Here is a 139,523-nt window from a genome sequence, read left to right on the forward strand (position 1 = left end):
AGTGAGGCGTGTGAAAACTAGTGAGGCGTGTGAAAACTAGTGAGGTGAGGCGTGTGAAAACTAGTGAGGCGTGTAAATACTAGTGAGGCGTGTGAAAACTAGTGAGGCGTGTGAAAACTAGTGAGGCGTGTAAATACTAGTGAGGCGTGTGAAAACTAGTGAGGCGTGTGAAAATTAGTGAGGCGTGTGAAAACTAGTGAGGCGTGTGAAAACTAGTGAGGCGTGTAAATACTAGTGAGGCGTGTGAAAACTAGTGAGGCGTGTGAAAACTAGTGAGGCGTGTGAAAACTAGTGAGGCGTGTAAATACTAGTGAGCCGTGTGAAAACTAGTGAGGCGTGTGAAAACTAGTGAGGCGTGTGAAAATTAGTGAGGCGTGTGAAAACTAGTGAGGCGTGTGAAAACTAGAGAGGAGTGTAAATACTAGTGAGGCGTGTGAAAACTAGTGAGGTGTGTGAAAACTAGTGAGGCGTGTAAATACTAGTGAGGCGTGTGAAAACTAGTGAGGCGTGTGAAAACTAGTGAGGCGTGTAAATACTAGTGAAGCGTGTGAAAACTAGTGAGGCGTGTAAATACTAGTGAGGCGTGTAAATAATAGTGAGGCGTGTGAAAACTAGTAAGGCGTGTGAAAACTAGTGAGGCGTGTGAAAACTAGTGAGGCGTGTAAATACTAGTGAGGCGTATAAATACTAGTGAGGCGTGTGAAAACTAGTGAGGCGTGTGAAAACTAGTGAGGCATGTGTAAACTAGAGAGGCGTGTAAATACTAGTGAGGCGTGTGAAAACTAGTGAGGCGTGTGAAAACTAGTGAGGCGTGTGAAAACTAGTGAGGCGTTGTGATAACTAGTGAGGCGTATAAATACTAGTGAGGCGTGTGAAAACTAGTGAGGCGTGTGAAAACTAGTGAGGCATGTGTAAACTAGAGAGGCGTGTAAATACTAGTGAGGCGTGTGAAAACTAGTGAGGTGTGTGAAAACTAGTGAGGCGTGTGAAAACTAGTGAGGCGTGTGAAAACTAGTGAGGCGTGTAAATACTAGTGAAGCGTGTGAAAACTAGTGAGGCGTGTAAATACTAGTGAGGCTTGTAAATACTAGTGAGGCGTGTGAAAACTAGTAAGGCGTGTGAAAACTAGTGAGGCGTGTGAAAACTAGTGAGGCGTTGTGATAACTAGTGAGGCGTGTAAATACTAGTGAGGCGTGTGAAAACTAGTGAGGCGGGTGAAAACTAGTGAGGCATGTGAAAACTAGAGAGGCGTGTAAATACTAGTGAGGCGTGTGAAAACTAGTGAGGTGTGTGAAAACTAGTGAGGCGTGTGAAAACTAGTGAGGCGTGTGAAAACTAGTGAGGCGTTGTGATAACTAGTGAGGCGTGTAAATACTAGTGAGGCGTGTGAAAACTAGTGAGGCGTGTGAAAACTAGTGAGGCATGTGAAAACTAGAGAGGCGTGTAAATACTAGTGAGGCGTGTGAAAACTAGTGAGGTGTGTGAAAACTAGTGAGGCGTGTGAAAACTAGTGAGGCGTGTAAATACTAGTGAGGCGTGTGAAAACTAGTGAGGCGTGTAAATACTAGTGAGGCGTGTGAAAACTAGAGAGGCGTGTAAATACTAGTGAGGCGTGTGAAAACCTGTGAGGTGTGTGAAAACTAGTGAGGCGTGTGAAAACTAGTGAGGCGTGTAAATACTAGTGAGGCGTGTGAAAACTAGTGAGGCGTGTAAAAACTAGTGAGGCGTGTAAATACTAGTGAGGCGTGTGAAAACTAGTGAGGCGTGTGAATACTAGTGAGCCGTGTGAAAACTAGTGAAGCGTGTGAAAACTAGTGAGGCGTGTGAAAACTAGTGAGGCGTGTAAATACTAGTGAGGCGTGTGAAAACTTGTGAGGTGTGTGAAAACTAGTGAGGCGTGTGAAAACTAGTGAGGCGTGTAAATACTAGTGAGGCGTGTGAAAACTAGTGAGGCGTGTAAAAACTAGTGAGGCGTGTAAATACTAGTGAGGCGTGTGAAAACTAGTGAGGCGTGTGAATACTAGTGAGCCGTGTGAAAACTAGTGAAGCGTGTGAAAACTAGTGAGGCGTGTGAAAACTAGTGAGGCGTGTAAATACTAGTGAGGCGTGTGAAAACTAGTGAGGCGTGTGAAAACTAGTGAGGCGTGTGAAAACTAGTGAGGCCTGTGAAAACTAGTGAGGCGTGTGAGAACTAGTGAGGCGTGTGAAAACTAGTGAGGCGTGTAAATACTAGTGAGGCGTGTAAATACTAGTGAGGCGTGTGAAAACTAGTGAGGCGTGTGAAAACTAGTGAGGCGTGATACCTAGTGAGGCGTGTAAAAACTAGTGAGGCGTGTGAAAACTAGTGAGGCGTGTGAAAACTAGAGAGGCGTGTAAATACTAGTGAGGCGTATAAATACTAGTGAGGCGTGTGAAAACTAGTGAGGCGTGTGAAAACTAGTGAGGCATGTGTAAACTAGAGAGGCGTGTAAATACTAGTGAGGCGTGTGAAAACTAGTGAGGTGTTTGAAAACTAGTGAGGCGTATGAAAACTAGTGAGGCGTGTGAAAACTAGTGAGGCGTGTAAATACTAGTGAAGCGTGTGAAAACTAGTGAGGCGTGTAAATACTAGTGAGGCGTGTAAATACTAGTGAGGCGTGTAAATACTAGTGAGGCGTGTGAAAACTAGTGAGGCGTGTGAAAACTAGTGAGGCGTGTAAATACTAGTGAGGCGTGTGAAAACGAGTGAGGCGTGTGAAAACTAGTGAGGCGTGTGAAAACTAGTGAGGCGTGTAAATACTAGTGAGGCGTGTGAAAACTAGTGAGGCGTGTGAAAATTAGTGAGGCGTGTGAAAACTAGTGAGGCGTGTGAAAACTAGTGAGGCGCGTAAATACTAGTGTGGCGTGTGAAAACTAGTGAGGCGTGTGAAAACTAGTGAGGCGTGTAAATACTAGTGAGCCGTGTGAAAACTAGTGAGGCGTGTGAAAACTAGTGAGGCGTGTGAAAACTAGTGAGGCGTGTAAATACTAGTGAGCCGTGTGAAAACTAGTGAGGCGTGTGAAAACTAGTGAGGCGTGTAAATACTAGTGAAGCGTGTGAAAACTAGTGAGGCGTGTAAATACTAGTGAGGCGTGTAAATACTAGTGAGGCGTGTGAAAACTAGTGAGGCGTGTGAAAACTAGTGAGGCGTGTGAAAACTAGTGAGGCGTTGTGATAACTAGTGAGGCGTGTAAATACTAGTGAGGCGTGTGAAAACTAGTGAGGCGTGTGAAAACTAGTGAGGCATGTGAAAACTAGAGAGGCGTGTAAATACTAGTGAGGCGTGTGAAAACTAGTGAGGTGTGTGAAAACTAGTGAGGCGTGTGAAAACTAGTGAGGCGTGTAAATACTAGTGAGGCGTGTGAATACTAGTGAGCCGTGTGAAAACTAGTGAGGCGTGTAAATACTAGTGAGGCGTGTAAATACTAGTGAGGCGTGTGAAAACTAGTGAGGCGTGTGAAAACTAGTGAGGCGTGTGAAAACTAGTGAGGCATTGTTATAACTAGTGAGGCGTATAAATACTAGTGAGGCGTGTGAAAACTAGTGAGCCGTGTGAAAACTAGTGAGGCGTGTGAAAACTAGTGAGGCGTGTGAAAACTAGTGAGGCGTGTAAATACTAGTGAGGCGTGTAAATACTAGTGAGGCGTGTGAAAACTAGTGAGGCGTGTGAAAACTAGTGAGGCGTGTGAAAACTAGTGAGGCGTGTAAATACTAGTGAGGCGTGTGAAAACTAGTGAGGCGTGTGAAAACTAGTGAGGCGTGTGAAAACTAGTGAGGCGTTGTGATAACTAGTGAGGCGTATAAATACTAGTGAGGCGTGTGAAAACTAGTGAGGCGTGTGAAAACTAGTGAGCCATGTGTAAACTAGAGAGGCGTGTAAATACTAGTGAGGCGTGTGAAAACTAGTGAGGTGTGTGAAAACTAGTGAGGCGTGTGAAAACTAGTGAGGCGTGTGAAAACTAGTGAGGCGTGTAAATACTAGTGAGGCGTGTAAATACTAGTGAGGCGTGTGAAAACTAGTGAGGCGTGTGAAAACTAGTGAGGCGTGTGAAAACTAGTGAGGCGTTGTGATAACTAGTGAGGCGTATAAATACTAGTGAGGCGTGTGAAAACTAGTGAGGCGTGTGAAAACTAGTGAGGCATGTGTAAACTAGAGAGGCATGTAAATACTAGTGAGGCGTGTGAAAACTTGTGAGGTGTGTGAAAACTAGTGAGGCGTGTGAAAACTAGTGAGGCGTGTGAAAACTAGTGAGGCGTGTAAATACTAGTGAAGCGTGTGAAAACTAGTGAGGCGTGTAAATACTAGTGAGGCGTGTAAATACTAGTGAGGCGTGTGAAAACTAGTAAGGCGTGTGAAAACTAGTGAGGCGTGTGAAAACTAGTGAGGCGTTGTGATAACTAGTGAGGCGTGTAAATACTAGTGAGGCGTGTGAAAACTAGTGAGGCGGGTGAAAACTAGTGAGGCATGTGAAAACTAGAGAGGAGTGTAAATACTAGTGAGGCGTGTGAAAACTAGTGAGGTGTGTGAAAACTAGTGAGGCGTGTGAAAACTAGTGAGGCGTGTAAATACTAGTGAGGCGTGTGAAAACTAGTGAAGCGTGTAAAAACTAGTGAGGCGTGTGAAAACTAGTGAGGCGTGTGCAAACTAGTGAGGCGTGTAAATACTAGTGAGGCTTGTAAATACTAGTGAGGCGTGTGAAAACTAGTAAGGCGTGTGAAAACTAGTGAGGCGTGTGAAAACTAGTGAGGCGTTGTGATAACTAGTGAGGCGTGTAAATACTAGTGAGGCGTGTGAAAACTAGTGAGGCGGGTGAAAACTAGTGAGGCATGTGAAAACTAGAGAGGCGTGTAAATACTAGTGAGGCGTGTGAAAACTAGTGAGGTGTGTGAAAACTAGTGAGGCGTGTGAAAACTAGTGAGGCGTGTGAAAACTAGTGAGGCGTTGTGATAACTAGTGAGGCGTGTAAATACTAGTGAGGCGTGTGAAAACTAGTGAGGCGTGTGAAAACTAGTGAGGCATGTGAAAACTAGAGAGGCGTGTAAATACTAGTGAGGCGTGTGAAAACTAGTGAGGTGTGTGAAAACTAGTGAGGCGTGTGAAAACTAGTGAGGCGTGTAAATACTAGTGAGGCGTGTGAAAACTAGTGAGGCGTGTAAATACTAGTGAGGCGTGTGAAAACTAGAGAGGCGTGTAAATACTAGTGAGGCGTGTGAAAACCTGTGAGGTGTGTGAAAACTAGTGAGGCGTGTGAAAACTAGTGAGGCGTGTAAATACTAGTGAGGCGTGTGAAAACTAGTGAGGCGTGTAAAAACTAGTGAGGCGTGTAAATACTAGTGAGGCGTGTGAAAACTAGTGAGGCGTGTGAATACTAGTGAGCCGTGTGAAAACTAGTGAAGCGTGTGAAAACTAGTGAGGCGTGTGAAAACTAGTGAGGCGTGTAAATACTAGTGAGGCGTGTGAAAACTTGTGAGGTGTGTGAAAACTAGTGAGGCGTGTGAAAACTAGTGAGGCGTGTAAATACTAGTGAGGCGTGTGAAAACTAGTGAGGCGTGTAAAAACTAGTGAGGCGTGTAAATACTAGTGAGGCGTGTGAAAACTAGTGAGGCGTGTGAATACTAGTGAGCCGTGTGAAAACTAGTGAAGCGTGTGAAAACTAGTGAGGCGTGTGAAAACTAGTGAGGCGTGTAAATACTAGTGAGGCGTGTGAAAACTAGTGAGGCGTGTGAAAACTAGTGAGGCGTGTGAAAACTAGTGAGGCCTGTGAAAACTAGTGAGGCGTGTGAGAACTAGTGAGGCGTGTGAAAACTAGTGAGGCGTGTAAATACTAGTGAGGCGTGTAAATACTAGTGAGGCGTGTGAAAACTAGTGAGGCGTGTGAAAACTAGTGAGGCGTTGTGATACCTAGTGAGGCGTGTAAAAACTAGTGAGGCGTGTGAAAACTAGTGAGGCGTGTGAAAACTAGAGAGGCGTGTAAATACTAGTGAGGCGTATAAATACTAGTGAGGCGTGTGAAAACTAGTGAGGCGTGTGAAAACTAGTGAGGCATGTGTAAACTAGAGAGGCGTGTAAATACTAGTGAGGCGTGTGAAAACTAGTGAGGTGTTTGAAAACTAGTGAGGCGTATGAAAACTAGTGAGGCGTGTGAAAACTAGTGAGGCGTGTAAATACTAGTGAAGCGTGTGAAAACTAGTGAGGCGTGTAAATACTAGTGAGGCGTGTAAATACTAGTGAGGCGTGTAAATACTAGTGAGGCGTGTGAAAACTAGTGAGGCGTGTAAATACTAGTGAGGCGTGTGAAAACGAGTGAGGCGTGTGAAAACTAGTGAGGCGTGTGAAAACTAGTGAGGCGTGTAAATACTAGTGAGGCGTGTGAAAACTAGTGAGGCGTGTGAAAATTAGTGAGGCGTGTGAAAACTAGTGAGGCGTGTGAAAACTAGTGAGGCGCGTAAATACTAGTGTGGCGTGTGAAAACTAGTGAGGCGTGTGAAAACTAGTGAGGCGTGTAAATACTAGTGAGCCGTGTGAAAACTAGTGAGGCGTGTGAAAACTAGTGAGGCGTGTGAAAACTAGTGAGGCGTGTAAATACTAGTGAGCCGTGTGAAAACTAGTGAGGCGTGTGAAAACTAGTGAGGCGTGTAAATACTAGTGAAGCGTGTGAAAACTAGTGAGGCGTGTAAATACTAGTGAGGCGTGTAAATACTAGTGAGGCGTGTGAAAACTAGTGAGGCGTGTGAAAACTAGTGAGGCGTGTGAAAACTAGTGAGGCGTTGTGATAACTAGTGAGGCGTGTAAATACTAGTGAGGCGTGTGAAAACTAGTGAGGCGTGTGAAAACTAGTGAGGCATGTGAAAACTAGAGAGGCGTGTAAATACTAGTGAGGCGTGTGAAAACTAGTGAGGTGTGTGAAAACTAGTGAGGCGTGTGAAAACTAGTGAGGCGTGTAAATACTAGTGAGGCGTGTGAATACTAGTGAGCCGTGTGAAAACTAGTGAGGCGTGTAAATACTAGTGAGGCGTGTAAATACTAGTGAGGCGTGTGAAAACTAGTGAGGCGTGTGAAAACTAGTGAGGCGTGTGAAAACTAGTGAGGCATTGTTATAACTAGTGAGGCGTATAAATACTAGTGAGGCGTGTGAAAACTAGTGAGCCGTGTGAAAACTAGTGAGGCGTGTGAAAACTAGTGAGGCGTGTGAAAACTAGTGAGGCGTGTAAATACTAGTGAGGCGTGTAAATACTAGTGAGGCGTGTGAAAACTAGTGAGGCGTGTGAAAACTAGTGAGGCGTGTGAAAACTAGTGAGGCGTGTAAATACTAGTGAGGCGTGTGAAAACTAGTGAGGCGTGTGAAAACTAGTGAGGCGTGTGAAAACTAGTGAGGCGTTGTGATAACTAGTGAGGCGTATAAATACTAGTGAGGCGTGTGAAAACTAGTGAGGCGTGTGAAAACTAGTGAGCCATGTGTAAACTAGAGAGGCGTGTAAATACTAGTGAGGCGTGTGAAAACTAGTGAGGTGTGTGAAAACTAGTGAGGCGTGTGAAAACTAGTGAGGCGTGTGAAAACTAGTGAGGCGTGTAAATACTAGTGAGGCGTGTAAATACTAGTGAGGCGTGTGAAAACTAGTGAGGCGTGTGAAAACTAGTGAGGCGTGTGAAAACTAGTGAGGCGTTGTGATAACTAGTGAGGCGTATAAATACTAGTGAGGCGTGTGAAAACTAGTGAGGCGTGTGAAAACTAGTGAGGCATGTGTAAACTAGAGAGGCATGTAAATACTAGTGAGGCGTGTGAAAACTTGTGAGGTGTGTGAAAACTAGTGAGGCGTGTGAAAACTAGTGAGGCGTGTGAAAACTAGTGAGGCGTGTAAATACTAGTGAAGCGTGTGAAAACTAGTGAGGCGTGTAAATACTAGTGAGGCGTGTAAATACTAGTGAGGCGTGTGAAAACTAGTAAGGCGTGTGAAAACTAGTGAGGCGTGTGAAAACTAGTGAGGCGTTGTGATAACTAGTGAGGCGTGTAAATACTAGTGAGGCGTGTGAAAACTAGTGAGGCGGGTGAAAACTAGTGAGGCATGTGAAAACTAGAGAGGAGTGTAAATACTAGTGAGGCGTGTGAAAACTAGTGAGGTGTGTGAAAACTAGTGAGGCGTGTGAAAACTAGTGAGGCGTGTAAATACTAGTGAGGCGTGTGAAAACTAGTGAAGCGTGTAAAAACTAGTGAGGCGTGTGAAAACTAGTGAGGCGTGTGCAAACTAGTGAGGCGTGTAAATACTAGTGAGGCGTGTGAAAACTAGTGAGGCGTGTGAAAACTAGTGAGGCGTGTGAAAACTAGTGAGGCGTGTGAAAACTAGTGAGGCGTGTGAAAACTAGTGAGGCGTGTAAATACTAGTGAAGCGTGTGAAAACTAGTGAGGCGTGTAAATACTAGTGAGGCGTGTAAATACTAGTGAGGCGTGTGAAAACTAGTAAGGCGTGTGAAAACTAGTGAGGCGTGTGAAAACTAGTGAGGCGTTGTGATAACTAGTGAGGCGTGTAAATACTAGTGAGGCGTGTGAAAACTAGTGAGGCGGGTGAAAACTAGTGAGGCATGTGAAAACTAGTGAGGCGTGTAAATACTAGTGAGGCGTGTGAAAACTAGTGAGGCGTGTGAAAACTAGTGAGGCGTGTGAAAACTAGTGAGGCATGTAAATACTAGTGAGGCGTATAAATACTAGTGAGGCGTGTGAAAACTAGTGAGGTGAGGCGTGTGAAAACTAGTGAGGCGTGTAAATACTAGTGAGGCGTGTGAAAACTAGTGAGGACTGTGAAAACTAGTGAGGCGTGTAAATACTAGTGAGGCGTGTGAAAACTAGTGAGGCGTGTGAAAATTAGTGAGGCGTGTGAAAACTAGTGAGGCGTGTGAAAACTAGTGAGGCGTGTGAAAACTAGTGAGGCGTGTAAATACTAGTGAGCCGTGTGAAAACTAGTGAGGCGTGTGAAAACTAGTGAGGCGTGTGAAAATTAGTGAGGCGTGTGAAAACTAGTGAGGCGTGTGAAAACTAGAGAGGAGTGTAAATACTAGTGAGGCGTGTGAAAACTAGTGAGGTGTGTGAAAACTAGTGAGGCGTGTAAATACTAGTGAGGCGTGTGAAAACTAGTGAGGCGTGTGAAAACTAGTGAGGCGTGTAAATACTAGTGAAGCGTGTGAAAACTAGTGAGGCGTGTAAATACTAGTGAGGCGTGTAAATACTAGTGAGGCGTGTGAAAACTAGTGAGGCGTGTGAAAACTAGTGAGGCGTGTGAAAACTAGTGAGGCGTTGTGATAACTAGTGAGGCGTGTAAATACTAGTGAGGCGTGTGAAAACTAGTGAGGCGTGTGAAAACTAGTGAGGCATTGTTATAACTAGTGAGGCGTATAAATACTAGTGAGGCGTGTGAAAACTAGTGAGCCGTGTGAAAACTAGTGAGGCGTGTGAAAACTAGTGAGGCGTGTGAAAACTAGTGAGGCGTGTAAATACTAGTGAAGCGTGTGAAAACTAGTGAGGCGTGTAAATACTAGTGAGGCGTGTAAATACTAGTGAGGCGTGTGAAAACTAGTGAGGCGTGTGAAAACTAGTGAGGCGTGTGAAAACTAGTGAGGCGTTGTGATAACTAGTGAGGCGTATAAATACTAGTGAGGCGTGTGAAAACTAGTGAGGCGTGTGAAAACTAGTGAGCCATGTGTAAACTAGAGAGGCGTGTAAATACTAGTGAGGCGTGTGAAAACTAGTGAGGTGTGTGAAAACTAGTGAGGCGTGTGAAAACTAGTGAGGCGTGTGAAAACTAGTGAGGCGTGTAAATACTAGTGAGGCGTGTAAATACTAGTGAGGCGTGTGAAAACTAGTGAGGCGTGTGAAAACTAGTGAGGCGTGTGAAAACTAGTGAGGCGTTGTGATAACTAGTGAGGCGTATAAATACTAGTGAGGCGTGTGAAAACTAGTGAGGCGTGTGAAAACTAGTGAGGCATGTGTAAACTAGAGAGGCATGTAAATACTAGTGAGGCGTGTGAAAACTTGTGAGGTGTGTGAAAACTAGTGAGGCGTGTGAAAACTAGTGAGGCGTGTGAAAACTAGTGAGGCGTGTAAATACTAGTGAAGCGTGTGAAAACTAGTGAGGCGTGTAAATACTAGTGAGGCGTGTAAATACTAGTGAGGCGTGTGAAAACTAGTAAGGCGTGTGAAAACTAGTGAGGCGTGTGAAAACTAGTGAGGCGTTGTGATAACTAGTGAGGCGTGTAAATACTAGTGAGGCGTGTGAAAACTAGTGAGGCGGGTGAAAACTAGTGAGGCATGTGAAAACTAGAGAGGAGTGTAAATACTAGTGAGGCGTGTGAAAACTAGTGAGGTGTGTGAAAACTAGTGAGGCGTGTGAAAACTAGTGAGGCGTGTAAATACTAGTGAGGCGTGTGAAAACTAGTGAAGCGTGTAAAAACTAGTGAGGCGTGTGAAAACTAGTGAGGCGTGTGCAAACTAGTGAGGCGTGTAAATACTAGTGAGGCGTGTGAAAACTAGTGAGGCGTGTGAAAACTAGTGAGGCGTGTGAAAACTAGTGAGGCGTGTGAAAACTAGTGAGGCGTGTGAAAACTAGTGAGGCGTGTAAATACTAGTGAAGCGTGTGAAAACTAGTGAGGCGTGTAAATACTAGTGAGGCGTGTAAATACTAGTGAGGCGTGTGAAAACTAGTAAGGCGTGTGAAAACTAGTGAGGCGTGTGAAAACTAGTGAGGCGTGTGAAAACTAGTGAGGCGGGTGAAAACTAGTGAGGCATGTGAAAACTAGTGAGGCGTGTAAATACTAGTGAGGCGTGTGAAAACTAGTGAGGCGTGTGAAAACTAGTGAGGCGTGTGAAAACTAGTGAGGCATGTAAATACTAGTGAGGCGTATAAATACTAGTGAGGCGTGTGAAAACTAGTGAGGTGAGGCGTGTGAAAACTAGTGAGGCGTGTAAATACTAGTGAGGCGTGTGAAAACTAGTGAGGACTGTGAAAACTAGTGAGGCGTGTAAATACTAGTGAGGCGTGTGAAAACTAGTGAGGCGTGTGAAATTTAGTGAGGCGTGTGAAAACTAGTGAGGCGTGTGAAAACTAGTGAGGCGTGTGAAAACTAGTGAGGTGAGGCGTGTGAAAACTAGTGAGGCGTGTAAATACTAGTGAGGCGTGTGAAAACTAGTGAGGCGTGTGAAAACTAGTGAGGCGTGTAAATACTAGTGAGGCGTGTGAAAACTAGTGAGGCGTGTGAAAATTAGTGAGGCGTGTGAAAACTAGTGAGGCGTGTGAAAACTAGTGAGGCGTGTAAATACTAGTGAGGCGTGTGAAAACTAGTGAGGCGTGTGAAAACTAGTGAGGCGTGTGAAAACTAGTGAGGCGTGTAAATACTAGTGAGCCGTGTGAAAACTAGTGAGGCGTGTGAAAACTAGTGAGGCGTGTGAAAATTAGTGAGGCGTGTGAAAACTAGTGAGGCGTGTGAAAACTAGAGAGGAGTGTAAATACTAGTGAGGCGTGTGAAAACTAGTGAGGTGTGTGAAAACTAGTGAGGCGTGTAAATACTAGTGAGGCGTGTGAAAACTAGTGAGGCGTGTGAAAACTAGTGAGGCGTGTAAATACTAGTGAAGCGTGTGAAAACTAGTGAGGCGTGTAAATACTAGTGAGGCGTGTAAATAATAGTGAGGCGTGTGAAAACTAGTAAGGCGTGTGAAAACTAGTGAGGCGTGTGAAAACTAGTGAGGCGTTGTGATAACTAGTGAGGCGTGTAAATACTAGTGAGGCGTGTGAAAACTAGTGAGGCGGGTGAAAACTAGTGAGGCATGTGAAAACTAGAGAGGAGTGTAAATACTAGTGAGGCGTGTGAAAACTAGTGAGGTGTGTGAAAACTAGTGAGGCGTGTGAAAACTAGTGAGGCGTGTAAATACTAGTGAGGCGTGTGAAAACTAGTGAGGCGTGTAAAAACTAGTGAGGCGTGTGAAAACTAGTGAGGCGTGTGAAAACTAGTGAGGCGTGTAAATACTAGTGAGGTGTGTGAAAACTAGTGAGGCGTGTGAAAACTAGTGAGGCGTGTAAATACTAGTGAGGCGTGTGAAAACTAGTGAGGCGTGTGAAAACTAGTGAGGCGTGTAAATACTAGTGAGGCGTGTGAAAACTAGTGAGGCGTGTGAAAACTATTGAGGCGTGTAAATACTAGTGAGGCGTGTGAAAACTAGTGAGGCGTGTGAAAATTAGTGAGGCGTGTGAAAACTAGTGAGGCGTGTGAAAACTAGTGAGGCGCGTAAATACTAGTGAGGCGTGTGAAAACTAGTGAGGCGTGTGAAAACTAGTGAGGCGTGTAAATACTAGTGAGCCGTGTGAAAACTAGTGAGGCGTGTGAAAACTAGTGAGGCGTGTGAAAACTAGTGAGGCGTGTAAATACTAGTGAGCCGTGTGAAAACTAGTGAGGCGTGTGAAAACTAGTGAGGCGTGTAAATACTAGTGAAGCGTGTGAAAACTAGTGAGGCGTGTAAATACTAGTGAGGCGTGTAAATACTAGTGAGGCGTGTGAAAACTAGTGAGGCGTGTGAAAACTAGTGAGGCGTGTGAAAACTAGTGAGGCGTTGTGATAACTAGTGAGGCGTGTAAATACTAGTGAGGCGTGTGAAAACTAGTGAGGCGTGTGAAAACTAGTGAGGCGTGTGAAAACTAGTGAGGCTTGTAAATACTAGTGAGGCGTGTGAATACTAGTGAGCCGTGTGAAAACTAGTGAGGCGTGTAAATACTAGTGAGCCGTGTGAAAACTAGTGAGGCATGTGAAAACTAGAGAGGCGTGTAAATACTAGTGAGGCGTGTGAAAACTAGTGAGGCGTGTGAAAACTAGTGAGGCGTGTAAATACTAGTGAGGCGTGTGAATACTAGTGAGCCGTGTGAAAACTAGTGAGGCGTGTGAAAACTAGTGAGGCGTGTGAAAACTAGTGACGCGTGTAAATACTAGTGAAGCCTGTGAAAACTAGTGAGGCGTGTAAATACTATTGAGGCGTGTAAATACTAGTGAGGCGTGTGAAAACTAGTGAGGCGTGTGAAAACTAGTGAGGCGTGTGAAAACTAGTGAGGCGTTGTGATAACTAATGAGGCGTATAAATACTAGTGAGGCGTGTGAAAACTAGTGAGGCGTGTGAAAACTAGTGAGGCGTTTGAAAACTAGTGAGGCGTGTAAATACTAGTGAAGCGTGTGAAAACTAGTGAGGCGTGTAAATACTAGTGAGGCGTGTAAATACTAGTGAGTTGTGTGAAAACTAGTGAGGCGTGTGAAAACTAGTGAGGCGTGTAAATACTAGTGAGGCGTGTGAAAACTAGTGAGGCGTGTAAAAACTAGTGAGGCGTGTGAAAACTAGTGAGGCGTGTGAAAACTAGTGAGGCATGTGTAAACTAGAGAGGCGTGTAAATACTAGTGAGGTGTGTGAAAACTAGTGAGGTGTGTGAAAACTAGTGAGGCGTGTGAAAACTAGTGAGGCGTGTGAAAACTAGTGAGGCGTGTAAATACTAGTGAGGCGTGTAAATACTAGTGAGGCGTGTGAAAACTAGTGAGGCGTGTGAAAACTAGTGAGGCGTGTGAAAACTAGTGAGGCGTTGTGATAACTAGTGAGGCGTATAAATACTAGTGAGGCGTGTGAAAACTAGTGAGGCGTGTGAAAACTAGTGAGGCATGTGTAAACTAGAGAGGCATGTAAATACTAGTGAGGCGTGTGAAAACTTGTGAGGTGTGTGAAAACTAGTGAGGCGTGTGAAAACTAGTGAGGCGTGTGAAAACTAGTGAGGCGTGTAAATACTAGTGAAGCGTGTGAAAACTAGTGAGGCGTGTAAATACTAGTGAGGCGTGTAAATACTAGTGAGGCGTGTGAAAACTAGTAAGGCGTGTGAAAACTAGTGAGGCGTGTGAAAACTAGTGAGGCGTTGTGATAACTAGTGAGGCGTGTAAATACTAGTGAGGCGTGTGAAAACTAGTGAGGCGGGTGAAAACTAGTGAGGCATGTGAAAACTAGAGAGGAGTGTAAATACTAGTGAGGCGTGTGAAAACTAGTGAGGTGTGTGAAAACTAGTGAGGCGTGTGAAAACTAGTGAGGCGTGTAAATACTAGTGAGGCGTGTGAAAACTAGTGAAGCGTGTAAAAACTAGTGAGGCGTGTGAAAACTAGTGAGGCGTGTGCAAACTAGTGAGGCGTGTAAATACTAGTGAGGCGTGTGAAAACTAGTGAGGCGTGTGAAAACTAGTGAGGCGTGTGAAAACTAGTGAGGCGTGTGAAAACTAGTGAGGCGTGTGAAAACTAGTGAGGCGTGTAAATACTAGTGAAGCGTGTGAAAACTAGTGAGGCGTGTAAATACTAGTGAGGCGTGTAAATACTAGTGAGGCGTGTGAAAACTAGTAAGGCGTGTGAAAACTAGTGAGGCGTGTGAAAACTAGTGAGGCGTTGTGATAACTAGTGAGGCGTGTAAATACTAGTGAGGCGTGTGAAAACTAGTGAGGCGGGTGAAAACTAGTGAGGCATGTGAAAACTAGTGAGGCGTGTAAATACTAGTGAGGCGTGTGAAAACTAGTGAGGCGTGTGAAAACTAGTGAGGCGTGTGAAAACTAGTGAGGCATGTAAATACTAGTGAGGCGTATAAATACTAGTGAGGCGTGTGAAAACTAGTGAGGTGAGGCGTGTGAAAACTAGTGAGGCGTGTAAATACTAGTGAGGCGTGTGAAAACTAGTGAGGACTGTGAAAACTAGTGAGGCGTGTAAATACTAGTGAGGCGTGTAAATACTAGTGAGGCGTGTGAAAACTAGTGAGGCGTGTGAAAACTAGTGAGGCGTGTGAAAACTAGTGAGGCGTTGTGATAACTAGTGAGGCGTGTAAATACTAGTGAGGCGTGTGAAAACTAGTGAGGCGTGTGAAAACTAGTGAGGCATGTGAAAACTAGAGAGGCGTGTAAATACTAGTGAGGCGTGTGAAAACTAGTGAGGTGTGTGAAAACTAGTGAGGCGTGTGAAAACTAGTGAGGCGTGTAAATACTAGTGAGGCGTGTGAATACTAGTGAGCCGTGTGAAAACTAGTGAGGCGTGTAAATACTAGTGAGGCGTGTAAATACTAGTGAGGCGTGTGAAAACTAGTGAGGCGTGTGAAAACTAGTGAGGCGTGTGAAAACTAGTGAGGCATTGTTATAACTAGTGAGGCGTATAAATACTAGTGAGGCGTGTGAAAACTAGTGAGCCGTGTGAAAACTAGTGAGGCGTGTGAAAACTAGTGAGGCGTGTGAAAACTAGTGGGGCGTGTAAATACTAGTGAAGCGTGTGAAAACTAGTGAGGCGTGTAAATACTAGTGAGGCGTGTAAATACTAGTGAGGCGTGTGAAAACTAGTGAGGCGTGTGAAAACTAGTGAGGCGTGTGAAAACTAGTGAGGCGTTGTGATAACTAGTGAGGCGTATAAATACTAGTGAGGCGTGTGAAAACTAGTGAGGCGTGTGAAAACTAGTGAGCCATGTGTAAACTAGAGAGGCGTGTAAATACTAGTGAGGCGTGTGAAAACTAGTGAGGTGTGTGAAAACTAGTGAGGCGTGTGAAAACTAGTGAGGCGTGTGAAAACTAGTGAGGCGTGTAAATACTAGTGAGGCGTGTAAATACTAGTGAGGCGTGTGAAAACTAGTGAGGCGTGTGAAAACTAGTGAGGCGTGTGAAAACTAGTGAGGCGTTGTGATAACTAGTGAGGCGTATAAATACTAGTGAGGCGTGTGAAAACTAGTGAGGCGTGTGAAAACTAGTGAGGCATGTGTAAACTAGAGAGGCATGTAAATACTAGTGAGGCGTGTGAAAACTTGTGAGGTGTGTGAAAACTAGTGAGGCGTGTGAAAACTAGTGAGGCGTGTGAAAACTAGTGAGGCGTGTAAATACTAGTGAAGCGTGTGAAAACTAGTGAGGCGTGTAAATACTAGTGAGGCGTGTAAATACTAGTGAGGCGTGTGAAAACTAGTAAGGCGTGTGAAAACTAGTGAGGCGTGTGAAAACTAGTGAGGCGTTGTGATAACTAGTGAGGCGTGTAAATACTAGTGAGGCGTGTGAAAACTAGTGAGGCGTGTAAATACTAGTGAGGCGTGTGAAAACTAGTGAGGCGGGTGAAAACTAGTGAGGCATGTGAAAACTAGAGAGGAGTGTAAATACTAGTGAGGCGTGTGAAAACTAGTGAGGTGTGTGAAAACTAGTGAGGCGTGTGAAAACTAGTGAGGCGTGTAAATACTAGTGAGGCGTGTGAAAACTAGTGAAGCGTGTAAAAACTAGTGAGGCGTGTGAAAACTAGTGAGGCGTGTGCAAACTAGTGAGGCGTGTAAATACTAGTGAGGCGTGTGAAAACTAGTGAGGCGTGTGAAAACTAGTGAGGCGTGTGAAAACTAGTGAGGCGTGTGAAAACTAGTGAGGCGTGTGAAAACTAGTGAGGCGTGTAAATACTAGTGAAGCGTGTGAAAACTAGTGAGGCGTGTAAATACTAGTGAGGCGTGTAAATACTAGTGAGGCGTGTGAAAACTAGTAAGGCGTGTGAAAACTAGTGAGGCGTGTGAAAACTAGTGAGGCGTTGTGATAACTAGTGAGGCGTGTAAATACTAGTGAGGCGTGTGAAAACTAGTGAGGCGGGTGAAAACTAGTGAGGCATGTGAAAACTAGTGAGGCGTGTAAATACTAGTGAGGCGTGTGAAAACTAGTGAGGCGTGTGAAAACTAGTGAGGCGTGTGAAAACTAGTGAGGCATGTAAATACTAGTGAGGCGTATAAATACTAGTGAGGCGTGTGAAAACTAGTGAGGTGAGGCGTGTGAAAACTAGTGAGGCGTGTAAATACTAGTGAGGCGTGTGAAAACTAGTGAGGACTGTGAAAACTAGTGAGGCGTGTAAATACTAGTGAGGCGTGTAAATACTAGTGAGGCGTGTGAAAACTAGTGAGGCGTGTGAAAACTAGTGAGGCGTGTGAAAACTAGTGAGGCGTTGTGATAACTAGTGAGGCGTGTAAATACTAGTGAGGCGTGTGAAAACTAGTGAGGCGTGTGAAAACTAGTGAGGCATGTGAAAACTAGAGAGGCGTGTAAATACTAGTGAGGCGTGTGAAAACTAGTGAGGTGTGTGAAAACTAGTGAGGCGTGTGAAAACTAGTGAGGCGTGTAAATACTAGTGAGGCGTGTGAATACTAGTGAGCCGTGTGAAAACTAGTGAGGCGTGTAAATACTAGTGAGGCGTGTAAATACTAGTGAGGCGTGTGAAAACTAGTGAGGCGTGTGAAAACTAGTGAGGCGTGTGAAAACTAGTGAGGCATTGTTATAACTAGTGAGGCGTATAAATACTAGTGAGGCGTGTGAAAACTAGTGAGCCGTGTGAAAACTAGTGAGGCGTGTGAAAACTAGTGAGGCGTGTGAAAACTAGTGGGGCGTGTAAATACTAGTGAAGCGTGTGAAAACTAGTGAGGCGTGTAAATACTAGTGAGGCGTGTAAATACTAGTGAGGCGTGTGAAAACTAGTGAGGCGTGTGAAAACTAGTGAGGCGTGTGAAAACTAGTGAGGCGTTGTGATAACTAGTGAGGCGTATAAATACTAGTGAGGCGTGTGAAAACTAGTGAGGCGTGTGAAAACTAGTGAGCCATGTGTAAACTAGAGAGGCGTGTAAATACTAGTGAGGCGTGTGAAAACTAGTGAGGTGTGTGAAAACTAGTGAGGCGTGTGAAAACTAGTGAGGCGTGTGAAAACTAGTGAGGCGTGTAAATACTAGTGAGGCGTGTAAATACTAGTGAGGCGTGTGAAAACTAGTGAGGCGTGTGAAAACTAGTGAGGCGTGTGAAAACTAGTGAGGCGTTGTGATAACTAGTGAGGCGTATAAATACTAGTGAGGCGTGTGAAAACTAGTGAGGCGTGTGAAAACTAGTGAGGCATGTGTAAACTAGAGAGGCATGTAAATACTAGTGAGGCGTGTGAAAACTTGTGAGGTGTGTGAAAACTAGTGAGGCGTGTGAAAACTAGTGAGGCGTGTGAAAACTAGTGAGGCGTGTAAATACTAGTGAAGCGTGTGAAAACTAGTGAGGCGTGTAAATACTAGTGAGGCGTGTAAATACTAGTGAGGCGTGTGAAAACTAGTAAGGCGTGTGAAAACTAGTGAGGCGTGTGAAAACTAGTGAGGCGTTGTGATAACTAGTGAGGCGTGTAAATACTAGTGAGGCGTGTGAAAACTAGTGAGGCGGGTGAAAACTAGTGAGGCATGTGAAAACTAGAGAGGAGTGTAAATACTAGTGAGGCGTGTGAAAACTAGTGAGGTGTGTGAAAACTAGTGAGGCGTGTGAAAACTAGTGAGGCGTGTAAATACTAGTGAGGCGTGTGAAAACTAGTGAAGCGTGTAAAAACTAGTGAGGCGTGTGAAAACTAGTGAGGCGTGTGCAAACTAGTGAGGCGTGTAAATACTAGTGAGGCGTGTGAAAACTAGTGAGGCGTGTGAAAACTAGTGAGGCGTGTGAAAACTAGTGAGGCGTGTGAAAACTAGTGAGGCGTGTGAAAACTAGTGAGGCGTGTAAATACTAGTGAAGCGTGTGAAAACTAGTGAGGCGTGTAAATACTAGTGAGGCGTGTAAATACTAGTGAGGCGTGTGAAAACTAGTAAGGCGTGTGAAAACTAGTGAGGCGTGTGAAAACTAGTGAGGCGTGTGAAAACTAGTGAGGCGGGTGAAAACTAGTGAGGCATGTGAAAACTAGTGAGGCGTGTAAATACTAGTGAGGCGTGTGAAAACTAGTGAGGCGTGTGAAAACTAGTGAGGCGTGTGAAAACTAGTGAGGCATGTAAATACTAGTGAGGCGTATAAATACTAGTGAGGCGTGTGAAAACTAGTGAGGTGAGGCGTGTGAAAACTAGTGAGGCGTGTAAATACTAGTGAGGCGTGTGAAAACTAGTGAGGACTGTGAAAACTAGTGAGGCGTGTAAATACTAGTGAGGCGTGTGAAAACTAGTGAGGCGTGTGAAAATTAGTGAGGCGTGTGAAAACTAGTGAGGCGTGTGAAAACTAGTGAGGCGTGTGAAAACTAGTGAGGTGAGGCGTGTGAAAACTAGTGAGGCGTGTAAATACTAGTGAGGCGTGTGAAAACTAGTGAGGCGTGTGAAAACTAGTGAGGCGTGTAAATACTAGTGAGGCGTGTGAAAACTAGTGAGGCGTGTGAAAATTAGTGAGGCGTGTGAAAACTAGTGAGGCGTGTGAAAACTAGTGAGGCGTGTAAATACTAGTGAGGCGTGTGAAAACTAGTGAGGCGTGTGAAAACTAGTGAGGCGTGTGAAAACTAGTGAGGCGTGTAAATACTAGTGAGCCGTGTGAAAACTAGTGAGGCGTGTGAAAACTAGTGAGGCGTGTGAAAATTAGTGAGGCGTGTGAAAACTAGTGAGGCGTGTGAAAACTAGAGAGGAGTGTAAATACTAGTGAGGCGTGTGAAAACTAGTGAGGTGTGTGAAAACTAGTGAGGCGTGTAAATACTAGTGAGGCGTGTGAAAACTAGTGAGGCGTGTGAAAACTAGTGAGGCGTGTAAATACTAGTGAAGCGTGTGAAAACTAGTGAGGCGTGTAAATACTAGTGAGGCGTGTAAATAATAGTGAGGCGTGTGAAAACTAGTAAGGCGTGTGAAAACTAGTGAGGCGTGTGAAAACTAGTGAGGCGTTGTGATAACTAGTGAGGCGTGTAAATACTAGTGAGGCGTGTGAAAACTAGTGAGGCGGGTGAAAACTAGTGAGGCATGTGAAAACTAGAGAGGAGTGTAAATACTAGTGAGGCGTGTGAAAACTAGTGAGGTGTGTGAAAACTAGTGAGGCGTGTGAAAACTAGTGAGGCGTGTAAATACTAGTGAGGCGTGTGAAAACTAGTGAGGCGTGTAAAAACTAGTGAGGCGTGTGAAAACTAGTGAGGCGTGTGAAAACTAGTGAGGCGTGTAAATACTAGTGAGGTGTGTGAAAACTAGTGAGGCGTGTGAAAACTAGTGAGGCGTGTAAATACTAGTGAGGCGTGTGAAAACTAGTGAGGCGTGTGAAAACTAGTGAGGCGTGTAAATACTAGTGAGGCGTGTGAAAACTAGTGAGGCGTGTGAAAACTATTGAGGCGTGTAAATACTAGTGAGGCGTGTGAAAACTAGTGAGGCGTGTGAAAATTAGTGAGGCGTGTGAAAACTAGTGAGGCGTGTGAAAACTAGTGAGGCGCGTAAATACTAGTGAGGCGTGTGAAAACTAGTGAGGCGTGTGAAAACTAGTGAGGCGTGTAAATACTAGTGAGCCGTGTGAAAACTAGTGAGGCGTGTGAAAACTAGTGAGGCGTGTGAAAACTAGTGAGGCGTGTAAATACTAGTGAGCCGTGTGAAAACTAGTGAGGCGTGTGAAAACTAGTGAGGCGTGTAAATACTAGTGAAGCGTGTGAAAACTAGTGAGGCGTGTAAATACTAGTGAGGCGTGTAAATACTAGTGAGGCGTGTGAAAACTAGTGAGGCGTGTGAAAACTAGTGAGGCGTGTGAAAACTAGTGAGGCGTTGTGATAACTAGTGAGGCGTGTAAATACTAGTGAGGCGTGTGAAAACTAGTGAGGCGTGTGAAAACTAGTGAGGCGTGTGAAAACTAGTGAGGCTTGTAAATACTAGTGAGGCGTGTGAATACTAGTGAGCCGTGTGAAAACTAGTGAGGCGTGTAAATACTAGTGAGCCGTGTGAAAACTAGTGAGGCATGTGAAAACTAGAGAGGCGTGTAAATACTAGTGAGGCGTGTGAAAACTAGTGAGGCGTGTGAAAACTAGTGAGGCGTGTAAATACTAGTGAGGCGTGTGAATACTAGTGAGCCGTGTGAAAACTAGTGAGGCGTGTGAAAACTAGTGAGGCGTGTGAAAACTAGTGACGCGTGTAAATACTAGTGAAGCCTGTGAAAACTAGTGAGGCGTGTAAATACTATTGAGGCGTGTAAATACTAGTGAGGCGTGTGAAAACTAGTGAGGCGTGTGAAAACTAGTGAGGCGTGTGAAAACTAGTGAGGCGTTGTGATAACTAATGAGGCGTATAAATACTAGTGAGGCGTGTGAAAACTAGTGAGGCGTGTGAAAACTAGTGAGGCGTTTGAAAACTAGTGAGGCGTGTAAATACTAGTGAAGCGTGTGAAAACTAGTGAGGCGTGTAAATACTAGTGAGGCGTGTAAATACTAGTGAGTTGTGTGAAAACTAGTGAGGCGTGTGAAAACTAGTGAGGCGTGTAAATACTAGTGAGGCGTGTGAAAACTAGTGAGGCGTGTAAAAACTAGTGAGGCGTGTGAAAACTAGTGAGGCGTGTGAAAACTAGTGAGGCATGTGTAAACTAGAGAGGCGTGTAAATACTAGTGAGGTGTGTGAAAACTAGTGAGGTGTGTGAAAACTAGTGAGGCGTGTGAAAACTAGTGAGGCGTGTGAAAACTAGTGAGGCGTGTAAATACTAGTGAGGCGTGTAAATACTAGTGAGGCGTGTGAAAACTAGTGAGGCGTGTGAAAACTAGTGAGGCATGTGAAAACTAGTGAGGCATGTGTAAACTAGAGAGGCGTGTAAATACTAGTGAGGCGTGTGAAAACTAGTGAGGCGTGTGAAAACTAGTGAGGTGAGGCGTGTGAAAACTAGTGAGGCGTGTAAATACTAGTGAGGCGTGTGAAAACTAGTGAGGCGTGTGAAAACTAGTGAGGCGTGTAAATACTAGTGAGGCGTGTGAAAACTAGTGAGGCGTGTGAAAATTAGTGAGGCGTGTGAAAACTAGTGAGGCGTGTGAAAACTAGTGAGGCGTGTAAATACTAGTGAGGCGTGTGAAAACTAGTGAGGTGTGTGAAAACTAGTGAGGCGTGTGAAAACTAGTGAGGCGTGTAAATACTAGTGAGGCGTGTGAAAACTAGTGAGGCATGTAAATACTAGTGAGCCGTGTGAAAACTAGTGAGGCGTGTGAAAACTAGTGAGGCGTGTGAAAATTAGTGAGGCGTGTAAATACTAGTGAGGCGTGTGAAAACTAGTGAGGCGTGTGAAAACTAGTGAGGCGTGTGAAAACTAGTGAGGCGTGTGAAAACTAGTGAGGCGTGTAAATACTAGTGAGCCGTGTGAAAACTAGTGAGGCGTGTGAAAACTAGTGAGGCGTGTGAAAATTAGTGAGGCGTGTGAAAACTAGTGAGGCGTGTGAAAACTAGAGAGGAGTGTAAATACTAGTGAGGCGTGTGAAAACTAGTGAGGTGTGTGAAAACTAGTGAGGCGTGTGAAAACTAGTGAGGCGTGTGAAAACTAGAGAGGAGTGTAAATACTAGTGAGGCGTGTGAAAACTAGTGAGGTGTGTGAAAACTAGTGAGGCGTGTGAAAACTAGTGAGGCGTGTAAATACTAGTGAGGCGTGTGAAAACTAGTGAGGCGTGTAAAAACTAGTGAGGCGTGTGAAAACTAGTGAGGCGTGTAAAAACTAGTGAGGCGTGTGAAAACTAGAGAGGCGTGTAAATACTAGTGAGGCGTGTGAAAACTAGTGAGGTGTGTGAAAACTAGTGAGGCGTGTGAAAACTAGTGAGGCGTGTAAATACTAGTGAGGCATGTGAAAACTAGTGAGGCGTGTAAAAACTAGTGAGGCGTGTAAATACTAGTGAGGCGTGTGAAAACTAGTGAGGCGTTGTGATAACTAGTGAGGCGTATAAATACTAGTGAGGCGTGTGAAAACTAGTGAGGCGTGTGAAAACTAGTGAGGCATGTGTAAACTAGAGAGGCGTGTAAATACTAGTGAGGTGTGTGAAAACTAGTGAGGTGTGTGAAAACTAGTGAGGCGTGTGAAAACTAGTGAGGCGTGTGAAAACTAGTGAGGCGTGTAAATACTAGTGAGGCGTGTAAATACTAGTGAGGCGTGTGAAAACTAGTGAGGCGTGTGAAAACTAGTGAGGCGTGTGAAAACTAGTGAGGCATGTGTAAACTAGAGAGGCGTGTAAATACTAGTGAGGCGTGTGAAAACTAGTGAGGTGTGTGAAAACTAGTGAGGCGTGTGAAAACTAGTGAGGCGTGTGAAAACTAGTGAGGCGTGTAAATACTAGTGAGGTGTGTGAAAACTAGTGAGGTGTGTGAAAACTAGTGAGGCATGTGAAAACTAGAGAGGCGTGTAAATACTAGTGAGGCGTGTGAAAACTAGTGAGTTGTGTGAAAACTAGTGAGGCGTGTGAAAACTAGTGAGGCGTGTAAATACTAGTGAGGCGTGTGAAAACTAGTGAGGCGTGTAAAAACTAGTGAGGCGTGTGAAAACTAGTGAGGCGTGTAAAAACTAGTGAGGCGTGTGAAAACTAGAGAGGCGTGTAAATACTAGTGAGGCGTGTGAAAACTAGTGAGGTGTGTGAAAACTAGTGAGGCGTGTGAAAACTAGTGAGGCGTGTAAATACTAGTGAGGCGTATAAATACTAGTGAGGCGTGTGAAAACTAGTGAGGCGTGTGAAAACTAGTGAGGCATGTGTAAACTAGAGAGGCGTGTAAATACTAGTGAGGTGTGTGAAAACTAGTGAGGTGTGTGAAAACTAGTGAGGCGTGTGAAAACTAGTGAGGCGTGTGAAAACTAGTGAGGCGTGTAAATACTAGTGAGGCGTGTAAATACTAGTGAGGCGTGTGAAAACTAGTGAGGCGTGTGAAAACTAGTGAGGCGTGTGAAAACTAGTGAGGCATGTGTAAACTAGAGAGGCGTGTAAATACTAGTGAGGCGTGTAAATACTAGTGAGGCGTGTGAAAACTAGTAAGGCGTGTGAAAACTAGTGAGGCGTGTGAAAACTAGTGAGGCGTTGTGATAACTAGTGAGGCGTGTAAATACTAGTGAGGCGTGTGAAAACTAGTGAGGCATGTGAAAACTAGAGAGGCGTGTAAATACTAGTGAGGCGTGTGAAAACTAGTAAGGTTTGTGAAAACTAGTGAGGCGTGTGAAAACTAGTGAGGCGTGTAAATACTAGTGAGGCGTGTGAAAACTAGTGAGGCGTGTGAAAACTAGTGCGGCGTGTAAATGCTAGTGAGGCGTGTAAATACTAGTGAGGCGTTGTGATACCTAGTGAGGCGTGTAAATACTAGTGAGGCGTGTGAAAACTAGTGAGGCGTGTGAAAACTAGTGAGGCGTGTAAATACTAGTGAGGCGTGTGAAAACTAGTGAGGCGTGTAAATACTAGTGAGGCGTGTGAAAACTAGTGAGGCGTGTGAAAACTAGTGAGGTGAGGCGTGTGAAAACTAGTGAGGCGTGTAAATACTAGTGAGGCGTGTGAAAACTAGTGAGGCGTGTGAAAACTAGTGAGGCGTGTAAATACTAGTGAGGCGTGTGAAAACTAGTGAGGCGTGTGAAAATTAGTGAGGCGTGTGAAAACTAGTGAGGCGTGTGAAAACTAGTGAGGCGTGTAAATACTAGTGAGGCGTGTGTAAACTAGTGAGGCGTGTGAAAACTAGTGAGGCGTGTGAAAACTAGTGAGGCGTGTAAATACTAGTGAGCCGTGTGAAAACTAGTGAGGCGTGTGAAAACTAGTGAGGCGTGTAAATACTAGTGAAGCGTGTGAAAACTAGTGAGGCTTGTAAATACTAGTGAGGCGTGTGTAAATACTAGTGAGGCGTGTAAATACTAGTGAGGCGTGTGAATACTAGTGAGGCGTGTGAAAACTAGTGAGGCGTGTAAATACTAGTGAGCCGTGTGAAAACTAGTGAGGCGTGTGAAAACTAGTGAGGCGTGTAAATACTAGTGAAGCGTGTGAAAACTAGTGAGGCATGTGTAAATACTAGTGAGGCGTGTAAATACTAGTGAGGCGTGTGAAAACTAGTAAGGCGTGTGAAAACTAGTGAGGCGTGTGAAAACTAGTGAGGCGTTGTGATAACTAGTGAGGCGTGTAAATACTAGTGAGGCGTGTCAAAACTAGTGAGGCGGGTGAAAACTAGTGAGGCATGTGAAAACTAGAGAGGCGTGTAAATACTAGTGAGGCGTGTGAAAACTAGTGAGTTGTGTGAAAACTAGTGAGGCGTGTGAAAACTAGTGAGGCGTGTAAATACTAGTGAGGCGTGTGAAAACTAGTGAGGTGTGTGAAAACTAGAGAGGCGTGTAAATACTAGTGAGGCATGTGAAAACTAGTGAGGTGTTTGAAAACTAGTGAGGCGTGTGAAAACTAGTGAGGCGTGTAAATACTAGTGAGGCATGTGAAAACTAGTGAGGCGTGTAAAAACTAGTGAGGCGTGTAAATACTAGTGAGGCGTGTGAAAACTAGTGAGGCGTGTGAAAACTAGTGAGGCGTGTGAAAACTAGTGAGGCGTGTAAATACTAGTGAGGCGTGTGAAAACTAGTGAGGCGTGTGAAAACTAGTGAGGCGTGTGAAAACTAGTGAGGCGTGTAAATACTAGTGAGGCGTGTGAATACTAGTGAGCCGTGTGAAAACTAGTGAAGCGTGTGAAAACTAGTGAGGCGTGTGAAAACTAGTGAGGCGTGTAAATACTAGTGAGGCGTGTGAAAACTAGTGAGGCGAATACTAGTGAGGCGTGTAAATACTAGTGAGGCGTGTGAAAACTAGTGAGGCGTGTGAAAACTAGTGAGGCGTTGTGATACCTAGTGAGGCGTGTAAATACTAGTGAGGTGTGTGAAAACTAGTGAGGCGTGTGAAAACTAGTGAGGCGTGTGAAAACTAGTGAGGCATGTAAATACTAGTGAGGCGTATAAATACTAGTGAGGTGTGTGAAAACTAGTGAGGCGTGTGAAAACTAGTGAGGCATGTGTAAACTAGAGAGGCGTGTAAATACTAGTGAGGCGTGTGAAAACTAGTGAGGTGTGTGAAAACTAGAGAGGCGTGTAAATACTAGTGAGGCGTGTGAAAACTAGTGAGGTGTTTGAAAACTAGTGAGGCGTGTGAAAACTAGTGAGGCGTGTAAATACTAGTGAGGCATGTGAAAACTAGTGAGGCGTGTAAAAACTAGTGAGGCGTGTAAATACTAGTGAGGCGTGTGAAAACTAGTGAGGCGAATACTAGTGAGGCGTGTAAATACTAGTGAGGTGTTTGAAAACTAGTGAGGCGTGTGAAAACTAGTGAGGCGTGTGAAAACTAGTGAGGCGTTGTGATAACTAGTGAGGCGTGTAAATACTAGTGAGGCGTGTCAAAACTAGTGAGGCGGGTGAAAACTAGTGAGGCATGTGAAAACTAGAGAGGCGTGTAAATACTAGTGAGGCGTGTGAAAACTAGTGAGTTGTGTGAAAACTAGTGAGGCGTGTGAAAACTAGTGAGGCGTGTAAATACTAGTGAGGCGTGTGAAAACTAGTGAGGCGAATACTAGTGAGGCGTGTAAATACTAGTGAGGCGTGTGAAAACTAGTGAGGCGTGTGAAAACTAGTGAGGCGTTGTGATACCTAGTGAGGCGTGTAAATACTAGTGAGGCGTGTGAAAACTAGTGAGGCGTGTGAAAACTAGTGAGGCATGTGTAAACTAGAGAGGCGTGTAAATACTAGTGAGGCGTGTGAAAACTAGTGAGGCGTGTGAAAACTAGTGAGGCATGTGTAAACTAGAGAGGCGTGTAAATACTAGTGAGGCGTGTGAAAACTAGTGAGGCGTGTGAAAACTAGTGAGGCGTGTGAAAACTAGTGAGGCGTTGTGATAACTAGTGAGGCGTATAAATACTAGTGAGGCGTGTGAAAACTAGTGAGGCGTGTGAAAACTAGTGAGGCATGTGTAAACTAGAGAGGCGTGTAAATACTAGTGAGGCGTGTGAAAACTAGTGAGGTGTGTGAAAACTAGTGAGGCGTGTGAAAACTAGTGAGGCGTGTGAAAACTAGTGAGGCGTGTAAACACTAGTGAAGCGTGTGAAAACTAGTGAGGCGTGTAAATACTAGTGAGGCTTGTAAATACTAGTGAGGCGTGTGAAAACTAGTAAGGCGTGTGAAAACTAGTGAGGCGTGTGAAAACTAGTGAGGCGTTGTGATAACTAGTGAGGCGTGTAAATACTAGTGAGGCGTGTGAAAACTAGTGAGGCGGGTGAAAACTAGTGAGGCATGTGAAAACTAGAGAGGCGTGTAAATACTAGTGAGGCGTGTGAAAACTAGTGAGGTGTGTGAAAACTAGTGAGGCGTGTGAAAACTAGTGAGGCGTGTGAAAACTAGTGAGGCGTTGTGATAACTAGTGAGGCGTGTAAATACTAGTGAGGCGTGTGAAAACTAGTGAGGCGTGTGAAAACTAGTGAGGCATGTGAAAACTAGAGAGGCGTGTAAATACTAGTGAGGCGTGTGAAAACTAGTGAGGTGTGTGAAAACTAGTGAGGCGTGTGAAAACTAGTGAGGCGTGTAAATACTAGTGAGGCGTGTGAAAACTAGTGAGGCGTGTAAATACTAGTGAGGCGTGTGAAAACTAGAGAGGCGTGTAAATACTAGTGAGGCGTGTGAAAACTTGTGAGGTGTGTGAAAACTAGTGAGGCGTGTGAAAACTAGTGAGGCGTGTAAATACTAGTGAGGCGTGTGAAAACTAGTGAGGCGTGTAAAAACTAGTGAGGCGTGTAAATACTAGTGAGGCGTGTGAAAACTAGTGAGGCGTGTGAATACTAATGAGCCGTGTGAAAACTAGTGAAGCGTGTGAAAACTAGTGAGGCGTGTGAAAATTAGTGAGGCGTGTGAAAACTAGTGAGGCGTGTGAAAACTAGTGAGGCGTGTAAATACTAGTGAGGCGTGTGAAAACTAGTGAGGCGTGTAAATACTAGTGAGGCGTGTGAAAACTAGTGAGGCGTGTGAAAACTAGTGAGGTGAGGCGTGTGAAAACTAGTGAGGCGTGTAAATACTAGTGAGGCGTGTGAAAACTAGTGAGGCGTGTGAAAACTAGTGAGGCGTGTAAATACTAGTGAGGCGTGTGAAAACTAGTGAGGCGTGTGAAAATTAGTGAGGCGTGTGAAAACTAGTGAGGCGTGTGAAAACTAGTGAGGCGTGTAAATACTAGTGAGGCGTGTAAATACTAGTGAGGCGTGTGAATACTAGTGAGGCGTGTGAAAACTAGTGAGGCGTGTAAATACTAGTGAGCCGTGTGAAAACTAGTGAGGCGTGTGAAAACTAGTGAGGCGTGTAAATACTAGTGAAGCGTGTGAAAACTAGTGAGGCATGTGTAAATACTAGTGAGGCGTGTAAATACTAGTGAGGCGTGTGAAAACTAGTAAGGCGTGTGAAAACTAGTGAGGCGTGTGAAAACTAGTGAGGCGTTGTGATAACTAGTGAGGCGTGTAAATACTAGTGAGGCGTGTCAAAACTAGTGAGGCGGGTGAAAACTAGTGAGGCATGTGAAAACTAGAGAGGCGTGTAAATACTAGTGAGGCGTGTGAAAACTAGTGAGTTGTGTGAAAACTAGTGAGGCGTGTGAAAACTAGTGAGGCGTGTAAATACTAGTGAGGCGTGTGAAAACTAGTGAGGTGTGTGAAAACTAGAGAGGCGTGTAAATACTAGTGAGGCATGTGAAAACTAGTGAGGTGTTTGAAAACTAGTGAGGCGTGTGAAAACTAGTGAGGCGTTGTGATACCTAGTGAGGCGTGTAAATACTAGTGAGGTGTGTGAAAACTAGTGAGGCGTGTGAAAACTAGTGAGGCGTGTGAAAACTAGTGAGGCATGTAAATACTAGTGAGGCGTATAAATACTAGTGAGGTGTGTGAAAACTAGTGAGGCGTGTGAAAACTAGTGAGGCATGTGTAAACTAGAGAGACGTGTAAATACTAGTGAGGCGTGTGAAAACTAGTGAGGTGTGTGAAAACTAGAGAGGCGTGTAAATACTAGTGAGGCGTGTGAAAACTAGTGAGGTGTTTGAAAACTAGTGAGGCGTGTGAAAACTAGTGAGGCGTGTAAATACTAGTGAGGCATGTGAAAACTAGTGAGGCGTGTAAAAACTAGTGAGGCGTGTAAATACTAGTGAGGCGTGTGAAAACTAGTGAGGCGTGTAAATACTAGTGAGGCGTGTGAAAACTAGTGAGGCGTTGTGATAACTAGTGAGGCGTGTAAATACTAGTGAGGCGTGTCAAAACTAGTGAGGCGGGTGAAAACTAGTGAGGCATGTGAAAACTAGAGAGGCGTGTAAATACTAGTGAGGCGTGTGAAAACTAGTGAGTTGTGTGAAAACTAGTGAGGCGTGTGAAAACTAGTGAGGCGTGTAAATACTAGTGAGGCGTGTGAAAACTAGTGAGGCGAATACTAGTGAGGCGTGTAAATACTAGTGAGGCGTGTGAAAACTAGTGAGGCGTGTGAAAACTAGTGAGGCGTTGTGATACCTAGTGAGGCGTGTAAATACTAGTGAGGCGTGTGAAAACTAGTTAGGCGTGTGAAAACTAGTGAGGCATGTGTAAACTAGAGAGGCGTGTAAATACTAGTGAGGCGTGTGAAAACTAGTGAGGCGTGTGAAAACTAGTGAGGCATGTGTAAACTAGAGAGGCGTGTAAATACTAGTGAGACGTGTGAAAACTAGTGAGGCGTGTGAAAACTAGTGAGGCGTGTGAAAACTAGTGAGGCGTTGTGATAACTAGTGAGGCGTATAAATACTAGTGAGGCGTGTGAAAACTAGTGAGGCGTGTGAAAACTAGTGAGGCATGTGTAAACTAGAGAGGCGTGTAAATACTAGTGAGGCGTGTGAAAACTAGTGAGGTGTGTGAAAACTAGTGAGGCGTGTGAAAACTAGTGAGGCGTGTGAAAACTAGTGAGGCGTGTAAATACTAGTGAAGCGTGTGAAAACTAGTGAGGCGTGTAAATACTAGTGAGGCTTGTAAATACTAGTGAGGCGTGTGAAAACTAGTAAGGCGTGTGAAAACTAGTGAGGCGTGTGAAAACTAGTGAGGCGTTGTGATAACTAGTGAGGCGTGTAAATACTAGTGAGGCGTGTGAAAACTAGTGAGGCGGGTGAAAACTAGTGAGGCATGTGAAAACTAGAGAGGCGTGTAAATACTAGTGAGGCGTGTGAAAACTAGTGAGGTGTGTGAAAACTAGTGAGGCATGTGAAAACTAGAGAGGCGTGTAAATACTAGTGAGGCGTGTGAAAACTAGTGAGGTGTGTGAAAACTAGTGAGGCGTGTGAAAACTAGTGAGGCGTGTAAATACTAGTGAGGCGTGTGAAAACTAGTGAGGCGTGTAAATACTAGTGAGGCGTGCGAAAACTAGAGAGGCGTGTAAATACTAGTGAGGCGTGTGAAAACTTGTGAGGTGTGTGAAAACTAGTGAGGCGTGTGAAAACTAGTGAGGCGTGTAAATACTAGTGAGGCGTGTGAAAACTAGTGAGGCGTGTAAAAACTAGTGAGGCGTGTAAATACTAGTGAGGCGTGTGAAAACTAGTGAGGCGTGTGAATACTAGTGAGCCGTGTGAAAACTAGTGAAGCGTGTGAAAACTAGTGAGGCGTGTGAAAATTAGTGAGGCGTGTGAAAACTAGTGAGGCGTGTGAAAACTAGTGAGGCGTGTAAATACTAGTGAGGCGTGTGAAAACTAGTGAGGCGTGTAAATACTAGTGAGGCGTGTGAAAACTAGTGAGGCGTGTGAAAACTAGTGAGGCGTGTAAATACTAGTGAGGCGTGTAAATACTAGTGAGGCGTGTGAAAACTAGTGAGGCGTGTGAAAATTAGTGAGGCGTGTGAAAACTAGTGAGGCGTGTGAAAACTAGTGAGGCGTGTAAATACTAGTGAGGCGTGTGTAAACTAGTGAGGCGTGTGAAAACTAGTGAGGCGTGTGAAAACTAGTGAGGCGTGTAAATACTAGTGAGCCGTGTGAAAACTAGTGAGGCGTGTGAAAACTAGTGAGGCGTGTAAATACTAGTGAAGCGTGTGAAAACTAGTGAGGCTTGTAAATACTAGTGAGGCGTGTGTAAATACTAGTGAGGCGTGTAAATACTAGTGAGGCGTGTGAATACTAGTGAGGCGTGTGAAAACTAGTGAGGCGTGTAAATACTAGTGAGCCGTGTGAAAACTAGTGAGGCGTGTGAAAACTAGTGAGGCGTGTAAATACTAGTGAAGCGTGTGAAAACTAGTGAGGCATGTGTAAATACTAGTGAGGCGTGTAAATACTAGTGAGGCGTGTGAAAACTAGTAAGGCGTGTGAAAACTAGTGAGGCGTGTGAAAACTAGTGAGGCGTTGTGATAACTAGTGAGGCGTGTAAATACTAGTGAGGCGTGTCAAAACTAGTGAGGCGGGTGAAAACTAGTGAGGCATGTGAAAACTAGAGAGGCGTGTAAATACTAGTGAGGCGTGTGAAAACTAGTGAGTTGTGTGAAAACTAGTGAGGCGTGTGAAAACTAGTGAGGCGTGTAAATACTAGTGAGGCGTGTGAAAACTAGTGAGGTGTGTGAAAACTAGAGAGGCGTGTAAATACTAGTGAGGCATGTGAAAACTAGTGAGGTGTTTGAAAACTAGTGAGGCGTGTGAAAACTAGTGAGGCGTTGTGATACCTAGTGAGGCGTGTAAATACTAGTGAGGTGTGTGAAAACTAGTGAGGCGTGTGAAAACTAGTGAGGCGTGTGAAAACTAGTGAGGCATGTAAATACTAGTGAGGCGTATAAATACTAGTGAGGTGTGTGAAAACTAGTGAGGCGTGTGAAAACTAGTGAGGCATGTGTAAACTAGAGAGGCGTGTAAATACTAGTGAGGCGTGTGAAAACTAGTGAGGTGTGTGAAAACTAGAGAGGCGTGTAAATACTAGTGAGGCGTGTGAAAACTAGTGAGGTGTTTGAAAACTAGTGAGGCGTGTGAAAACTAGTGAGGCGTGTAAATACTAGTGAGGCATGTGAAAACTAGTGAGGCGTGTAAAAACTAGTGAGGCGTGTAAATACTAGTGAGGCGTGTGAAAACTAGTGAGGCGTGTAAATACTAGTGAGGCGTGTGAAAACTAGTGAGGCGTTGTGATAACTAGTGAGGCGTGTAAATACTAGTGAGGCGTGTCAAAACTAGTGAGGCGGGTGAAAACTAGTGAGGCATGTGAAAACTAGAGAGGCGTGTAAATACTAGTGAGGCGTGTGAAAACTAGTGAGTTGTGTGAAAACTAGTGAGGCGTGTGAAAACTAGTGAGGCGTGTAAATACTAGTGAGGCGTGTGAAAACTAGTGAGGCGAATACTAGTGAGGCGTGTAAATACTAGTGAGGCGTGTGAAAACTAGTGAGGCGTGTGAAAACTAGTGAGGCGTTGTGATACCTAGTGAGGCGTGTAAATACTAGTGAGGCGTGTGAAAACTAGTGAGGCGTGTGAAAACTAGTGAGGCATGTGTAAACTAGAGAGGCGTGTAAATACTAGTGAGGCGTGTGAAAACTAGTGAGGCGTGTGAAAACTAGTGAGGCATGTGTAAACTAGAGAGGCGTGTAAATACTAGTGAGGCGTGTGAAAACTAGTGAGGCGTGTGAAAACTAGTGAGGCGTGTGAAAACTAGTGAGGCGTTGTGATAACTAGTGAGGCGTATAAATACTAGTGAGGCGTGTGAAAACTAGTGAGGCGTGTGAAAACTAGTGAGGCATGTGTAAACTAGAGAGGCGTGTAAATACTAGTGAGGCGTGTGAAAACTAGTGAGGTGTGTGAAAACTAGTGAGGCGTGTGAAAACTAGTGAGGCGTGTGAAAACTAGTGAGGCGTGTAAATACTAGTGAAGCGTGTAAAAACTAGTGAGGCGTGTAAATACTAGTGAGGCTTGTAAATACTAGTGAGGCGTGTGAAAACTAGTAAGGCGTGTGAAAACTAGTGAGGCGTGTGAAAACTAGTGAGGCGTTGTGATAACTAGTGAGGCGTGTAAATACTAGTGAGGCGTGTGAAAACTAGTGAGGCGGGTGAAAACTAGTGAGGCATGTGAAAACTAGAGAGGCGTGTAAATACTAGTGAGGCGTGTGAAAACTAGTGAGGTGTGTGAAAACTAGTGAGGCGTGTGAAAACTAGTGAGGCGTGTGAAAACTAGTGAGGCGTTGTGATAACTAGTGAGGCGTGTAAATACTAGTGAGGCGTGTGAAAACTAGTGAGGCGTGTGAAAACTAGTGAGGCATGTGAAAACTAGAGAGGCGTGTAAATACTAGTGAGGCGTGTGAAAACTAGTGAGGTGTGTGAAAACTAGTGAGGCGTGTGAAAACTAGTGAGGCGTGTAAATACTAGTGAGGCGTGTGAAAACTAGTGAGGCGTGTAAATACTAGTGAGGCGTGTGAAAACTAGAGAGGCGTGTAAATACTAGTGAGGCGTGTGAAAACTTGTGAGGTGTGTGAAAACTAGTGAGGCGTGTGAAAACTAGTGAGGCGTGTAAATACTAGTGAGGCGTGTGAAAACTAGTGAGGCGTGTAAAAACTAGTGAGGCGTGTAAATACTAGTGAGGCGTGTGAAAACTAGTGAGGCGTGTGAATACTAGTGAGCCGTGTGAAAACTAGTGAAGCGTGTGAAAACTAGTGAGGCGTGTGAAAATTAGTGAGGCGTGTGAAAACTAGTGAGGCGTGTGAAAACTAGTGAGGCGTGTAAATACTAGTGAGGCGTGTGAAAACTAGTGAGGCGTGTAAATACTAGTGAGGCGTGTGAAAACTAGTGAGGCGTGTGAAAACTAGTGAGGTGAGGCGTGTGAAAACTAGTGAGGCGTGTAAATACTAGTGAGGCGTGTGAAAACTAGTGAGGCGTGTGAAAACTAGTGAGGCGTGTAAATACTAGTGAGGCGTGTGAAAACTAGTGAGGCGTGTGAAAATTAGTGAGGCGTGTGAAAACTAGTGAGGCGTGTGAAAACTAGTGAGGCGTGTAAATACTAGTGAGGCGTGTGTAAACTAGTGAGGCGTGTGAAAACTAGTGAGGCGTGTGAAAACTAGTGAGGCGTGTAAATACTAGTGAGCCGTGTGAAAACTAGTGAGGTGTGTGAAAACTAGTGAGGCGTGTAAAAACTAGTGAGGCGTGTGAAAACTAGTGAGGCGTGTGAAAACTAGTGAGGCGTGTAAATACTAGTGAGGCGTGTGAAAACTAGTGAGGCGTGTAAAAACTAGTGAGGCGTGTAAATACTAGTGAGGCGTGTAAATACTAGTGAGGCGTGTGAAAACTAGTGAGGCGTGTGAATACTAGTGAGCCGTGTGAAAACTAGTGAAGCGTGTGAAAACTAGTGAGGCGTGTGAAAACTAGTGAGGCGTGTAAATACTAGTGAGGCGTGTGAAAACTTGTGAGGTGTGTGAAAACTAGTGAGGCGTGTAAAAACTAGTGAGGCGTGTAAATACTAGTGAGGCGTGTGAAAACTAGTGAGGCGTGTGAATACTAGTGAGCCGTGTGAAAACTAGTGAAGCGTGTGAAAACTAGTGAGGCGTGTGAAAACTAGTGAGGCGTGTAAATACTAGTGAGGCGTGTGAAAACTTGTGAGGTGTGTGAAAACTAGTGAGGCGTGTGAAAACTAGTGAGGCGTGTAAATACTAGTGAGGCGTGTGAAAACTAGTGAGGCGTGTAAAAACTAGTGAGGCGTGTAAATACTAGTGAGGCGTGTAAATACTAGTGAGGCGTGTGAAAACTAGTGAGGCGTGTGAATACTAGTGAGCCGTGTGAAAACTAGTGAAGCGTGTGAAAACTAGTGAGGCGTGTGAAAACTAGTGAGGCGTGTAAATACTAGTGAGGCGTGTGAAAACTTGTGAGGTGTGTGAAAACTAGTGAGGCGTGTGAAAACTAGTGAGGCGTGTAAATACTAGTGAGGCGTGTGAAAACTAGTGAGGCGTGTAAAAACTAGTGAGGCGTGTAAATACTAGTGAGGCGTGTGAAAACTAGTGAGGCGTGTGAATACTAGTGAGCCGTGTGAAAACTAGTGAAGCGTGTGAAAACTAGTGAGGCGTGTGAAAACTAGTGAGGCGTGTAAATACTAGTGAGGCGTGTGAAAACTAGTGAGGCGTGTGAAAACTAGTGAGGCGTGTGAAAACTAGTGAGGCCTGTGAAAACTAGTGAGGCGTGTGAGAACTAGTGAGGCGTGTGAAAACTAGTGAGGCGTGTAAATACTAGTGAGGCGTGTAAATACTAGTGAGGCGTGTGAAAACTAGTGAGGCGTGTGAAAACTAGTGAGGCGTTGTGATACCTAGTGAGGCGTGTAAAAACTAGTGAGGCGTGTGAAAACTAGTGAGGCGTGTGAAAACTAGTGAGGCGTGTAAATACTAGTGAGGCGTATAAATACTAGTGAGGCGTGTGAAAACTAGTGAGGCGTGTGAAAACTAGTGAGGCATGTGTAAACTAGAGAGGCGTGTAAATACTAGTGAGGCGTGTGAAAACTAGTGAGGTGTTTGAAAACTAGTGAGGCGTATGAAAACTAGTGAGGCGTGTGAAAACTAGTGAGGCGTGTAAATACTAGTGAAGCGTGTGAAAACTAGTGAGGCGTGTAAATACTAGTGAGGCGTGTAAATACTAGTGAGGCGTGTAAATACTAGTGAGGCGTGTGAAAACTAGTGAGGCGTGTGAAAACTAGTGAGGCGTGTAAATACTAGTGAGGCGTGTGAAAACGAGTGAGGCGTGTGAAAACTAGTGAGGCGTGTAAATACTAGTGAGGCGTGTAAATACTAGTGAGGCGTGTGAAAACTAGTGAGGTGTGTGAAAACTAGAGAGGCGTGTAAATACTAGTGAGGCGTGTGAAAACTAGTGAGGTGTTTGAAAACTAGTGAGGCGTGTGAAAACTAGTGAGGCGTGTAAATACTAGTGAGGCATGTGAAAACTAGTGAGGCGTGTAAAAACTAGTGAGGCGTGTAAATACTAGTGAGGCGTGTGAAAACTAGTGAGGCGTGTAAATACTAGTGAGGCGTGTGAAAACTAGTGAGGCGTTGTGATAACTAGTGAGGCGTGTAAATACTAGTGAGGCGTGTCAAAACTAGTGAGGCGGGTGAAAACTAGTGAGGCATGTGAAAACTAGAGAGGCGTGTAAATACTAGTGAGGCGTGTGAAAACTAGTGAGTTGTGTGAAAACTAGTGAGGCGTGTGAAAACTAGTGAGGCGTGTAAATACTAGTGAGGCGTGTGAAAACTAGTGAGGCGAATACTAGTGAGGCGTGTAAATACTAGTGAGGCGTGTGAAAACTAGTGAGGCGTGTGAAAACTAGTGAGGCGTTGTGATACCTAGTGAGGCGTGTAAATACTAGTGAGGCGTGTGAAAACTAGTGAGGCGTGTGAAAACTAGTGAGGCATGTGTAAACTAGAGAGGCGTGTAAATACTAGTGAGGCGTGTGAAAACTAGTGAGGCGTGTGAAAACTAGTGAGGCATGTGTAAACTAGAGAGGCGTGTAAATACTAGTGAGGCGTGTGAAAACTAGTGAGGCGTGTGAAAACTAGTGAGGCGTGTGAAAACTAGTGAGGCGTTGTGATAACTAGTGAGGCGTATAAATACTAGTGAGGCGTGTGAAAACTAGTGAGGCGTGTGAAAACTAGTGAGGCATGTGTAAACTAGAGAGGCGTGTAAATACTAGTGAGGCGTGTGAAAACTAGTGAGGTGTGTGAAAACTAGTGAGGCGTGTGAAAACTAGTGAGGCGTGTGAAAACTAGTGAGGCGTGTAAATACTAGTGAAGCGTGTAAAAACTAGTGAGGCGTGTAAATACTAGTGAGGCTTGTAAATACTAGTGAGGCGTGTGAAAACTAGTAAGGCGTGTGAAAACTAGTGAGGCGTGTGAAAACTAGTGAGGCGTTGTGATAACTAGTGAGGCGTGTAAATACTAGTGAGGCGTGTGAAAACTAGTGAGGCGGGTGAAAACTAGTGAGGCATGTGAAAACTAGAGAGGCGTGTAAATACTAGTGAGGCGTGTGAAAACTAGTGAGGTGTGTGAAAACTAGTGAGGCGTGTGAAAACTAGTGAGGCGTGTGAAAACTAGTGAGGCGTTGTGATAACTAGTGAGGCGTGTAAATACTAGTGAGGCGTGTGAAAACTAGTGAGGCGTGTGAAAACTAGTGAGGCATGTGAAAACTAGAGAGGCGTGTAAATACTAGTGAGGCGTGTGAAAACTAGTGAGGTGTGTGAAAACTAGTGAGGCGTGTGAAAACTAGTGAGGCGTGTAAATACTAGTGAGGCGTGTGAAAACTAGTGAGGCGTGTAAATACTAGTGAGGCGTGTGAAAACTAGAGAGGCGTGTAAATACTAGTGAGGCGTGTGAAAACTTGTGAGGTGTGTGAAAACTAGTGAGGCGTGTGAAAACTAGTGAGGCGTGTAAATACTAGTGAGGCGTGTGAAAACTAGTGAGGCGTGTAAAAACTAGTGAGGCGTGTAAATACTAGTGAGGCGTGTGAAAACTAGTGAGGCGTGTGAATACTAGTGAGCCGTGTGAAAACTAGTGAAGCGTGTGAAAACTAGTGAGGCGTGTGAAAATTAGTGAGGCGTGTGAAAACTAGTGAGGCGTGTGAAAACTAGTGAGGCGTGTAAATACTAGTGAGGCGTGTGAAAACTAGTGAGGCGTGTAAATACTAGTGAGGCGTGTGAAAACTAGTGAGGCGTGTGAAAACTAGTGAGGTGAGGCGTGTGAAAACTAGTGAGGCGTGTAAATACTAGTGAGGCGTGTGAAAACTAGTGAGGCGTGTGAAAACTAGTGAGGCGTGTAAATACTAGTGAGGCGTGTGAAAACTAGTGAGGCGTGTGAAAATTAGTGAGGCGTGTGAAAACTAGTGAGGCGTGTGAAAACTAGTGAGGCGTGTAAATACTAGTGAGGCGTGTGTAAACTAGTGAGGCGTGTGAAAACTAGTGAGGCGTGTGAAAACTAGTGAGGCGTGTAAATACTAGTGAGCCGTGTGAAAACTAGTGAGGTGTGTGAAAACTAGTGAGGCGTGTAAAAACTAGTGAGGCGTGTGAAAACTAGTGAGGCGTGTGAAAACTAGTGAGGCGTGTAAATACTAGTGAGGCGTGTGAAAACTAGTGAGGCGTGTAAAAACTAGTGAGGCGTGTAAATACTAGTGAGGCGTGTAAATACTAGTGAGGCGTGTGAAAACTAGTGAGGCGTGTGAATACTAGTGAGCCGTGTGAAAACTAGTGAAGCGTGTGAAAACTAGTGAGGCGTGTGAAAACTAGTGAGGCGTGTAAATACTAGTGAGGCGTGTGAAAACTTGTGAGGTGTGTGAAAACTAGTGAGGCGTGTAAAAACTAGTGAGGCGTGTAAATACTAGTGAGGCGTGTGAAAACTAGTGAGGCGTGTGAATACTAGTGAGCCGTGTGAAAACTAGTGAAGCGTGTGAAAACTAGTGAGGCGTGTGAAAACTAGTGAGGCGTGTAAATACTAGTGAGGCGTGTGAAAACTTGTGAGGTGTGTGAAAACTAGTGAGGCGTGTGAAAACTAGTGAGGCGTGTAAATACTAGTGAGGCGTGTGAAAACTAGTGAGGCGTGTAAAAACTAGTGAGGCGTGTAAATACTAGTGAGGCGTGTAAATACTAGTGAGGCGTGTGAAAACTAGTGAGGCGTGTGAATACTAGTGAGCCGTGTGAAAACTAGTGAAGCGTGTGAAAACTAGTGAGGCGTGTGAAAACTAGTGAGGCGTGTAAATACTAGTGAGGCGTGTGAAAACTTGTGAGGTGTGTGAAAACTAGTGAGGCGTGTGAAAACTAGTGAGGCGTGTAAATACTAGTGAGGCGTGTGAAAACTAGTGAGGCGTGTAAAAACTAGTGAGGCGTGTAAATACTAGTGAGGCGTGTGAAAACTAGTGAGGCGTGTGAATACTAGTGAGCCGTGTGAAAACTAGTGAAGCGTGTGAAAACTAGTGAGGCGTGTGAAAACTAGTGAGGCGTGTAAATACTAGTGAGGCGTGTGAAAACTAGTGAGGCGTGTGAAAACTAGTGAGGCGTGTGAAAACTAGTGAGGCCTGTGAAAACTAGTGAGGCGTGTGAGAACTAGTGAGGCGTGTGAAAACTAGTGAGGCGTGTAAATACTAGTGAGGCGTGTAAATACTAGTGAGGCGTGTGAAAACTAGTGAGGCGTGTGAAAACTAGTGAGGCGTTGTGATACCTAGTGAGGCGTGTAAAAACTAGTGAGGCGTGTGAAAACTAGTGAGGCGTGTGAAAACTAGTGAGGCGTGTAAATACTAGTGAGGCGTATAAATACTAGTGAGGCGTGTGAAAACTAGTGAGGCGTGTGAAAACTAGTGAGGCATGTGTAAACTAGAGAGGCGTGTAAATACTAGTGAGGCGTGTGAAAACTAGTGAGGTGTTTGAAAACTAGTGAGGCGTATGAAAACTAGTGAGGCGTGTGAAAACTAGTGAGGCGTGTAAATACTAGTGAAGCGTGTGAAAACTAGTGAGGCGTGTAAATACTAGTGAGGCGTGTAAATACTAGTGAGGCGTGTAAATACTAGTGAGGCGTGTGAAAACTAGTGAGGCGTGTGAAAACTAGTGAGGCGTGTAAATACTAGTGAGGCGTGTGAAAACGAGTGAGGCGTGTGAAAACTAGTGAGGCGTGTAAATACTAGTGAGGCGTGTGAAAACTAGTGAGGCGTGTGAAAATTAGTGAGGCGTGTGAAAACTAGTGAGGCGTGTGAAAACTAGTGAGGCGCGTAAATACTAGTGTGGCGTGTGAAAACTAGTGAGGCGTGTGAAAACTAGTGAGGCGTGTAAATACTAGTGAGCCGTGTGAAAACTAGTGAGGCGTGTGAAAACTAGTGAGGCGTGTGAAAACTAGTGAGGCGTGTAAATACTAGTGAGCCGTGTGAAAACTAGTGAGGCGTGTGAAAACTAGTGAGGCGTGTAAATACTAGTGAAGCGTGTGAAAACTAGTGAGGCGTGTAAATACTAGTGAGGCGTGTAAATACTAGTGAGGCGTGTGAAAACTAGTGAGGCGTGTGAAAACTAGTGAGGCGTGTGAAAACTAGTGAGGCGTTGTGATAACTAGTGAGGCGTGTAAATACTAGTGAGGCGTGTGAAAACTAGTGAGGCGTGTGAAAACTAGTGAGGCATGTGAAAACTAGAGAGGCGTGTAAATACTAGTGAGGCGTGTGAAAACTAGTGAGGTGTGTGAAAACTAGTGAGGCGTGTGAAAACTAGTGAGGCGTGTAAATACTAGTGAGGCGTGTGAATACTAGTGAGCCGTGTGAAAACTAGTGAGGCGTGTAAATACTAGTGAGGCGTGTAAATACTAGTGAGGCGTGTGAAAACTAGTGAGGCGTGTGAAAACTAGTGAGGCGTGTGAAAACTAGTGAGGCATTGTTATAACTAGTGAGGCGTATAAATACTAGTGAGGCGTGTGAAAACTAGTGAGCCGTGTGAAAACTAGTGAGGCGTGTGAAAACTAGTGAGGCGTGTGAAAACTAGTGAGGCGTGTAAATACTAGTGAAGCGTGTGAAAACTAGTGAGGCGTGTAAATACTAGTGAGGCGTGTAAATACTAGTGAGGCGTGTGAAAACTAGTGAGGCGTGTGAAAACTAGTGAGGCGTGTGAAAACTAGTGAGGCGTTGTGATAACTAGTGAGGCGTATAAATACTAGTGAGGCGTGTGAAAACTAGTGAGGCGTGTGAAAACTAGTGAGCCATGTGTAAACTAGAGAGGCGTGTAAATACTAGTGAGGCGTGTGAAAACTAGTGAGGTGTGTGAAAACTAGTGAGGCGTGTGAAAACTAGTGAGGCGTGTGAAAACTAGTGAGGCGTGTAAATACTAGTGAGGCGTGTAAATACTAGTGAGGCGTGTGAAAACTAGTGAGGCGTGTGAAAACTAGTGAGGCGTGTGAAAACTAGTGAGGCGTTGTGATAACTAGTGAGGCGTATAAATACTAGTGAGGCGTGTGAAAACTAGTGAGGCGTGTGAAAACTAGTGAGGCATGTGTAAACTAGAGAGGCATGTAAATACTAGTGAGGCGTGTGAAAACTTGTGAGGTGTGTGAAAACTAGTGAGGCGTGTGAAAACTAGTGAGGCGTGTGAAAACTAGTGAGGCGTGTAAATACTAGTGAAGCGTGTGAAAACTAGTGAGGCGTGTAAATACTAGTGAGGCGTGTAAATACTAGTGAGGCGTGTGAAAACTAGTAAGGCGTGTGAAAACTAGTGAGGCGTGTGAAAACTAGTGAGGCGTTGTGATAACTAGTGAGGCGTGTAAATACTAGTGAGGCGTGTGAAAACTAGTGAGGCGGGTGAAAACTAGTGAGGCATGTGAAAACTAGAGAGGAGTGTAAATACTAGTGAGGCGTGTGAAAACTAGTGAGGTGTGTGAAAACTAGTGAGGCGTGTGAAAACTAGTGAGGCGTGTAAATACTAGTGAGGCGTGTGAAAACTAGTGAAGCGTGTAAAAACTAGTGAGGCGTGTGAAAACTAGTGAGGCGTGTGCAAACTAGTGAGGCGTGTAAATACTAGTGAGGCGTGTGAAAACTAGTGAGGCGTGTGAAAACTAGTGAGGCGTGTGAAAACTAGTGAGGCGTGTGAAAACTAGTGAGGCGTGTGAAAACTAGTGAGGCGTGTAAATACTAGTGAAGCGTGTGAAAACTAGTGAGGCGTGTAAATACTAGTGAGGCGTGTAAATACTAGTGAGGCGTGTGAAAACTAGTAAGGCGTGTGAAAACTAGTGAGGCGTGTGAAAACTAGTGAGGCGTTGTGATAACTAGTGAGGCGTGTAAATACTAGTGAGGCGTGTGAAAACTAGTGAGGCGGGTGAAAACTAGTGAGGCATGTGAAAACTAGTGAGGCGTGTAAATACTAGTGAGGCGTGTGAAAACTAGTGAGGCGTGTGAAAACTAGTGAGGCGTGTGAAAACTAGTGAGGCATGTAAATACTAGTGAGGCGTATAAATACTAGTGAGGCGTGTGAAAACTAGTGAGGTGAGGCGTGTGAAAACTAGTGAGGCGTGTAAATACTAGTGAGGCGTGTGAAAACTAGTGAGGACTGTGAAAACTAGTGAGGCGTGTAAATACTAGTGAGGCGTGTGAAAACTAGTGAGGCGTGTGAAAATTAGTGAGGCGTGTGAAAACTAGTGAGGCGTGTGAAAACTAGTGAGGCGTGTGAAAACTAGTGAGGTGAGGCGTGTGAAAACTAGTGAGGCGTGTAAATACTAGTGAGGCGTGTGAAAACTAGTGAGGCGTGTGAAAACTAGTGAGGCGTGTAAATACTAGTGAGGCGTGTGAAAACTAGTGAGGCGTGTGAAAATTAGTGAGGCGTGTGAAAACTAGTGAGGCGTGTGAAAACTAGTGAGGTGTGTGAAAACTAGTGAGGTGTGTGAAAACTAGTGAGGCGTGTAAATACTAGTGAGGCGTGTGAAAACTAGTGAGGCGTGTGAAAACTAGTGAGGCGTGTAAATACTAGTGAAGCGTGTGAAAACTAGTGAGGCGTGTAAAAACTAGTGAGGCGTGTGAAAACTAGTGAGGCGTGTGAAAACTAGTGAGGCGTGTAAATACTAGTGAGGTGTGTGAAAACTAGTGAGGCGTGTGAAAACTAGTGAGGCGTGTAAATACTAGTGAGGCGTGTGAAAACTAGTGAGGCGTGTGAAAACTAGTGAGGCGTGTAAATACTAGTGAGGCGTGTGAAAACTAGTGAGGCGTGTGAAAACTATTGAGGCGTGTAAATACTAGTGAGGCGTGTGAAAACTAGTGAGGCGTGTGAAAATTAGTGAGGCGTGTGAAAACTAGTGAGGCGTGTGAAAACTAGTGAGGCGCGTAAATACTAGTGAGGCGTGTGAAAACTAGTGAGGCGTGTGAAAACCAGTGAGGCGTGTAAATACTAGTGAGCCGTGTGAAAACTAGTGAGGCGTGTGAAAACTAGTGAGGCGTGTGAAAACTAGTGAGGCGTGTAAATACTAGTGAGCCGTGTGAAAACTAGTGAGGCGTGTGAAAACTAGTGAGGCGTGTAAATACTAGTGAAGCGTGTGAAAACTAGTGAGGCGTGTAAATACTAGTGAGGCGTGTAAATACTAGTGAGGCGTGTGAAAACTAGTGAGGCGTGTGAAAACTAGTGAGGCGTGTGAAAACTAGTGAGGCGTTGTGATAACTAGTGAGGCGTGTAAATACTAGTGAGGCGTGTGAAAACTAGTGAGGCGTGTGAAAACTAGTGAGGCGTGTGAAAACTAGTGAGGCTTGTAAATACTAGTGAGGCGTGTGAATACTAGTGAGCCGTGTGAAAACTAGTGAGGCGTGTAAATACTAGTGAGCCGTGTGAAAACTAGTGAGGCATGTGAAAACTAGAGAGGCGTGTAAATACTAGTGAGGCGTGTGAAAACTAGTGAGGCGTGTGAAAACTAGTGAGGCGTGTAAATACTAGTGAGGCGTGTGAATACTAGTGAGCCGTGTGAAAACTAGTGAGGCGTGTGAAAACTAGTGAGGCGTGTGAAAACTAGTGACGCGTGTAAATACTAGTGAAGCGTGTGAAAACTAGTGAGGCGTGTAAATACTAGTGAGGCGTGTAAATACTAGTGAGGCGTGTGAAAACTAGTGAGGCGTGTGAAAACTAGTGAGGCGTGTGAAAACTAGTGAGGCGTTGTGATAACTAATGAGGCGTATAAATACTAGTGAGGCGTGTGAAAACTAGTGAGGCGTGTGAAAACTAGTGAGGCGTTTGAAAACTAGTGAGGCGTGTAAATACTAGTGAAGCGTGTGAAAACTAGTGAGGCGTGTAAATACTAGTGAGGCGTGTAAATACTAGTGAGTTGTGTGAAAACTAGTGAGGCGTGTGAAAACTAGTGAGGCGTGTAAATACTAGTGAGGCGTGTGAAAACTAGTGAGGCGTGTAAAAACTAGTGAGGCGTGTGAAAACTAGTGAGGCGTGTGAAAACTAGTGAGGCGTGTAAATACTAGTGAGGCGTATAAATACTAGTGAGGTGTGTGAAAACTAGTGAGGCGTGTGAAAACTAGTGAGGCATGTGTAAACTAGAGAGGCGTGTAAATACTAGTGAGGCGTGTGAAAACTAGTGAGGTGTGTGAAAACTAGTGAGGCGTGTGAAAACTAGTGAGGCGTGTGAAAACTAGTGAGGCGTGTAAATACTAGTGAAGCGTGTGAAAACTAGTGAGGCGTGTAAATACTAGTGAGGCGTGTAAATACTAGTGAGGCGTGTGAAAACTAGTAAGGCGTGTGAAAACTAGTGAGGCGTGTGAAAACTAGTGAGGCGTTGTGATAACTAGTGAGGCGTGTAAATACTAGTGAGGCGTGTGAAAACTAGTGAGGCATGTGAAAACTAGAGAGGCGTGTAAATACTAGTGAGGCGTGTGAAAACTAGTAAGGTTTGTGAAAACTAGTGAGGCGTGTGAAAACTAGTGAGGCGTGTAAATACTAGTGAAGCGTGTGAAAACTAGTGAGGCGTGTGAAAACTAGTGAGGCGTGTGAAAACTAGTGAGGCGTTGTGATAACTAGTGAGGCGTATAAATACTAGTGAGGCGTGTGAAAACTAGTGAGGCGTGTGAAAACTAGTGAGCCATGTGTAAACTAGAGAGGCGTGTAAATACTAGTGAGGCGTGTGAAAACTAGTGAGGTGTGTGAAAACTAGTGAGGCGTGTGAAAACTAGTGAGGCGTGTGAAAACTAGTGAGGCGTGTAAATACTAGTGAGGCGTGTAAATACTAGTGAGGCGTGTGAAAACTAGTGAGGCGTGTGAAAACTAGTGAGGCGTGTGAAAACTAGTGAGGCGTTGTGATAACTAGTGAGGCGTATAAATACTAGTGAGGCGTGTGAAAACTAGTGAGGCGTGTGAAAACTAGTGAGGCATGTGTAAACTAGAGAGGCATGTAAATACTAGTGAGGCGTGTGAAAACTTGTGAGGTGTGTGAAAACTAGTGAGGCGTGTGAAAACTAGTGAGGCGTGTGAAAACTAGTGAGGCGTGTAAATACTAGTGAAGCGTGTGAAAACTAGTGAGGCGTGTAAATACTAGTGAGGCGTGTAAATACTAGTGAGGCGTGTGAAAACTAGTAAGGCGTGTGAAAACTAGTGAGGCGTGTGAAAACTAGTGAGGCGTTGTGATAACTAGTGAGGCGTGTAAATACTAGTGAGGCGTGTGAAAACTAGTGAGGCGGGTGAAAACTAGTGAGGCATGTGAAAACTAGAGAGGAGTGTAAATACTAGTGAGGCGTGTGAAAACTAGTGAGGTGTGTGAAAACTAGTGAGGCGTGTGAAAACTAGTGAGGCGTGTAAATACTAGTGAGGCGTGTGAAAACTAGTGAAGCGTGTAAAAACTAGTGAGGCGTGTGAAAACTAGTGAGGCGTGTGCAAACTAGTGAGGCGTGTAAATACTAGTGAGGCGTGTGAAAACTAGTGAGGCGTGTGAAAACTAGTGAGGCGTGTGAAAACTAGTGAGGCGTGTGAAAACTAGTGAGGCGTGTGAAAACTAGTGAGGCGTGTAAATACTAGTGAAGCGTGTGAAAACTAGTGAGGCGTGTAAATACTAGTGAGGCGTGTAAATACTAGTGAGGCGTGTGAAAACTAGTAAGGCGTGTGAAAACTAGTGAGGCGTGTGAAAACTAGTGAGGCGTTGTGATAACTAGTGAGGCGTGTAAATACTAGTGAGGCGTGTGAAAACTAGTGAGGCGGGTGAAAACTAGTGAGGCATGTGAAAACTAGTGAGGCGTGTAAATACTAGTGAGGCGTGTGAAAACTAGTGAGGCGTGTGAAAACTAGTGAGGCGTGTGAAAACTAGTGAGGCATGTAAATACTAGTGAGGCGTATAAATACTAGTGAGGCGTGTGAAAACTAGTGAGGTGAGGCGTGTGAAAACTAGTGAGGCGTGTAAATACTAGTGAGGCGTGTGAAAACTAGTGAGGACTGTGAAAACTAGTGAGGCGTGTAAATACTAGTGAGGCGTGTGAAAACTAGTGAGGCGTGTGAAAATTAGTGAGGCGTGTGAAAACTAGTGAGGCGTGTGAAAACTAGTGAGGCGTGTGAAAACTAGTGAGGTGAGGCGTGTGAAAACTAGTGAGGCGTGTAAATACTAGTGAGGCGTGTGAAAACTAGTGAGGCGTGTGAAAACTAGTGAGGCGTGTAAATACTAGTGAGGCGTGTGAAAACTAGTGAGGCGTGTGAAAATTAGTGAGGCGTGTGAAAACTAGTGAGGCGTGTGAAAACTAGTGAGGCGTGTAAATACTAGTGAGGCGTGTGAAAACTAGTAAGGCGTGTGAAAACTAGTGAGGCGTGTGAAAACTAGTGAGGCGTGTAAATACTAGTGAGCCGTGTGAAAACTAGTGAGGCGTGTGAAAACTAGTGAGGCGTGTGAAAATTAGTGAGGCGTGTGAAAACTAGTGAGGCGTGTGAAAACTAGAGAGGAGTGTAAATACTAGTGAGGCGTGTGAAAACTAGTGAGGTGTGTGAAAACTAGTGAGGCGTGTAAATACTAGTGAGGCGTGTGAAAACTAGTGAGGCGTGTGAAAACTAGTGAGGCGTGTAAATACTAGTGAAGCGTGTGAAAACTAGTGAGGCGTGTAAAAACTAGTGAGGCGTGTGAAAACTAGTGAGGCGTGTGAAAACTAGTGAGGCGTGTAAATACTAGTGAGGTGTGTGAAAACTAGTGAGGCGTGTGAAAACTAGTGAGGCGTGTAAATACTAGTGAGGCGTGTGAAAACTAGTGAGGCGTGTGAAAACTAGTGAGGCGTGTAAATACTAGTGAGGCGTGTGAAAACTAGTGAGGCGTGTGAAAACTATTGAGGCGTGTAAATACTAGTGAGGCGTGTGAAAACTAGTGAGGCGTGTGAAAATTAGTGAGGCGTGTGAAAACTAGTGAGGCGTGTGAAAACTAGTGAGGCGCGTAAATACTAGTGAGGCGTGTGAAAACTAGTGAGGCGTGTGAAAACCAGTGAGGCGTGTAAATACTAGTGAGCCGTGTGAAAACTAGTGAGGCGTGTGAAAACTAGTGAGGCGTGTGAAAACTAGTGAGGCGTGTAAATACTAGTGAGCCGTGTGAAAACTAGTGAGGCGTGTGAAAACTAGTGAGGCGTGTAAATACTAGTGAAGCGTGTGAAAACTAGTGAGGCGTGTAAATACTAGTGAGGCGTGTAAATACTAGTGAGGCGTGTGAAAACTAGTGAGGCGTGTGAAAACTAGTGAGGCGTGTGAAAACTAGTGAGGCGTTGTGATAACTAGTGAGGCGTGTAAATACTAGTGAGGCGTGTGAAAACTAGTGAGGCGTGTGAAAACTAGTGAGGCGTGTGAAAACTAGTGAGGCTTGTAAATACTAGTGAGGCGTGTGAATACTAGTGAGCCGTGTGAAAACTAGTGAGGCGTGTAAATACTAGTGAGCCGTGTGAAAACTAGTGAGGCATGTGAAAACTAGAGAGGCGTGTAAATACTAGTGAGGCGTGTGAAAACTAGTGAGGCGTGTGAAAACTAGTGAGGCGTGTAAATACTAGTGAGGCGTGTGAATACTAGTGAGCCGTGTGAAAACTAGTGAGGCGTGTGAAAACTAGTGAGGCGTGTGAAAACTAGTGACGCGTGTAAATACTAGTGAAGCGTGTGAAAACTAGTGAGGCGTGTAAATACTAGTGAGGCGTGTAAATACTAGTGAGGCGTGTGAAAACTAGTGAGGCGTGTGAAAACTAGTGAGGCGTGTGAAAACTAGTGAGGCGTTGTGATAACTAATGAGGCGTATAAATACTAGTGAGGCGTGTGAAAACTAGTGAGGCGTGTGAAAACTAGTGAGGCGTTTGAAAACTAGTGAGGCGTGTAAATACTAGTGAAGCGTGTGAAAACTAGTGAGGCGTGTAAATACTAGTGAGGCGTGTAAATACTAGTGAGTTGTGTGAAAACTAGTGAGGCGTGTGAAAACTAGTGAGGCGTGTAAATACTAGTGAGGCGTGTGAAAACTAGTGAGGCGTGTAAAAACTAGTGAGGCGTGTGAAAACTAGTGAGGCGTGTGAAAACTAGTGAGGCGTGTAAATACTAGTGAGGCGTATAAATACTAGTGAGGTGTGTGAAAACTAGTGAGGCGTGTGAAAACTAGTGAGGCATGTGTAAACTAGAGAGGCGTGTAAATACTAGTGAGGCGTGTGAAAACTAGTGAGGTGTGTGAAAACTAGTGAGGCGTGTGAAAACTAGTGAGGCGTGTGAAAACTAGTGAGGCGTGTAAATACTAGTGAAGCGTGTGAAAACTAGTGAGGCGTGTAAATACTAGTGAGGCGTGTAAATACTAGTGAGGCGTGTGAAAACTAGTAAGGCGTGTGAAAACTAGTGAGGCGTGTGAAAACTAGTGAGGCGTTGTGATAACTAGTGAGGCGTGTAAATACTAGTGAGGCGTGTGAAAACTAGTGAGGCATGTGAAAACTAGAGAGGCGTGTAAATACTAGTGAGGCGTGTGAAAACTAGTAAGGTTTGTGAAAACTAGTGAGGCGTGTGAAAACTAGTGAGGCGTGTAAATACTAGTGAGGCGTGTGAAAACTAGTGAGGCGTGTGAAAACTAGTGAGGCGTGTAAATGCTAGTGAGGCGTGTGAAAACTAGTGAGGCGTGTAAATACTAGTGAGGCGTGTGAAAACTAGTGAGGCGTGTGAAAACTAGTGAGGCGTGTAAATACTAGTGAGGCGTGTGAAAACTAGTGAGGCGTGTAAATACTAGTGAGGCGTGTGAAAACTAGTGAGGCGTGTGAAAACTAGTGAGGTGAGGCGTGTGAAAACTAGTGAGGCGTGTAAATACTAGTGAGGCGTGTGAAAACTAGTGAGGCGTGTGAAAACTAGTGAGGCGTGTAAATACTAGTGAGGCGTGTGAAAACTAGTGAGGCGTGTGAAAATTAGTGAGGCGTGTGAAAACTAGTGAGGCGTGTGAAAACTAGTGAGGCGTGTGAAAACTAGTGAGGCGTGTAAATACTAGTGAGCCGTGTGAAAACTAGTGAGGCGTGTGAAAACTAGTGAGGCGTGTAAATACTAGTGAAGCGTGTGAAAACTAGTGAGGCGTGTAAATACTAGTGAGGCGTGTGTAAATACTAGTGAGGCGTGTAAATACTAGTTAGGCGTGTGAATACTAGTGAGGCGTGTGAAAACTAGTGAGGCGTGTAAATACTAGTGAGCCGTGTGAAAACTAGTGAGGCGTGTGAAAACTAGTGAGGCGTGTAAATACTAGTGAAGCGTGTGAAAACTAGTGAGGCATGTGTAAATACTAGTGAGGCGTGTAAATACTAGTGAGGCGTGTGAAAACTAGTAAGGCGTGTGAAAACTAGTGAGGCGTGTGAAAACTAGTGAGGCGTTGTGATAACTAGTGAGGCGTGTAAATACTAGTGAGGCGTGTGAAAACTAGTGAGGCGGGTGAAAACTAGTGAGGCATGTGAAAACTAGAGAGGCGTGTAAATACTAGTGAGGCGTGTGAAAACTAGTGAGTTGTGTGAAAACTAGTGAGGCGTGTGAAAACTAGTGAGGCGTGTAAATACTAGTGAGGCGTGTGAAAACTAGTGAGGCGTGTGAAAACTAGTGAGGCGTGTGAAAACTAGTGAGGCGTGTAAATACTAGTGAGGCGTGTGAATACTAGTGAGCCGTGTGAAAACTAGTGAAGCGTGTGAAAACTAGTGAGGCGTGTGAAAACTAGTGAGGCGTGTAAATACTAGTGAGGCGTGTGAAAACTAGTGAGGCGAATACTAGTGAGGCGTGTAAATACTAGTGAGGCGTGTGAAAACTAGTGAGGCGTGTGAAAACTAGTGAGGCGTTGTGATACCTAGTGAGGCGTGTAAATACTAGTGAGGCGTGTGAAAACTAGTGAGGCGTGTGAAAACTAGTGAGGCGTGTGAAAACTAGTGAGGCATGTAAATACTAGTGAGGCGTATAAATACTAGTGAGGTGTGTGAAAACTAGTGAGGCGTGTGAAAACTAGTGAGGCATGTGTAAACTAGAGAGGCGTGTAAATACTAGTGAGGCGTGTGAAAACTAGTGAGGTGTGTGAAAACTAGTGAGGCGTGTGAAAACTAGTGAGGCGTGTGAAAACTAGTGAGGCGTGTAAATACTAGTGAAGCGTGTGAAAACTAGTGAGGCTTGTAAATACTAGTGAGGCGTGTAAATACTAGTGAGGCGTGTGAAAACTAATAAGGCGTGTGAAAACTAGTGAGGCGTGTGAAAACTAGTGAGGCGTTGTGATAACTAGTGAGGCGTGTGAATACTAGTGAGGCGTGTGAAAACTAGTGAGGCGTGTGAAAACTAGTGAGGCGTGTAAATACTAGTGAGGCGTGTGAAAACTAGTGAGGCGTGTGAATACTAGTGAGCCGTGTGAAAACTAGTGAGGCGTGTGAAAACTAGTGAGGCGTGTGAATACTAGTGAGCCGTGTGAAAACTAGTGAAGCGTGTGAAAACTAGTGAGGCGTGTGAAAACTAGTGAGGCGTGTAAATACTAGTGAGGCGTGTGAAAACTTGTGAGGTGTGTGAAAACTAGTGAGGCGTGTGAAAACTAGTGAGGCGTGTTAATACTAGTGAGGCGTGTGAAAACTAGTGAGGCGTGTAAAAACTAGTGAGGCGTGTAAATACTAGTGAGGCGTGTGAAAACTAGTGAGGCGTGTGAATACTAGTGAGCCGTGTGAAAACTAGTGAAGCGTGTGAAAACTAGTGAGGCGTGTGAAAACTAGTGAGGCGTGTAAATACTAGTGAGGCGTGTGAAAACTAGTGAGGCGTGTGAAAACTAGTGAGGCGTGTGAAAACTAGTGAGGCCTGTGAAAACTAGTGAGGCGTGTGAGAACTAGTGAGGCGTGTGAAAACTAGTGAGGCGTGTAAATACTAGTGAGGCGTGTAAATACTAGTGAGGCGTGTGAAAACTAGTGAGGCGTGTGAAAACTAGTGAGGCGTTGTGATACCTAGTGAGGCGTGTAAAAACTAGTGAGGCGTGTGAAAACTAGTGAGGCGTGTGAAAACTAGTGAGGCGTGTAAATACTAGTGAGGCGTATAAATACTAGTGAGGCGTGTGAAAACTAGTGAGGCGTGTGAAAACTAGTGAGGCATGTGTAAACTAGAGAGGCGTGTAAATACTAGTGAGGCGTGTGAAAACTAGTGAGGCGTGTGAAAACTAGTGAGGCGTGTGAAAACTAGTGAGGCGTTGTGATAACTAGTGAGGCGTATAAATACTAGTGAGGCGTGTGAAAACTAGTGAGGCGTGTGAAAACTAGTGAGGCATGTGTAAACTAGAGAGGCGTGTAAATACTAGTGAGGCGTGTGAAAACTAGTGAGGTGTGTGAAAACTAGTGAGGCGTGTGAAAACTAGTGAGGCGTGTGAAAACTAGTGAGGCGTGTAAATACTAGTGAAGCGTGTGAAAACTAGTGAGGCGTGTAAATACTAGTGAGGCTTGTAAATACTAGTGAGGCGTGTGAAAACTAGTAAGGCGTGTGAAAACTAGTGAGGCGTGTGAAAACTAGTGAGGCGTTGTGATAACTAGTGAGGCGTGTAAATACTAGTGAGGCGTGTGAAAACTAGTGAGGCGGGTGAAAACTAGTGAGGCATGTGAAAACTAGAGAGGCGTGTAAATACTAGTGAGGCGTGTGAAAACTAGTGAGGTGTGTGAAAACTAGTGAGGCGTGTGAAAACTAGTGAGGCGTGTGAAAACTAGTGAGGCGTTGTGATAACTAGTGAGGCGTGTAAATACTAGTGAGGCGTGTGAAAACTAGTGAGGCGTGTGAAAACTAGTGAGGCATGTGAAAACTAGAGAGGCGTGTAAATACTAGTGAGGCGTGTGAAAACTAGTGAGGTGTGTGAAAACTAGTGAGGCGTGTGAAAACTAGTGAGGCGTGTAAATACTAGTGAGGCGTGTGAAAACTAGTGAGGCGTGTAAATACTAGTGAGGCGTGTGAAAACTAGAGAGGCGTGTAAATACTAGTGAGGCGTGTGAAAACCTGTGAGGTGTGTGAAAACTAGTGAGGCGTGTGAAAACTAGTGAGGCGTGTAAATACTAGTGAGGCGTGTGAAAACTAGTGAGGCGTGTAAAAACTAGTGAGGCGTGTAAATACTAGTGAGGCGTGTGAAAACTAGTGAGGCGTGTGAATACTAGTGAGCCGTGTGAAAACTAGTGAAGCGTGTGAAAACTAGTGAGGCGTGTGAAAACTAGTGAGGCGTGTAAATACTAGTGAGGCGTGTGAAAACTTGTGAGGTGTGTGAAAACTAGTGAGGCGTGTGAAAACTAGTGAGGCGTGTAAATACTAGTGAGGCGTGTGAAAACTAGTGAGGCGTGTAAAAACTAGTGAGGCGTGTAAATACTAGTGAGGCGTGTGAAAACTAGTGAGGCGTGTGAATACTAGTGAGCCGTGTGAAAACTAGTGAAGCGTGTGAAAACTAGTGAGGCGTGTGAAAACTAGTGAGGCGTGTAAATACTAGTGAGGCGTGTGAAAACTAGTGAGGCGTGTGAAAACTAGTGAGGCGTGTGAAAACTAGTGAGGCCTGTGAAAACTAGTGAGGCGTGTGAGAACTAGTGAGGCGTGTGAAAACTAGTGAGGCGTGTAAATACTAGTGAGGCGTGTAAATACTAGTGAGGCGTGTGAAAACTAGTGAGGCGTGTGAAAACTAGTGAGGCGTTGTGATACCTAGTGAGGCGTGTAAAAACTAGTGAGGCGTGTGAAAACTAGTGAGGCGTGTGAAAACTAGTGAGGCGTGTAAATACTAGTGAGGCGTATAAATACTAGTGAGGCGTGTGAAAACTAGTGAGGCGTGTGAAAACTAGTGAGGCATGTGTAAACTAGAGAGGCGTGTAAATACTAGTGAGGCGTGTGAAAACTAGTGAGGTGTTTGAAAACTAGTGAGGCGTATGAAAACTAGTGAGGCGTGTGAAAACTAGTGAGGCGTGTAAATACTAGTGAAGCGTGTGAAAACTAGTGAGGCGTGTAAATACTAGTGAGGCGTGTAAATACTAGTGAGGCGTGTAAATACTAGTGAGGCGTGTGAAAACTAGTGAGGCGTGTGAAAACTAGTGAGGCGTGTAAATACTAGTGAGGCGTGTGAAAACGAGTGAGGCGTGTGAAAACTAGTGAGGCGTGTGAAAACTAGTGAGGCGTGTAAATACTAGTGAGGCGTGTGAAAACTAGTGAGGCGTGTGAAAATTAGTGAGGCGTGTGAAAACTAGTGAGGCGTGTGAAAACTAGTGAGGCGCGTAAATACTAGTGTGGCGTGTGAAAACTAGTGAGGCGTGTGAAAACTAGTGAGGCGTGTAAATACTAGTGAGCCGTGTGAAAACTAGTGAGGCGTGTGAAAACTAGTGAGGCGTGTGAAAACTAGTGAGGCGTGTAAATACTAGTGAGCCGTGTGAAAACTAGTGAGGCGTGTGAAAACTAGTGAGGCGTGTAAATACTAGTGAAGCGTGTGAAAACTAGTGAGGCGTGTAAATACTAGTGAGGCGTGTAAATACTAGTGAGGCGTGTGAAAACTAGTGAGGCGTGTGAAAACTAGTGAGGCGTGTGAAAACTAGTGAGGCGTTGTGATAACTAGTGAGGCGTGTAAATACTAGTGAGGCGTGTGAAAACTAGTGAGGCGTGTGAAAACTAGTGAGGCATGTGAAAACTAGAGAGGCGTGTAAATACTAGTGAGGCGTGTGAAAACTAGTGAGGTGTGTGAAAACTAGTGAGGCGTGTGAAAACTAGTGAGGCGTGTAAATACTAGTGAGGCGTGTGAATACTAGTGAGCCGTGTGAAAACTAGTGAGGCGTGTAAATACTAGTGAGGCGTGTAAATACTAGTGAGGCGTGTGAAAACTAGTGAGGCGTGTGAAAACTAGTGAGGCGTGTGAAAACTAGTGAGGCATTGTTATAACTAGTGAGGCGTATAAATACTAGTGAGGCGTGTGAAAACTAGTGAGCCGTGTGAAAACTAGTGAGGCGTGTGAAAACTAGTGAGGCGTGTGAAAACTAGTGAGGCGTGTAAATACTAGTGAGGCGTGTAAATACTAGTGAGGCGTGTGAAAACTAGTGAGGCGTGTGAAAACTAGTGAGGCGTGTGAAAACTAGTGAGGCGTGTAAATACTAGTGAGGCGTGTGAAAACTAGTGAGGCGTGTGAAAACTAGTGAGGCGTGTGAAAACTAGTGAGGCGTTGTGATAACTAGTGAGGCGTATAAATACTAGTGAGGCGTGTGAAAACTAGTGAGGCGTGTGAAAACTAGTGAGCCATGTGTAAACTAGAGAGGCGTGTAAATACTAGTGAGGCGTGTGAAAACTAGTGAGGTGTGTGAAAACTAGTGAGGCGTGTGAAAACTAGTGAGGCGTGTGAAAACTAGTGAGGCGTGTAAATACTAGTGAGGCGTGTAAATACTAGTGAGGCGTGTGAAAACTAGTGAGGCGTGTGAAAACTAGTGAGGCGTGTGAAAACTAGTGAGGCGTTGTGATAACTAGTGAGGCGTATAAATACTAGTGAGGCGTGTGAAAACTAGTGAGGCGTGTGAAAACTAGTGAGGCATGTGTAAACTAGAGAGGCATGTAAATACTAGTGAGGCGTGTGAAAACTTGTGAGGTGTGTGAAAACTAGTGAGGCGTGTGAAAACTAGTGAGGCGTGTGAAAACTAGTGAGGCGTGTAAATACTAGTGAAGCGTGTGAAAACTAGTGAGGCGTGTAAATACTAGTGAGGCGTGTAAATACTAGTGAGGCGTGTGAAAACTAGTAAGGCGTGTGAAAACTAGTGAGGCGTGTGAAAACTAGTGAGGCGTTGTGATAACTAGTGAGGCGTGTAAATACTAGTGAGGCGTGTGAAAACTAGTGAGGCGGGTGAAAACTAGTGAGGCATGTGAAAACTAGAGAGGAGTGTAAATACTAGTGAGGCGTGTGAAAACTAGTGAGGTGTGTGAAAACTAGTGAGGCGTGTGAAAACTAGTGAGGCGTGTAAATACTAGTGAGGCGTGTGAAAACTAGTGAAGCGTGTAAAAACTAGTGAGGCGTGTGAAAACTAGTGAGGCGTGTGCAAACTAGTGAGGCGTGTAAATACTAGTGAGGCGTGTGAAAACTAGTGAGGCGTGTGAAAACTAGTGAGGCGTGTGAAAACTAGTGAGGCGTGTGAAAACTAGTGAGGCGTGTGAAAACTAGTAAGGCGTGTAAATACTAGTGAAGCGTGTGAAAACTAGTGAGGCGTGTAAATACTAGTGAGGCGTGTAAATACTAGTGAGGCGTGTGAAAACTAGTAAGGCGTGTGAAAACTAGTGAGGCGTGTGAAAACTAGTGAGGCGTTGTGATAACTAGTGAGGCGTGTAAATACTAGTGAGGCGTGTGAAAACTAGTGAGGCGGGTGAAAACTAGTGAGGCATGTGAAAACTAGTGAGGCGTGTAAATACTAGTGAGGCGTGTGAAAACTAGTGAGGCGTGTGAAAACTAGTGAGGCGTGTGAAAACTAGTGAGGCATGTAAATACTAGTGAGGCGTATAAATACTAGTGAGGCGTGTGAAAACTAGTGAGGTGAGGCGTGTGAAAACTAGTGAGGCGTGTAAATACTAGTGAGGCGTGTGAAAACTAGTGAGGACTGTGAAAACTAGTGAGGCGTGTAAATACTAGTGAGGCGTGTGAAAACTAGTGAGGCGTGTGAAAATTAGTGAGGCGTGTGAAAACTAGTGAGGCGTGTGAAAACTAGTGAGGCGTGTGAAAACTAGTGAGGCGTGTAAATACTAGTGAGCCGTGTGAAAACTAGTGAGGCGTGTGAAAACTAGTGAGGCGTGTGAAAATTAGTGAGGCGTGTGAAAACTAGTGAGGCGTGTGAAAACTAGAGAGGAGTGTAAATACTAGTGAGGCGTGTGAAAACTAGTGAGGTGTGTGAAAACTAGTGAGGCGTGTAAATACTAGTGAGGCGTGTGAATACTAGTGAGCCGTGTGAAAACTATTGAGGCGTGTAAATACTAGTGAGGCGTGTAAATACTAGTGAGGCGTGTGAAAACTAGTGAGGCGTGTGAAAACTAGTGAGGCGTGTGAAAACTAGTGAGGCATTGTTATAACTAGTGAGGCGTATAAATACTAGTGAGGCGTGTGAAAACTAGTGAGCCGTGTGAAAACTAGTGAGGCGTGTGAAAACTAGTGAGGCGTGTGAAAACTAGTGAGGCGTGTAAATACTAGTGAAGCGTGTGAAAACTAGTGAGGCGTGTAAATACTAGTGAGGCGTGTAAATACTAGTGAGGCGTGTGAAAACTAGTGAGGCGTGTGAAAACTAGTGAGGCGTGTGAAAACTAGTGAGGCGTTGTGATAACTAGTGAGGCGTATAAATACTAGTGAGGCGTGTGAAAACTAGTGAGGCGTGTGAAAACTAGTGAGCCATGTGTAAACTAGAGAGGCGTGTAAATACTAGTGAGGCGTGTGAAAACTAGTGAGGTGTGTGAAAACTAGTGAGGCGTGTGAAAACTAGTGAGGCGTGTGAAAACTAGTGAGGCGTGTAAATACTAGTGAGGCGTGTAAATACTAGTGAGGCGTGTGAAAACTAGTGAGGCGTGTGAAAACTAGTGAGGCGTGTGAAAACTAGTGATGCGTTGTGATAACTAGTGAGGCGTATAAATACTAGTGAGGCGTGTGAAAACTAGTGAGGCGTGTGAAAACTAGTGAGGCATGTGTAAACTAGAGAGGCATGTAAATACTAGTGAGGCGTGTGAAAACTTGTGAGGTGTGTGAAAACTAGTGAGGCGTGTGAAAACTAGTGAGGCGTGTGAAAACTAGTGAGGCGTGTGAAAACTAGTGAGGCGTTGTGATAACTAGTGAGGCGTGTAAATACTAGTGAGGCGTGTGAAAACTAGTGAGGCGGGTGAAAACTAGTGAGGCATGTGAAAACTAGAGAGGAGTGTAAATACTAGTGAGGCGTGTGAAAACTAGTGAGGTGTGTGAAAACTAGTGAGGCGTGTGAAAACTAGTGAGGCGTGTAAATACTAGTGAGGCGTGTGAAAACTAGTGAAGCGTGTAAAAACTAGTGAGGCGTGTGAAAACTAGTGAGGCGTGTGCAAACTAGTGAGGCGTGTAAATACTAGTGAGGCGTGTGAAAACTAGTGAGGCGTGTGAAAACTAGTGAGGCGTGTGAAAACTAGTGAGGCGTGTGAAAACTAGTGAGGCGTGTGAAAACTAGTAAGGCGTGTAAATACTAGTGAAGCGTGTGAAAACTAGTGAGGCGTGTAAATACTAGTGAGGCGTGTAAATACTAGTGAGGCGTGTGAAAACTAGTAAGGCGTGTGAAAACTAGTGAGGCGTGTGAAAACTAGTGAGGCGTTGTGATAACTAGTGAGGCGTGTAAATACTAGTGAGGCGTGTGAAAACTAGTGAGGCGGGTGAAAACTAGTGAGGCATGTGAAAACTAGTGAGGCGTGTAAATACTAGTGAGGCGTGTGAAAACTAGTGAGGCGTGTGAAAACTAGTGAGGCGTGTGAAAACTAGTGAGGCATGTAAATACTAGTGAGGCGTATAAATACTAGTGAGGCGTGTGAAAACTAGTGAGGTGAGGCGTGTGAAAACTAGTGAGGCGTGTAAATACTAGTGAGGCGTGTGAAAACTAGTGAGGACTGTGAAAACTAGTGAGGCGTGTAAATACTAGTGAGGCGTGTGAAAACTAGTGAGGCGTGTGAAAATTAGTGAGGCGTGTGAAAACTAGTGAGGCGTGTGAAAACTAGTGAGGCGTGTGAAAACTAGTGAGGCGTGTAAATACTAGTGAGCCGTGTGAAAACTAGTGAGGCGTGTGAAAACTAGTGAGGCGTGTGAAAATTAGTGAGGCGTGTGAAAACTAGTGAGGCGTGTGAAAACTAGAGAGGAGTGTAAATACTAGTGAGGCGTGTGAAAACTAGTGAGGTGTGTGAAAACTAGTGAGGCGTGTAAATACTAGTGAGGCGTGTGAAAACTAGTGAGGCGTGTGAAAACTAGTGAGGCGTGTAAATACTAGTGAAGCGTGTGAAAACTAGTGAGGCGTGTAAATACTAGTGAGGCGTGTAAATACTAGTGAGGCGTGTGAAAACTAGTGAGGCGTGTGAAAACTAGTGAGGCGTGTGAAAACTAGTGAGGCGTTGTGATAACTAGTGAGGCGTGTAAATACTAGTGAGGCGTGTGAAAACTAGTGAGGCGTGTGAAAACTAGTGAGGCATGTGAAAACTAGAGAGGCGTGTAAATACTAGTGAGGCGTGTGAAAACTAGTGAGGTGTGTGAAAACTAGTGAGGCGTGTGAAAACTAGTGAGGCGTGTAAATACTAGTGAGGCGTGTGAATACTAGTGAGCCGTGTGAAAACTAGTGAGGCGTGTAAATACTAGTGAGGCGTGTAAATACTAGTGAGGCGTGTGAAAACTAGTGAGGCGTGTGAAAACTAGTGAGGCGTGTGAAAACTAGTGAGGCATTGTTATAACTAGTGAGGCGTATAAATACTAGTGAGGCGTGTGAAAACTAGTGAGCCGTGTGAAAACTAGTGAGGCGTGTGAAAACTAGTGAGGCGTGTGAAAACTAGTGAGGCGTGTAAATACTAGTGAAGCGTGTGAAAACTAGTGAGGCGTGTAAATACTAGTGAGGCGTGTAAATACTAGTGAGGCGTGTGAAAACTAGTGAGGCGTGTGAAAACTAGTGAGGCGTGTGAAAACTAGTGAGGCGTTGTGATAACTAGTGAGGCGTATAAATACTAGTGAGGCGTGTGAAAACTAGTGAGGCGTGTGAAAACTAGTGAGCCATGTGTAAACTAGAGAGGCGTGTAAATACTAGTGAGGCGTGTGAAAACTAGTGAGGTGTGTGAAAACTAGTGAGGCGTGTGAAAACTAGTGAGGCGTGTGAAAACTAGTGAGGCGTGTAAATACTAGTGAGGCGTGTAAATACTAGTGAGGCGTGTGAAAACTAGTGAGGCGTGTGAAAACTAGTGAGGCGTGTGAAAACTAGTGATGCGTTGTGATAACTAGTGAGGCGTATAAATACTAGTGAGGCGTGTGAAAACTAGTGAGGCGTGTGAAAACTAGTGAGGCATGTGTAAACTAGAGAGGCATGTAAATACTAGTGAGGCGTGTGAAAACTTGTGAGGTGTGTGAAAACTAGTGAGGCGTGTGAAAACTAGTGAGGCGTGTGAAAACTAGTGAGGCGTGTAAATACTAGTGAAGCGTGTGAAAACTAGTGAGGCGTGTAAATACTAGTGAGGCGTGTAAATACTAGTGAGGCGTGTGAAAACTAGTAAGGCGTGTGAAAACTAGTGAGGCGTGTGAAAACTAGTGAGGCGTTGTGATAACTAGTGAGGCGTGTAAATACTAGTGAGGCGTGTGAAAACTAGTGAGGCGGGTGAAAACTAGTGAGGCATGTGAAAACTAGAGAGGAGTGTAAATACTAGTGAGGCGTGTGAAAACTAGTGAGGTGTGTGAAAACTAGTGAGGCGTGTGAAAACTAGTGAGGCGTGTAAATACTAGTGAGGCGTGTGAAAACTAGTGAAGCGTGTAAAAACTAGTGAGGCGTGTGAAAACTAGTGAGGCGTGTGCAAACTAGTGAGGCGTGTAAATACTAGTGAGGCGTGTGAAAACTAGTGAGGCGTGTGAAAACTAGTGAGGCGTGTGAAAACTAGTGAGGCGTGTGAAAACTAGTGAGGCGTGTGAAAACTAGTGAGGCGTGTAAATACTAGTGAAGCGTGTGAAAACTAGTGAGGCGTGTAAATACTAGTGAGGCGTGTAAATACTAGTGAGGCGTGTGAAAACTAGTAAGGCGTGTGAAAACTAGTGAGGCGTGTGAAAACTAGTGAGGCGTGTGAAAACTAGTGAGGCGGGTGAAAACTAGTGAGGCATGTGAAAACTAGTGAGGCGTGTAAATACTAGTGAGGCGTGTGAAAACTAGTGAGGCGTGTGAAAACTAGTGAGGCGTGTGAAAACTAGTGAGGCATGTAAATACTAGTGAGGCGTATAAATACTAGTGAGGCGTGTGAAAACTAGTGAGGTGAGGCGTGTGAAAACTAGTGAGGCGTGTAAATACTAGTGAGGCGTGTGAAAACTAGTGAGGACTGTGAAAACTAGTGAGGCGTGTAAATACTAGTGAGGCGTGTGAAAACTAGTGAGGCGTGTGAAAATTAGTGAGGCGTGTGAAAACTAGTGAGGCGTGTGAAAACTAGTGAGGCGTGTGAAAACTAGTGAGGTGAGGCGTGTGAAAACTAGTGAGGCGTGTAAATACTAGTGAGGCGTGTGAAAACTAGTGAGGCGTGTGAAAACTAGTGAGGCGTGTAAATACTAGTGAGGCGTGTGAAAACTAGTGAGGCGTGTGAAAATTAGTGAGGCGTGTGAAAACTAGTGAGGCGTGTGAAAACTAGTGAGGCGTGTAAATACTAGTGAGGCGTGTGAAAACTAGTGAGGCGTGTGAAAACTAGTGAGGCGTGTGAAAACTAGTGAGGCGTGTAAATACTAGTGAGCCGTGTGAAAACTAGTGAGGCGTGTGAAAACTAGTGAGGCGTGTGAAAATTAGTGAGGCGTGTGAAAACTAGTGAGGCGTGTGAAAACTAGAGAGGAGTGTAAATACTAGTGAGGCGTGTGAAAACTAGTGAGGTGTGTGAAAACTAGTGAGGCGTGTAAATACTAGTGAGGCGTGTGAAAACTAGTGAGGCGTGTGAAAACTAGTGAGGCGTGTAAATACTAGTGAAGCGTGTGAAAACTAGTGAGGCGTGTAAATACTAGTGAGGCGTGTAAATAATAGTGAGGCGTGTGAAAACTAGTAAGGCGTGTGAAAACTAGTGAGGCGTGTGAAAACTAGTGAGGCGTTGTGATAACTAGTGAGGCGTGTAAATACTAGTGAGGCGTGTGAAAACTAGTGAGGCGGGTGAAAACTAGTGAGGCATGTGAAAACTAGAGAGGAGTGTAAATACTAGTGAGGCGTGTGAAAACTAGTGAGGTGTGTGAAAACTAGTGAGGCGTGTGAAAACTAGTGAGGCGTGTAAATACTAGTGAGGCGTGTGAAAACTAGTGAGGCGTGTAAAAACTAGTGAGGCGTGTGAAAACTAGTGAGGCGTGTGAAAACTAGTGAGGCGTGTAAATACTAGTGAGGTGTGTGAAAACTAGTGAGGCGTGTGAAAACTAGTGAGGCGTGTAAATACTAGTGAGGCGTGTGAAAACTAGTGAGGCGTGTGAAAACTAGTGAGGCGTGTAAATACTAGTGAGGCGTGTGAAAACTAGTGAGGCGTGTGAAAACTATTGAGGCGTGTAAATACTAGTGAGGCGTGTGAAAACTAGTGAGGCGTGTGAAAATTAGTGAGGCGTGTGAAAACTAGTGAGGCGTGTGAAAACTAGTGAGGCGCGTAAATACTAGTGAGGCGTGTGAAAACTAGTGAGGCGTGTGAAAACTAGTGAGGCGTGTAAATACTAGTGAGCCGTGTGAAAACTAGTGAGGCGTGTGAAAACTAGTGAGGCGTGTGAAAACTAGTGAGGCGTGTAAATACTAGTGAGCCGTGTGAAAACTAGTGAGGCGTGTGAAAACTAGTGAGGCGTGTAAATACTAGTGAAGCGTGTGAAAACTAGTGAGGCGTGTAAATACTAGTGAGGCGTGTAAATACTAGTGAGGCGTGTGAAAACTAGTGAGGCGTGTGAAAACTAGTGAGGCGTGTGAAAACTAGTGAGGCGTTGTGATAACTAGTGAGGCGTGTAAATACTAGTGAGGCGTGTGAAAACTAGTGAGGCGTGTGAAAACTAGTGAGGCGTGTGAAAACTAGTGAGGCTTGTAAATACTAGTGAGGCGTGTGAATACTAGTGAGCCGTGTGAAAACTAGTGAGGCGTGTAAATACTAGTGAGCCGTGTGAAAACTAGTGAGGCATGTGAAAACTAGAGAGGCGTGTAAATACTAGTGAGGCGTGTGAAAACTAGTGAGGCGTGTGAAAACTAGTGAGGCGTGTAAATACTAGTGAGGCGTGTGAATACTAGTGAGCCGTGTGAAAACTAGTGAGGCGTGTGAAAACTAGTGAGGCGTGTGAAAACTAGTGACGCGTGTAAATACTAGTGAAGCGTGTGAAAACTAGTGAGGCGTGTAAATACTAGTGAGGCGTGTAAATACTAGTGAGGCGTGTGAAAACTAGTGAGGCGTGTGAAAACTAGTGAGGCGTGTGAAAACTAGTGAGGCGTTGTGATAACTAATGAGGCGTATAAATACTAGTGAGGCGTGTGAAAACTAGTGAGGCGTGTGAAAACTAGTGAGGCGTTTGAAAACTAGTGAGGCGTGTAAATACTAGTGAAGCGTGTGAAAACTAGTGAGGCGTGTAAATACTAGTGAGGCGTGTAAATACTAGTGAGTTGTGTGAAAACTAGTGAGGCGTGTGAAAACTAGTGAGGCGTGTAAATACTAGTGAGGCGTGTGAAAACTAGTGAGGCGTGTAAAAACTAGTGAGGCGTGTGAAAACTAGTGAGGCGTGTGAAAACTAGTGAGGCATGTGTAAACTAGAGAGGCGTGTAAATACTAGTGAGGTGTGTGAAAACTAGTGAGGTGTGTGAAAACTAGTGAGGCGTGTGAAAACTAGTGAGGCGTGTGAAAACTAGTGAGGCGTGTAAATACTAGTGAGGCGTGTAAATACTAGTGAGGCGTGTGAAAACTAGTGAGGCGTGTGAAAACTAGTGAGGCGTGTGAAAACTAGTGAGGCGGGTGAAAACTAGTGAGGCATGTGAAAACTAGTGAGGCGTGTAAATACTAGTGAGGCGTGTGAAAACTAGTGAGGCGTGTGAAAACTAGTGAGGCGTGTGAAAACTAGTGAGGCATGTAAATACTAGTGAGGCGTATAAATACTAGTGAGGCGTGTGAAAACTAGTGAGGTGAGGCGTGTGAAAACTAGTGAGGCGTGTAAATACTAGTGAGGCGTGTGAAAACTAGTGAGGACTGTGAAAACTAGTGAGGCGTGTAAATACTAGTGAGGCGTGTGAAAACTAGTGAGGCGTGTGAAAATTAGTGAGGCGTGTGAAAACTAGTGAGGCGTGTGAAAACTAGTGAGGCGTGTGAAAACTAGTGAGGTGAGGCGTGTGAAAACTAGTGAGGCGTGTAAATACTAGTGAGGCGTGTGAAAACTAGTGAGGCGTGTGAAAACTAGTGAGGCGTGTAAATACTAGTGAGGCGTGTGAAAACTAGTGAGGCGTGTGAAAATTAGTGAGGCGTGTGAAAACTAGTGAGGCGTGTGAAAACTAGTGAGGCGTGTAAATACTAGTGAGGCGTGTGAAAACTAGTGAGGCGTGTGAAAACTAGTGAGGCGTGTGAAAACTAGTGAGGCGTGTAAATACTAGTGAGCCGTGTGAAAACTAGTGAGGCGTGTGAAAACTAGTGAGGCGTGTGAAAATTAGTGAGGCGTGTGAAAACTAGTGAGGCGTGTGAAAACTAGAGAGGAGTGTAAATACTAGTGAGGCGTGTGAAAACTAGTGAGGTGTGTGAAAACTAGTGAGGCGTGTAAATACTAGTGAGGCGTGTAAATACTAGTGAGGCGTGTGAAAATTAGTGAGGCGTGTGAAAACTAGTGAGGCGTGTGAAAACTAGTGAGGCGTGTAAATACTAGTGAGGCGTGTGAAAACTAGTGAGGTGTGTGAAAACTAGTGAGGCGTGTGAAAACTAGTGAGGCGTGTGAAAACTAGTGAGGCGTGTAAATACTAGTGAGGCGTGTAAATACTAGTGAGGCGTGTGAAAACTAGTGAGGCGTGTGAAAACTAGTGAGGCGTGTGAAAACTAGTGAGGCATGTGTAAACTAGAGAGGCGTGTAAATACTAGTGAGGCGTGTGAAAACTAGTGAGGCGTGTGAAAATTAGTGAGGCGTGTGAAAACTAGTGAGGCGTGTGAAAACTAGTGAGGCATGTAAATACTAGTGAGGCGTGTAAATACTAGTGAGCCGTGTGAAAACTAGTGAGGCGTGTGAAAACTAGTGAGGCGTGTGAAAATTAGTGAGGCGTGTAAATACTAGTGAGGCGTGTGAAAACTAGTGAGGCGTGTGAAAACTAGTGAGGCGTGTGAAAACTAGTGAGGCGTGTGAAAACTAGTGAGGCGTGTAAATACTAGTGAGCCGTGTGAAAACTAGTGAGGCGTGTGAAAACTAGTGAGGCGTGTGAAAATTAGTGAGGCGTGTGAAAACTAGTGAGGCGTGTGAAAACTAGAGAGGAGTGTAAATACTAGTGAGGCGTGTGAAAACTAGTGAGGTGTGTGAAAACTAGTGAGGCGTGTGAAAACTAGTGAGGCGTGTGAAAACTAGAGAGGAGTGTAAATACTAGTGAGGCGTGTGAAAACTAGTGAGGTGTGTGAAAACTAGTGAGGCGTGTGAAAACTAGTGAGGCGTGTGAAAACTAGTGAGGCATGTAAATACTAGTGAAGCGTGTGAAAACTAGTGAGGCGGGTGAAAACTAGTGAGGCATGTGAAAACTAGAGAGGCGTGTAAATACTAGTGAGGCGTGTGAAAACTAGTGAGTTGTGTGAAAACTAGTGAGGCGTGTGAAAACTAGTGAGGCGTGTAAATACTAGTGAGGCGTGTGAAAACTAGTGAGGCGTGTAAAAACTAGTGAGGCGTGTGAAAACTAGTGAGGCGTGTAAAAACTAGTGAGGCGTGTGAAAACTAGAGAGGCGTGTAAATACTAGTGAGGCGTGTGAAAACTAGTGAGGTGTGTGAAAACTAGTGAGGCGTGTGAAAACTAGTGAGGCGTGTAAATACTAGTGAGGCGTGTAAATACTAGTGAGGCGTGTGAAAACTAGTGAGGCGTGTGAAAACTAGTGAGGCGTGTGAAAACTAGTGAGGCATGTGTAAACTAGAGAGGCGTGTAAATACTAGTGAGGCGTGTGAAAACTAGTGAGGTGTGTGAAAACTAGTGAGGCGTGTGAAAACTAGTGAGGCGTGTGAAAACTAGTGAGGCGTGTAAATACTAGTGAGGTGTGTGAAAACTAGTGAGGTGTGTGAAAACTAGTGAGGCATGTGAAAACTAGAGAGGCGTGTAAATACTAGTGAGGCGTGTGAAAACTAGTGAGTTGTGTGAAAACTAGTGAGGCGTGTGAAAACTAGTGAGGCGTGTAAATACTAGTGAGGCGTGTGAAAACTAGTGAGGCGTGTAAAAACTAGTGAGGCGTGTGAAAACTAGTGAGGCGTGTAAAAACTAGTGAGGCGTGTGAAAACTAGAGAGGCGTGTAAATACTAGTGAGGCGTGTGAAAACTAGTGAGGTGTGTGAAAACTAGTGAGGCGTGTGAAAACTAGTGAGGCGTGTAAATACTAGTGAGGCATGTGAAAACTAGTGAGGCGTGTAAAAACTAGTGAGGCGTGTAAATACTAGTGAGGCGTGTAAATACTAGTGAGCCGTGTGAAAACTAGTGAGGCGTGTGAAAACTAGTGAGGCGTGTGAAAATTAGTGAGGCGTGTGAAAACTAGTGAGGCGTGTGAAAACTAGAGAGGAGTGTAAATACTAGTGAGGCGTGTGAAAACTAGTGAGGTGTGTGAAAACTAGTGAGGCGTGTGAAAACTAGTGAGGCGTGTGAAAACTAGAGAGGAGTGTAAATACTAGTGAGGCGTGTGAAAACTAGTGAGGTGTGTGAAAACTAGTGAGGCGTGTGAAAACTAGTGAGGCGTGTGAAAACTAGTGAGGCATGTAAATACTAGTGAAGCGTGTGAAAACTAGTGAGGCGGGTGAAAACTAGTGAGGCATGTGAAAACTAGAGAGGCGTGTAAATACTAGTGAGGCGTGTGAAAACTAGTGAGTTGTGTGAAAACTAGTGAGGCGTGTGAAAACTAGTGAGGCGTGTAAATACTAGTGAGGCGTGTGAAAACTAGTGAGGCGTGTAAAAACTAGTGAGGCGTGTGAAAACTAGTGAGGCGTGTAAAAACTAGTGAGGCGTGTGAAAACTAGAGAGGCGTGTAAATACTAGTGAGGCGTGTGAAAACTAGTGAGGTGTGTGAAAACTAGTGAGGCGTGTGAAAACTAGTGAGGCGTGTAAATACTAGTGAGGCGTGTAAATACTAGTGAGGCGTGTGAAAACTAGTGAGGCGTGTGAAAACTAGTGAGGCGTGTGAAAACTAGTGAGGCATGTGTAAACTAGAGAGGCGTGTAAATACTAGTGAGGCGTGTGAAAACTAGTGAGGTGTGTGAAAACTAGTGAGGCGTGTGAAAACTAGTGAGGCGTGTGAAAACTAGTGAGGCGTGTAAATACTAGTGAGGTGTGTGAAAACTAGTGAGGTGTGTGAAAACTAGTGAGGCATGTGAAAACTAGAGAGGCGTGTAAATACTAGTGAGGCGTGTGAAAACTAGTGAGTTGTGTGAAAACTAGTGAGGCGTGTGAAAACTAGTGAGGCGTGTAAATACTAGTGAGGCGTGTGAAAACTAGTGAGGCGTGTAAAAACTAGTGAGGCGTGTGAAAACTAGTGAGGCGTGTAAAAACTAGTGAGGCGTGTGAAAACTAGAGAGGCGTGTAAATACTAGTGAGGCGTGTGAAAACTAGTGAGGTGTGTGAAAACTAGTGAGGCGTGTGAAAACTAGTGAGGCGTGTAAATACTAGTGAGGCATGTGAAAACTAGTGAGGCGTGTAAAAACTAGTGAGGCGTGTAAATACTAGTGAGGCGTGTGAAAACTAGTGAGGCGTTGTGATAACTAGTGAGGCGTATAAATACTAGTGAGGCGTGTGAAAACTAGTGAGGCGTGTGAAAACTAGTGAGGCATGTGTAAACTAGAGAGGCGTGTAAATACTAGTGAGGTGTGTGAAAACTAGTGAGGTGTGTGAAAACTAGTGAGGCGTGTGAAAACTAGTGAGGCGTGTGAAAACTAGTGAGGCGTGTAAATACTAGTGAGGCGTGTAAATACTAGTGAGGCGTGTGAAAACTAGTGAGGCGTGTGAAAACTAGTGAGGCGTGTGAAAACTAGTGAGGCATGTGTAAACTAGAGAGGCGTGTAAATACTAGTGAGGCGTGTAAATACTAGTGAGGCGTGTGAAAACTAGTAAGGCGTGTGAAAACTAGTGAGGCGTGTGAAAACTAGTGAGGCGTTGTGATAACTAGTGAGGCGTGTAAATACTAGTGAGGCGTGTGAAAACTAGTGAGGCATGTGAAAACTAGAGAGGCGTGTAAATACTAGTGAGGCGTGTGAAAACTAGTAAGGTTTGTGAAAACTAGTGAGGCGTGTGAAAACTAGTGAGGCGTGTAAATACTAGTGAGGCGTGTGAAAACTAGTGAGGCGTGTGAAAACTAGTGCGGCGTGTAAATGCTAGTGAGGCGTGTAAATACTAGTGAGGCGTTGTGATACCTAGTGAGGCGTGTAAATACTAGTGAGGCGTGTGAAAACTAGTGAGGCGTGTGAAAACTAGTGAGGCGTGTAAATACTAGTGAGGCGTGTGAAAACTAGTGAGGCGTGTAAATACTAGTGAGGCGTGTGAAAACTAGTGAGGCGTGTGAAAACTAGTGAGGTGAGGCGTGTGAAAACTAGTGAGGCGTGTAAATACTAGTGAGGCGTGTGAAAACTAGTGAGGCGTGTGAAAACTAGTGAGGCGTGTAAATACTAGTGAGGCGTGTGAAAACTAGTGAGGCGTGTGAAAATTAGTGAGGCGTGTGAAAACTAGTGAGGCGTGTGAAAACTAGTGAGGCGTGTAAATACTAGTGAGGCGTGTGTAAACTAGTGAGGCGTGTGAAAACTAGTGAGGCGTGTGAAAACTAGTGAGGCGTGTAAATACTAGTGAGCCGTGTGAAAACTAGTGAGGCGTGTGAAAACTAGTGAGGCGTGTAAATACTAGTGAAGCGTGTGAAAACTAGTGAGGCTTGTAAATACTAGTGAGGCGTGTGTAAATACTAGTGAGGCGTGTAAATACTAGTGAGGCGTGTGAATACTAGTGAGGCGTGTGAAAACTAGTGAGGCGTGTAAATACTAGTGAGCCGTGTGAAAACTAGTGAGGCGTGTGAAAACTAGTGAGGCGTGTAAATACTAGTGAAGCGTGTGAAAACTAGTGAGGCATGTGTAAATACTAGTGAGGCGTGTAAATACTAGTGAGGCGTGTGAAAACTAGTAAGGCGTGTGAAAACTAGTGAGGCGTGTGAAAACTAGTGAGGCGTTGTGATAACTAGTGAGGCGTGTAAATACTAGTGAGGCGTGTGAAAACTAGTGAGTTGTGTGAAAACTAGTGAGGCGTGTGAAAACTAGTGAGGCGTGTAAATACTAGTGAGGCGTGTGAAAACTAGTGAGGTGTGTGAAAACTAGAGAGGCGTGTAAATACTAGTGAGGCATGTGAAAACTAGTGAGGTGTTTGAAAACTAGTGAGGCGTGTGAAAACTAGTGAGGCGTGTAAATACTAGTGAGGCATGTGAAAACTAGTGAGGCGTGTAAAAACTAGTGAGGCGTGTAAATACTAGTGAGGCGTGTGAAAACTAGTGAGGCGTGTGAAAACTAGTGAGGCGTGTGAAAACTAGTGAGGCGTGTAAATACTAGTGAGGCGTGTGAAAACTAGTGAGGCGTGTGAAAACTAGTGAGGCGTGTGAAAACTAGTGAGGCGTGTAAATACTAGTGAGGCGTGTGAATACTAGTGAGCCGTGTGAAAACTAGTGAAGCGTGTGAAAACTAGTGAGGCGTGTGAAAACTAGTGAGGCGTGTAAATACTAGTGAGGCGTGTGAAAACTAGTGAGGCGAATACTAGTGAGGCGTGTAAATACTAGTGAGGCGTGTGAAAACTAGTGAGGCGTGTGAAAACTAGTGAGGCGTTGTGATACCTAGTGAGGCGTGTAAATACTAGTGAGGTGTGTGAAAACTAGTGAGGCGTGTGAAAACTAGTGAGGCGTGTGAAAACTAGTGAGGCATGTAAATACTAGTGAGGCGTATAAATACTAGTGAGGTGTGTGAAAACTAGTGAGGCGTGTGAAAACTAGTGAGGCATGTGTAAACTAGAGAGGCGTGTAAATACTAGTGAGGCGTGTGAAAACTAGTGAGGTGTGTGAAAACTAGAGAGGCGTGTAAATACTAGTGAGGCGTGTGAAAACTAGTGAGGTGTTTGAAAACTAGTGAGGCGTGTGAAAACTAGTGAGGCGTGTAAATACTAGTGAGGCATGTGAAAACTAGTGAGGCGTGTAAAAACTAGTGAGGCGTGTAAATACTAGTGAGGCGTGTGAAAACTAGTGAGGCGTGTAAATACTAGTGAGGCGTGTGAAAACTAGTGAGGCGTTGTGATAACTAGTGAGGCGTGTAAATACTAGTGAGGCGTGTGAAAACTAGTGAGGCGTGTGAAAACTAGTGAGGCGTGTAAATACTAGTGAGGCGTGTGAAAACTAGTGAGGCGAATACTAGTGAGGCGTGTAAATACTAGTGAGGCGTGTGAAAACTAGTGAGGCGTGTGAAAACTAGTGAGGCGTTGTGATACCTAGTGAGGCGTGTAAATACTAGTGAGGCGTGTGAAAACTAGTGAGGCGTGTGAAAACTAGTGAGGCATGTGTAAACTAGAGAGGCGTGTAAATACTAGTGAGGCGTGTGAAAACTAGTGAGGCGTGTGAAAACTAGTGAGGCATGTGTAAACTAGAGAGGCGTGTAAATACTAGTGAGGCGTGTGAAAACTAGTGAGGCGTGTGAAAACTAGTGAGGCGTGTGAAAACTAGTGAGGCGTTGTGATAACTAGTGAGGCGTATAAATACTAGTGAGGCGTGTGAAAACTAGTGAGGCGTGTGAAAACTAGTGAGGCATGTGTAAACTAGAGAGGCGTGTAAATACTAGTGAGGCGTGTGAAAACTAGTGAGGTGTGTGAAAACTAGTGAGGCGTGTGAAAACTAGTGAGGCGTGTGAAAACTAGTGAGGCGTGTAAATACTAGTGAAGCGTGTGAAAACTAGTGAGGCGTGTAAATACTAGTGAGGCTTGTAAATACTAGTGAGGCGTGTGAAAACTAGTAAGGCGTGTGAAAACTAGTGAGGCGTGTGAAAACTAGTGAGGCGTTGTGATAACTAGTGAGGCGTGTAAATACTAGTGAGGCGTGTGAAAACTAGTGAGGCGGGTGAAAACTAGTGAGGCATGTGAAAACTAGAGAGGCGTGTAAATACTAGTGAGGCGTGTGAAAACTAGTGAGGTGTGTGAAAACTAGTGAGGCGTGTGAAAACTAGTGAGGCGTGTGAAAACTAGTGAGGCGTTGTGATAACTAGTGAGGCGTGTAAATACTAGTGAGGCGTGTGAAAACTAGTGAGGCGTGTGAAAACTAGTGAGGCATGTGAAAACTAGAGAGGCGTGTAAATACTAGTGAGGCGTGTGAAAACTAGTGAGGTGTGTGAAAACTAGTGAGGCGTGTGAAAACTAGTGAGGCGTGTAAATACTAGTGAGGCGTGTGAAAACTAGTGAGGCGTGTAAATACTAGTGAGGCGTGTGAAAACTAGAGAGGCGTGTAAATACTAGTGAGGCGTGTGAAAACTTGTGAGGTGTGTGAAAACTAGTGAGGCGTGTGAAAACTAGTGAGGCGTGTAAATACTAGTGAGGCGTGTGAAAACTAGTGAGGCGTGTAAAAACTAGTGAGGCGTGTAAATACTAGTGAGGCGTGTGAAAACTAGTGAGGCGTGTGAATACTAATGAGCCGTGTGAAAACTAGTGAAGCGTGTGAAAACTAGTGAGGCGTGTGAAAATTAGTGAGGCGTGTGAAAACTAGTGAGGCGTGTGAAAACTAGTGAGGCGTGTAAATACTAGTGAGGCGTGTGAAAACTAGTGAGGCGTGTAAATACTAGTGAGGCGTGTGAAAACTAGTGAGGCGTGTGAAAACTAGTGAGGTGAGGCGTGTGAAAACTAGTGAGGCGTGTAAATACTAGTGAGGCGTGTGAAAACTAGTGAGGCGTGTGTAAACTAGTGAGGCGTGTGAAAACTAGTGAGGCGTGTGAAAACTAGTGAGGCGTGTAAATACTAGTGAGCCGTGTGAAAACTAGTGAGGCGTGTGAAAACTAGTGAGGCGTGTAAATACTAGTGAAGCGTGTGAAAACTAGTGAGGCTTGTAAATACTAGTGAGGCGTGTGTAAATACTAGTGAGGCGTGTAAATACTAGTGAGGCGTGTGAATACTAGTGAGGCGTGTGAAAACTAGTGAGGCGTGTAAATACTAGTGAGCCGTGTGAAAACTAGTGAGGCGTGTGAAAACTAGTGAGGCGTGTAAATACTAGTGAAGCGTGTGAAAACTAGTGAGGCATGTGTAAATACTAGTGAGGCGTGTAAATACTAGTGAGGCGTGTGAAAACTAGTAAGGCGTGTGAAAACTAGTGAGGCGTGTGAAAACTAGTGAGGCGTTGTGATAACTAGTGAGGCGTGTAAATACTAGTGAGGCGTGTCAAAACTAGTGAGGCGGGTGAAAACTAGTGAGGCATGTGAAAACTAGAGAGGCGTGTAAATACTAGTGAGGCGTGTGAAAACTAGTGAGTTGTGTGAAAACTAGTGAGGCGTGTGAAAACTAGTGAGGCGTGTGAAAACTAGTGAGGCGTTGTGATAACTAGTGAGGCGTGTAAATACTAGTGAGGCGTGTGAAAACTAGTGAGTTGTGTGAAAACTAGTGAGGCGTGTGAAAACTAGTGAGGCGTGTAAATACTAGTGAGGCGTGTGAAAACTAGTGAGGTGTGTGAAAACTAGAGAGGCGTGTAAATACTAGTGAGGCATGTGAAAACTAGTGAGGTGTTTGAAAACTAGTGAGGCGTGTGAAAACTAGTGAGGCGTGTAAATACTAGTGAGGCATGTGAAAACTAGTGAGGCGTGTAAAAACTAGTGAGGCGTGTAAATACTAGTGAGGCGTGTGAAAACTAGTGAGGCGTGTGAAAACTAGTGAGGCGTGTGAAAACTAGTGAGGCGTGTAAATACTAGTGAGGCGTGTGAAAACTAGTGAGGCGTGTGAAAACTAGTGAGGCGTGTGAAAACTAGTGAGGCGTGTAAATACTAGTGAGGCGTGTGAATACTAGTGAGCCGTGTGAAAACTAGTGAAGCGTGTGAAAACTAGTGAGGCGTGTGAAAACTAGTGAGGCGTGTAAATACTAGTGAGGCGTGTGAAAACTAGTGAGGCGAATACTAGTGAGGCGTGTAAATACTAGTGAGGCGTGTGAAAACTAGTGAGGCGTGTGAAAACTAGTGAGGCGTTGTGATACCTAGTGAGGCGTGTAAATACTAGTGAGGTGTGTGAAAACTAGTGAGGCGTGTGAAAACTAGTGAGGCGTGTGAAAACTAGTGAGGCATGTAAATACTAGTGAGGCGTATAAATACTAGTGAGGTGTGTGAAAACTAGTGAGGCGTGTGAAAACTAGTGAGGCATGTGTAAACTAGAGAGGCGTGTAAATACTAGTGAGGCGTGTGAAAACTAGTGAGGTGTGTGAAAACTAGAGAGGCGTGTAAATACTAGTGAGGCGTGTGAAAACTAGTGAGGTGTTTGAAAACTAGTGAGGCGTGTGAAAACTAGTGAGGCGTGTAAATACTAGTGAGGCATGTGAAAACTAGTGAGGCGTGTAAAAACTAGTGAGGCGTGTAAATACTAGTGAGGCGTGTGAAAACTAGTGAGGCGTGTAAATACTAGTGAGGCGTGTGAAAACTAGTGAGGCGTTGTGATAACTAGTGAGGCGTGTAAATACTAGTGAGGCGTGTGAAAACTAGTGAGGCGTGTGAAAACTAGTGAGGCGTGTAAATACTAGTGAGGCGTGTGAAAACTAGTGAGGCGAATACTAGTGAGGCGTGTAAATACTAGTGAGGCGTGTGAAAACTAGTGAGGCGTGTGAAAACTAGTGAGGCGTTGTGATACCTAGTGAGGCGTGTAAATACTAGTGAGGCGTGTGAAAACTAGTGAGGCGTGTGAAAACTAGTGAGGCATGTGTAAACTAGAGAGGCGTGTAAATACTAGTGAGGCGTGTGAAAACTAGTGAGGCGTGTGAAAACTAGTGAGGCATGTGTAAACTAGAGAGGCGTGTAAATACTAGTGAGGCGTGTGAAAACTAGTGAGGCGTGTGAAAACTAGTGAGGCGTGTGAAAACTAGTGAGGCGTTGTGATAACTAGTGAGGCGTATAAATACTAGTGAGGCGTGTGAAAACTAGTGAGGCGTGTGAAAACTAGTGAGGCATGTGTAAACTAGAGAGGCGTGTAAATACTAGTGAGGCGTGTGAAAACTAGTGAGGTGTGTGAAAACTAGTGAGGCGTGTGAAAACTAGTGAGGCGTGTGAAAACTAGTGAGGCGTGTAAATACTAGTGAAGCGTGTGAAAACTAGTGAGGCGTGTAAATACTAGTGAGGCTTGTAAATACTAGTGAGGCGTGTGAAAACTAGTAAGGCGTGTGAAAACTAGTGAGGCGTGTGAAAACTAGTGAGGCGTTGTGATAACTAGTGAGGCGTGTAAATACTAGTGAGGCGTGTGAAAACTAGTGAGGCGGGTGAAAACTAGTGAGGCATGTGAAAACTAGAGAGGCGTGTAAATACTAGTGAGGCGTGTGAAAACTAGTGAGGTGTGTGAAAACTAGTGAGGCGTGTGAAAACTAGTGAGGCGTGTGAAAACTAGTGAGGCGTTGTGATAACTAGTGAGGCGTGTAAATACTAGTGAGGCGTGTGAAAACTAGTGAGGCGTGTGAAAACTAGTGAGGCATGTGAAAACTAGAGAGGCGTGTAAATACTAGTGAGGCGTGTGAAAACTAGTGAGGTGTGTGAAAACTAGTGAGGCGTGTGAAAACTAGTGAGGCGTGTAAATACTAGTGAGGCGTGTGAAAACTAGTGAGGCGTGTAAATACTAGTGAGGCGTGTGAAAACTAGAGAGGCGTGTAAATACTAGTGAGGCGTGTGAAAACTTGTGAGGTGTGTGAAAACTAGTGAGGCGTGTGAAAACTAGTGAGGCGTGTAAATACTAGTGAGGCGTGTGAAAACTAGTGAGGCGTGTAAAAACTAGTGAGGCGTGTAAATACTAGTGAGGCGTGTGAAAACTAGTGAGGCGTGTGAATACTAATGAGCCGTGTGAAAACTAGTGAAGCGTGTGAAAACTAGTGAGGCGTGTGAAAATTAGTGAGGCGTGTGAAAACTAGTGAGGCGTGTGAAAACTAGTGAGGCGTGTAAATACTAGTGAGGCGTGTGAAAACTAGTGAGGCGTGTAAATACTAGTGAGGCGTGTGAAAACTAGTGAGGCGTGTGAAAACTAGTGAGGTGAGGCGTGTGAAAACTAGTGAGGCGTGTAAATACTAGTGAGGCGTGTGAAAACTAGTGAGGCGTGTGTAAACTAGTGAGGCGTGTGAAAACTAGTGAGGCGTGTGAAAACTAGTGAGGCGTGTAAATACTAGTGAGCCGTGTGAAAACTAGTGAGGCGTGTGAAAACTAGTGAGGCGTGTAAATACTAGTGAAGCGTGTGAAAACTAGTGAGGCTTGTAAATACTAGTGAGGCGTGTGTAAATACTAGTGAGGCGTGTAAATACTAGTGAGGCGTGTGAATACTAGTGAGGCGTGTGAAAACTAGTGAGGCGTGTAAATACTAGTGAGCCGTGTGAAAACTAGTGAGGCGTGTGAAAACTAGTGAGGCGTGTAAATACTAGTGAAGCGTGTGAAAACTAGTGAGGCATGTGTAAATACTAGTGAGGCGTGTAAATACTAGTGAGGCGTGTGAAAACTAGTAAGGCGTGTGAAAACTAGTGAGGCGTGTGAAAACTAGTGAGGCGTTGTGATAACTAGTGAGGCGTGTAAATACTAGTGAGGCGTGTCAAAACTAGTGAGGCGGGTGAAAACTAGTGAGGCATGTGAAAACTAGAGAGGCGTGTAAATACTAGTGAGGCGTGTGAAAACTAGTGAGTTGTGTGAAAACTAGTGAGGCGTGTGAAAACTAGTGAGGCGTGTAAATACTAGTGAGGCGTGTGAAAACTAGTGAGGTGTGTGAAAACTAGAGAGGCGTGTAAATACTAGTGAGGCATGTGAAAACTAGTGAGGTGTTTGAAAACTAGTGAGGCGTGTGAAAACTAGTGAGGCGTTGTGATACCTAGTGAGGCGTGTAAATACTAGTGAGGTGTGTGAAAACTAGTGAGGCGTGTGAAAACTAGTGAGGCGTGTGAAAACTAGTGAGGCATGTAAATACTAGTGAGGCGTATAAATACTAGTGAGGTGTGTGAAAACTAGTGAGGCGTGTGAAAACTAGTGAGGCATGTGTAAACTAGAGAGGCGTGTAAATACTAGTGAGGCGTGTGAAAACTAGTGAGGTGTGTGAAAACTAGAGAGGCGTGTAAATACTAGTGAGGCGTGTGAAAACTAGTGAGGTGTTTGAAAACTAGTGAGGCGTGTGAAAACTAGTGAGGCGTGTAAATACTAGTGAGGCATGTGAAAACTAGTGAGGCGTGTAAAAACTAGTGAGGCGTGTAAATACTAGTGAGGCGTGTGAAAACTAGTGAGGCGTGTAAATACTAGTGAGGCGTGTGAAAACTAGTGAGGCGTTGTGATAACTAGTGAGGCGTGTAAATACTAGTGAGGCGTGTCAAAACTAGTGAGGCGGGTGAAAACTAGTGAGGCATGTGAAAACTAGAGAGGCGTGTAAATACTAGTGAGGCGTGTGAAAACTAGTGAGTTGTGTGAAAACTAGTGAGGCGTGTGAAAACTAGTGAGGCGTGTAAATACTAGTGAGGCGTGTGAAAACTAGTGAGGCGAATACTAGTGAGGCGTGTAAATACTAGTGAGGCGTGTGAAAACTAGTGAGGCGTGTGAAAACTAGTGAGGCGTTGTGATACCTAGTGAGGCGTGTAAATACTAGTGAGGCGTGTGAAAACTAGTGAGGCGTGTGAAAACTAGTGAGGCATGTGTAAACTAGAGAGGCGTGTAAATACTAGTGAGGCGTGTGAAAACTAGTGAGGCGTGTGAAAACTAGTGAGGCATGTGTAAACTAGAGAGGCGTGTAAATACTAGTGAGGCGTGTGAAAACTAGTGAGGCGTGTGAAAACTAGTGAGGCGTGTGAAAACTAGTGAGGCGTTGTGATAACTAGTGAGGCGTATAAATACTAGTGAGGCGTGTGAAAACTAGTGAGGCGTGTGAAAACTAGTGAGGCATGTGTAAACTAGAGAGGCGTGTAAATACTAGTGAGGCGTGTGAAAACTAGTGAGGTGTGTGAAAACTAGTGAGGCGTGTGAAAACTAGTGAGGCGTGTGAAAACTAGTGAGGCGTGTGAAAACTAGTGAGGCATGTGTAAACTAGAGAGGCGTGTAAATACTAGTGAGGCGTGTGAAAACTAGTGAGGTGTGTGAAAACTAGAGAGGCGTGTAAATACTAGTGAGGCGTGTGAAAACTAGTGAGGTGTTTGAAAACTAGTGAGGCGTGTGAAAACTAGTGAGGCGTGTAAATACTAGTGAGGCATGTGAAAACTAGTGAGGCGTGTAAAAACTAGTGAGGCGTGTAAATACTAGTGAGGCGTGTGAAAACTAGTGAGGCGTGTAAATACTAGTGAGGCGTGTGAAAACTAGTGAGGCGTTGTGATAACTAGTGAGGCGTGTAAATACTAGTGAGGCGTGTCAAAACTAGTGAGGCGGGTGAAAACTAGTGAGGCATGTGAAAACTAGAGAGGCGTGTAAATACTAGTGAGGCGTGTGAAAACTAGTGAGTTGTGTGAAAACTAGTGAGGCGTGTGAAAACTAGTGAGGCGTGTAAATACTAGTGAGGCGTGTGAAAACTAGTGAGGCGAATACTAGTGAGGCGTGTAAATACTAGTGAGGCGTGTGAAAACTAGTGAGGCGTGTGAAAACTAGTGAGGCGTTGTGATACCTAGTGAGGCGTGTAAATACTAGTGAGGCGTGTGAAAACTAGTGAGGCGTGTGAAAACTAGTGAGGCATGTGTAAACTAGAGAGGCGTGTAAATACTAGTGAGGCGTGTGAAAACTAGTGAGGCGTGTGAAAACTAGTGAGGCATGTGTAAACTAGAGAGGCGTGTAAATACTAGTGAGGCGTGTGAAAACTAGTGAGGCGTGTGAAAACTAGTGAGGCGTGTGAAAACTAGTGAGGCGTTGTGATAACTAGTGAGGCGTATAAATACTAGTGAGGCGTGTGAAAACTAGTGAGGCGTGTGAAAACTAGTGAGGCATGTGTAAACTAGAGAGGCGTGTAAATACTAGTGAGGCGTGTGAAAACTAGTGAGGTGTGTGAAAACTAGTGAGGCGTGTGAAAACTAGTGAGGCGTGTGAAAACTAGTGAGGCGTGTAAATACTAGTGAAGCGTGTGAAAACTAGTGAGGCGTGTAAATACTAGTGAGGCTTGTAAATACTAGTGAGGCGTGTGAAAACTAGTAAGGCGTGTGAAAACTAGTGAGGCGTGTGAAAACTAGTGAGGCGTTGTGATAACTAGTGAGGCGTGTAAATACTAGTGAGGCGTGTGAAAACTAGTGAGGCGGGTGAAAACTAGTGAGGCATGTGAAAACTAGAGAGGCGTGTAAATACTAGTGAGGCGTGTGAAAACTAGTGAGGTGTGTGAAAACTAGTGAGGCGTGTGAAAACTAGTGAGGCGTGTGAAAACTAGTGAGGCGTTGTGATAACTAGTGAGGCGTGTAAATACTAGTGAGGCGTGTGAAAACTAGTGAGGCGTGTGAAAACTAGTGAGGCATGTGAAAACTAGAGAGGCGTGTAAATACTAGTGAGGCGTGTGAAAACTAGTGAGGTGTGTGAAAACTAGTGAGGCGTGTGAAAACTAGTGAGGCGTGTAAATACTAGTGAGGCGTGTGAAAACTAGTGAGGCGTGTAAATACTAGTGAGGCGTGTGAAAACTAGAGAGGCGTGTAAATACTAGTGAGGCGTGTGAAAACTTGTGAGGTGTGTGAAAACTAGTGAGGCGTGTGAAAACTAGTGAGGCGTGTAAATACTAGTGAGGCGTGTGAAAACTAGTGAGGCGTGTAAAAACTAGTGAGGCGTGTAAATACTAGTGAGGCGTGTGAAAACTAGTGAGGCGTGTGAATACTAATGAGCCGTGTGAAAACTAGTGAAGCGTGTGAAAACTAGTGAGGCGTGTGAAAATTAGTGAGGCGTGTGAAAACTAGTGAGGCGTGTGAAAACTAGTGAGGCGTGTAAATACTAGTGAGGCGTGTGAAAACTAGTGAGGCGTGTAAATACTAGTGAGGCGTGTGAAAACTAGTGAGGCGTGTGAAAACTAGTGAGGTGAGGCGTGTGAAAACTAGTGAGGCGTGTAAATACTAGTGAGGCGTGTGAAAACTAGTGAGGCGTGTGTAAACTAGTGAGGCGTGTGAAAACTAGTGAGGCGTGTGAAAACTAGTGAGGCGTGTAAATACTAGTGAGCCGTGTGAAAACTAGTGAGGCGTGTGAAAACTAGTGAGGCGTGTAAATACTAGTGAAGCGTGTGAAAACTAGTGAGGCTTGTAAATACTAGTGAGGCGTGTGTAAATACTAGTGAGGCGTGTAAATACTAGTGAGGCGTGTGAATACTAGTGAGGCGTGTGAAAACTAGTGAGGCGTGTAAATACTAGTGAGCCGTGTGAAAACTAGTGAGGCGTGTGAAAACTAGTGAGGCGTGTAAATACTAGTGAAGCGTGTGAAAACTAGTGAGGCATGTGTAAATACTAGTGAGGCGTGTAAATACTAGTGAGGCGTGTGAAAACTAGTAAGGCGTGTGAAAACTAGTGAGGCGTGTGAAAACTAGTGAGGCGTTGTGATAACTAGTGAGGCGTGTAAATACTAGTGAGGCGTGTCAAAACTAGTGAGGCGGGTGAAAACTAGTGAGGCATGTGAAAACTAGAGAGGCGTGTAAATACTAGTGAGGCGTGTGAAAACTAGTGAGTTGTGTGAAAACTAGTGAGGCGTGTGAAAACTAGTGAGGCGTGTAAATACTAGTGAGGCGTGTGAAAACTAGTGAGGTGTGTGAAAACTAGAGAGGCGTGTAAATACTAGTGAGGCATGTGAAAACTAGTGAGGTGTTTGAAAACTAGTGAGGCGTGTGAAAACTAGTGAGGCGTTGTGATACCTAGTGAGGCGTGTAAATACTAGTGAGGTGTGTGAAAACTAGTGAGGCGTGTGAAAACTAGTGAGGCGTGTGAAAACTAGTGAGGCATGTAAATACTAGTGAGGCGTATAAATACTAGTGAGGTGTGTGAAAACTAGTGAGGCGTGTGAAAACTAGTGAGGCATGTGTAAACTAGAGAGGCGTGTAAATACTAGTGAGGCGTGTGAAAACTAGTGAGGTGTGTGAAAACTAGAGAGGCGTGTAAATACTAGTGAGGCGTGTGAAAACTAGTGAGGTGTTTGAAAACTAGTGAGGCGTGTGAAAACTAGTGAGGCGTGTAAATACTAGTGAGGCATGTGAAAACTAGTGAGGCGTGTAAAAACTAGTGAGGCGTGTAAATACTAGTGAGGCGTGTGAAAACTAGTGAGGCGTGTAAATACTAGTGAGGCGTGTGAAAACTAGTGAGGCGTTGTGATAACTAGTGAGGCGTGTAAATACTAGTGAGGCGTGTCAAAACTAGTGAGGCGGGTGAAAACTAGTGAGGCATGTGAAAACTAGAGAGGCGTGTAAATACTAGTGAGGCGTGTGAAAACTAGTGAGTTGTGTGAAAACTAGTGAGGCGTGTGAAAACTAGTGAGGCGTGTAAATACTAGTGAGGCGTGTGAAAACTAGTGAGGCGAATACTAGTGAGGCGTGTAAATACTAGTGAGGCGTGTGAAAACTAGTGAGGCGTGTGAAAACTAGTGAGGCGTTGTGATACCTAGTGAGGCGTGTAAATACTAGTGAGGCGTGTGAAAACTAGTGAGGCGTGTGAAAACTAGTGAGGCATGTGTAAACTAGAGAGGCGTGTAAATACTAGTGAGGCGTGTGAAAACTAGTGAGGCGTGTGAAAACTAGTGAGGCATGTGTAAACTAGAGAGGCGTGTAAATACTAGTGAGGCGTGTGAAAACTAGTGAGGCGTGTAAAAACTAGTGAGGCGTGTAAATACTAGTGAGTTGTGTGAAAACTAGTGAGGCGTGTGAAAACTAGTGAGGCGTGTAAATACTAGTGAGGCGTGTGAAAACTAGTGAGGCGAATACTAGTGAGGCGTGTAAAAACTAGTGAGGCGTGTGAAAACTAGAGAGGCGTGTAAATACTAGTGAGGCGTGTGAAAACTAGTGAGGTGTGTGAAAACTAGTGAGGCGTGTGAAAACTAGTGAGGCGTGTAAATACTAGTGAGGCGTGTAAATACTAGTGAGGCGTGTGAAAACTAGTGAGGCGTGTGAAAACTAGTGAGGCGTGTGAAAACTAGTGAGGCATGTGTAAACTAGAGAGGCGTGTAAATACTAGTGAGGCGTGTGAAAACTAGTGAGGTGTGTGAAAACTAGTGAGGCGTGTGAAAACTAGTGAGGCGTGTGAAAACTAGTGAGGCGTGTAAATACTAGTGAGGTGTGTGAAAACTAGTGAGGTGTGTGAAAACTAGTGAGGCATGTGAAAACTAGAGAGGCGTGTAAATACTAGTGAGGCGTGTGAAAACTAGTGAGTTGTGTGAAAACTAGTGAGGCGTGTGAAAACTAGTGAGGCGTGTAAATACTAGTGAGGCGTGTGAAAACTAGTGAGGCGTGTAAAAACTAGTGAGGCGTGTGAAAACTAGTGAGGCGTGTAAAAACTAGTGAGGCGTGTGAAAACTAGAGAGGCGTGTAAATACTAGTGAGGCGTGTGAAAACTAGTGAGGTGTGTGAAAACTAGTGAGGCGTGTGAAAACTAGTGAGGCGTGTAAATACTAGTGAGGCATGTGAAAACTAGTGAGGCGTGTAAAAACTAGTGAGGCGTGTAAATACTAGTGAGGCGTGTGAAAACTAGTGAGGCGTTGTGATAACTAGTGAGGCGTATAAATACTAGTGAGGCGTGTGAAAACTAGTGAGGCGTGTGAAAACTAGTGAGGCATGTGTAAACTAGAGAGGCGTGTAAATACTAGTGAGGTGTGTGAAAACTAGTGAGGTGTGTGAAAACTAGTGAGGCGTGTGAAAACTAGTGAGGCGTGTGAAAACTAGTGAGGCGTGTAAATACTAGTGAGGCGTGTAAATACTAGTGAGGCGTGTGAAAACTAGTGAGGCGTGTGAAAACTAGTGAGGCGTGTGAAAACTAGTGAGGCATGTGTAAACTAGAGAGGCGTGTAAATACTAGTGAGGCGTGTAAATACTAGTGAGGCGTGTGAAAACTAGTAAGGCGTGTGAAAACTAGTGAGGCGTGTGAAAACTAGTGAGGCGTTGTGATAACTAGTGAGGCGTGTAAATACTAGTGAGGCGTGTGAAAACTAGTGAGGCATGTGAAAACTAGAGAGGCGTGTAAATACTAGTGAGGCGTGTGAAAACTAGTAAGGTTTGTGAAAACTAGTGAGGCGTGTGAAAACTAGTGAGGCGTGTAAATACTAGTGAGGCGTGTGAAAACTAGTGAGGCGTGTGAAAACTAGTGCGGCGTGTAAATGCTAGTGAGGCGTGTAAATACTAGTGAGGCGTTGTGATACCTAGTGAGGCGTGTAAATACTAGTGAGGCGTGTGAAAACTAGTGAGGCGTGTGAAAACTAGTGAGGCGTGTAAATACTAGTGAGGCGTGTGAAAACTAGTGAGGCGTGTAAATACTAGTGAGGCGTGTGAAAACTAGTGAGGCGTGTGAAAACTAGTGAGGTGAGGCGTGTGAAAACTAGTGAGGCGTGTAAATACTAGTGAGGCGTGTGAAAACTAGTGAGGCGTGTGAAAACTAGTGAGGCGTGTAAATACTAGTGAGGCGTGTGAAAACTAGTGAGGCGTGTGAAAATTAGTGAGGCGTGTGAAAACTAGTGAGGCGTGTGAAAACTAGTGAGGCGTGTAAATACTAGTGAGGCGTGTGTAAACTAGTGAGGCGTGTGAAAACTAGTGAGGCGTGTGAAAACTAGTGAGGCGTGTAAATACTAGTGAGCCGTGTGAAAACTAGTGAGGCGTGTGAAAACTAGTGAGGCGTGTAAATACTAGTGAAGCGTGTGAAAACTAGTGAGGCTTGTAAATACTAGTGAGGCGTGTGTAAATACTAGTGAGGTGTGTAAATACTAGTGAGGCGTGTGAATACTAGTGAGGCGTGTGAAAACTAGTGAGGCGTGTAAATACTAGTGAGCCGTGTGAAAACTAGTGAGGCGTGTGAAAACTAGTGAGGCGTGTAAATACTAGTGAAGCGTGTGAAAACTAGTGAGGCATGTGTAAATACTAGTGAGGCGTGTAAATACTAGTGAGGCGTGTGAAAACTAGTAAGGCGTGTGAAAACTAGTGAGGCGTGTGAAAACTAGTGAGGCGTTGTGATAACTAGTGAGGCGTGTAAATACTAGTGAGGCGTGTGAAAACTAGTGAGTTGTGTGAAAACTAGTGAGGCGTGTGAAAACTAGTGAGGCGTGTAAATACTAGTGAGGCGTGTGAAAACTAGTGAGGTGTGTGAAAACTAGAGAGGCGTGTAAATACTAGTGAGGCATGTGAAAACTAGTGAGGTGTTTGAAAACTAGTGAGGCGTGTGAAAACTAGTGAGGCGTGTAAATACTAGTGAGGCATGTGAAAACTAGTGAGGCGTGTAAAAACTAGTGAGGCGTGTAAATACTAGTGAGGCGTGTGAAAACTAGTGAGGCGTGTGAAAACTAGTGAGGCGTGTGAAAACTAGTGAGGCGTGTAAATACTAGTGAGGCGTGTGAAAACTAGTGAGGCGTGTGAAAACTAGTGAGGCGTGTGAAAACTAGTGAGGCGTGTAAATACTAGTGAGGCGTGTGAATACTAGTGAGCCGTGTGAAAACTAGTGAAGCGTGTGAAAACTAGTGAGGCGTGTGAAAACTAGTGAGGCGTGTAAATACTAGTGAGGCGTGTGAAAACTAGTGAGGCGAATACTAGTGAGGCGTGTAAATACTAGTGAGGCGTGTGAAAACTAGTGAGGCGTGTGAAAACTAGTGAGGCGTTGTGATACCTAGTGAGGCGTGTAAATACTAGTGAGGTGTGTGAAAACTAGTGAGGCGTGTGAAAACTAGTGAGGCGTGTGAAAACTAGTGAGGCATGTAAATACTAGTGAGGCGTATAAATACTAGTGAGGTGTGTGAAAACTAGTGAGGCGTGTGAAAACTAGTGAGGCATGTGTAAACTAGAGAGGCGTGTAAATACTAGTGAGGCGTGTGAAAACTAGTGAGGTGTGTGAAAACTAGAGAGGAGTGTAAATACTAGTGAGGCGTGTGAAAACTAGTGAGGTGTTTGAAAACTAGTGAGGCGTGTGAAAACTAGTGAGGCGTGTAAATACTAGTGAGGCATGTGAAAACTAGTGAGGCGTGTAAAAACTAGTGAGGCGTGTAAATACTAGTGAGGCGTGTGAAAACTAGTGAGGCGTGTAAATACTAGTGAGGCATGTGAAAACTAGTGAGGCGTTGTGATAACTAGTGAGGCGTGTAAATACTAGTGAGGCGTGTCAAAACTAGTGAGGCGGGTGAAAACTAGTGAGGCATGTGAAAACTAGAGAGGCGTGTAAATACTAGTGAGGCGTGTGAAAACTAGTGAGTTGTGTGAAAACTAGTGAGGCGTGTGAAAACTAGTGAGGCGTGTAAATACTAGTGAGGCGTGTGAAAACTAGTGAGGCGAATACTAGTGAGGCGTGTAAATACTAGTGAGGCGTGTGAAAACTAGTGAGGCGTGTGAAAACTAGTGAGGCGTTGTGATACCTAGTGAGGCGTGTAAATACTAGTGAGGCGTGTGAAAACTAGTGAGGCGTGTGAAAACTAGTGAGGCATGTGTAAACTAGAGAGGCGTGTAAATACTAGTGAGGCGTGTGAAAACTAGTGAGGCGTGTGAAAACTAGTGAGGCATGTGTAAACTAGAGAGGCGTGTAAATACTAGTGAGGCGTGTGAAAACTAGTGAGGCGTGTGAAAACTAGTGAGGCGTGTGAAAACTAGTGAGGCGTTGTGATAACTAGTGAGGCGTATAAATACTAGTGAGGCGTGTGAAAACTAGTGAGGCGTGTGAAAACTAGTGAGGCATGTGTAAACTAGAGAGGCGTGTAAATACTAGTGAGGCGTGTGAAAACTAGTGAGGTGTGTGAAAACTAGTGAGGCGTGTGAAAACTAGTGAGGCGTGTGAAAACTAGTGAGGCGTGTAAATACTAGTGAAGCGTGTGAAAACTAGTGAGGCGTGTAAATACTAGTGAGGCTTGTAAATACTAGTGAGGCGTGTGAAAACTAGTAAGGCGTGTGAAAACTAGTGAGGCGTGTGAAAACTAGTGAGGCGTTGTGATAACTAGTGAGGCGTGTAAATACTAGTGAGGCGTGTGAAAACTAGTGAGGCGGGTGAAAACTAGTGAGGCATGTGAAAACTAGAGAGGCGTGTAAATACTAGTGAGGCGTGTGAAAACTAGTGAGGTGTGTGAAAACTAGTGAGGCGTGTAAAAACTAGTGAGGCGTGTAAATACTAGTGAGGCGTGTGAAAACTAGTGAGGCGTGTGAATACTAATGAGCCGTGTGAAAACTAGTGAAGCGTGTGAAAACTAGTGAGGCGTGTGAAAATTAGTGAGGCGTGTGAAAACTAGTGAGGCGTGTGAAAACTAGTGAGGCGTGTAAATACTAGTGAGGCGTGTGAAAACTAGTGAGGCGTGTAAATACTAGTGAGGCGTGTGAAAACTAGTGAGGCGTGTGAAAACTAGTGAGGTGAGGCGTGTGAAAACTAGTGAGGCGTGTAAATACTAGTGAGGCGTGTGAAAACTAGTGAGGCGTGTGTAAACTAGTGAGGCGTGTGAAAACTAGTGAGGCGTGTGAAAACTAGTGAGGCGTGTAAATACTAGTGAGCCGTGTGAAAACTAGTGAGGCGTGTGAAAACTAGTGAGGCGTGTAAATACTAGTGAAGCGTGTGAAAACTAGTGAGGCTTGTAAATACTAGTGAGGCGTGTGTAAATACTAGTGAGGCGTGTAAATACTAGTGAGGCGTGTGAATACTAGTGAGGCGTGTGAAAACTAGTGAGGCGTGTAAATACTAGTGAGCCGTGTGAAAACTAGTGAGGCGTGTGAAAACTAGTGAGGCGTGTAAATACTAGTGAAGCGTGTGAAAACTAGTGAGGCATGTGTAAATACTAGTGAGGCGTGTAAATACTAGTGAGGCGTGTGAAAACTAGTAAGGCGTGTGAAAACTAGTGAGGCGTGTGAAAACTAGTGAGGCGTTGTGATAACTAGTGAGGCGTGTAAATACTAGTGAGGCGTGTCAAAACTAGTGAGGCGGGTGAAAACTAGTGAGGCATGTGAAAACTAGAGAGGCGTGTAAATACTAGTGAGGCGTGTGAAAACTAGTGAGTTGTGTGAAAACTAGTGAGGCGTGTGAAAACTAGTGAGGCGTGTAAATACTAGTGAGGCGTGTGAAAACTAGTGAGGTGTGTGAAAACTAGAGAGGCGTGTAAATACTAGTGAGGCATGTGAAAACTAGTGAGGTGTTTGAAAACTAGTGAGGCGTGTGAAAACTAGTGAGGCGTTGTGATACCTAGTGAGGCGTGTAAATACTAGTGAGGTGTGTGAAAACTAGTGAGGCGTGTGAAAACTAGTGAGGCGTGTGAAAACTAGTGAGGCATGTAAATACTAGTGAGGCGTATAAATACTAGTGAGGTGTGTGAAAACTAGTGAGGCGTGTGAAAACTAGTGAGGCATGTGTAAACTAGAGAGGCGTGTAAATACTAGTGAGGCGTGTGAAAACTAGTGAGGTGTGTGAAAACTAGAGAGGCGTGTAAATACTAGTGAGGCGTGTGAAAACTAGTGAGGTGTTTGAAAACTAGTGAGGCGTGTGAAAACTAGTGAGGCGTGTAAATACTAGTGAGGCATGTGAAAACTAGTGAGGCGTGTAAAAACTAGTGAGGCGTGTAAATACTAGTGAGGCGTGTGAAAACTAGTGAGGCGTGTAAATACTAGTGAGGCGTGTGAAAACTAGTGAGGCGTTGTGATAACTAGTGAGGCGTGTAAATACTAGTGAGGCGTGTCAAAACTAGTGAGGCGGGTGAAAACTAGTGAGGCATGTGAAAACTAGAGAGGCGTGTAAATACTAGTGAGGCGTGTGAAAACTAGTGAGTTGTGTGAAAACTAGTGAGGCGTGTGAAAACTAGTGAGGCGTGTAAATACTAGTGAGGCGTGTGAAAACTAGTGAGGCGAATACTAGTGAGGCGTGTAAATACTAGTGAGGCGTGTGAAAACTAGTGAGGCGTGTGAAAACTAGTGAGGCGTTGTGATACCTAGTGAGGCGTGTAAATACTAGTGAGGCGTGTGAAAACTAGTGAGGCGTGTGAAAACTAGTGAGGCATGTGTAAACTAGAGAGGCGTGTAAATACTAGTGAGGCGTGTGAAAACTAGTGAGGCGTGTGAAAACTAGTGAGGCATGTGTAAACTAGAGAGGCGTGTAAATACTAGTGAGGCGTGTGAAAACTAGTGAGGCGTGTGAAAACTAGTGAGGCGTGTGAAAACTAGTGAGGCGTTGTGATAACTAGTGAGGCGTATAAATACTAGTGAGGCGTGTGAAAACTAGTGAGGCGTGTGAAAACTAGTGAGGCATGTGTAAACTAGAGAGGCGTGTAAATACTAGTGAGGCGTGTGAAAACTAGTGAGGTGTGTGAAAACTAGTGAGGCGTGTGAAAACTAGTGAGGCGTGTGAAAACTAGTGAGGCGTGTGAAAACTAGTGAGGCATGTGTAAACTAGAGAGGCGTGTAAATACTAGTGAGGCGTGTGAAAACTAGTGAGGTGTGTGAAAACTAGAGAGGCGTGTAAATACTAGTGAGGCGTGTGAAAACTAGTGAGGTGTTTGAAAACTAGTGAGGCGTGTGAAAACTAGTGAGGCGTGTAAATACTAGTGAGGCATGTGAAAACTAGTGAGGCGTGTAAAAACTAGTGAGGCGTGTAAATACTAGTGAGGCGTGTGAAAACTAGTGAGGCGTGTAAATACTAGTGAGGCGTGTGAAAACTAGTGAGGCGTTGTGATAACTAGTGAGGCGTGTAAATACTAGTGAGGCGTGTCAAAACTAGTGAGGCGGGTGAAAACTAGTGAGGCATGTGAAAACTAGAGAGGCGTGTAAATACTAGTGAGGCGTGTGAAAACTAGTGAGTTGTGTGAAAACTAGTGAGGCGTGTGAAAACTAGTGAGGCGTGTAAATACTAGTGAGGCGTGTGAAAACTAGTGAGGCGAATACTAGTGAGGCGTGTAAATACTAGTGAGGCGTGTGAAAACTAGTGAGGCGTGTGAAAACTAGTGAGGCGTTGTGATACCTAGTGAGGCGTGTAAATACTAGTGAGGCGTGTGAAAACTAGTGAGGCGTGTGAAAACTAGTGAGGCATGTGTAAACTAGAGAGGCGTGTAAATACTAGTGAGGCGTGTGAAAACTAGTGAGGCGTGTGAAAACTAGTGAGGCATGTGTAAACTAGAGAGGCGTGTAAATACTAGTGAGGCGTGTGAAAACTAGTGAGGTGTGTGAAAACTAGTGAGGCGTGTGAAAACTAGTGAGGCGTGTGAAAACTAGTGAGGCGTGTGAAAACTAGTGAGGCGTGTAAATACTAGTGAGGCGTGTGAAAACTAGTGAGGCGTGTAAATACTAGTGAGGCGTGTGAAAACTAGTGAGGCGTGTGAAAACTAGTGAGGTGAGGCGTGTGAAAACTAGTGAGGCGTGTAAATACTAGTGAGGCGTGTGAAAACTAGTGAGGCGTGTGTAAACTAGTGAGGCGTGTGAAAACTAGTGAGGCGTGTGAAAACTAGTGAGGCATGTAAATACTAGTGAGGCGTATAAATACTAGTGAGGTGTGTGAAAACTAGTGAGGCGTGTGAAAACTAGTGAGGCATGTGTAAACTAGAGAGGCGTGTAAATACTAGTGAGGCGTGTGAAAACTAGTGAGGTGTGTGAAAACTAGAGAGGAGTGTAAATACTAGTGAGGCGTGTGAAAACTAGTGAGGTGTTTGAAAACTAGTGAGGCGTGTGAAAACTAGTGAGGCGTGTAAATACTAGTGAGGCATGTGAAAACTAGTGAGGCGTGTAAAAACTAGTGAGGCGTGTAAATACTAGTGAGGCGTGTGAAAACTAGTGAGGCGTGTAAATACTAGTGAGGCATGTGAAAACTAGTGAGGCGTTGTGATAACTAGTGAGGCGTGTAAATACTAGTGAGGCGTGTCAAAACTAGTGAGGCGGGTGAAAACTAGTGAGGCATGTGAAAACTAGAGAGGCGTGTAAATACTAGTGAGGCGTGTGAAAACTAGTGAGTTGTGTGAAAACTAGTGAGGCGTGTGAAAACTAGTGAGGCGTGTAAATACTAGTGAGGCGTGTGAAAACTAGTGAGGCGAATACTAGTGAGGCGTGTAAATACTAGTGAGGCGTGTGAAAACTAGTGAGGCGTGTGAAAACTAGTGAGGCGTTGTGATACCTAGTGAGGCGTGTAAATACTAGTGAGGCGTGTGAAAACTAGTGAGGCGTGTGAAAACTAGTGAGGCATGTGTAAACTAGAGAGGCGTGTAAATACTAGTGAGGCGTGTGAAAACTAGTGAGGCGTGTGAAAACTAGTGAGGCATGTGTAAACTAGAGAGGCGTGTAAATACTAGTGAGGCGTGTGAAAACTAGTGAGGCGTGTGAAAACTAGTGAGGCGTGTGAAAACTAGTGAGGCGTTGTGATAACTAGTGAGGCGTATAAATACTAGTGAGGCGTGTGAAAACTAGTGAGGCGTGTGAAAACTAGTGAGGCATGTGTAAACTAGAGAGGCGTGTAAATACTAGTGAGGCGTGTGAAAACTAGTGAGGTGTGTGAAAACTAGTGAGGCGTGTGAAAACTAGTGAGGCGTGTGAAAACTAGTGAGGCGTGTAAATACTAGTGAAGCGTGTGAAAACTAGTGAGGCGTGTAAATACTAGTGAGGCTTGTAAATACTAGTGAGGCGTGTGAAAACTAGTAAGGCGTGTGAAAACTAGTGAGGCGTGTGAAAACTAGTGAGGCGTTGTGATAACTAGTGAGGCGTGTAAATACTAGTGAGGCGTGTGAAAACTAGTGAGGCGGGTGAAAACTAGTGAGGCATGTGAAAACTAGAGAGGCGTGTAAATACTAGTGAGGCGTGTGAAAACTAGTGAGGTGTGTGAAAACTAGTGAGGCGTGTGAAAACTAGTGAGGCGTGTGAAAACTAGTGAGGCGTTGTGATAACTAGTGAGGCGTGTAAATACTAGTGAGGCGTGTGAAAACTAGTGAGGCGTGTGAAAACTAGTGAGGCATGTGAAAACTAGAGAGGCGTGTAAATACTAGTGAGGCGTGTGAAAACTAGTGAGGTGTGTGAAAACTAGTGAGGCGTGTGAAAACTAGTGAGGCGTGTAAATACTAGTGAGGCGTGTGAAAACTAGTGAGGCGTGTAAATACTAGTGAGGCGTGTGAAAACTAGAGAGGCGTGTAAATACTAGTGAGGCGTGTGAAAACTTGTGAGGTGTGTGAAAACTAGTGAGGCGTGTGAAAACTAGTGAGGCGTGTAAATACTAGTGAGGCGTGTGAAAACTAGTGAGGCGTGTAAAAACTAGTGAGGCGTGTAAATACTAGTGAGGCGTGTGAAAACTAGTGAGGCGTGTGAATACTAATGAGCCGTGTGAAAACTAGTGAAGCGTGTGAAAACTAGTGAGGCGTGTGAAAATTAGTGAGGCGTGTGAAAACTAGTGAGGCGTGTGAAAACTAGTGAGGCGTGTAAATACTAGTGAGGCGTGTGAAAACTAGTGAGGCGTGTAAATACTAGTGAGGCGTGTGAAAACTAGTGAGGCGTGTGAAAACTAGTGAGGTGAGGCGTGTGAAAACTAGTGAGGCGTGTAAATACTAGTGAGGCGTGTGAAAACTAGTGAGGCGTGTGTAAACTAGTGAGGCGTGTGAAAACTAGTGAGGCGTGTGAAAACTAGTGAGGCGTGTAAATACTAGTGAGCCGTGTGAAAACTAGTGAGGCGTGTGAAAACTAGTGAGGCGTGTAAATACTAGTGAAGCGTGTGAAAACTAGTGAGGCTTGTAAATACTAGTGAGGCGTGTGTAAATACTAGTGAGGCGTGTAAATACTAGTGAGGCGTGTGAATACTAGTGAGGCGTGTGAAAACTAGTGAGGCGTGTAAATACTAGTGAGCCGTGTGAAAACTAGTGAGGCGTGTGAAAACTAGTGAGGCGTGTAAATACTAGTGAAGCGTGTGAAAACTAGTGAGGCATGTGTAAATACTAGTGAGGCGTGTAAATACTAGTGAGGCGTGTGAAAACTAGTAAGGCGTGTGAAAACTAGTGAGGCGTGTGAAAACTAGTGAGGCGTTGTGATAACTAGTGAGGCGTGTAAATACTAGTGAGGCGTGTCAAAACTAGTGAGGCGGGTGAAAACTAGTGAGGCATGTGAAAACTAGAGAGGCGTGTAAATACTAGTGAGGCGTGTGAAAACTAGTGAGTTGTGTGAAAACTAGTGAGGCGTGTGAAAACTAGTGAGGCGTGTAAATACTAGTGAGGCGTGTGAAAACTAGTGAGGTGTGTGAAAACTAGAGAGGCGTGTAAATACTAGTGAGGCATGTGAAAACTAGTGAGGTGTTTGAAAACTAGTGAGGCGTGTGAAAACTAGTGAGGCGTTGTGATACCTAGTGAGGCGTGTAAATACTAGTGAGGTGTGTGAAAACTAGTGAGGCGTGTGAAAACTAGTGAGGCGTGTGAAAACTAGTGAGGCATGTAAATACTAGTGAGGCGTATAAATACTAGTGAGGTGTGTGAAAACTAGTGAGGCGTGTGAAAACTAGTGAGGCATGTGTAAACTAGAGAGGCGTGTAAATACTAGTGAGGCGTGTGAAAACTAGTGAGGTGTGTGAAAACTAGAGAGGCGTGTAAATACTAGTGAGGCGTGTGAAAACTAGTGAGGTGTTTGAAAACTAGTGAGGCGTGTGAAAACTAGTGAGGCGTGTAAATACTAGTGAGGCATGTGAAAACTAGTGAGGCGTGTAAAAACTAGTGAGGCGTGTAAATACTAGTGAGGCGTGTGAAAACTAGTGAGGCGTGTAAATACTAGTGAGGCGTGTGAAAACTAGTGAGGCGTTGTGATAACTAGTGAGGCGTGTAAATACTAGTGAGGCGTGTCAAAACTAGTGAGGCGGGTGAAAACTAGTGAGGCATGTGAAAACTAGAGAGGCGTGTAAATACTAGTGAGGCGTGTGAAAACTAGTGAGTTGTGTGAAAACTAGTGAGGCGTGTGAAAACTAGTGAGGCGTGTAAATACTAGTGAGGCGTGTGAAAACTAGTGAGGCGAATACTAGTGAGGCGTGTAAATACTAGTGAGGCGTGTGAAAACTAGTGAGGCGTGTGAAAACTAGTGAGGCGTTGTGATACCTAGTGAGGCGTGTAAATACTAGTGAGGCGTGTGAAAACTAGTGAGGCGTGTGAAAACTAGTGAGGCATGTGTAAACTAGAGAGGCGTGTAAATACTAGTGAGGCGTGTGAAAACTAGTGAGGCGTGTGAAAACTAGTGAGGCATGTGTAAACTAGAGAGGCGTGTAAATACTAGTGAGGCGTGTGAAAACTAGTGAGGCGTGTGAAAACTAGTGAGGCGTGTGAAAACTAGTGAGGCGTTGTGATAACTAGTGAGGCGTATAAATACTAGTGAGGCGTGTGAAAACTAGTGAGGCGTGTGAAAACTAGTGAGGCATGTGTAAACTAGAGAGGCGTGTAAATACTAGTGAGGCGTGTGAAAACTAGTGAGGTGTGTGAAAACTAGTGAGGCGTGTGAAAACTAGTGAGGCGTGTGAAAACTAGTGAGGCGTGTGAAAACTAGTGAGGCATGTGTAAACTAGAGAGGCGTGTAAATACTAGTGAGGCGTGTGAAAACTAGTGAGGTGTGTGAAAACTAGAGAGGCGTGTAAATACTAGTGAGGCGTGTGAAAACTAGTGAGGTGTTTGAAAACTAGTGAGGCGTGTGAAAACTAGTGAGGCGTGTAAATACTAGTGAGGCATGTGAAAACTAGTGAGGCGTGTAAAAACTAGTGAGGCGTGTAAATACTAGTGAGGCGTGTGAAAACTAGTGAGGCGTGTAAATACTAGTGAGGCGTGTGAAAACTAGTGAGGCGTTGTGATAACTAGTGAGGCGTGTAAATACTAGTGAGGCGTGTCAAAACTAGTGAGGCGGGTGAAAACTAGTGAGGCATGTGAAAACTAGAGAGGCGTGTAAATACTAGTGAGGCGTGTGAAAACTAGTGAGTTGTGTGAAAACTAGTGAGGCGTGTGAAAACTAGTGAGGCGTGTAAATACTAGTGAGGCGTGTGAAAACTAGTGAGGCGAATACTAGTGAGGCGTGTAAATACTAGTGAGGCGTGTGAAAACTAGTGAGGCGTGTGAAAACTAGTGAGGCGTTGTGATACCTAGTGAGGCGTGTAAATACTAGTGAGGCGTGTGAAAACTAGTGAGGCGTGTGAAAACTAGTGAGGCATGTGTAAACTAGAGAGGCGTGTAAATACTAGTGAGGCGTGTGAAAACTAGTGAGGCGTGTGAAAACTAGTGAGGCATGTGTAAACTAGAGAGGCGTGTAAATACTAGTGAGGCGTGTGAAAACTAGTGAGGCGTGTGAAAACTAGTGAGGCGTGTGAAAACTAGTGAGGCGTTGTGATAACTAGTGAGGCGTATAAATACTAGTGAGGCGTGTGAAAACTAGTGAGGCGTGTGAAAACTAGTGAGGCATGTGTAAACTAGAGAGGCGTGTAAATACTAGTGAGGCGTGTGAAAACTAGTGAGGTGTGTGAAAACTAGTGAGGCGTGTGAAAACTAGTGAGGCGTGTGAAAACTAGTGAGGCGTGTAAATACTAGTGAAGCGTGTGAAAACTAGTGAGGCGTGTAAATACTAGTGAGGCTTGTAAATACTAGTGAGGCGTGTGAAAACTAGTAAGGCGTGTGAAAACTAGTGAGGCGTGTGAAAACTAGTGAGGCGTTGTGATAACTAGTGAGGCGTGTAAATACTAGTGAGGCGTGTGAAAACTAGTGAGGCGGGTGAAAACTAGTGAGGCATGTGAAAACTAGAGAGGCGTGTAAATACTAGTGAGGCGTGTGAAAACTAGTGAGGTGTGTGAAAACTAGTGAGGCGTGTGAAAACTAGTGAGGCGTGTGAAAACTAGTGAGGCGTTGTGATAACTAGTGAGGCGTGTAAATACTAGTGAGGCGTGTGAAAACTAGTGAGGCGTGTGAAAACTAGTGAGGCATGTGAAAACTAGAGAGGCGTGTAAATACTAGTGAGGCGTGTGAAAACTAGTGAGGTGTGTGAAAACTAGTGAGGCGTGTGAAAACTAGTGAGGCGTGTAAATACTAGTGAGGCGTGTGAAAACTAGTGAGGCGTGTAAATACTAGTGAGGCGTGTGAAAACTAGAGAGGCGTGTAAATACTAGTGAGGCGTGTGAAAACTTGTGAGGTGTGTGAAAACTAGTGAGGCGTGTGAAAACTAGTGAGGCGTGTAAATACTAGTGAGGCGTGTGAAAACTAGTGAGGCGTGTAAAAACTAGTGAGGCGTGTAAATACTAGTGAGGCGTGTGAAAACTAGTGAGGCGTGTGAATACTAATGAGCCGTGTGAAAACTAGTGAAGCGTGTGAAAACTAGTGAGGCGTGTGAAAATTAGTGAGGCGTGTGAAAACTAGTGAGGCGTGTGAAAACTAGTGAGGCGTGTAAATACTAGTGAGGCGTGTGAAAACTAGTGAGGCGTGTAAATACTAGTGAGGCGTGTGAAAACTAGTGAGGCGTGTGAAAACTAGTGAGGTGAGGCGTGTGAAAACTAGTGAGGCGTGTAAATACTAGTGAGGCGTGTGAAAACTAGTGAGGCGTGTGTAAACTAGTGAGGCGTGTGAAAACTAGTGAGGCGTGTGAAAACTAGTGAGGCGTGTAAATACTAGTGAGCCGTGTGAAAACTAGTGAGGCGTGTGAAAACTAGTGAGGCGTGTAAATACTAGTGAAGCGTGTGAAAACTAGTGAGGCTTGTAAATACTAGTGAGGCGTGTGTAAATACTAGTGAGGCGTGTAAATACTAGTGAGGCGTGTGAATACTAGTGAGGCGTGTGAAAACTAGTGAGGCGTGTAAATACTAGTGAGCCGTGTGAAAACTAGTGAGGCGTGTGAAAACTAGTGAGGCGTGTAAATACTAGTGAAGCGTGTGAAAACTAGTGAGGCATGTGTAAATACTAGTGAGGCGTGTAAATACTAGTGAGGCGTGTGAAAACTAGTAAGGTGTGTGAAAACTAGTGAGGCGTGTGAAAACTAGTGAGGCGTTGTGATAACTAGTGAGGCGTGTAAATACTAGTGAGGCGTGTCAAAACTAGTGAGGCGGGTGAAAACTAGTGAGGCATGTGAAAACTAGAGAGGCGTGTAAATACTAGTGAGGCGTGTGAAAACTAGTGAGTTGTGTGAAAACTAGTGAGGCGTGTGAAAACTAGTGAGGCGTGTAAATACTAGTGAGGCGTGTGAAAACTAGTGAGGTGTGTGAAAACTAGAGAGGCGTGTAAATACTAGTGAGGCATGTGAAAACTAGTGAGGTGTTTGAAAACTAGTGAGGCGTGTGAAAACTAGTGAGGCGTTGTGATACCTAGTGAGGCGTGTAAATACTAGTGAGGTGTGTGAAAACTAGTGAGGCGTGTGAAAACTAGTGAGGCGTGTGAAAACTAGTGAGGCATGTAAATACTAGTGAGGCGTATAAATACTAGTGAGGTGTGTGAAAACTAGTGAGGCGTGTGAAAACTAGTGAGGCATGTGTAAACTAGAGAGGCGTGTAAATACTAGTGAGGCGTGTGAAAACTAGTGAGGTGTGTGAAAACTAGAGAGGCGTGTAAATACTAGTGAGGCGTGTGAAAACTAGTGAGGTGTTTGAAAACTAGTGAGGCGTGTGAAAACTAGTGAGGCGTGTAAATACTAGTGAGGCATGTGAAAACTAGTGAGGCGTGTAAAAACTAGTGAGGCGTGTAAATACTAGTGAGGCGTGTGAAAACTAGTGAGGCGTGTAAATACTAGTGAGGCGTGTGAAAACTAGTGAGGCGTTGTGATAACTAGTGAGGCGTGTAAATACTAGTGAGGCGTGTCAAAACTAGTGAGGCGGGTGAAAACTAGTGAGGCATGTGAAAACTAGAGAGGCGTGTAAATACTAGTGAGGCGTGTGAAAACTAGTGAGTTGTGTGAAAACTAGTGAGGCGTGTGAAAACTAGTGAGGCGTGTAAATACTAGTGAGGCGTGTGAAAACTAGTGAGGCGAATACTAGTGAGGCGTGTAAATACTAGTGAGGCGTGTGAAAACTAGTGAGGCGTGTGAAAACTAGTGAGGCGTTGTGATACCTAGTGAGGCGTGTAAATACTAGTGAGGCGTGTGAAAACTAGTGAGGCGTGTGAAAACTAGTGAGGCATGTGTAAACTAGAGAGGCGTGTAAATACTAGTGAGGCGTGTGAAAACTAGTGAGGCGTGTGAAAACTAGTGAGGCATGTGTAAACTAGAGAGGCGTGTAAATACTAGTGAGGCGTGTGAAAACTAGTGAGGCGTGTGAAAACTAGTGAGGCGTGTGAAAACTAGTGAGGCGTTGTGATAACTAGTGAGGCGTATAAATACTAGTGAGGCGTGTGAAAACTAGTGAGGCGTGTGAAAACTAGTGAGGCATGTGTAAACTAGAGAGGCGTGTAAATACTAGTGAGGCGTGTGAAAACTAGTGAGGTGTGTGAAAACTAGTGAGGCGTGTGAAAACTAGTGAGGCGTGTGAAAACTAGTGAGGCGTGTAAATACTAGTGAAGCGTGTGAAAACTAGTGAGGCGTGTAAATACTAGTGAGGCTTGTAAATACTAGTGAGGCGTGTGAAAACTAGTAAGGCGTGTGAAAACTAGTGAGGCGTGTGAAAACTAGTGAGGCGTTGTGATAACTAGTGAGGCGTGTAAATACTAGTGAGGCGTGTGAAAACTAGTGAGGCGGGTGAAAACTAGTGAGGCATGTGAAAACTAGAGAGGCGTGTAAATACTAGTGAGGCGTGTGAAAACTAGTGAGGTGTGTGAAAACTAGTGAGGCATGTGAAAACTAGAGAGGCGTGTAAATACTAGTGAGGCGTGTGAAAACTAGTGAGGTGTGTGAAAACTAGTGAGGCGTGTGAAAACTAGTGAGGCGTGTAAATACTAGTGAGGCGTGTGAAAACTAGTGAGGCGTGTAAATACTAGTGAGGCGTGTGAAAACTAGAGAGGCGTGTAAATACTAGTGAGGCGTGTGAAAACTTGTGAGGTGTGTGAAAACTAGTGAGGCGTGTGAAAACTAGTGAGGCGTGTAAATACTAGTGAGGCGTGTGAAAACTAGTGAGGCGTGTAAAAACTAGTGAGGCGTGTAAATACTAGTGAGGCGTGTGAAAACTAGTGAGGCGTGTGAATACTAGTGAGCCGTGTGAAAACTAGTGAAGCGTGTGAAAACTAGTGAGGCGTGTGAAAATTAGTGAGGCGTGTGAAAACTAGTGAGGCGTGTGAAAACTAGTGAGGCGTGTAAATACTAGTGAGGCGTGTGAAAACTAGTGAGGCGTGTAAATACTAGTGAGGCGTGTGAAAACTAGTGAGGCGTGTGAAAACTAGTGAGGTGAGGCGTGTGAAAACTAGTGAGGCGTGTAAATACTAGTGAGGCGTGTGAAAACTAGTGAGGCGTGTGAAAACTAGTGAGGCGTGTAAATACTAGTGAGGCGTGTGAAAACTAGTGAGGCGTGTGAAAATTAGTGAGGCGTGTGAAAACTAGTGAGGCGTGTGAAAACTAGTGAGGCGTGTAAATACTAGTGAGGCGTGTGTAAACTAGTGAGGCGTGTGAAAACTAGTGAGGCGTGTGAAAACTAGTGAGGCGTGTAAATACTAGTGAGCCGTGTGAAAACTAGTGAGGCGTGTGAAAACTAGTGAGGCGTGTAAATACTAGTGAAGCGTGTGAAAACTAGTGAGGCTTGTAAATACTAGTGAGGCGTGTGTAAATACTAGTGAGGCGTGTAAATACTAGTGAGGCGTGTGAATACTAGTGAGGCGTGTGAAAACTAGTGAGGCGTGTAAATACTAGTGAGCCGTGTGAAAACTAGTGAGGCGTGTGAAAACTAGTGAGGCGTGTAAATACTAGTGAAGCGTGTGAAAACTAGTGAGGCATGTGTAAATACTAGTGAGGCGTGTAAATACTAGTGAGGCGTGTGAAAACTAGTAAGGCGTGTGAAAACTAGTGAGGCGTGTGAAAACTAGTGAGGCGTTGTGATAACTAGTGAGGCGTGTAAATACTAGTGAGGCGTGTCAAAACTAGTGAGGCGGGTGAAAACTAGTGAGGCATGTGAAAACTAGAGAGGCGTGTAAATACTAGTGAGGCGTGTGAAAACTAGTGAGTTGTGTGAAAACTAGTGAGGCGTGTGAAAACTAGTGAGGCGTGTAAATACTAGTGAGGCGTGTGAAAACTAGTGAGGTGTGTGAAAACTAGAGAGGCGTGTAAATACTAGTGAAGCATGTGAAAACTAGTGAGGTGTTTGAAAACTAGTGAGGCGTGTGAAAACTAGTGAGGCGTTGTGATACCTAGTGAGGCGTGTAAATACTAGTGAGGTGTGTGAAAACTAGTGAGGCGTGTGAAAACTAGTGAGGCGTGTGAAAACTAGTGAGGCATGTAAATACTAGTGAGGCGTATAAATACTAGTGAGGTGTGTGAAAACTAGTGAGGCGTGTGAAAACTAGTGAGGCATGTGTAAACTAGAGAGGCGTGTAAATACTAGTGAGGCGTGTGAAAACTAGTGAGGTGTGTGAAAACTAGAGAGGCGTGTAAATACTAGTGAGGCGTGTGAAAACTAGTGAGGTGTTTGAAAACTAGTGAGGCGTGTGAAAACTAGTGAGGCGTGTAAATACTAGTGAGGCATGTGAAAACTAGTGAGGCGTGTAAAAACTAGTGAGGCGTGTAAATACTAGTGAGGCGTGTGAAAACTAGTGAGGCGTGTAAATACTAGTGAGGCGTGTGAAAACTAGTGAGGCGTTGTGATAACTAGTGAGGCGTGTAAATACTAGTGAGGCGTGTCAAAACTAGTGAGGCGGGTGAAAACTAGTGAGGCATGTGAAAACTAGAGAGGCGTGTAAATACTAGTGAGGCGTGTGAAAACTAGTGAGTTGTGTGAAAACTAGTGAGGCGTGTGAAAACTAGTGAGGCGTGTAAATACTAGTGAGGCGTGTGAAAACTAGTGAGGCGAATACTAGTGAGGCGTGTAAATACTAGTGAGGCGTGTGAAAACTAGTGAGGCGTGTGAAAACTAGTGAGGCGTTGTGATACCTAGTGAGGCGTGTAAATACTAGTGAGGCGTGTGAAAACTAGTGAGGCGTGTGAAAACTAGTGAGGCATGTGTAAACTAGAGAGGCGTGTAAATACTAGTGAGGCGTGTGAAAACTAGTGAGGCGTGTGAAAACTAGTGAGGCATGTGTAAACTAGAGAGGCGTGTAAATACTAGTGAGGCGTGTGAAAACTAGTGAGGCGTGTGAAAACTAGTGAGGCGTGTGAAAACTAGTGAGGCGTTGTGATAACTAGTGAGGCGTATAAATACTAGTGAGGCGTGTGAAAACTAGTGAGGCGTGTGAAAACTAGTGAGGCATGTGTAAACTAGAGAGGCGTGTAAATACTAGTGAGGCGTGTGAAAACTAGTGAGGTGTGTGAAAACTAGTGAGGCGTGTGAAAACTAGTGAGGCGTGTGAAAACTAGTGAGGCGTGTAAATACTAGTGAAGCGTGTAAAAACTAGTGAGGCGTGTAAATACTAGTGAGGCTTGTAAATACTAGTGAGGCGTGTGAAAACTAGTAAGGCGTGTGAAAACTAGTGAGGCGTGTGAAAACTAGTGAGGCGTTGTGATAACTAGTGAGGCGTGTAAATACTAGTGAGGCGTGTGAAAACTAGTGAGGCGGGTGAAAACTAGTGAGGCATGTGAAAACTAGAGAGGCGTGTAAATACTAGTGAGGCGTGTGAAAACTAGTGAGGTGTGTGAAAACTAGTGAGGCGTGTGAAAACTAGTGAGGCGTGTGAAAACTAGTGAGGCGTTGTGATAACTAGTGAGGCGTGTAAATACTAGTGAGGCGTGTGAAAACTAGTGAGGCGTGTAAATACTAGTGAGGCGTGTGAAAACTTGTGAGGTGTGTGAAAACTAGTGAGGCGTGTGAAAACTAGAGAGGCGTGTAAATACTAGTGAGGCGTGTGAAAACTAGTGAGGTGTGTGAAAACTAGTGAGGCGTGTGAAAACTAGTGAGGCGTGTAAATACTAGTGAGGCGTGTGAAAACTAGTGAGGCGTGTAAATACTAGTGAGGCGTGTGAAAACTAGAGAGGCGTGTAAATACTAGTGAGGCGTGTGAAAACTTGTGAGGTGTGTGAAAACTAGTGAGGCGTGTGAAAACTAGTGAGGCGTGTAAATACTAGTGAGGCGTGTGAAAACTAGTGAGGCGTGTAAAAACTAGTGAGGCGTGTAAATACTAGTGAGGCGTGTGAAAACTAGTGAGGCGTGTAAATACTAGTGAGGCGTGTGAAAACTAGTGAGGCGTGTGAAAACTAGTGAGGTGAGGCGTGTGAAAACTAGTGAGGCGTGTAAATACTAGTGAGGCGTGTGAAAACTAGTGAGGCGTGTGAAAACTAGTGAGGCGTGTAAATACTAGTGAGGCGTGTGAAAACTAGTGAGGCGTGTGAAAATTAGTGAGGCGTGTGAAAACTAGTGAGGCGTGTGAAAACTAGTGAGGCGTGTAAATACTAGTGAGGCGTGTGTAAACTAGTGAGGCGTGTGAAAACTAGTGAGGCGTGTGAAAACTAGTGAGGCGTGTAAATACTAGTGAGCCGTGTGAAAACTAGTGAGGTGTGTGAAAACTAGTGAGGCGTGTAAAAACTAGTGAGGCGTGTGAAAACTAGTGAGGCGTGTGAAAACTAGTGAGGCGTGTAAATACTAGTGAGGCGTGTGAAAACTAGTGAGGCGTGTAAAAACTAGTGAGGCGTGTAAATACTAGTGAGGCGTGTAAATACTAGTGAGGCGTGTGAAAACTAGTGAGGCGTGTGAATACTAGTGAGCCGTGTGAAAACTAGTGAAGCGTGTGAAAACTAGTGAGGCGTGTGAAAACTAGTGAGGCGTGTAAATACTAGTGAGGCGTGTGAAAACTTGTGAGGTGTGTGAAAACTAGTGAGGCGTGTAAAAACTAGTGAGGCGTGTAAATACTAGTGAGGCGTGTGAAAACTAGTGAGGCGTGTGAATACTAGTGAGCCGTGTGAAAACTAGTGAAGCGTGTGAAAACTAGTGAGGCGTGTGAAAACTAGTGAGGCGTGTAACTACTAGTGAGGCGTGTGAAAACTTGTGAGGTGTGTGAAAACTAGTGAGGCGTGTGAAAACTAGTGAGGCGTGTAAATACTAGTGAGGCGTGTGAAAACTAGTGAGGCGTGTAAAAACTAGTGAGGCGTGTAAATACTAGTGAGGCGTGTAAATACTAGTGAGGCGTGTGAAAACTAGTGAGGCGTGTGAATACTAGTGAGCCGTGTGAAAACTAGTGAAGCGTGTGAAAACTAGTGAGGCGTGTGAAAACTAGTGAGGCGTGTAAATACTAGTGAGGCGTGTGAAAACTTGTGAGGCGTGTAAATACTAGTGAGGCGTGTGAAAACTAGTGAGGCGTGTAAAAACTAGTGAGGCGTGTAAATACTAGTGAGGCGTGTAAATACTAGTGAGGCGTGTGAAAACTAGTGAGGCGTGTGAATACTAGTGAGCCGTGTGAAAACTAGTGAAGCGTGTGAAAACTAGTGAGGCGTGTGAAAACTAGTGAGGCGTGTAAATACTAGTGAGGCGTGTGAAAACTTGTGAGGTGTGTGAAAACTAGTGAGGCGTGTGAAAACTAGTGAGGCGTGTAAATACTAGTGAGGCGTGTGAAAACTAGTGAGGCGTGTAAAAACTAGTGAGGCGTGTAAATACTAGTGAGGCGTGTGAAAACTAGTGAGGCGTGTGAATACTAGTGAGCCGTGTGAAAACTAGTGAAGCGTGTGAAAACTAGTGAGGCGTGTGAAAACTAGTGAGGCGTGTAAATACTAGTGAGGCGTGTGAAAACTAGTGAGGCGTGTGAAAACTAGTGAGGCGTGTGAAAACTAGTGAGGCCTGTGAAAACTAGTGAGGCGTGTGAGAACTAGTGAGGCGTGTGAAAACTAGTGAGGCGTGTAAATACTAGTGAGGCGTGTAAATACTAGTGAGGCGTGTGAAAACTAGTGAGGCGTGTGAAAACTAGTGAGGCGTTGTGATACCTAGTGAGGCGTGTAAAAACTAGTGAGGCGTGTGAAAACTAGTGAGGCGTGTGAAAACTAGTGAGGCGTGTAAATACTAGTGAGGCGTATAAATACTAGTGAGGCGTGTGAAAACTAGTGAGGCGTGTGAAAACTAGTGAGGCATGTGTAAACTAGAGAGGCGTGTAAATACTAGTGAGGCGTGTGAAAACTAGTGAGGTGTTTGAAAACTAGTGAGGCGTATGAAAACTAGTGAGGCGTGTGAAAACTAGTGAGGCGTGTAAATACTAGTGAAGCGTGTGAAAACTAGTGAGGCGTGTAAATACTAGTGAGGCGTGTAAATACTAGTGAGGCGTGTAAATACTAGTGAGGCGTGTGAAAACTAGTGAGGCGTGTGAAAACTAGTGAGGCGTGTAAATACTAGTGAGGCGTGTGAAAACGAGTGAGGCGTGTGAAAACTAGTGAGGCGTGTGAAAACTAGTGAGGCGTGTAAATACTAGTGAGGCGTGTGAAAACTAGTGAGGCGTGTGAAAATTAGTGAGGCGTGTGAAAACTAGTGAGGCGTGTGAAAACTAGTGAGGCGCGTAAATACTAGTGTGGCGTGTGAAAACTAGTGAGGCGTGTGAAAACTAGTGAGGCGTGTAAATACTAGTGAGCCGTGTGAAAACTAGTGAGGCGTGTGAAAACTAGTGAGGCGTGTGAAAACTAGTGAGGCGTGTAAATACTAGTGAGCCGTGTGAAAACTAGTGAGGCGTGTGAAAACTAGTGAGGCGTGTAAATACTAGTGAAGCGTGTGAAAACTAGTGAGGCGTGTAAATACTAGTGAGGCGTGTAAATACTAGTGAGGCGTGTGAAAACTAGTGAGGCGTGTGAAAACTAGTGAGGCGTGTGAAAACTAGTGAGGCGTTGTGATAACTAGTGAGGCGTGTAAATACTAGTGAGGCGTGTGAAAACTAGTGAGGCGTGTGAAAATTAGTGAGGCATGTGAAAACTAGAGAGGCGTGTAAATACTAGTGAGGCGTGTGAAAACTAGTGAGGTGTGTGAAAACTAGTGAGGCGTGTGAAAACTAGTGAGGCGTGTAAATACTAGTGAGGCGTGTGAATACTAGTGAGCCGTGTGAAAACTAGTGAGGCGTGTAAATACTAGTGAGGCGTGTAAATACTAGTGAGGCGTGTGAAAACTAGTGAGGCGTGTGAAAACTAGTGAGGCGTGTGAAAACTAGTGAGGCATTGTTATAACTAGTGAGGCGTATAAATACTAGTGAGGCGTGTGAAAACTAGTGAGCCGTGTGAAAACTAGTGAGGCGTGTGAAAACTAGTGAGGCGTGTGAAAACTAGTGAGGCGTGTAAATACTAGTGAAGCGTGTGAAAACTAGTGAGGCGTGTAAATACTAGTGAGGCGTGTAAATACTAGTGAGGCGTGTGAAAACTAGTGAGGCGTGTGAAAACTAGTGAGGCGTGTGAAAACTAGTGAGGCGTTGTGATAACTAGTGAGGCGTATAAATACTAGTGAGGCGTGTGAAAACTAGTGAGGCGTGTGAAAACTAGTGAGCCATGTGTAAACTAGAGAGGCGTGTAAATACTAGTGAGGCGTGTGAAAACTAGTGAGGTGTGTGAAAACTAGTGAGGCGTGTGAAAACTAGTGAGGCGTGTGAAAACTAGTGAGGCGTGTGAAAACTAGTGAGGCGTTGTGATAACTAGTGAGGCGTGTGAAAACTAGTGAGGCGTTGTGATAACTAGTGAGGCGTGTAAATACTAGTGAGGCGTGTGAAAACTAGTGAGGCGTGTAAATACTAGTGAGGCGGGTGAAAACTAGTGAGGCATGTGAAAACTAGAGAGGCGTGTAAATACTAGTGAGGCGTGTGAAAACTAGTGAGGTGTGTGAAAACTAGTGAGGCGTGTGAAAACTAGTGAGGCGTGTGAAAACTAGTGAGGCGTTGTGATAACTAGTGAGGCGTGTAAATACTAGTGAGGCGTGTGAAAACTAGTGAGGCGTGTAAATACTAGTGAGGCGTGTGAAAACTTGTGAGGTGTGTGAAAACTAGTGAGGCGTGTGAAAACTAGAGAGGCGTGTAAATACTAGTGAGGCGTGTGAAAACTAGTGAGGTGTGTGAAAACTAGTGAGGCGTGTGAAAACTAGTGAGGCGTGTAAATACTAGTGAGGCGTGTGAAAACTAGTGAGGCGTGTAAATACTAGTGAGGCGTGTGAAAACTAGAGAGGCGTGTAAATACTAGTGAGGCGTGTGAAAACTTGTGAGGTGTGTGAAAACTAGTGAGGCGTGTGAAAACTAGTGAGGCGTGTAAATACTAGTGAGGCGTGTGAAAACTAGTGAGGCGTGTAAAAACTAGTGAGGCGTGTAAATACTAGTGAGGCGTGTGAAAACTAGTGAGGCGTGTAAATACTAGTGAGGCGTGTGAAAACTAGTGAGGCGTGTGAAAACTAGTGAGGTGAGGCGTGTGAAAACTAGTGAGGCGTGTAAATACTAGTGAGGCGTGTGAAAACTAGTGAGGCGTGTGAAAACTAGTGAGGCGTGTAAATACTAGTGAGGCGTGTGAAAACTAGTGAGGCGTGTGAAAATTAGTGAGGCGTGTGAAAACTAGTGAGGCGTGTGAAAACTAGTGAGGCGTGTAAATACTAGTGAGGCGTGTGTAAACTAGTGAGGCGTGTGAAAACTAGTGAGGCGTGTGAAAACTAGTGAGGCGTGTAAATACTAGTGAGCCGTGTGAAAACTAGTGAGGTGTGTGAAAACTAGTGAGGCGTGTAAAAACTAGTGAGGCGTGTGAAAACTAGTGAGGCGTGTGAAAACTAGTGAGGCGTGTAAATACTAGTGAGGCGTGTGAAAACTAGTGAGGCGTGTAAAAACTAGTGAGGCGTGTAAATACTAGTGAGGCGTGTAAATACTAGTGAGGCGTGTGAAAACTAGTGAGGCGTGTGAATACTAGTGAGCCGTGTGAAAACTAGTGAAGCGTGTGAAAACTAGTGAGGCGTGTGAAAACTAGTGAGGCGTGTAAATACTAGTGAGGCGTGTGAAAACTTGTGAGGTGTGTGAAAACTAGTGAGGCGTGTAAAAACTAGTGAGGCGTGTAAATACTAGTGAGGCGTGTGAAAACTAGTGAGGCGTGTGAATACTAGTGAGCCGTGTGAAAACTAGTGAAGCGTGTGAAAACTAGTGAGGCGTGTGAAAACTAGTGAGGCGTGTAACTACTAGTGAGGCGTGTGAAAACTTGTGAGGTGTGTGAAAACTAGTGAGGCGTGTGAAAACTAGTGAGGCGTGTAAATACTAGTGAGGCGTGTGAAAACTAGTGAGGCGTGTAAAAACTAGTGAGGCGTGTAAATACTAGTGAGGCGTGTAAATACTAGTGAGGCGTGTGAAAACTAGTGAGGCGTGTGAATACTAGTGAGCCGTGTGAAAACTAGTGAAGCGTGTGAAAACTAGTGAGGCGTGTGAAAACTAGTGAGGCGTGTAAATACTAGTGAGGCGTGTGAAAACTTGTGAGGTGTGTGAAAACTAGTGAGGCGTGTGAAAACTAGTGAGGCGTGTAAATACTAGTGAGGCGTGTGAAAACTAGTGAGGCGTGTAAAAACTAGTGAGGCGTGTAAATACTAGTGAGGCGTGTGAAAACTAGTGAGGCGTGTGAATACTAGTGAGCCGTGTGAAAACTAGTGAAGCGTGTGAAAACTAGTGAGGCGTGTGAAAACTAGTGAGGCGTGTAAATACTAGTGAGGCGTGTGAAAACTAGTGAGGCGTGTGAAAACTAGTGAGGCGTGTGAAAACTAGTGAGGCCTGTGAAAACTAGTGAGGCGTGTGAGAACTAGTGAGGCGTGTGAAAACTAGTGAGGCGTGTAAATACTAGTGAGGCGTGTAAATACTAGTGAGGCGTGTGAAAACTAGTGAGGCGTGTGAAAACTAGTGAGGCGTTGTGATACCTAGTGAGGCGTGTAAAAACTAGTGAGGCGTGTGAAAACTAGTGAGGCGTGTGAAAACTAGTGAGGCGTGTAAATACTAGTGAGGCGTATAAATACTAGTGAGGCGTGTGAAAACTAGTGAGGCGTGTGAAAACTAGTGAGGCATGTGTAAACTAGAGAGGCGTGTAAATACTAGTGAGGCGTGTGAAAACTAGTGAGGTGTTTGAAAACTAGTGAGGCGTATGAAAACTAGTGAGGCGTGTGAAAACTAGTGAGGCGTGTAAATACTAGTGAAGCGTGTGAAAACTAGTGAGGCGTGTAAATACTAGTGAGGCGTGTAAATACTAGTGAGGCGTGTAAATACTAGTGAGGCGTGTGAAAACTAGTGAGGCGTGTGAAAACTAGTGAGGCGTGTAAATACTAGTGAGGCGTGTGAAAACGAGTGAGGCGTGTGAAAACTAGTGAGGCGTGTGAAAACTAGTGAGGCGTGTAAATACTAGTGAGGCGTGTGAAAACTAGTGAGGCGTGTGAAAATTAGTGAGGCGTGTGAAAACTAGTGAGGCGTGTGAAAACTAGTGAGGCGCGTAAATACTAGTGTGGCGTGTGAAAACTAGTGAGGCGTGTGAAAACTAGTGAGGCGTGTAAATACTAGTGAGCCGTGTGAAAACTAGTGAGGCGTGTGAAAACTAGTGAGGCGTGTGAAAACTAGTGAGGCGTGTAAATACTAGTGAGCCGTGTGAAAACTAGTGAGGCGTGTGAAAACTAGTGAGGCGTGTAAATACTAGTGAAGCGTGTGAAAACTAGTGAGGCGTGTAAATACTAGTGAGGCGTGTAAATACTAGTGAGGCGTGTGAAAACTAGTGAGGCGTGTGAAAACTAGTGAGGCGTGTGAAAACTAGTGAGGCGTTGTGATAACTAGTGAGGCGTGTAAATACTAGTGAGGCGTGTGAAAACTAGTGAGGCGTGTGAAAACTAGTGAGGCATGTGAAAACTAGAGAGGCGTGTAAATACTAGTGAGGCGTGTGAAAACTAGTGAGGTGTGTGAAAACTAGTGAGGCGTGTGAAAACTAGTGAGGCGTGTAAATACTAGTGAGGCGTGTGAATACTAGTGAGCCGTGTGAAAACTAGTGAGGCGTGTAAATACTAGTGAGGCGTGTAAATACTAGTGAGGCGTGTGAAAACTAGTGAGGCGTGTGAAAACTAGTGAGGCGTGTGAAAACTAGTGAGGCATTGTTATAACTAGTGAGGCGTATAAATACTAGTGAGGCGTGTGAAAACTAGTGAGCCGTGTGAAAACTAGTGAGGCGTGTGAAAACTAGTGAGGCGTGTGAAAACTAGTGAGGCGTGTAAATACTAGTGAAGCGTGTGAAAACTAGTGAGGCGTGTAAATACTAGTGAGGCGTGTAAATACTAGTGAGGCGTGTGAAAACTAGTGAGGCGTGTGAAAACTAGTGAGGCGTGTGAAAACTAGTGAGGCGTTGTGATAACTAGTGAGGCGTATAAATACTAGTGAGGCGTGTGAAAACTAGTGAGGCGTGTGAAAACTAGTGAGCCATGTGTAAACTAGAGAGGCGTGTAAATACTAGTGAGGCGTGTGAAAACTAGTGAGGTGTGTGAAAACTAGTGAGGCGTGTGAAAACTAGTGAGGCGTGTGAAAACTAGTGAGGCGTGTAAATACTAGTGAGGCGTGTAAATACTAGTGAGGCGTGTGAAAACTAGTGAGGCGTGTGAAAACTAGTGAGGCGTGTGAAAACTAGTGAGGCGTTGTGATAACTAGTGAGGCGTATAAATACTAGTGAGGCGTGTGAAAACTAGTGAGGCGTGTGAAAACTAGTGAGGCATGTGTAAACTAGAGAGGCATGTAAATACTAGTGAGGCGTGTGAAAACTTGTGAGGTGTGTGAAAACTAGTGAGGCGTGTGAAAACTAGTGAGGCGTGTGAAAACTAGTGAGGCGTGTAAATACTAGTGAAGCGTGTGAAAACTAGTGAGGCGTGTAAATACTAGTGAGGCGTGTAAATACTAGTGAGGCGTGTGAAAACTAGTAAGGCGTGTGAAAACTAGTGAGGCGTGTGAAAACTAGTGAGGCGTTGTGATAACTAGTGAGGCGTGTAAATACTAGTGAGGCGTGTGAAAACTAGTGAGGCGGGTGAAAACTAGTGAGGCATGTGAAAACTAGAGAGGAGTGTAAATACTAGTGAGGCGTGTGAAAACTAGTGAGGTGTGTGAAAACTAGTGAGGCGTGTGAAAACTAGTGAGGCGTGTAAATACTAGTGAGGCGTGTGAAAACTAGTGAAGCGTGTAAAAACTAGTGAGGCGTGTGAAAACTAGTGAGGCGTGTGCAAACTAGTGAGGCGTGTAAATACTAGTGAGGCGTGTGAAAACTAGTGAGGCGTGTGAAAACTAGTGAGGCGTGTGAAAACTAGTGAGGCGTGTGAAAACTAGTGAGGCGTGTGAAAACTAGTGAGGCGTGTAAATACTAGTGAAGCGTGTGAAAACTAGTGAGGCGTGTAAATACTAGTGAGGCGTGTAAATACTAGTGAGGCGTGTGAAAACTAGTAAGGCGTGTGAAAACTAGTGAGGCGTGTGAAAACTAGTGAGGCGTTGTGATAACTAGTGAGGCGTGTAAATACTAGTGAGGCGTGTGAAAACTAGTGAGGCGGGTGAAAACTAGTGAGGCATGTGAAAACTAGTGAGGCGTGTAAATACTAGTGAGGCGTGTGAAAACTAGTGAGGCGTGTGAAAACTAGTGAGGCGTGTGAAAACTAGTGAGGCATGTAAATACTAGTGAGGCGTATAAATACTAGTGAGGCGTGTGAAAACTAGTGAGGTGAGGCGTGTGAAAACTAGTGAGGCGTGTAAATACTAGTGAGGCGTGTGAAAACTAGTGAGGACTGTGAAAACTAGTGAGGCGTGTAAATACTAGTGAGGCGTGTGAAAACTAGTGAGGCGTGTGAAAATTAGTGAGGCGTGTGAAAACTAGTGAGGCGTGTGAAAACTAGTGAGGCGTGTGAAAACTAGTGAGGTGAGGCGTGTGAAAACTAGTGAGGCGTGTAAATACTAGTGAGGCGTGTGAAAACTAGTGAGGCGTGTGAAAACTAGTGAGGCGTGTAAATACTAGTGAGGCGTGTGAAAACTAGTGAGGCGTGTGAAAATTAGTGAGGCGTGTGAAAACTAGTGAGGCGTGTGAAAACTAGTGAGGTGTGTGAAAACTAGTGAGGTGTGTGAAAACTAGTGAGGCGTGTAAATACTAGTGAGGCGTGTGAAAACTAGTGAGGCGTGTGAAAACTAGTGAGGCGTGTAAATACTAGTGAAGCGTGTGAAAACTAGTGAGGCGTGTAAAAACTAGTGAGGCGTGTGAAAACTAGTGAGGCGTGTGAAAACTAGTGAGGCGTGTAAATACTAGTGAGGTGTGTGAAAACTAGTGAGGCGTGTGAAAACTAGTGAGGCGTGTAAATACTAGTGAGGCGTGTGAAAACTAGTGAGGCGTGTGAAAACTAGTGAGGCGTGTAAATACTAGTGAGGCGTGTGAAAACTAGTGAGGCGTGTGAAAACTATTGAGGCGTGTAAATACTAGTGAGGCGTGTGAAAACTAGTGAGGCGTGTGAAAATTAGTGAGGCGTGTGAAAACTAGTGAGGCGTGTGAAAACTAGTGAGGCGCGTAAATACTAGTGAGGCGTGTGAAAACTAGTGAGGCGTGTGAAAACCAGTGAGGCGTGTAAATACTAGTGAGCCGTGTGAAAACTAGTGAGGCGTGTGAAAACTAGTGAGGCGTGTGAAAACTAGTGAGGCGTGTAAATACTAGTGAGCCGTGTGAAAACTAGTGAGGCGTGTGAAAACTAGTGAGGCGTGTAAATACTAGTGAAGCGTGTGAAAACTAGTGAGGCGTGTAAATACTAGTGAGGCGTGTAAATACTAGTGAGGCGTGTGAAAACTAGTGAGGCGTGTGAAAACTAGTGAAGCGTGTGAAAACTAGTGAGGCGTTGTGATAACTAGTGAGGCGTGTAAATACTAGTGAGGCGTGTGAAAACTAGTGAGGCGTGTGAAAACTAGTGAGGCGTGTGAAAACTAGTGAGGCTTGTAAATACTAGTGAGGCGTGTGAATACTAGTGAGCCGTGTGAAAACTAGTGAGGCGTGTAAATACTAGTGAGCCGTGTGAAAACTAGTGAGGCATGTGAAAACTAGAGAGGCGTGTAAATACTAGTGAGGCGTGTGAAAACTAGTGAGGCGTGTGAAAACTAGTGAGGCGTGTAAATACTAGTGAGGCGTGTGAATACTAGTGAGCCGTGTGAAAACTAGTGAGGCGTGTGAAAACTAGTGAGGCGTGTGAAAACTAGTGACGCGTGTAAATACTAGTGAAGCGTGTGAAAACTAGTGAGGCGTGTAAATACTAGTGAGGCGTGTAAATACTAGTGAGGCGTGTGAAAACTAGTGAGGCGTGTGAAAACTAGTGAGGCGTGTGAAAACTAGTGAGGCGTTGTGATAACTAATGAGGCGTATAAATACTAGTGAGGCGTGTGAAAACTAGTGAGGCGTGTGAAAACTAGTGAGGCGTTTGAAAACTAGTGAGGCGTGTAAATACTAGTGAAGCGTGTGAAAACTAGTGAGGCGTGTAAATACTAGTGAGGCGTGTAAATACTAGTGAGTTGTGTGAAAACTAGTGAGGCGTGTGAAAACTAGTGAGGCGTGTAAATACTAGTGAGGCGTGTGAAAACTAGTGAGGCGTGTAAAAACTAGTGAGGCGTGTGAAAACTAGTGAGGCGTGTGAAAACTAGTGAGGCGTGTAAATACTAGTGAGGCGTATAAATACTAGTGAGGTGTGTGAAAACTAGTGAGGCGTGTGAAAACTAGTGAGGCATGTGTAAACTAGAGAGGCGTGTAAATACTAGTGAGGCGTGTGAAAACTAGTGAGGTGTGTGAAAACTAGTGAGGCGTGTGAAAACTAGTGAGGCGTGTGAAAACTAGTGAGGCGTGTAAATACTAGTGAAGCGTGTGAAAACTAGTGAGGCGTGTAAATACTAGTGAGGCGTGTAAATACTAGTGAGGCGTGTGAAAACTAGTAAGGCGTGTGAAAACTAGTGAGGCGTGTGAAAACTAGTGAGGCGTTGTGATAACTAGTGAGGCGTGTAAATACTAGTGAGGCGTGTGAAAACTAGTGAGGCATGTGAAAACTAGAGAGGCGTGTAAATACTAGTGAGGCGTGTGAAAACTAGTAAGGTTTGTGAAAACTAGTGAGGCGTGTGAAAACTAGTGAGGCGTGTAAATACTAGTGAAGCGTGTGAAAACTAGTGAGGCGTGTGAAAACTAGTGAGGCGTGTGAAAACTAGTGAGGCGTTGTGATAACTAGTGAGGCGTATAAATACTAGTGAGGCGTGTGAAAACTAGTGAGGCGTGTGAAAACTAGTGAGCCATGTGTAAACTAGAGAGGCGTGTAAATACTAGTGAGGCGTGTGAAAACTAGTGAGGTGTGTGAAAACTAGTGAGGCGTGTGAAAACTAGTGAGGCGTGTGAAAACTAGTGAGGCGTGTAAATACTAGTGAGGCGTGTAAATACTAGTGAGGCGTGTGAAAACTAGTGAGGCGTGTGAAAACTAGTGAGGCGTGTGAAAACTAGTGAGGCGTTGTGATAACTAGTGAGGCGTATAAATACTAGTGAGGCGTGTGAAAACTAGTGAGGCGTGTGAAAACTAGTGAGGCATGTGTAAACTAGAGAGGCATGTAAATACTAGTGAGGCGTGTGAAAACTTGTGAGGTGTGTGAAAACTAGTGAGGCGTGTGAAAACTAGTGAGGCGTGTGAAAACTAGTGAGGCGTGTAAATACTAGTGAAGCGTGTGAAAACTAGTGAGGCGTGTAAATACTAGTGAGGCGTGTAAATACTAGTGAGGCGTGTGAAAACTAGTAAGGCGTGTGAAAACTAGTGAGGCGTGTGAAAACTAGTGAGGCGTTGTGATAACTAGTGAGGCGTGTAAATACTAGTGAGGCGTGTGAAAACTAGTGAGGCGGGTGAAAACTAGTGAGGCATGTGAAAACTAGAGAGGAGTGTAAATACTAGTGAGGCGTGTGAAAACTAGTGAGGTGTGTGAAAACTAGTGAGGCGTGTGAAAACTAGTGAGGCGTGTAAATACTAGTGAGGCGTGTGAAAACTAGTGAAGCGTGTAAAAACTAGTGAGGCGTGTGAAAACTAGTGAGGCGTGTGCAAACTAGTGAGGCGTGTAAATACTAGTGAGGCGTGTGAAAACTAGTGAGGCGTGTGAAAACTAGTGAGGCGTGTGAAAACTAGTGAGGCGTGTGAAAACTAGTGAGGCGTGTGAAAACTAGTGAGGCGTGTAAATACTAGTGAAGCGTGTGAAAACTAGTGAGGCGTGTAAATACTAGTGAGGCGTGTAAATACTAGTGAGGCGTGTGAAAACTAGTAAGGCGTGTGAAAACTAGTGAGGCGTGTGAAAACTAGTGAGGCGTTGTGATAACTAGTGAGGCGTGTAAATACTAGTGAGGCGTGTGAAAACTAGTGAGGCGGGTGAAAACTAGTGAGGCATGTGAAAACTAGTGAGGCGTGTAAATACTAGTGAGGCGTGTGAAAACTAGTGAGGCGTGTGAAAACTAGTGAGGCGTGTGAAAACTAGTGAGGCATGTAAATACTAGTGAGGCGTATAAATACTAGTGAGGCGTGTGAAAACTAGTGAGGTGAGGCGTGTGAAAACTAGTGAGGCGTGTAAATACTAGTGAGGCGTGTGAAAACTAGTGAGGACTGTGAAAACTAGTGAGGCGTGTAAATACTAGTGAGGCGTGTGAAAACTAGTGAGGCGTGTGAAAATTAGTGAGGCGTGTGAAAACTAGTGAGGCGTGTGAAAACTAGTGAGGCGTGTGAAAACTAGTGAGGTGAGGCGTGTGAAAACTAGTGAGGCGTGTAAATACTAGTGAGGCGTGTGAAAACTAGTGAGGCGTGTGAAAACTAGTGAGGCGTGTAAATACTAGTGAGGCGTGTGAAAACTAGTGAGGCGTGTGAAAATTAGTGAGGCGTGTGAAAACTAGTGAGGCGTGTGAAAACTAGTGAGGCGTGTAAATACTAGTGAGGCGTGTGAAAACTAGTGAGGCGTGTGAAAACTAGTGAGGCGTGTGAAAACTAGTGAGGCGTGTAAATACTAGTGAGCCGTGTGAAAACTAGTGAGGCGTGTGAAAACTAGTGAGGCGTGTGAAAATTAGTGAGGCGTGTGAAAACTAGTGAGGCGTGTGAAAACTAGAGAGGAGTGTAAATACTAGTGAGGCGTGTGAAAACTAGTGAGGTGTGTGAAAACTAGTGAGGCGTGTAAATACTAGTGAGGCGTGTGAAAACTAGTGAGGCGTGTGAAAACTAGTGAGGCGTGTAAATACTAGTGAAGCGTGTGAAAACTAGTGAGGCGTGTAAAAACTAGTGAGGCGTGTGAAAACTAGTGAGGCGTGTGAAAACTAGTGAGGCGTGTAAATACTAGTGAGGTGTGTGAAAACTAGTGAGGCGTGTGAAAACTAGTGAGGCGTGTAAATACTAGTGAGGCGTGTGAAAACTAGTGAGGCGTGTGAAAACTAGTGAGGCGTGTAAATACTAGTGAGGCGTGTGAAAACTAGTGAGGCGTGTGAAAACTATTGAGGCGTGTAAATACTAGTGAGGCGTGTGAAAACTAGTGAGGCGTGTGAAAATTAGTGAGGCGTGTGAAAACTAGTGAGGCGTGTGAAAACTAGTGAGGCGCGTAAATACTAGTGAGGCGTGTGAAAACTAGTGAGGCGTGTGAAAACCAGTGAGGCGTGTAAATACTAGTGAGCCGTGTGAAAACTAGTGAGGCGTGTGAAAACTAGTGAGGCGTGTGAAAACTAGTGAGGCGTGTAAATACTAGTGAGCCGTGTGAAAACTAGTGAGGCGTGTGAAAACTAGTGAGGCGTGTAAATACTAGTGAAGCGTGTGAAAACTAGTGAGGCGTGTAAATACTAGTGAGGCGTGTAAATACTAGTGAGGCGTGTGAAAACTAGTGAGGCGTGTGAAAACTAGTGAGGCGTGTGAAAACTAGTGAGGCGTTGTGATAACTAGTGAGGCGTGTAAATACTAGTGAGGCGTGTGAAAACTAGTGAGGCGTGTGAAAACTAGTGAGGCGTGTGAAAACTAGTGAGGCTTGTAAATACTAGTGAGGCGTGTGAAAACTAGTGAGGCGTGTGAAAACTAGTGAGGCGTGTAAATACTAGTGAGGCGTGTGAATACTAGTGAGCCGTGTGAAAACTAGTGAGGCGTGTGAAAACTAGTGAGGCGTGTGAAAACTAGTGACGCGTGTAAATACTAGTGAAGCGTGTGAAAACTAGTGAGGCGTGTAAATACTAGTGAGGCGTGTAAATACTAGTGAGGCGTGTGAAAACTAGTGAGGCGTGTGAAAACTAGTGAGGCGTGTGAAAACTAGTGAGGCGTTGTGATAACTAATGAGGCGTATAAATACTAGTGAGGCGTGTGAAAACTAGTGAGGCGTGTGAAAACTAGTGAGGCGTTTGAAAACTAGTGAGGCGTGTAAATACTAGTGAAGCGTGTGAAAACTAGTGAGGCGTGTAAATACTAGTGAGGCGTGTAAATACTAGTGAGTTGTGTGAAAACTAGTGAGGCGTGTGAAAACTAGTGAGGCGTGTAAATACTAGTGAGGCGTGTGAAAACTAGTGAGGCGTGTAAAAACTAGTGAGGCGTGTGAAAACTAGTGAGGCGTGTGAAAACTAGTGAGGCGTGTAAATACTAGTGAGGCGTATAAATACTAGTGAGGTGTGTGAAAACTAGTGAGGCGTGTGAAAACTAGTGAGGCATGTGTAAACTAGAGAGGCGTGTAAATACTAGTGAGGCGTGTGAAAACTAGTGAGGTGTGTGAAAACTAGTGAGGCGTGTGAAAACTAGTGAGGCGTGTGAAAACTAGTGAGGCGTGTAAATACTAGTGAAGCGTGTGAAAACTAGTGAGGCGTGTAAATACTAGTGAGGCGTGTAAATACTAGTGAGGCGTGTGAAAACTAGTAAGGCGTGTGAAAACTAGTGAGGCGTGTGAAAACTAGTGAGGCGTTGTGATAACTAGTGAGGCGTGTAAATACTAGTGAGGCGTGTGAAAACTAGTGAGGCATGTGAAAACTAGAGAGGCGTGTAAATACTAGTGAGGCGTGTGAAAACTAGTAAGGTTTGTGAAAACTAGTGAGGCGTGTGAAAACTAGTGAGGCGTGTAAATACTAGTGAGGCGTGTGAAAACTAGTGAGGCGTGTGAAAACTAGTGAGGCGTGTAAATGCTAGTGAGGCGTGTGAAAACTAGTGAGGCGTGTAAATACTAGTGAGGCGTGTGAAAACTAGTGAGGCGTGTGAAAACTAGTGAGGCGTGTAAATACTAGTGAGGCGTGTGAAAACTAGTGAGGCGTGTAAATACTAGTGAGGCGTGTGAAAACTAGTGAGGCGTGTGAAAACTAGTGAGGTGAGGCGTGTGAAAACTAGTGAGGCGTGTAAATACTAGTGAGGCGTGTGAAAACTAGTGAGGCGTGTGAAAACTAGTGAGGCGTGTAAATACTAGTGAGGCGTGTGAAAACTAGTGAGGCGTGTGAAAATTAGTGAGGCGTGTGAAAACTAGTGAGGCGTGTGAAAACTAGTGAGGCGTGTGAAAACTAGTGAGGCGTGTAAATACTAGTGAGCCGTGTGAAAACTAGTGAGGCATGTGAAAACTAGTGAGGCGTGTAAATACTAGTGAAGCGTGTGAAAACTAGTGAGGCGTGTAAATACTAGTGAGGCGTGTGTAAATACTAGTGAGGCGTGTAAATACTAGTGAGGCGTGTGAATACTAGTGAGGCGTGTGAAAACTAGTGAGGCGTGTAAATACTAGTGAGCCGTGTGAAAACTAGTGAGGCGTGTGAAAACTAGTGAGGCGTGTAAATACTAGTGAAGCGTGTGAAAACTAGTGAGGCATGTGTAAATACTAGTGAGGCGTGTAAATACTAGTGAGGCGTGTGAAAACTAGTAAGGCGTGTGAAAACTAGTGAGGCGTGTGAAAACTAGTGAGGCGTTGTGATAACTAGTGAGGCGTGTAAATACTAGTGAGGCGTGTGAAAACTAGTGAGGCGGGTGAAAACTAGTGAGGCATGTGAAAACTAGAGAGGCGTGTAAATACTAGTGAGGCGTGTGAAAACTAGTGAGTTGTGTGAAAACTAGTGAGGCGTGTGAAAACTAGTGAGGCGTGTAAATACTAGTGAGGCGTGTGAAAACTAGTGAGGCGTGTGAAAACTAGTGAGGCGTGTGAAAACTAGTGAGGCGTGTAAATACTAGTGAGGCGTGTGAATACTAGTGAGCCGTGTGAAAACTAGTGAAGCGTGTGAAAACTAGTGAGGCGTGTGAAAACTAGTGAGGCGTGTAAATACTAGTGAGGCGTGTGAAAACTAGTGAGGCGAATACTAGTGAGGCGTGTAAATACTAGTGAGGCGTGTGAAAACTAGTGAGGCGTGTGAAAACTAGTGAGGCGTTGTGATACCTAGTGAGGCGTGTAAATACTAGTGAGGCGTGTGAAAACTAGTGAGGCGTGTGAAAACTAGTGAGGCGTGTGAAAACTAGTGAGGCATGTAAATACTAGTGAGGCGTATAAATACTAGTGAGGTGTGTGAAAACTAGTGAGGCGTGTGAAAACTAGTGAGGCATGTGTAAACTAGAGAGGCGTGTAAATACTAGTGAGGCGTGTGAAAACTAGTGAGGTGTGTGAAAACTAGTGAGGCGTGTGAAAACTAGTGAGGCGTGTGAAAACTAGTGAGGCGTGTAAATACTAGTGAAGCGTGTGAAAACTAGTGAGGCTTGTAAATACTAGTGAGGCGTGTAAATACTAGTGAGGCGTGTGAAAACTAATAAGGCGTGTGAAAACTAGTGAGGCGTGTGAAAACTAGTGAGGCGTTGTGATAACTAGTGAGGCGTGTGAATACTAGTGAGGCGTGTGAAAACTAGTGAGGCATGTGAAAACTAGAGAGGCGTGTAAATACTAGTGAGGCGTGTGAAAACTAGTGAGGTGTGTGAAAACTAGTGAGGCATGTAAATACTAGTGAGGCGTGTGAAAACTAGTGAGGCGTGTGAAAACTAGTGAGGCGTGTAAATACTAGTGAGGCGTGTGAAAACTAGTGAGGCGAATACTAGTGAGGCGTGTAAATACTAGTGAGGCGTGTGAAAACTAGTGAGGCGTGTGAAAACTAGTGAGGCGTTGTGATACCTAGTGAGGCGTGTAAATACTAGTGAGGCGTGTGAAAACTAGTGAGGCGTGTGAAAACTAGTGAGGCGTGTGAAAACTAGTGAGGCATGTAAATACTAGTGAGGCGTATAAATACTAGTGAGGTGTGTGAAAACTAGTGAGGCGTGTGAAAACTAGTGAGGCATGTGTAAACTAGAGAGGCGTGTAAATACTAGTGAGGCGTGTGAAAACTAGTGAGGTGTGTGAAAACTAGTGAGGCGTGTGAAAACTAGTGAGGCGTGTGAAAACTAGTGAGGCGTGTAAATACTAGTGAAGCGTGTGAAAACTAGTGAGGCTTGTAAATACTAGTGAGGCGTGTAAATACTAGTGAGGCGTGTGAAAACTAATATGGCGTGTGAAAACTAGTGAGGCGTGTGAAAACTAGTGAGGCGTTGTGATAACTAGTGAGGCGTGTGAATACTAGTGAGGCGTGTGAAAACTAGTGAGGCATGTGAAAACTAGTGAGGCGTGTAAATACTAGTGAGGCGTGTGAATACTAGTGAGCCGTGTGAAAACTAGTGCAGCGTGTGAAAACTAGTGAGGCGTGTGAAAACTAGTGAGGCGTGTGAAAACTAGTGAGGCGTTGTGATAACTAGTGAGGCGTATAAATACTAGTGAGGCGTGTGAAAACTAGTGAGGCGTGTGAAAACTAGTGAGGCATGTGTAAACTAGAGAGGCGTGTAAATACTAGTGAGGCGTGTGAAAACTAGTGAGGTGTGTGAAAACTAGTGAGGCGTGTGAAAACTAGTGAGGCGTGTGAAAACTAGTGAGGCGTGTAAATACTAGTGAAGCGTGTAAAAACTAGTGAGGCGTGTAAATACTAGTGAGGCTTGTAAATACTAGTGAGGCGTGTGAAAACTAGTAAGGCGTGTGAAAACTAGTGAGGCGTGTGAAAACTAGTGAGGCGTTGTGATAACTAGTGAGGCGTGTAAATACTAGTGAGGCGTGTGAAAACTAGTGAGGCGGGTGAAAACTAGTGAGGCATGTGAAAACTAGAGAGGCGTGTAAATACTAGTGAGGCGTGTGAAAACTAGTGAGGTGTGTGAAAACTAGTGAGGCGTGTGAAAACTAGTGAGGCGTGTGAAAACTAGTGAGGCGTTGTGATAACTAGTGAGGCGTGTAAATACTAGTGAGGCGTGTGAAAACTAGTGAGGCGTGTAAATACTAGTGAGGCGTGTGAAAACTTGTGAGGTGTGTGAAAACTAGTGAGGCGTGTGAAAACTAGAGAGGCGTGTAAATACTAGTGAGGCGTGTGAAAACTAGTGAGGTGTGTGAAAACTAGTGAGGCGTGTGAAAACTAGTGAGGCGTGTAAATACTAGTGAGGCGTGTGAAAACTAGTGAGGCGTGTAAATACTAGTGAGGCGTGTGAAAACTAGAGAGGCGTGTAAATACTAGTGAGGCGTGTGAAAACTTGTGAGGTGTGTGAAAACTAGTGAGGCGTGTGAAAACTAGTGAGGCGTGTAAATACTAGTGAGGCGTGTGAAAACTAGTGAGGCGTGTAAAAACTAGTGAGGCGTGTAAATACTAGTGAGGCGTGTGAAAACTAGTGAGGCGTGTGAATACTAGTGAGCCGTGTGAAAACTAGTGAAGCGTGTGAAAACTAGTGAGGCGTGTGAAAATTAGTGAGGCGTGTGAAAACTAGTGAGGCGTGTGAAAACTAGTGAGGCGTGTAAATACTAGTGAGGCGTGTGAAAACTAGTGAGGCGTGTAAATACTAGTGAGGCGTGTGAAAACTAGTGAGGCGTGTGAAAACTAGTGAGGTGAGGCGTGTGAAAACTAGTGAGGCGTGTAAATACTAGTGAGGCGTGTGAAAACTAGTGAGGCGTGTGAAAACTAGTGAGGCGTGTAAATACTAGTGAGGCGTGTGAAAACTAGTGAGGCGTGTGAAAATTAGTGAGGCGTGTGAAAACTAGTGAGGCGTGTGAAAACTAGTGAGGCGTGTAAATACTAGTGAGGCGTGTGTAAACTAGTGAGGCGTGTGAAAACTAGTGAGGCGTGTGAAAACTAGTGAGGCGTGTAAATACTAGTGAGCCGTGTGAAAACTAGTGAGGTGTGTGAAAACTAGTGAGGCGTGTAAAAACTAGTGAGGCGTGTGAAAACTAGTGAGGCGTGTGAAAACTAGTGAGGCGTGTAAATACTAGTGAGGCGTGTGAAAACTAGTGAGGCGTGTAAAAACTAGTGAGGCGTGTAAATACTAGTGAGGCGTGTAAATACTAGTGAGGCGTGTGAAAACTAGTGAGGCGTGTGAATACTAGTGAGCCGTGTGAAAACTAGTGAAGCGTGTGAAAACTAGTGAGGCGTGTGAAAACTAGTGAGGCGTGTAAATACTAGTGAGGCGTGTGAAAACTTGTGAGGTGTGTGAAAACTAGTGAGGCGTGTAAAAACTAGTGAGGCGTGTAAATACTAGTGAGGCGTGTGAAAACTAGTGAGGCGTGTGAATACTAGTGAGCCGTGTGAAAACTAGTGAAGCGTGTGAAAACTAGTGAGGCGTGTGAAAACTAGTGAGGCGTGTAACTACTAGTGAGGCGTGTGAAAACTTGTGAGGTGTGTGAAAACTAGTGAGGCGTGTGAAAACTAGTGAGGCGTGTAAATACTAGTGAGGCGTGTGAAAACTAGTGAGGCGTGTAAAAACTAGTGAGGCGTGTAAATACTAGTGAGGCGTGTAAATACTAGTGAGGCGTGTGAAAACTAGTGAGGCGTGTGAATACTAGTGAGCCGTGTGAAAACTAGTGAAGCGTGTGAAAACTAGTGAGGCGTGTGAAAACTAGTGAGGCGTGTAAATACTAGTGAGGCGTGTGAAAACTTGTGAGGTGTGTGAAAACTAGTGAGGCGTGTGAAAACTAGTGAGGCGTGTAAATACTAGTGAGGCGTGTGAAAACTAGTGAGGCGTGTAAAAACTAGTGAGGCGTGTAAATACTAGTGAGGCGTGTGAAAACTAGTGAGGCGTGTGAATACTAGTGAGCCGTGTGAAAACTAGTGAAGCGTGTGAAAACTAGTGAGGCGTGTGAAAACTAGTGAGGCGTGTAAATACTAGTGAGGCGTGTGAAAACTAGTGAGGCGTGTGAAAACTAGTGAGGCGTGTGAAAACTAGTGAGGCCTGTGAAAACTAGTGAGGCGTGTGAGAACTAGTGAGGCGTGTGAAAACTAGTGAGGCGTGTAAATACTAGTGAGGCGTGTAAATACTAGTGAGGCGTGTGAAAACTAGTGAGGCGTGTGAAAACTAGTGAGGCGTTGTGATACCTAGTGAGGCGTGTAAAAACTAGTGAGGCGTGTGAAAACTAGTGAGGCGTGTGAAAACTAGTGAGGCGTGTAAATACTAGTGAGGCGTATAAATACTAGTGAGGCGTGTGAAAACTAGTGAGGCGTGTGAAAACTAGTGAGGCATGTGTAAACTAGAGAGGCGTGTAAATACTAGTGAGGCGTGTGAAAACTAGTGAGGTGTTTGAAAACTAGTGAGGCGTATGAAAACTAGTGAGGCGTGTGAAAACTAGTGAGGCGTGTAAATACTAGTGAAGCGTGTGAAAACTAGTGAGGCGTGTAAATACTAGTGAGGCGTGTAAATACTAGTGAGGCGTGTAAATACTAGTGAGGCGTGTGAAAACTAGTGAGGCGTGTGAAAACTAGTGAGGCGTGTAAATACTAGTGAGGCGTGTGAAAACGAGTGAGGCGTGTGAAAACTAGTGAGGCGTGTGAAAACTAGTGAGGCGTGTAAATACTAGTGAGGCGTGTGAAAACTAGTGAGGCGTGTGAAAATTAGTGAGGCGTGTGAAAACTAGTGAGGCGTGTGAAAACTAGTGAGGCGCGTAAATACTAGTGTGGCGTGTGAAAACTAGTGAGGCGTGTGAAAACTAGTGAGGCGTGTAAATACTAGTGAGCCGTGTGAAAACTAGTGAGGCGTGTGAAAACTAGTGAGGCGTGTGAAAACTAGTGAGGCGTGTAAATACTAGTGAGCCGTGTGAAAACTAGTGAGGCGTGTGAAAACTAGTGAGGCGTGTAAATACTAGTGAAGCGTGTGAAAACTAGTGAGGCGTGTAAATACTAGTGAGGCGTGTAAATACTAGTGAGGCGTGTGAAAACTAGTGAGGCGTGTGAAAACTAGTGAGGCGTGTGAAAACTAGTGAGGCGTTGTGATAACTAGTGAGGCGTGTAAATACTAGTGAGGCGTGTGAAAACTAGTGAGGCGTGTGAAAACTAGTGAGGCATGTGAAAACTAGAGAGGCGTGTAAATACTAGTGAGGCGTGTGAAAACTAGTGAGGTGTGTGAAAACTAGTGAGGCGTGTGAAAACTAGTGAGGCGTGTAAATACTAGTGAGGCGTGTGAATACTAGTGAGCCGTGTGAAAACTAGTGAGGCGTGTAAATACTAGTGAGGCGTGTAAATACTAGTGAGGCGTGTGAAAACTAGTGAGGCGTGTGAAAACTAGTGAGGCGTGTGAAAACTAGTGAGGCATTGTTATAACTAGTGAGGCGTATAAATACTAGTGAGGCGTGTGAAAACTAGTGAGCCGTGTGAAAACTAGTGAGGCGTGTGAAAACTAGTGAGGCGTGTGAAAACTAGTGAGGCGTGTAAATACTAGTGAAGCGTGTGAAAACTAGTGAGGCGTGTAAATACTAGTGAGGCGTGTAAATACTAGTGAGGCGTGTGAAAACTAGTGAGGCGTGTGAAAACTAGTGAGGCGTGTGAAAACTAGTGAGGCGTTGTGATAACTAGTGAGGCGTATAAATACTAGTGAGGCGTGTGAAAACTAGTGAGGCGTGTGAAAACTAGTGAGCCATGTGTAAACTAGAGAGGCGTGTAAATACTAGTGAGGCGTGTGAAAACTAGTGAGGTGTGTGAAAACTAGTGAGGCGTGTGAAAACTAGTGAGGCGTGTGAAAACTAGTGAGGCGTGTAAATACTAGTGAGGCGTGTAAATACTAGTGAGGCGTGTGAAAACTAGTGAGGCGTGTGAAAACTAGTGAGGCGTGTGAAAACTAGTGAGGCGTTGTGATAACTAGTGAGGCGTATAAATACTAGTGAGGCGTGTGAAAACTAGTGAGGCGTGTGAAAACTAGTGAGGCATGTGTAAACTAGAGAGGCATGTAAATACTAGTGAGGCGTGTGAAAACTTGTGAGGTGTGTGAAAACTAGTGAGGCGTGTGAAAACTAGTGAGGCGTGTGAAAACTAGTGAGGCGTGTAAATACTAGTGAAGCGTGTGAAAACTAGTGAGGCGTGTAAATACTAGTGAGGCGTGTAAATACTAGTGAGGCGTGTGAAAACTAGTAAGGCGTGTGAAAACTAGTGAGGCGTGTGAAAACTAGTGAGGCGTTGTGATAACTAGTGAGGCGTGTAAATACTAGTGAGGCGTGTGAAAACTAGTGAGGCGGGTGAAAACTAGTGAGGCATGTGAAAACTAGAGAGGAGTGTAAATACTAGTGAGGCGTGTGAAAACTAGTGAGGTGTGTGAAAACTAGTGAGGCGTGTGAAAACTAGTGAGGCGTGTAAATACTAGTGAGGCGTGTGAAAACTAGTGAAGCGTGTAAAAACTAGTGAGGCGTGTGAAAACTAGTGAGGCGTGTGCAAACTAGTGAGGCGTGTAAATACTAGTGAGGCGTGTGAAAACTAGTGAGGCGTGTGAAAACTAGTGAGGCGTGTGAAAACTAGTGAGGCGTGTGAAAACTAGTGAGGCGTGTGAAAACTAGTGAGGCGTGTAAATACTAGTGAAGCGTGTGAAAACTAGTGAGGCGTGTAAATACTAGTGAGGCGTGTAAATACTAGTGAGGCGTGTGAAAACTAGTAAGGCGTGTGAAAACTAGTGAGGCGTGTGAAAACTAGTGAGGCGTTGTGATAACTAGTGAGGCGTGTAAATACTAGTGAGGCGTGTGAAAACTAGTGAGGCGGGTGAAAACTAGTGAGGCATGTGAAAACTAGTGAGGCGTGTAAATACTAGTGAGGCGTGTGAAAACTAGTGAGGCGTGTGAAAACTAGTGAGGCGTGTGAAAACTAGTGAGGCATGTAAATACTAGTGAGGCGTATAAATACTAGTGAGGCGTGTGAAAACTAGTGAGGTGAGGCGTGTGAAAACTAGTGAGGCGTGTAAATACTAGTGAGGCGTGTGAAAACTAGTGAGGACTGTGAAAACTAGTGAGGCGTGTAAATACTAGTGAGGCGTGTGAAAACTAGTGAGGCGTGTGAAAATTAGTGAGGCGTGTGAAAACTAGTGAGGCGTGTGAAAACTAGTGAGGCGTGTGAAAACTAGTGAGGTGAGGCGTGTGAAAACTAGTGAGGCGTGTAAATACTAGTGAGGCGTGTGAAAACTAGTGAGGCGTGTGAAAACTAGTGAGGCGTGTAAATACTAGTGAGGCGTGTGAAAACTAGTGAGGCGTGTGAAAATTAGTGAGGCGTGTGAAAACTAGTGAGGCGTGTGAAAACTAGTGAGGTGTGTGAAAACTAGTGAGGTGTGTGAAAACTAGTGAGGCGTGTAAATACTAGTGAGGCGTGTGAAAACTAGTGAGGCGTGTGAAAACTAGTGAGGCGTGTAAATACTAGTGAAGCGTGTGAAAACTAGTGAGGCGTGTAAAAACTAGTGAGGCGTGTGAAAACTAGTGAGGCGTGTGAAAACTAGTGAGGCGTGTAAATACTAGTGAGGTGTGTGAAAACTAGTGAGGCGTGTGAAAACTAGTGAGGCGTGTAAATACTAGTGAGGCGTGTGAAAACTAGTGAGGCGTGTGAAAACTAGTGAGGCGTGTAAATACTAGTGAGGCGTGTGAAAACTAGTGAGGCGTGTGAAAACTATTGAGGCGTGTAAATACTAGTGAGGCGTGTGAAAACTAGTGAGGCGTGTGAAAATTAGTGAGGCGTGTGAAAACTAGTGAGGCGTGTGAAAACTAGTGAGGCGCGTAAATACTAGTGAGGCGTGTGAAAACTAGTGAGGCGTGTGAAAACCAGTGAGGCGTGTAAATACTAGTGAGCCGTGTGAAAACTAGTGAGGCGTGTGAAAACTAGTGAGGCGTGTGAAAACTAGTGAGGCGTGTAAATACTAGTGAGCCGTGTGAAAACTAGTGAGGCGTGTGAAAACTAGTGAGGCGTGTAAATACTAGTGAAGCGTGTGAAAACTAGTGAGGCGTGTAAATACTAGTGAGGCGTGTAAATACTAGTGAGGCGTGTGAAAACTAGTGAGGCGTGTGAAAACTAGTGAAGCGTGTGAAAACTAGTGAGGCGTTGTGATAACTAGTGAGGCGTGTAAATACTAGTGAGGCGTGTGAAAACTAGTGAGGCGTGTGAAAACTAGTGAGGCGTGTGAAAACTAGTGAGGCTTGTAAATACTAGTGAGGCGTGTGAATACTAGTGAGCCGTGTGAAAACTAGTGAGGCGTGTAAATACTAGTGAGCCGTGTGAAAACTAGTGAGGCATGTGAAAACTAGAGAGGCGTGTAAATACTAGTGAGGCGTGTGAAAACTAGTGAGGCGTGTGAAAACTAGTGAGGCGTGTAAATACTAGTGAGGCGTGTGAATACTAGTGAGCCGTGTGAAAACTAGTGAGGCGTGTGAAAACTAGTGAGGCGTGTGAAAACTAGTGACGCGTGTAAATACTAGTGAAGCGTGTGAAAACTAGTGAGGCGTGTAAATACTAGTGAGGCGTGTAAATACTAGTGAGGCGTGTGAAAACTAGTGAGGCGTGTGAAAACTAGTGAGGCGTGTGAAAACTAGTGAGGCGTTGTGATAACTAATGAGGCGTATAAATACTAGTGAGGCGTGTGAAAACTAGTGAGGCGTGTGAAAACTAGTGAGGCGTTTGAAAACTAGTGAGGCGTGTAAATACTAGTGAAGCGTGTGAAAACTAGTGAGGCGTGTAAATACTAGTGAGGCGTGTAAATACTAGTGAGTTGTGTGAAAACTAGTGAGGCGTGTGAAAACTAGTGAGGCGTGTAAATACTAGTGAGGCGTGTGAAAACTAGTGAGGCGTGTAAAAACTAGTGAGGCGTGTGAAAACTAGTGAGGCGTGTGAAAACTAGTGAGGCGTGTAAATACTAGTGAGGCGTATAAATACTAGTGAGGTGTGTGAAAACTAGTGAGGCGTGTGAAAACTAGTGAGGCATGTGTAAACTAGAGAGGCGTGTAAATACTAGTGAGGCGTGTGAAAACTAGTGAGGTGTGTGAAAACTAGTGAGGCGTGTGAAAACTAGTGAGGCGTGTGAAAACTAGTGAGGCGTGTAAATACTAGTGAAGCGTGTGAAAACTAGTGAGGCGTGTAAATACTAGTGAGGCGTGTAAATACTAGTGAGGCGTGTGAAAACTAGTAAGGCGTGTGAAAACTAGTGAGGCGTGTGAAAACTAGTGAGGCGTTGTGATAACTAGTGAGGCGTGTAAATACTAGTGAGGCGTGTGAAAACTAGTGAGGCATGTGAAAACTAGAGAGGCGTGTAAATACTAGTGAGGCGTGTGAAAACTAGTAAGGTTTGTGAAAACTAGTGAGGCGTGTGAAAACTAGTGAGGCGTGTAAATACTAGTGAAGCGTGTGAAAACTAGTGAGGCGTGTGAAAACTAGTGAGGCGTGTGAAAACTAGTGAGGCGTTGTGATAACTAGTGAGGCGTATAAATACTAGTGAGGCGTGTGAAAACTAGTGAGGCGTGTGAAAACTAGTGAGCCATGTGTAAACTAGAGAGGCGTGTAAATACTAGTGAGGCGTGTGAAAACTAGTGAGGTGTGTGAAAACTAGTGAGGCGTGTGAAAACTAGTGAGGCGTGTGAAAACTAGTGAGGCGTGTAAATACTAGTGAGGCGTGTAAATACTAGTGAGGCGTGTGAAAACTAGTGAGGCGTGTGAAAACTAGTGAGGCGTGTGAAAACTAGTGAGGCGTTGTGATAACTAGTGAGGCGTATAAATACTAGTGAGGCGTGTGAAAACTAGTGAGGCGTGTGAAAACTAGTGAGGCATGTGTAAACTAGAGAGGCATGTAAATACTAGTGAGGCGTGTGAAAACTTGTGAGGTGTGTGAAAACTAGTGAGGCGTGTGAAAACTAGTGAGGCGTGTGAAAACTAGTGAGGCGTGTAAATACTAGTGAAGCGTGTGAAAACTAGTGAGGCGTGTAAATACTAGTGAGGCGTGTAAATACTAGTGAGGCGTGTGAAAACTAGTAAGGCGTGTGAAAACTAGTGAGGCGTGTGAAAACTAGTGAGGCGTTGTGATAACTAGTGAGGCGTGTAAATACTAGTGAGGCGTGTGAAAACTAGTGAGGCGGGTGAAAACTAGTGAGGCATGTGAAAACTAGAGAGGAGTGTAAATACTAGTGAGGCGTGTGAAAACTAGTGAGGTGTGTGAAAACTAGTGAGGCGTGTGAAAACTAGTGAGGCGTGTAAATACTAGTGAGGCGTGTGAAAACTAGTGAAGCGTGTAAAAACTAGTGAGGCGTGTGAAAACTAGTGAGGCGTGTGCAAACTAGTGAGGCGTGTAAATACTAGTGAGGCGTGTGAAAACTAGTGAGGCGTGTGAAAACTAGTGAGGCGTGTGAAAACTAGTGAGGCGTGTGAAAACTAGTGAGGCGTGTGAAAACTAGTGAGGCGTGTAAATACTAGTGAAGCGTGTGAAAACTAGTGAGGCGTGTAAATACTAGTGAGGCGTGTAAATACTAGTGAGGCGTGTGAAAACTAGTAAGGCGTGTGAAAACTAGTGAGGCGTGTGAAAACTAGTGAGGCGTTGTGATAACTAGTGAGGCGTGTAAATACTAGTGAGGCGTGTGAAAACTAGTGAGGCGGGTGAAAACTAGTGAGGCATGTGAAAACTAGTGAGGCGTGTAAATACTAGTGAGGCGTGTGAAAACCAGTGAGGCGTGTGAAAACTAGTGAGGCGTGTGAAAACTAGTGAGGCATGTAAATACTAGTGAGGCGTATAAATACTAGTGAGGCGTGTGAAAACTAGTGAGGTGAGGCGTGTGAAAACTAGTGAGGCGTGTAAATACTAGTGAGGCGTGTGAAAACTAGTGAGGACTGTGAAAACTAGTGAGGCGTGTAAATACTAGTGAGGCGTGTGAAAACTAGTGAGGCGTGTGAAAATTAGTGAGGCGTGTGAAAACTAGTGAGGCGTGTGAAAACTAGTGAGGCGTGTGAAAACTAGTGAGGTGAGGCGTGTGAAAACTAGTGAGGCGTGTAAATACTAGTGAGGCGTGTGAAAACTAGTGAGGCGTGTGAAAACTAGTGAGGCGTGTAAATACTAGTGAGGCGTGTGAAAACTAGTGAGGCGTGTGAAAATTAGTGAGGCGTGTGAAAACTAGTGAGGCGTGTGAAAACTAGTGAGGCGTGTAAATACTAGTGAGGCGTGTGAAAACTAGTGAGGCGTGTGAAAACTAGTGAGGCGTGTGAAAACTAGTGAGGCGTGTAAATACTAGTGAGCCGTGTGAAAACTAGTGAGGCGTGTGAAAACTAGTGAGGCGTGTGAAAATTAGTGAGGCGTGTGAAAACTAGTGAGGCGTGTGAAAACTAGAGAGGAGTGTAAATACTAGTGAGGCGTGTGAAAACTAGTGAGGTGTGTGAAAACTAGTGAGGCGTGTAAATACTAGTGAGGCGTGTGAAAACTAGTGAGGTGTGTGAAAACTAGTGAGGCGTGTAAATACTAGTGAAGCGTGTGAAAACTAGTGAGGCGTGTAAAAACTAGTGAGGCGTGTGAAAACTAGTGAGGCGTGTGAAAACTAGTGAGGCGTGTAAATACTAGTGAGGTGTGTGAAAACTAGTGAGGCGTGTGAAAACTAGTGAGGCGTGTAAATACTAGTGAGGCGTGTGAAAACTAGTGAGGCGTGTGAAAACTAGTGAGGCGTGTAAATACTAGTGAGGCGTGTGAAAACTAGTGAGGCGTGTGAAAACTATTGAGGCGTGTAAATACTAGTGAGGCGTGTGAAAACTAGTGAGGCGTGTGAAAATTAGTGAGGCGTGTGAAAACTAGTGAGGCGTGTGAAAACTAGTGAGGCGCGTAAATACTAGTGAGGCGTGTGAAAACTAGTGAGGCGTGTGAAAACCAGTGAGGCGTGTAAATACTAGTGAGCCGTGTGAAAACTAGTGAGGCGTGTGAAAACTAGTGAGGCGTGTGAAAACTAGTGAGGCGTGTAAATACTAGTGAGCCGTGTGAAAACTAGTGAGGCGTGTGAAAACTAGTGAGGCGTGTAAATACTAGTGAAGCGTGTGAAAACTAGTGAGGCGTGTAAATACTAGTGAGGCGTGTAAATACTAGTGAGGCGTGTGAAAACTAGTGAGGCGTGTGAAAACTAGTGAGGCGTGTGAAAACTAGTGAGGCGTTGTGATAACTAGTGAGGCGTGTAAATACTAGTGAGGCGTGTGAAAACTAGTGAGGCGTGTGAAAACTAGTGAGGCGTGTGAAAACTAGTGAGGCTTGTAAATACTAGTGAGGCGTGTGAATACTAGTGAGCCGTGTGAAAACTAGTGAGGCGTGTAAATACTAGTGAGCCGTGTGAAAACTAGTGAGGCATGTGAAAACTAGAGAGGCGTGTAAATACTAGTGAGGCGTGTGAAAACTAGTGAGGCGTGTGAAAACTAGTGAGGCGTGTAAATACTAGTGAGGCGTGTGAATACTAGTGAGCCGTGTGAAAACTAGTGAGGCGTGTGAAAACTAGTGAGGCGTGTGAAAACTAGTGACGCGTGTAAATACTAGTGAAGCGTGTGAAAACTAGTGAGGCGTGTAAATACTAGTGAGGCGTGTAAATACTAGTGAGGCGTGTGAAAACTAGTGAGGCGTGTGAAAACTAGTGAGGCGTGTGAAAACTAGTGAGGCGTTGTGATAACTAATGAGGCGTATAAATACTAGTGAGGCGTGTGAAAACTAGTGAGGCGTGTGAAAACTAGTGAGGCGTTTGAAAACTAGTGAGGCGTGTAAATACTAGTGAAGCGTGTGAAAACTAGTGAGGCGTGTAAATACTAGTGAGGCGTGTAAATACTAGTGAGTTGTGTGAAAACTAGTGAGGCGTGTGAAAACTAGTGAGGCGTGTAAATACTAGTGAGGCGTGTGAAAACTAGTGAGGCGTGTAAAAACTAGTGAGGCGTGTGAAAACTAGTGAGGCGTGTGAAAACTAGTGAGGCGTGTAAATACTAGTGAGGCGTATAAATACTAGTGAGGTGTGTGAAAACTAGTGAGGCGTGTGAAAACTAGTGAGGCATGTGTAAACTAGAGAGGCGTGTAAATACTAGTGAGGCGTGTGAAAACTAGTGAGGTGTGTGAAAACTAGTGAGGCGTGTGAAAACTAGTGAGGCGTGTGAAAACTAGTGAGGCGTGTAAATACTAGTGAAGCGTGTGAAAACTAGTGAGGCGTGTAAATACTAGTGAGGCGTGTAAATACTAGTGAGGCGTGTGAAAACTAGTAAGGCGTGTGAAAACTAGTGAGGCGTGTGAAAACTAGTGAGGCGTTGTGATAACTAGTGAGGCGTGTAAATACTAGTGAGGCGTGTGAAAACTAGTGAGGCATGTGAAAACTAGAGAGGCGTGTAAATACTAGTGAGGCGTGTGAAAACTAGTAAGGTTTGTGAAAACTAGTGAGGCGTGTGAAAACTAGTGAGGCGTGTAAATACTAGTGAGGCGTGTGAAAACTAGTGAGGCGTGTGAAAACTAGTGAGGCGTGTAAATGCTAGTGAGGCGTGTGAAAACTAGTGAGGCGTGTAAATACTAGTGAGGCGTGTGAAAACTAGTGAGGCGTGTGAAAACTAGTGAGGCGTGTAAATACTAGTGAGGCGTGTGAAAACTAGTGAGGCGTGTAAATACTAGTGAGGCGTGTGAAAACTAGTGAGGCGTGTGAAAACTAGTGAGGTGAGGCGTGTGAAAACTAGTGAGGCGTGTAAATACTAGTGAGGCGTGTGAAAACTAGTGAGGCGTGTGAAAACTAGTGAGGCGTGTAAATACTAGTGAGGCGTGTGAAAACTAGTGAGGCGTGTGAAAATTAGTGAGGCGTGTGAAAACTAGTGAGGCGTGTGAAAACTAGTGAGGCGTGTGAAAACTAGTGAGGCGTGTAAATACTAGTGAGCCGTGTGAAAACTAGTGAGGCATGTGAAAACTAGTGAGGCGTGTAAATACTAGTGAAGCGTGTGAAAACTAGTGAGGCGTGTAAATACTAGTGAGGCGTGTGTAAATACTAGTGAGGCGTGTAAATACTAGTGAGGCGTGTGAATACTAGTGAGGCGTGTGAAAACTAGTGAGGCGTGTAAATACTAGTGAGCCGTGTGAAAACTAGTGAGGCGTGTGAAAACTAGTGAGGCGTGTAAATACTAGTGAAGCGTGTGAAAACTAGTGAGGCATGTGTAAATACTAGTGAGGCGTGTAAATACTAGTGAGGCGTGTGAAAACTAGTAAGGCGTGTGAAAACTAGTGAGGCGTGTGAAAACTAGTGAGGCGTTGTGATAACTAGTGAGGCGTGTAAATACTAGTGAGGCGTGTGAAAACTAGTGAGGCGGGTGAAAACTAGTGAGGCATGTGAAAACTAGAGAGGCGTGTAAATACTAGTGAGGCGTGTGAAAACTAGTGAGTTGTGTGAAAACTAGTGAGGCGTGTGAAAACTAGTGAGGCGTGTAAATACTAGTGAGGCGTGTGAAAACTAGTGAGGCGTGTGAAAACTAGTGAGGCGTGTGAAAACTAGTGAGGCGTGTAAATACTAGTGAGGCGTGTGAATACTAGTGAGCCGTGTGAAAACTAGTGAAGCGTGTGAAAACTAGTGAGGCGTGTGAAAACTAGTGAGGCGTGTAAATACTAGTGAGGCGTGTGAAAACTAGTGAGGCGAATACTAGTGAGGCGTGTAAATACTAGTGAGGCGTGTGAAAACTAGTGAGGCGTGTGAAAACTAGTGAGGCGTTGTGATACCTAGTGAGGCGTGTAAATACTAGTGAGGCGTGTGAAAACTAGTGAGGCGTGTGAAAACTAGTGAGGCGTGTGAAAACTAGTGAGGCATGTAAATACTAGTGAGGCGTATAAATACTAGTGAGGTGTGTGAAAACTAGTGAGGCGTGTGAAAACTAGTGAGGCATGTGTAAACTAGAGAGGCGTGTAAATACTAGTGAGGCGTGTGAAAACTAGTGAGGTGTGTGAAAACTAGTGAGGCGTGTGAAAACTAGTGAGGCGTGTGAAAACTAGTGAGGCGTGTAAATACTAGTGAAGCGTGTGAAAACTAGTGAGGCTTGTAAATACTAGTGAGGCGTGTAAATACTAGTGAGGCGTGTGAAAACTAATAAGGCGTGTGAAAACTAGTGAGGCGTGTGAAAACTAGTGAGGCGTTGTGATAACTAGTGAGGCGTGTGAATACTAGTGAGGCGTGTGAAAACTAGTGAGGCATGTGAAAACTAGAGAGGCGTGTAAATACTAGTGAGGCGTGTGAAAACTAGTGAGGTGTGTGAAAACTAGTGAGGCATGTAAATACTAGTGAGGCGTGTGAAAACTAGTGAGGCGTGTGAAAACTAGTGAGGCGTGTAAATACTAGTGAGGCGTGTGAAAACTAGAGAGGCGTGTAAATACTAGTGAGGCGTGTGAAAACTAGTGAGGTGTGTGAAAACTAGTGAGGCGTGTGAAAACTAGTGAGGCGTGTGAAAACTAGTGAGGCGTTGTGATAACTAGTGAGGCGTGTAAATACTAGTGAGGCGTGTGAAAACTAGTGAGGCGTGTAAATACTAGTGAGGCGTGTGAAAACTTGTGAGGTGTGTGAAAACTAGTGAGGCGTGTGAAAACTAGAGAGGCGTGTAAATACTAGTGAGGCGTGTGAAAACTAGTGAGGTGTGTGAAAACTAGTGAGGCGTGTGAAAACTAGTGAGGCGTGTAAATACTAGTGAGGCGTGTGAAAACTAGTGAGGCGTGTAAATACTAGTGAGGCGTGTGAAAACTAGAGAGGCGTGTAAATACTAGTGAGGCGTGTGAAAACTTGTGAGGTGTGTGAAAACTAGTGAGGCGTGTGAAAACTAGTGAGGCGTGTAAATACTAGTGAGGCGTGTGAAAACTAGTGAGGCGTGTAAAAACTAGTGAGGCGTGTAAATACTAGTGAGGCGTGTGAAAACTAGTGAGGCGTGTGAATACTAGTGAGCCGTGTGAAAACTAGTGAAGCGTGTGAAAACTAGTGAGGCGTGTGAAAATTAGTGAGGCGTGTGAAAACTAGTGAGGCGTGTGAAAACTAGTGAGGCGTGTAAATACTAGTGAGGCGTGTGAAAACTAGTGAGGCGTGTAAATACTAGTGAGGCGTGTGAAAACTAGTAAGGTTTGTGAAAACTAGTGAGGCGTGTGAAAACTAGTGAGGCGTGTAAATACTAGTGAGGCGTGTGAAAACTAGTGAGGCGTGTGAAAACTAGTGAGGCGTGTAAATGCTAGTGAGGCGTGTGAAAACTAGTGAGGCGTGTAAATACTAGTGAGGCGTGTGAAAACTAGTGAGGCGTGTGAAAACTAGTGAGGCGTGTAAATACTAGTGAGGCGTGTGAAAACTAGTGAGGCGTGTAAATACTAGTGAGGCGTGTGAAAACTAGTGAGGCGTTGTGATAACTAGTGAGGCGTGTAAATACTAGTGAGGCGTGTGAAAACTAGTGAGGCGGGTGAAAACTAGTGAGGCATGTGAAAACTAGTGAGGCGTGTAAATACTAGTGAGGCGTGTGAAAACCAGTGAGGCGTGTGAAAACTAGTGAGGCGTGTGAAAACTAGTGAGGCATGTAAATACTAGTGAGGCGTATAAATACTAGTGAGGCGTGTGAAAACTAGTGAGGTGAGGCGTGTGAAAACTAGTGAGGCGTGTAAATACTAGTGAGGCGTGTGAAAACTAGTGAGGACTGTGAAAACTAGTGAGGCGTGTAAATACTAGTGAGGCGTGTGAAAACTAGTGAGGCGTGTGAAAATTAGTGAGGCGTGTGAAAACTAGTGAGGCGTGTGAAAACTAGTGAGGCGTGTGAAAACTAGTGAGGTGAGGCGTGTGAAAACTAGTGAGGCGTGTAAATACTAGTGAGGCGTGTGAAAACTAGTGAGGCGTGTGAAAACTAGTGAGGCGTGTAAATACTAGTGAGGCGTGTGAAAACTAGTGAGGCGTGTGAAAATTAGTGAGGCGTGTGAAAACTAGTGAGGCGTGTGAAAACTAGTGAGGCGTGTAAATACTAGTGAGGCGTGTGAAAACTAGTGAGGCGTGTGAAAACTAGTGAGGCGTGTGAAAACTAGTGAGGCGTGTAAATACTAGTGAGCCGTGTGAAAACTAGTGAGGCGTGTGAAAACTAGTGAGGCGTGTGAAAATTAGTGAGGCGTGTGAAAACTAGTGAGGCGTGTGAAAACTAGAGAGGAGTGTAAATACTAGTGAGGCGTGTGAAAACTAGTGAGGTGTGTGAAAACTAGTGAGGCGTGTAAATACTAGTGAGGCGTGTGAAAACTAGTGAGGTGTGTGAAAACTAGTGAGGCGTGTAAATACTAGTGAAGCGTGTGAAAACTAGTGAGGCGTGTAAAAACTAGTGAGGCGTGTGAAAACTAGTGAGGCGTGTGAAAACTAGTGAGGCGTGTAAATACTAGTGAGGTGTGTGAAAACTAGTGAGGCGTGTGAAAACTAGTGAGGCGTGTAAATACTAGTGAGGCGTGTGAAAACTAGTGAGGCGTGTGAAAACTAGTGAGGCGTGTAAATACTAGTGAGGCGTGTGAAAACTAGTGAGGCGTGTGAAAACTATTGAGGCGTGTAAATACTAGTGAGGCGTGTGAAAACTAGTGAGGCGTGTGAAAATTAGTGAGGCGTGTGAAAACTAGTGAGGCGTGTGAAAACTAGTGAGGCGCGTAAATACTAGTGAGGCGTGTGAAAACTAGTGAGGCGTGTGAAAACCAGTGAGGCGTGTAAATACTAGTGAGCCGTGTGAAAACTAGTGAGGCGTGTGAAAACTAGTGAGGCGTGTGAAAACTAGTGAGGCGTGTAAATACTAGTGAGCCGTGTGAAAACTAGTGAGGCGTGTGAAAACTAGTGAGGCGTGTAAATACTAGTGAAGCGTGTGAAAACTAGTGAGGCGTGTAAATACTAGTGAGGCGTGTAAATACTAGTGAGGCGTGTGAAAACTAGTGAGGCGTGTGAAAACTAGTGAGGCGTGTGAAAACTAGTGAGGCGTTGTGATAACTAGTGAGGCGTGTAAATACTAGTGAGGCGTGTGAAAACTAGTGAGGCGTGTGAAAACTAGTGAGGCGTGTGAAAACTAGTGAGGCTTGTAAATACTAGTGAGGCGTGTGAATACTAGTGAGCCGTGTGAAAACTAGTGAGGCGTGTAAATACTAGTGAGCCGTGTGAAAACTAGTGAGGCATGTGAAAACTAGAGAGGCGTGTAAATACTAGTGAGGCGTGTGAAAACTAGTGAGGCGTGTGAAAACTAGTGAGGCGTGTAAATACTAGTGAGGCGTGTGAATACTAGTGAGCCGTGTGAAAACTAGTGAGGCGTGTGAAAACTAGTGAGGCGTGTGAAAACTAGTGACGCGTGTAAATACTAGTGAAGCGTGTGAAAACTAGTGAGGCGTGTAAATACTAGTGAGGCGTGTAAATACTAGTGAGGCGTGTGAAAACTAGTGAGGCGTGTGAAAACTAGTGAGGCGTGTGAAAACTAGTGAGGCGTTGTGATAACTAATGAGGCGTATAAATACTAGTGAGGCGTGTGAAAACTAGTGAGGCGTGTGAAAACTAGTGAGGCGTTTGAAAACTAGTGAGGCGTGTAAATACTAGTGAAGCGTGTGAAAACTAGTGAGGCGTGTAAATACTAGTGAGGCGTGTAAATACTAGTGAGTTGTGTGAAAACTAGTGAGGCGTGTGAAAACTAGTGAGGCGTGTAAATACTAGTGAGGCGTGTGAAAACTAGTGAGGCGTGTAAAAACTAGTGAGGCGTGTGAAAACTAGTGAGGCGTGTGAAAACTAGTGAGGCGTGTAAATACTAGTGAGGCGTATAAATACTAGTGAGGTGTGTGAAAACTAGTGAGGCGTGTGAAAACTAGTGAGGCATGTGTAAACTAGAGAGGCGTGTAAATACTAGTGAGGCGTGTGAAAACTAGTGAGGTGTGTGAAAACTAGTGAGGCGTGTGAAAACTAGTGAGGCGTGTGAAAACTAGTGAGGCGTGTAAATACTAGTGAAGCGTGTGAAAACTAGTGAGGCGTGTAAATACTAGTGAGGCGTGTAAATACTAGTGAGGCGTGTGAAAACTAGTAAGGCGTGTGAAAACTAGTGAGGCGTGTGAAAACTAGTGAGGCGTTGTGATAACTAGTGAGGCGTGTAAATACTAGTGAGGCGTGTGAAAACTAGTGAGGCATGTGAAAACTAGAGAGGCGTGTAAATACTAGTGAGGCGTGTGAAAACTAGTAAGGTTTGTGAAAACTAGTGAGGCGTGTGAAAACTAGTGAGGCGTGTAAATACTAGTGAGGCGTGTGAAAACTAGTGAGGCGTGTGAAAACTAGTGAGGCGTGTAAATGCTAGTGAGGCGTGTGAAAACTAGTGAGGCGTGTAAATACTAGTGAGGCGTGTGAAAACTAGTGAGGCGTGTGAAAACTAGTGAGGCGTGTAAATACTAGTGAGGCGTGTGAAAACTAGTGAGGCGTGTAAATACTAGTGAGGCGTGTGAAAACTAGTGAGGCGTGTGAAAACTAGTGAGGTGAGGCGTGTGAAAACTAGTGAGGCGTGTAAATACTAGTGAGGCGTGTGAAAACTAGTGAGGCGTGTGAAAACTAGTGAGGCGTGTAAATACTAGTGAGGCGTGTGAAAACTAGTGAGGCGTGTGAAAATTAGTGAGGCGTGTGAAAACTAGTGAGGCGTGTGAAAACTAGTGAGGCGTGTGAAAACTAGTGAGGCGTGTAAATACTAGTGAGCCGTGTGAAAACTAGTGAGGCATGTGAAAACTAGTGAGGCGTGTAAATACTAGTGAAGCGTGTGAAAACTAGTGAGGCGTGTAAATACTAGTGAGGCGTGTGTAAATACTAGTGAGGCGTGTAAATACTAGTGAGGCGTGTGAATACTAGTGAGGCGTGTGAAAACTAGTGAGGCGTGTAAATACTAGTGAGCCGTGTGAAAACTAGTGAGGCGTGTGAAAACTAGTGAGGCGTGTAAATACTAGTGAAGCGTGTGAAAACTAGTGAGGCATGTGTAAATACTAGTGAGGCGTGTAAATACTAGTGAGGCGTGTGAAAACTAGTAAGGCGTGTGAAAACTAGTGAGGCGTGTGAAAACTAGTGAGGCGTTGTGATAACTAGTGAGGCGTGTAAATACTAGTGAGGCGTGTGAAAACTAGTGAGGCGGGTGAAAACTAGTGAGGCATGTGAAAACTAGAGAGGCGTGTAAATACTAGTGAGGCGTGTGAAAACTAGTGAGTTGTGTGAAAACTAGTGAGGCGTGTGAAAACTAGTGAGGCGTGTAAATACTAGTGAGGCGTGTGAAAACTAGTGAGGCGTGTGAAAACTAGTGAGGCGTGTGAAAACTAGTGAGGCGTGTAAATACTAGTGAGGCGTGTGAATACTAGTGAGCCGTGTGAAAACTAGTGAAGCGTGTGAAAACTAGTGAGGCGTGTGAAAACTAGTGAGGCGTGTAAATACTAGTGAGGCGTGTGAAAACTAGTGAGGCGAATACTAGTGAGGCGTGTAAATACTAGTGAGGCGTGTGAAAACTAGTGAGGCGTGTGAAAACTAGTGAGGCGTTGTGATACCTAGTGAGGCGTGTAAATACTAGTGAGGCGTGTGAAAACTAGTGAGGCGTGTGAAAACTAGTGAGGCGTGTGAAAACTAGTGAGGCATGTAAATACTAGTGAGGCGTATAAATACTAGTGAGGTGTGTGAAAACTAGTGAGGCGTGTGAAAACTAGTGAGGCATGTGTAAACTAGAGAGGCGTGTAAATACTAGTGAGGCGTGTGAAAACTAGTGAGGTGTGTGAAAACTAGTGAGGCGTGTGAAAACTAGTGAGGCGTGTGAAAACTAGTGAGGCGTGTAAATACTAGTGAAGCGTGTGAAAACTAGTGAGGCTTGTAAATACTAGTGAGGCGTGTAAATACTAGTGAGGCGTGTGAAAACTAATAAGGCGTGTGAAAACTAGTGAGGCGTGTGAAAACTAGTGAGGCGTTGTGATAACTAGTGAGGCGTGTGAATACTAGTGAGGCGTGTGAAAACTAGTGAGGCATGTGAAAACTAGAGAGGCGTGTAAATACTAGTGAGGCGTGTGAAAACTAGTGAGGTGTGTGAAAACTAGTGAGGCATGTAAATACTAGTGAGGCGTGTGAAAACTAGTGAGGCGTGTGAAAACTAGTGAGGCGTGTAAATACTAGTGAGGCGTGTGAAAACTAGAGAGGCGTGTAAATACTAGTGAGGCGTGTGAAAACTAGTGAGGTGTGTGAAAACTAGTGAGGCGTGTGAAAACTAGTGAGGCGTGTGAAAACTAGTGAGGCGTTGTGATAACTAGTGAGGCGTGTAAATACTAGTGAGGCGTGTGAAAACTAGTGAGGCGTGTAAATACTAGTGAGGCGTGTGAAAACTTGTGAGGTGTGTGAAAACTAGTGAGGCGTGTGAAAACTAGAGAGGCGTGTAAATACTAGTGAGGCGTGTGAAAACTAGTGAGGTGTGTGAAAACTAGTGAGGCGTGTGAAAACTAGTGAGGCGTGTAAATACTAGTGAGGCGTGTGAAAACTAGTGAGGCGTGTAAATACTAGTGAGGCGTGTGAAAACTAGAGAGGCGTGTAAATACTAGTGAGGCGTGTGAAAACTTGTGAGGTGTGTGAAAACTAGTGAGGCGTGTGAAAACTAGTGAGGCGTGTAAATACTAGTGAGGCGTGTGAAAACTAGTGAGGCGTGTAAAAACTAGTGAGGCGTGTAAATACTAGTGAGGCGTGTGAAAACTAGTGAGGCGTGTGAATACTAGTGAGCCGTGTGAAAACTAGTGAAGCGTGTGAAAACTAGTGAGGCGTGTGAAAATTAGTGAGGCGTGTGAAAACTAGTGAGGCGTGTGAAAACTAGTGAGGCGTGTAAATACTAGTGAGGCGTGTGAAAACTAGTGAGGCGTGTAAATACTAGTGAGGCGTGTGAAAACTAGTGAGGCGTGTGAAAACTAGTGAGGTGAGGCGTGTGAAAACTATTGAGGCGTGTAAATACTAGTGAGGCGTGTGAAAACTAGTGAGGCGTGTGAAAACTAGTGAGGCGTGTAAATACTAGTGAGGCGTGTGAAAACTAGTGAGGCGTGTGAAAATTAGTGAGGCGTGTGAAAACTAGTGAGGCGTGTGAAAACTAGTGAGGCGTGTAAATACTAGTGAGGCGTGTGTAAACTAGTGAGGCGTGTGAAAACTAGTGAGGAGTGTGAAAACTAGTGAGGCGTGTAAATACTAGTGAGCCGTGTGAAAACTAGTGAGGTGTGTGAAAACTAGTGAGGCGTGTAAAAACTAGTGAGGCGTGTGAAAACTAGTGAGGCGTGTGAAAACTAGTGAGGCGTGTAAATACTAGTGAGGCGTGTGAAAACTAGTGAGGCGTGTAAAAACTAGTGAGGCGTGTAAATACTAGTGAGGCGTGTAAATACTAGTGAGGCGTGTGAAAACTAGTGAGGCGTGTGAATACTAGTGAGCCGTGTGAAAACTAGTGAAGCGTGTGAAAACTAGTGAGGCGTGTGAAAACTAGTGAGGCGTGTAAATACTAGTGAGGCGTGTGAAAACTTGTGAGGTGTGTGAAAACTAGTGAGGCGTGTAAAAACTAGTGAGGCGTGTAAATACTAGTGAGGCGTGTGAAAACTAGTGAGGCGTGTGAATACTAGTGAGCCGTGTGAAAACTAGTGAAGCGTGTGAAAACTAGTGAGGCGTGTGAAAACTAGTGAGGCGTGTAACTACTAGTGAGGCGTGTGAAAACTTGTGAGGTGTGTGAAAACTAGTGAGGCGTGTGAAAACTAGTGAGGCGTGTAAATACTAGTGAGGCGTGTGAAAACTAGTGAGGCGTGTAAAAACTAGTGAGGCGTGTAAATACTAGTGAGGCGTGTAAATACTAGTGAGGCGTGTGAAAACTAGTGAGGCGTGTGAATACTAGTGAGCCGTGTGAAAACTAGTGAAGCGTGTGAAAACTAGTGAGGCGTGTGAAAACTAGTGAGGCGTGTAAATACTAGTGAGGCGTGTGAAAACTTGTGAGGTGTGTGAAAACTAGTGAGGCGTGTGAAAACTAGTGAGGCGTGTAAATACTAGTGAGGCGTGTGAAAACTAGTGAGGCGTGTAAAAACTAGTGAGGCGTGTAAATACTAGTGAGGCGTGTGAAAACTAGTGAGGCGTGTGAATACTAGTGAGCCGTGTGAAAACTAGTGAAGCGTGTGAAAACTAGTGAGGCGTGTGAAAACTAGTGAGGCGTGTAAATACTAGTGAGGCGTGTGAAAACTAGTGAGGCGTGTGAAAACTAGTGAGGCGTGTGAAAACTAGTGAGGCCTGTGAAAACTAGTGAGGCGTGTGAGAACTAGTGAGGCGTGTGAAAACTAGTGAGGCGTGTAAATACTAGTGAGGCGTGTAAATACTAGTGAGGCGTGTGAAAACTAGTGAGGCGTGTGAAAACTAGTGAGGCGTTGTGATACCTAGTGAGGCGTGTAAAAACTAGTGAGGCGTGTGAAAACTAGTGAGGCGTGTGAAAACTAGTGAGGCGTGTAAATACTAGTGAGGCGTATAAATACTAGTGAGGCGTGTGAAAACTAGTGAGGCGTGTGAAAACTAGTGAGGCATGTGTAAACTAGAGAGGCGTGTAAATACTAGTGAGGCGTGTGAAAACTAGTGAGGTGTTTGAAAACTAGTGAGGCGTATGAAAACTAGTGAGGCGTGTGAAAACTAGTGAGGCGTGTAAATACTAGTGAAGCGTGTGAAAACTAGTGAGGCGTGTAAATACTAGTGAGGCGTGTAAATACTAGTGAGGCGTGTAAATACTAGTGAGGCGTGTGAAAACTAGTGAGGCGTGTGAAAACTAGTGAGGCGTGTAAATACTAGTGAGGCGTGTGAAAACGAGTGAGGCGTGTGAAAACTAGTGAGGCGTGTGAAAACTAGTGAGGCGTGTAAATACTAGTGAGGCGTGTGAAAACTAGTGAGGCGTGTGAAAATTAGTGAGGCGTGTGAAAACTAGTGAGGCGTGTGAAAACTAGTGAGGCGCGTAAATACTAGTGTGGCGTGTGAAAACTAGTGAGGCGTGTGAAAACTAGTGAGGCGTGTAAATACTAGTGAGCCGTGTGAAAACTAGTGAGGCGTGTGAAAACTAGTGAGGCGTGTGAAAACTAGTGAGGCGTGTAAATACTAGTGAGCCGTGTGAAAACTAGTGAGGCGTGTGAAAACTAGTGAGGCGTGTAAATACTAGTGAAGCGTGTGAAAACTAGTGAGGCGTGTAAATACTAGTGAGGCGTGTAAATACTAGTGAGGCGTGTGAAAACTAGTGAGGCGTGTGAAAACTAGTGAGGCGTGTGAAAACTAGTGAGGCGTTGTGATAACTAGTGAGGCGTGTAAATACTAGTGAGGCGTGTGAAAACTAGTGAGGCGTGTGAAAACTAGTGAGGCATGTGAAAACTAGAGAGGCGTGTAAATACTAGTGAGGCGTGTGAAAACTAGTGAGGTGTGTGAAAACTAGTGAGGCGTGTGAAAACTAGTGAGGCGTGTAAATACTAGTGAGGCGTGTGAATACTAGTGAGCCGTGTGAAAACTAGTGAGGCGTGTAAATACTAGTGAGGCGTGTAAATACTAGTGAGGCGTGTGAAAACTAGTGAGGCGTGTGAAAACTAGTGA

The sequence above is a fragment of the Eucyclogobius newberryi genome, unplaced genomic scaffold (genome assembly GCF_026437365.1).
Source record: "Eucyclogobius newberryi isolate DKJ021-1_F unplaced genomic scaffold, fEucNew1.0.hap1 SCAF_15, whole genome shotgun sequence".
Lineage (NCBI taxonomy): Eukaryota > Metazoa > Chordata > Actinopteri > Gobiiformes > Gobiidae > Eucyclogobius > Eucyclogobius newberryi.